The sequence below is a fragment of the Leucopleurus acutus genome (genome assembly GCF_964270905.1).
Source record: "Leucopleurus acutus genome assembly, chromosome: 8".
Classification (NCBI taxonomy): domain Eukaryota; kingdom Metazoa; phylum Chordata; class Mammalia; order Artiodactyla; family Delphinidae; genus Leucopleurus; species Leucopleurus acutus.
The window spans coordinates 22,745,724-22,885,196 of NC_139151.1; the positions used below are offsets into that span (position 1 = coordinate 22,745,724).

Here is a 139,473-nt window from a genome sequence, read left to right on the forward strand (position 1 = left end):
GTTGTTGGTGGCAAGCTTCTCTGTATCCAGTCTGTTTTCACAGGCTGAAAGTGTCCTTTCCTCATCTTTCCAAACCTAGTTTCTATACTCTTTCCCCTGCCTTCCCCAACCAGAGTCTCATGTAAGCCCTAGAAAATAAAGCTTCCATAGCTTCCTTCTTTGACCTTTTGTTTCGCCTCACTAAGTGGGTAACTCATAGCTATCATAGTGCTCTGGGGAAGAAAAATAAAGAGTCCTCCAATACCAATGAGAGTATGGAAAGGAAGGGAGGAAAACCAGAAAGCAACAGATTAATTCCTGGAGTTATAATCTTGCCATGTTCAAATATGATCCTCAGGACTATATTTTTTTGACATGTGCTATGATGTATTTATATAACCTCTTGCCTGAATTTTCATTTTCTCTCCCTGTTGTCTCCTCTACCTGCCTCTTTAATGTATTTAAGAATGCTGGTTAAAAAAACAAACAAATAAAATAAACTCTCTTGACTTTGCATCCCTCTCGAGTTACTATTTTAGTTTTTCCCTTTAGAGCCAGTGTCTTGAAATAATCTCTACATCAGGGACTTCAAACTGGGGGACAGGTACCACTGGAAGTGTGCCAAGACTTAGAAGGGACTGTAGTTTAATGGTAGGTGTGCTCGTCACACATAATAAATCCACTCCAACCTTCCTATCTCTTTAAACCTTTGGGTTCCTTTCTGCACATCATGCAGGGAAGCTCTGGCATCTCAATCTCATTGTCACCAATCAGTCCAGGTTTCAGTAAATCCATCAGGTAAGTTACTAGAGGCAACTACGGCTGCATGAATTAACATATTAAATCTGAAATCTCCAGTAAGTGCATCCACATTAATTTAATTAGCCTATTTTTATATCTTCCCTCTTTAGTCTAACACCTTTAGAATCCATTTCCACACATATTCCCCAGTTTCTGCTGAAACATATTCATAAAATCTTGCAGTTGGTTTGGTGTGCAATCTGTTATCTCCCATAAATGTTTTGGCCCTTAGAAATATGATGAAATTTGACCATAGTTACAGGTATAATGAAAACAGAAAGTGATTGTGGTGGGTATTGAGAAGAAAGAATATCCCCTTGTAAAGCATATGTCTGAAGTAAGACTATCACAGGAAGACTAGTAATCTCAGACATAAGATAGAAAGCTATGACTGGGGTTAAGGGAGGCTTAGATTCTCAGTTTCATATGAGTTTAACTAGATGTTCTCATATCAAGTTTCAGGGTGCCATAATGTCCCAATCAATGCCCTAATTTTCACATGAGTTACTTAGTGAGGCTGTAAATTTAACCAATGTTATAATTCTGCAACCCACACTATTAAGTTTTATGTTTGATTTTCAATATCAGCTCTGTAGCGACAAGAACTGAGCTTCTTTTAAGGATGTCATAGTTCTGTTGTTCTAAGATCATGATTTTAACTAAGTGTTATAGAACCTGAGATTTTCATTTTCATTCTGTAAGCACTACAATGCACTCAGAAGAGTCTATAATAGTCAAATACAGCTGCGTGGACTCCCATGACACTTATTTCACTGGCACTTAATTAACCATAGGTGATAAGTTAATTGTAATGTTGCTGCATTCCATGGGTTACTAGCATCTTGTTTTCCATTGGCAAGAAGCCCAACACATTACCCAATCCCCAAATTCATCTTTTCAGGTCTGTCTCCTGGGACCACCCCAGATATGAATTCTATAGCAGTCAGAGTTCAGGTAGGAGACAGAAACCATGCCAGTAATTAGAGCAAGGGAAATTTAAAATAAAGAATTGTTAACTAATAAAAGGTAGTTAACTATTGAAAAGGGTAAAGATGACTCAAATATCCATAAGTAGCAAGTACAAAAAGGAAGCTGTAGTCTAAGAAAGAGTGAACAATGTAGAAACAAGAGATTGAGCAGAGACATGAGACCTCTTCAAAGAGAGCATGGCTACCACAGAAAGACACAGCCTGTCCATGGTGTGTAAGCTTGCCAGAGGGTCTGGACCAGAGCTCGTCTGCAGAAGTGGTTCACCATTTCCAGAATAGATAGGTGAATAGCTGGTCTATAGACAGAGGACTAATTATTATTAAGACTTTAATTTGACACCTCCAAAACCTGCCCTTTTCAATATGTTGGTGGCTCACCCCCACTTTCATCTATGCCTCATTTTCCAGAGTTCAAAGCCTCTCTGGTTCAGTTTCTCCAGAGAATAAATTTTGCTCCAGTTTTCTGCACAAGCGAGGGAGGGGTCATACAATAGAGGAGGAGAACTGGGTGTACTAACTGCTCCTTTCAACCAATCCTTCTGTTTTCAGGCCAACCCTGTACCCTTGTCTTCAAAGGTTGCTGAAGACTAGATGCTTGAATCTTTCTGGAACTCAAAGGCTCAAAGGCTGAGACTATTTCACTTACCTTCTTACCTAAGTAGGCACTTAGGTGATTTTAGTGAGTTTTGAAGAGAAAAGTCAGAAGTCCTTTCTTTTGTTCAGTCTATCATATTTAACCAAAATCCCTCTTATCTTTTTTTATATTTCACTTAAAAAATGTCTATCAGATATTTATTTTGGTGTATGAAAGGAGATGAGGATATAAGTTGAATCTTACTCTGTACAAGAGCAAGCCAAAACCCCATCATTTATTGAACATTCTTTCCTTCCCTCTTATTTGTAACACACAGGGAAGGGTATACTTGGCTTTCAGAAATCAGAAATGGTATCAAAAATTTATAATATTTTCTCTGGGTCTTAAATGATGAGACAAACAGAGACATATGAAGTAATTGAGGCATATGAAATGATGTGTGGGACTGCATGCAGAAGTGAAAATGATGGGACATGAAAAATGAGGCTGATAAGAAGACATTGGGCCAGATCTTGAAGGACATTTTATACCACATAAAAAATTAAACTCTATGTATAGGACCCACTAGGTCATAATATGCTAAGCTAAGCCTAACACTTTAAGAGATACACACAAACCATCTCCTTACCAGTTGATTAAGTGACTTCATGGTGGTCCCTTTTTGGTTATATTAACTAGTAATTTTTTCATCTTTTACTATCCCAAGCATGCTTCTTTATGAGTCCATCAATGCCTTATGCCTTTATGATTTTTACTTCTTTCTGCATCTGCATGTGACACCACTGAAGAATTACTCATCTCATATCTGCTAAATAAATTCTTCACACATCTCTGGATGACTGGGAAACTCTACATACACACAAAGGAGACACAAGAGAGCTCAGTAGAAAGCAAAAGCCAAGGGACACTTGACAATTGGCTAAGCTTTGAATGCCCTACCCAATCACCACACAAATGGATCAGCAGAGTGTGGAAGCCTTATAGGCTTGGGGTATCTGGAAACAACTTTGTCCAAATCACTGGCTGACTACTAAGTCATGAAAATACAAAAGTAAACCTTAGGAGGTTAGGCTGAAAGAAATAAAAATTGCAATGAAAATGTCAGCAGACATATCAACAGCTGCATACTGCGGGGAAGAAGAAATCTGCAGTTCAAGTCCAGGTGAGATACCCACCCCCCGACAAATCTCAAAATCCATAGTTGCTACAACATATTAGCTAAAATTTCTAGTTTTACAAAAAAAAAAAAAAAAGGGAAACGAGATATGCAAAGAAGCAGGAAAGTAAAAAAGTAATGAGCAGGGCTTCCCTGGTGGTGCAGTGGTTGAGAGTCCGCCTGCCGATGCAGGGGACACGGGTTCGTGACCCGGTCTGGGAAGATCTCACATGCCACGGAGCGGCTAGGCCTGTGAGCCATGGCCGCTGAGCCTGCGCATCCAGAGCCTGTGCTCAGCAACAGGAGAGGCCACAACAGTGAGAGGCCCACGTACCGAAAAAAAAAACAAAACAAAAAACCCAGTAATCAGCAGAAACTGACTTTTAGTGAGCTCAGATGTTGGATTTATCATAAAAAGACTTCAAAGATATTATTATAAATAAGTTCAAATAATTTTTTAAAATATTGTGACAATATTATATGTATATATATAAAATATATATCCTCAACAAATTGAGGATACCAATGGAGAAATATAGACTATTTTTAAAAATGAGATTCTAGAGTTGAAAAATGCCACACTAAAATTTTTTTAATTGCTGAATTGGCTCAACAGCAGATCTGAGATGTCAGAAGGAGGCATCAGTGAACTCAAAATAGAGCAATAGAAATTGTTCAGTCTGGGGACTTCCCTGGTGGCACAGTGGTTAAGAATCTGCCTGCCAATGCAGGGGACACAGGTTCGAGCCCTGGTCCAGGAAGACCCCACATACTGCAGAGCAACTAAGCCCGTGTGTCACAACTACTGAGCCTGCGCTCTGGAACCCTCAAGCCACAACTACTGAAGCCTATGTTCCTAGAGCCCATGCTCCACAACAAGAGAAGCCACTGTAATGAGAAGCCCGCGCACCACAATGAAGAGTAGTCCTTGCTCGCTGCAACAAGAGAAAGCCTACACACACAGCAACGAAGACCCAATGCAGCCAAAAATTAATTAATTAATTTACAAAAAAGAAATTGTTCAATCTAAACAACAGAGTAAAAAAAAAAAAAAAAGATGGGAAGAATGAACACAGTCTCAAAGACTTGTGGGATAACATCAAACATATAATAGGAATCCCCCCCAAAAAAGAAACATCAAATGGTACAGAAAAACATATTTGAAAAAATAATGACCAAAAACTCTAATTTGATGAAAAACGAATATTTATAGATCCAAGAAACACAAATAATCCTAAGTAAGATAAACACAAAGATATCTATATCCGAACAAAGAGAAAAAATGGATAAGATTTTCTCTTTCTTTGTCTAGGTGTGACACACTTTAGATTCAAAGACTCAATGGTAAAATAAAATGTAAATTATGGAAAAGGGTGATAATGCAAACAGAAACTATATGGTAGCTGGACTGGATATGTCAGTCAAAATATACTTTAGAAAAGTATTTCTCGAGACCAAGAGGGACATTTCATAATGGTAAAGTTTCGATACACCAGGAGTAGTTAACAATTGTAAATAGATAACACCTACAAACAGCCACAAAATACATAAAGCAAAAACTGACAGAATGGAAAGGAGAAATAGACAATTCAACAATTGTAGTTTGAGATTTCAATATTCCTCTCAAAGTAATTGATAGAGCAAATAGACAGAAAATTGGTAAAGATATAGAAGATATGAACAGAACCACCAACCAACTTGGTCTTACTGATATATAGAGGACTCTCTACTCAAACAGCAGAATACATGTTTTTTTCAAAGACATGGAACATTCTCTAGTAGAGATCATATGCTAGGATATAAGACAAATTTCAATCGATTAAAAATTATTGAAATCATACAAACTATGTTCTCTGACCTCAATGGAATCAAATTATAAATCAACAACAGAAAGAAATTTGGAGACTCTCCAATATTTGGAAATTAAGCAACACACTTTTAAGTAATCATGAGTCAAAGAAGAAATCACAAAGGAAATTAGAAAACATATCGAACTGAATAAACGTGAAAACACAACATGTCAAAATTTATGGAGTACAACTAAGGCAATACTTAGAGGGAAATTTGTAGCTTTATATGCTGCTATTAGAAAGGAAGAAAGATCTAAAATGTATAATGTAAGTTTTCACCTTAAGAAGCTGGAAAAAGAGCAAATCAAATCTATAGTAAATAGATGGAATTAAAAAAATAAAGAGTCGAAGAAATAAATGAAATAGGGACTTCCCTGGTGGCTCAATGGCTAAGAATCCGCCTGCCAGTGCAGGGGACACAGGTTCTATCCCTGGTCCGGGAAGATCTCACATGCCACGGAGCAACTAAGCCCATGCACTACAACTACTGAGCCTGTGCTCTAGAGCCTGCAAGCCACAACTACTGAGCCCACACGCCACAACTACAGAAGCCTGCGCACCTAGAGCCCACACTCCATAACAAGAGAAGCCACCGTGGTGAGAATCCCACACACCGCACTGAAGAGTATGCCCCACTCACCACAACTAGAGAAAGCCTGCATGCAGTAACGAAGACCCAACACAGTAAAAAAAAAAAAAAAGGAAGAAATGAAATAGAAAATAAGGATACAATAGAAAAATAATCAGTAAAACCAAAAGTAGACTTTTTAACACAATCAACGAAATTGATAAACTTTCAGTTAGATTGACAAAGTAAAAAAAGAGAAGACACAAATTACCTAAATCAAAAATGAGAAAGACCCAACAGAAATTAAAAGGAATACTACAAACTACTTCATGCCAGCTGAACTGTCTCAAGAAGAAATAGAAAATTTGAAGATCTATATCATGTAAATAAATGGAATTTTAATTAAGAACCTTTCCACAAAGAATATCACAGACCCAGAAGGCTTCCCTGTTGGATTCTATCAAACATTACAGTAGAAATAATATCAGTCTTATAGGAACTCTCTCATAAAGTAGAGGAAGAGGGAACATTTCCCCAAACCATATTATGAAGCAGCATTTTCCTGATACTAAAGATACATCACAAGAAAAGAAAACTACAGACTAATATCTCTCATGAACATAGACATAAAAATTCTTAATAGAATATTAGTAAACAGAACTCAGCAAAGTATAGAAAAGATTATGCATCACAACCAAGTAGAGTTTACCTCAAGCAAGTAAAATTGCTTTAACATTCAAAAGTCAATTAATGAAATACATTATATTAGTAGAATAAAGGACAAAATCTATGTAATCATTTCACTAGACACTGAAAAAGCAATTGACAAAATCCAACACCCTTTCATGATAGAAATGCCAACAAACTATGGGTAAAAGGGAACTTCCTTAATTTGATGAACAACATTTATAAAATACCTATGGCTAACATGATACTTAATGGTGAAGGTCTGAATGTTTTCACCTAAAATCCATAGGTTTATTAAAAGGAAGGAAAAAAGAAAAACAGAAAGGTAAAAAAAGAAGTCCTTTTAGACTAATCTAATGACCTTCCTTGAAATAGTGGTGGATAAGGGGGTTTGGGAGGGAAAAAAATCTATAATCTTTGTAACCAAAAGTTCTGTGCTGATGCTCCGGGAAAGAGCATCATAGATCTGAAGGGGAAAAGTGAGGAAGGAAGTGATGGGTAAATGATTCAAAGAAATTCTCATATGCATATTCATTCTTTCCCATGTGGAAGCGCGACTCCATATTTGGTTGCATATGTACAGTCGCTGTTTTTTTGTTTTATGTATTTTTATATATACATATATTTATTTTTGGTTACATTGGGTCTTCGTTGCTGCACATGGGCTTTCTCTAGTTGCAGGGAGAGGGGCTACCTTTCATTGCGGCGCGCAGGCTCCTCATTGAGGTGGCTTCTCTTGTTGCGGAGCACGGGCTCTAGGCATGTAGGCCTCAGTAGTTGTGGCAGGTGGGCTCTAGAGTTCAGATTCGGTAGTTGTGGTGTACGTGCTATGCGGCATGTGGGATCTTCCCAGACCAGGGCTCGAACCCGTGTCCCCTGCATTGGCAGGTGGATTCTTAATCACTGCACCACCAGGGAAGTCGCCAGTCGCTGTTCTAATGAGAAATTATACCGATCCTGTGCTGATAAGTGTCTGTTTTTCACATTTTGGTTGGTATATTTGTATTGGAACATGCTCAGCCCTGTTATTGATGCTATTACATTAGAATCTATTCATACTAAGGAAGTGAACCTTCTCATCTGAGTTTTGGCTTTGATGAAAGATGTATTTGGATTTGTTTTGGAAGAGGGTAAGACCACTTGATCTATCCCATAAGAAGGATTGTTAGATCTTTTGTAACAGGTTTTCTTGGAATCCCTTGGATATGCATGCCTGTTGACACTAAGCATGGGACTAGGCCAACCCCATGTTAGATGGAATCTGAGTTTGTAGTGAGCTAGTTGAACTGCAGAACCAGTCATAAACAGAAATAACTTTGGTGGGTACTTTCCTGGACAGGAGAATACTAGCACAAATACAAAATGTGGCAGAAATGTTGGGTGGTTCCTGTACCTACAACTGAAACACAGTTATTCAACATTTCAAGTAAGGATCCTCTCTCACAGTCCATTTTCGTTCATTGGAGTTACCCTTAACTAATCTCTAAATTTTAGTTACAGTCCTACTGCTAAAACCACTATACCAACCATTACTTTAAAAAAATTTTATCTATTCAAGAGACCTGTACAGTGGTAATAATGGGGGTTAACATTTACCAAGTACTTACGATGTACCAGGCCCTGTTCTATATGCTTTACAGGTATTAAGTACTGGTCGCAATAACCATAGTAGTAGTTGCTATTGTTTCTTTCCATATTCCAGATGGAAAACTAAGGCACAAAGTGGATAAGTAATTTGCCAATAGTTAACTAGCTAGTAAGTAACAAAGCTAATATTCAAATCCAATGGCCTGCTTCCAGAGCCTATGTGCTTGACCCCCATGTAAGCCTCTAGAAGCTCAGTTGTTTGGTGTAAAAACTATAGCCAGGGCTCCCAAACTGTTTGTTCAGGGATTTTAAACCTTTGCAGAAAAAAATCTTGGAGGTGGGAAAACTCCTCTTTCCTCACTGGTGATCAGGACTGTGTGTGTGTGTGTGTGTGTGTGTGTGTGTGTGTGTGTGTGTGTGTGTGTGCTCCCACAAAGTGGTGAGGTCCATGAGTGATGTGTATATTTTCAAACAGAAATAGAGAAGATATCTGCTTCTCATCATTTGAGGAAGACAAAGCTCTAGGGGACTGTGGCCACCTAAGCTACATGAGAGAAGCTCAGATATTGACTTAGTGTAAAATGAAGAAATTGTACTATATCACACCCAAAGGTAAACCCAGCCCTAACTACTCACTTAAGACAAGCCAAGCAGAAAGGAAGGGATTAGAGCAAAAGTAGAATTTCCAAGGGCCAGAGCCGTAAACATGAACAGGAATGCTGGAGCTGATTCCAAATGCCTGAAGATTAGGGGCAGAATCCTTGCAAATCAGGGAGGAAGATGTTTTTTCTACTTAGAAAGACAGAGAAACAAAGCTGAGCCAAATATTCTGGGATTTGTGTGAAGGAAAATCAGTTGAGCCCCAAGCTGGAACTGAGAGCCAGAGAGCTGATCCTAGAGAATAGACACAGAGGCAAGCTCCGGAGGAACCAAAAATCCTTCCTGAGATTCCACCAGAGATCGTTTTTTCCAAAGTGACGTTGGGCCAGAAATCCAAGGAGCTCAATCTAGCCTCCACCCTATCTGGCCAGACAGCATGGAGGCCAGGAAAAAGAATTGAAGCTGGGTAAGCTCCTCAAACAGTGCCAATCTAACCAGGCTATAGCTGAACCTTGGTGAGATTAGGATAAAAAATCTGGGATTTGTAAACCTATCCATTTCTCTGCTCTCATATTTGCTTTCTTTTCCTTCAGTTCTTCCCGCCACCTCCCCCCCCCCAACCAATTCCAACTAAGTCCCAGCTGAACCCAGAGAAAAACTGATCTCCCATATCTAAATCAGGATAAATAATGGAAATGCTCCAGAGGCAGATACAGTGGCGGCAGAGCCAGGGAATCTGAGGCAGAGCAAAAAGTAAGGAAGAAGGATGTGGAAAAGTTCTGAACAGTAGGTTATACTACTACCTCCTTCCTAGGGATTTTTACCTTATCTTTATCCTTTTCCTTGAAGTTTGTACTTGCATGACGACCTTGGGTAAGAGGTGAATGAGGCTTTGTGACTTCCCATTGTCAGGGCAGGAGGAACAAATAAAGCATTGCCTCTATGGAATTGTGGAATGTTTATTATCCTAAAGAAAAGCATTTATCTTCTCTCACAGGGAAATCCTGTCATCTTATCTCAGAACTTCCTCTGAAATAAGTAGTCTTCAGTGCCCTTGCTTATCTTTTTCCAGCTTTATTGAGATATAATTGACATTGTGTCAGCTTAAGGTGTACCACAGGACGATTTGATATAAGTGTGTGTTGTGACCACAATAAAGTTAGTGCCTTTAATATAAGAGAAAACCAAAACAGGAAGGTTTGGTGACCTGTCTGACCTATCTGTGGGCACCCATCTATGGACAGTGGCTAAGTTCAAAAGCAACCCCCCACATCTGCTCAGGTCAAAAATTATCATGAAACTAAACCCTCTCACCTGATCCCAGCACGTTTCTGCCCTGTCCTTTCTTCCTTCTCCCTTCCCAGGGAACAGAATCTGGGAGGCTATGGTCTTGAGCAGAGCATCAGGGCTCAACCCTAGAAATGAGAAATGTAACTCATTGACAAAAATTGCTGTGAAATCTTAGTATGTTTAAGAACTTGAAGGAAGCCAGGAAAAGTGCAGGCAACCCCAGCTTGCCTTCCAGCTCACCCTGTCTTGCTGACAGAGAGTGCCTGATACCCTGTAAGGGACACACAGCTGCTTTCACGATTCCAAAATTGCCCAGAGAGTGAGAGACTTTTAAAAAATCTATTCCTAGTTTAAAAACAAAAACCTTTTCCTCCTTTGTGTTAGAATTTTATACATTTTTTTTTCTTAATCTCTTCTGCAGGATCTAAGCAAATAAAATGTGACATTAACAAAAACCCATTAACATTTTCTGTAACTAATACATAAATATCTTACAATCCTACTTCCTTTTTTACTTTTTTTTTTTGGCCATGCCATGCAACATGCAGGACCTTAGTTCCCTGACTAGGGATCAAACCCATGCCCCCTGCAGTGGAAGTGCAGAGTCCTAACCACTGGACTGCCAGGGAATTCCCTACTTCTTCTTTTTCACTTTCTATTTCTGATGTTCACTTTTCAAAAATAGCTTTCCAAAGTGAATTTAGGAACTGAATGCAAGACTTACGTCTTTGTCTTCCTATTTTCATTGTCCTCCTTTGCAGTCTAGTCTACAATATACTCATACAACCAAACCAAAAGAAAACACACTTATAAGTTTACATAGGATAATTACTGAGCTGATGTTATCACTGATTTATAAACGCACATTTAGAGATTTGTAAAAATGCAGTTTAGCTCAGAGTCTAATTGACTAAACAGTTCTTATTTCTAAAAAGGGCAGAACTGGAGGATTTTGTGCTTAAAATAGAAAAAAAAATTCAGCAAAATAACTTTATGATCCTGGTAGTATAGAAGTTAAATGGCAGAAAGAAGACCAAAGGACACAGTGAAATCTTCATCTCTAGAAGAACAAAGCTAACATGGAAATTTATTCCTAAATGAAATTAGGTCCCTTTTTGCTTTAAGGTTATATAATTTTGTAACACTGTCACTAACTGTGTGTGCTGGAGTTCGTTACCTTATGTTTTACCAAATAAGACTGCCTTTAAACAATAGAAAGTTCTTACTTTAGTGAAATCTAAAATGATTCATTGTCAAATCAAAGAAAGGAGAAAATGTCTCTACCAAAGATAAATGTAGCCAATTCTATAAGTTTTCCTAAAGCAATATGGTTTTACACATTTTCTCTGTTTACAGTTTACCAGTCACATGTGAACCTTGCAAATTTCATCAAATGTATGTTTGTTAAACAAATGAATTGTTGTTTCAGACAAGTAGAGAAAGACTTCTAAGCCTCAGACTTTTGATAAATGGCAGAAGCCCATGTAACTGCTGAGGACCAGTCTGACAGGAACTGGCAGGATAACACAGAGAACAATGAAGGTGCATTATCTCAATGTTCACAGAAGAATGGCTTGGCACCTAGCCAGGTGTATAATAAGTCTATTTTAATGTTTATCATACAAACCAATGGATTTTTCCAAAGAATAGTAAATTAGGTGTGGCTCTTTTCTTTCTTTTTTTAAAAAGAGGATTTCCTGACAATCTGTCTAGAACTTATGATAATATCTTTGCATATTTTCATAAAATGGTACATCATGCACCTATGATAAACAATGGGACTTTGGTATCAGCTTTTTGAGTCTGGGTGTTTGGGGAATTTTATTTTCAATGGTTCTCTTTTGACTGTCGTAGTCTACATCAAGGCTGACTTTACCTGAGTCTAAATCCCTTAAAATATGTGACTTGTGATGCCCCATTGCAATAAGGGAGAGAGTCGCTTTGCCTATACTGCAGCCTGGTCTCCACACAATCAAGAGGAGAGCGAAGCAAAGACAGCACTGCTACCCAGGCATCACCTGTAACGTATAATTCTAGGGTCACACATGTGTTTTTGAAACCAAATATCTGTATTTATTAGCACATTGGAGTAACTGCTGAGTAATTAACTTTCCTCATTGTCACAACATATGGAACTAAAATTTAAATTGTTGACTGTGAAAAGAAAACCTCAACCTCAAATCACTTAATGTTCTATTTATTACTAAAGCTGCCATAAAGAAGTCAAAAATTTGATTTTTAATATTAATGAGAAAATTCTTCAGTTTTTAAAATTAGAGATACTATAAATCCATTGCAAATTTTATAAATAATATTAAACATGACTCTTGTGTGTATTTGGTGCAAATTTTAAAATTAATATTAAAGTAATTGTTCAAACTTCAAATAATGCTCAAAATGTTTAAAAATTCAATATCATTAACAAAACTCTCAGCAAAATATGAATAGGAAGGAACTTCCTCAGTCTTATAAAGGGCAACTATGAAAAACCTACAGCTAACATCATATTTAATAGTAAATATTGAATGCTTTTCCCCTAATATTGGAAGTGAGGCAAGGATATCTGTTCTTACTACTTCTAGTCAAGATTGTACTGAAGGTCTTTGGCTGTGCAATAAAGCCAAAACAAGAAATAAAAGGCACATTGATTGGAAAGGAAGAAGTAAAACTGTTTTTATTTGCAGGAAACACGATCACCTATAGGAAATCTACAGAATTACAAAAAAGCCACTAGAACTAATTATTGGATGTAGTAATATTGTAGGATACAAGACCAATATAAAAATCAATTATATTTCTACATTCTAGTGAAGAACAATCTCATCTTGAAATTTATAAAAGTAGGCTTCCCTGGTGGTGCAGTGGTTAAGAATCTGCCTGCCAATGCAGGGGACACAGGTTCGAGCCCTGGTCCGGGAAGAACCCACATGCCTCGGAGCAACTAAGCTTATGCACCACAACTACTGAGCCTGTGCTCTAGAGCCTGTGAGCCACAACTACTGAGTCAGCGTGCCACAACTACTGAAGCCTGTGCACCTAGAGCCCATGCTCTGCAACAAGAGAAGCCACCGCAATGAGAAGCCCATGCACTGCAACGAAGAGTAGCCCCAGCTCACCGCAACTAGAGGAAGCCTGCATGCAGCAACAAAGACCCACTGCAGCAAAAAATAAATAAATTTATTTTGAAAAAGAAAGAAATGTATAAAATCAATACCGTTTATAATAGCACCAAAAAATATTTAGGAATAAATTTGACCAAACATGTTAAGACCTATACATTGAAAACTATAAAACATTTCTGAGACTCAAATTAATGGAGACATGCAGTGTGTTCCTAAATTGGAAGACTCAGTATTGTTAAAATATCAATTCTTCCCAAATTGATCTGTAGATTCAGTGAAATTCCAGTCAAAATATTAGCATTATTTTTTCTATAGTAATTCATAAACTGATTCTAAAATCTGTATGAAAATGCAACATACCTGGAATAGTCAAAACAATTTTAAAAACAAAGAATAAAGTTAATAGATATACACTACCTGGTTTCAATATTACTATAAATCTACAGCAATCAAAATTGTGAGGAATTGTCATAAAACAGACATTTAGATCAATGTAATGAAAGAGAGAGTCCAGAAATAGATTCAATTTGTTTTCCACAAAGGTACCAAGGCAATTTAATGAGGAAGGGAAAATCTTTTCAATAAATAGTACTAAAAAAATAACCCCTACTTCACATCATGTGCAAAAATTAACTTGAAATGTGTTACAGACCTAAATATAAATGTTAAAACTATAATAGTTCTAGAAGAAAACATAGGAGAAAAATTTGAATGACATTTAGTTTGTTAAAGAGCTCTTAAATATGACACAAAAAGCATGAACCAGAAAAGAAAAAAATTAGTAAATGGACTTCTTTAAAATAAAAAGCTTTTGCTCTTTAGACACTGGTATGAAAATGAAACAGCAGGTCACAGACTGGGAGAAAATCGTTGCAAAACTTTTACCATGCATGGGACTTCAGAATTTTAAAATACCTCATAAACCAATCAAATGGAAACTTTTGTTAAAAATGGGCAAAATAATTGAACACTTTAGCATAGAAAATATATGAGTGAAAAGAACATGAAAATCTCATCATGAGTCATTAGAGAAATACAAATTAAAATCACAATGCAGTATCACTACACATCCACTAAAATGGCTAAAATTAAAAAGACTGACAATATCAAATGTTGGTGAAAATATAAAGCAACTGGAATTCTCATACACTGCTGGTGGAAATGTGAAGTGGTGCCACCACTTTGAAACCAGTTTGGCAGTTTCTTAAAAAGTTATACATATACCTACAATTTGACCCAATCATCCCACTCCTGGGTATTTACTCAAGAGAAATGAAAATATATTCCATATAAAATTTATATACAAATGTTTATGGCAGCTTTATCTGTAACAGCTCCAAACTGGAAACAACTCAAACGTTCATCAACAATTGAATGGAAAAACAAATTACAATACATCCACACAATGAAATACTATTCAATAATGAAAAGCAACAAACCATTGATACATGCAATGGCATCAATAAATCTCAAAATAATTATTCTAAGGTGAAAGAAACACAACCAAAAAATATACACACTGAATGATTCCATTTATATAAACTTCTAGGAAATGCAAACTATAGCAACAAAGATCTGATTCAGTGGTTGCCTGGGTCAGGGTTGGGAAAAGAGAGGAATGGATGGAAAAAAGGGCACATGAAACTTTTGGGGATGGTATGTATTCATTATCTGGACTGTGGTGATGGTGATGGATTGTGAGGCTCAATATGTCAAAACTCATCAAATTTTATACATTAAATGTGTGCAATTTATTGTACAGAAAGTATAGCTCAATAAAGCTGGGGGGGAAATGCTTTGTAAACATTGCTCTTTTTACCCCTTTGTTTGTGAATTTTGTAATGTTAGCAACCCAAGCGCATGTGCTTGACCCAACATTTCAAAATTCATACTTAAAGTCTTTATTTATGTAGTTAAGCTAAAGTTATATTTAAGTGTCTAAACATGGTTAAATAACATTTTATTACTAAAAGTTACTTTAGAAAATGTGGAAAATAGAAAAAAATATTAAATATATTTCTGATCACTCAGGAATAACAGCTGTTATTTTGTTTTCAGACTTCTTCATGCATATATGAAAATAATAATTTTTTTAAAATTGGGATTATGTTATACGTAATGTTTTGTATATTGAATTTAATTTAACATTACATTAAAAGCATTTTACATGTAATTATATAATTTCCAAAAATGCAATTTTTCTATTGTATAATAAATGTTGCTTTGTATGGATATACCATGATTTATTTAACTTTTCTTGCATAGGGACACTTAGGTTGTTCTCAAATTTGCACTAATTTATATAATGCTGTGTTGAACATCTTTGTATGTGTGTGTGTGTTAAACCGTGTCCTAATTTTTAAGTATAGATTCTTAGAAATGGATTAATGATCAAAGTGCATGAATATTTTTAGGACTCCTGACCCATGGTGCCAAACTGTTTTTCAGGAATATTGTACCAACTCACATCCCACTGGAAGTATATAAAAGTATATGAAAGAGCTGATCTTACAATATTCTCCAAAGTATTGAATCTTACAGAGCTTTTAAAATTTTTTTTTTTTTTTTTTTTCCCGTACGCGGGCCCCTCACTGCCGTGGCCTCTCCCGTCGCGGAGCACAGGCTCCGGATGCGCAGGCCCAGCGGCCATGGCTCACGGGCCCAGCCGCTCCGCGGCATGTGGGATCTTCCTGGACCGGGGCACGAACCGGCGTCCCCAGCATCGGCAGGCGGACTCTCAACAACTGCGCCACCAGGGAAGTCTAGAGCTTTTAAATTTTAACACTATTCGCCCCCTACCCATTGTCTAAGGAAACAAGGAAATCCCTTCAAGGAAATTATTATTTTGATATGACATCCTACTTAAAAGACATGAGTCAGTTTTGCAGAAAAGTAAAAACCAAAGCATTACATTTATGAGACAAGTAGTGTCAAATTCATCAACACTGCATTGCATTGTAACTCATATATCTACAGTTTCTGATTCTGATACAAAAATAAGTAAAAATTTAAGGCATAATTTGTGAAATGATAAATTTATTTTTCTTTTTCTTAATGTTTTATTATTTTCCAGCAGAGAATTGTCACTTGGCGAGAAGTAACAATTACTTAGCTATAGATATCAAGTATAAATTTTATGGACTATGAATATGAATATAGACTATGAATAGGTAAAGCCATGAAGAGTCATTCTAGGATCTGCAATCCAGAAATATTTCCTGTTTTTTTCTTAAACTGTGTTATATCAGGAAGAAAACTAAGACAAAGATCAAGTGCTAGGGCGTTTTCATTTTTGTGCATTCTATAGAATGCTCAGTCTTTGGGGTCTTTAACAGCTCTGACCTTCACCCAAATGATTGTCCTTGCTGGTCCAGCACTCAGCAAATGGTGTAGGCTCAGTCTGTGGTGCTGGTGGGTAAGCACTACAGAGAGAATCCAGGCTGGGCCAAGGTCCATGGGTCCAGTGTCAGTTTTTGGTGGGGTATTCGGAAAGAAAAATGGTAAAGAAGCAGACAAAAAGTTATACTATTTGAGGCCAAAGAATGAATAAATATACTATGAATGAGGTCTACAGAAACATGCTTAGAGAAATTATCTAAAATGTGATTTAAAAGTAAATAATGTGTATATTCATTAGAAATTGCAGTATGTTATAAAAGTGTGTTGAAATGATGAAGGGTAGTATTGAAATGATAGGTGCAAGTAACTTACCCCTGCTGCCTTTCATGGTGCTTGGTGCTTTGCAGGTTCTTTACAAAAGTTTGCTGGATGAACAAATGATTGTTATCTCAGAGTCAAGAAAAAAGGTGGAGAATAAAACAACAATAAAGGAGATTGACACCTTGGGTTTGGATGTTATGCTCAGAATAGCCCTAGATGATTTTCTGTGTGAAGAAAGAAGAGATGAATGTGAAGATGAGCAGTCTGAATTTTCTTTGAAGTTTGAATAAATCACACTTGAGCCTTTGTCAACCTCATCCCTTCCTCAGTATTTCTGTTCTTTTCCATACAGATTTATAGAGGAGATTTGGTTGAGTGGAAAGAATGATGTCTTCCTTAGCCAAGGAAGGAGGCCTCAGAGGCTCCAGTGCTGAGGGTAGATAAGAGATCAAGGAACTGGATTGTCTAGATCCGATTTTTACCAAAATGTTGGGCCAGAAAAGAGAAGAAACCTTAGACAGTCTGACCTAATTAGGTTTACATTCTAAGGAAAAATGAGTGCTTATAAGTTTGAAATTTCTCTGTGATGCTATTTTAACCACCTCCCCCCCAGATTCTTTTCTTCTTTTGAAAGCTGTAAAACTCCTTAGAAACACTTTTCTGAGTCATTTGCTGGCATATAGACAAGGAAGGGAGGAAGTAAACAATTATATTGTTTTCAGAGTCAAAGAGGGAAGAAAATTCAGGCTGGGGAATGAGGGGTGATGCCAGAAGAAAGCTATGGTCAGACTTGGATCATCTGGGAGAAAAGGATGAATAAAGGGCCAGGCCTGGAGAGGAGACATGTCCTCAGGTATTATCACTAGCAGGGAACTTTGCTACCAAAGGCACTGCTAGTTTCTGGGTAGGAATAGATGGATGTACTCGACAGCACAGAAGAAAAAATCATTAGTTTTTTTTTCTATCAGATACTGACATGTGTTTTAAGATCATAAAGTTTCCTTTCCTGAAAATATGTTCTTTTAATCCCTCACTGATTTTGCAACTTTCTCATTATTAATGCTCTGCCTCAGAGAAGCCCTGCCTCAGGAGATCACCCAAATAAGCCTTGGGTGATTACTAGCTATGTTAGTAGCTATGTTACTAGCTACTAGCTATGTAATTATTACTAGCTATGTTAATTACTAGCTATGTTAGTAATTACTAGCTATGTTACTAGCTATGTTAATATGCTATTACTAGCTATGTTAATATGTCCATTCATTTCCTCATATAGAAAATTAAGAGCAAAAAAAAATAGTAAAAGAAAAAGAATAATACTTTCCATCTGGGTTTGTTGTGAGGATTCAATGAAAGAGTACATACGAACCTCTTAGCAGACTACCTGGTCTAGAGCAGGTGGTTGCTAAATGTTATTGTTGTTACAAATTCAGTTGTATAAGTATCTCATTTTGGGGCATGTGTACCAGGGACTTACTGGCTTTGTCAGTGAGAGGTTAACCCCAATTTAAAGTAGTGGGGCAGAGAGACTGTTGGATGTTTGTTGCATCAGATGCCCCTTGAGATCTGTCAGTCTCATTTGTCTCCAGGGTTTCGACTTCTTGTTTGGCCCCAGCTCTTGCTGCAGTACCAGCTCTGCATGCACTCTGACTTTATGCAGATGCCGTGTGATGATGATTCCCCTCATGCCCATGCACACGCCTACTGACTCTCTTGCTGAAGCTCCACTATTGATGCTGAAGCATGAGATGTCTTGGGACCCATACAGCATGCAGGCAAACAGCTGGAATTGCAAGGAGGTTAATACCTGATGGGATGAATCTCAGATGACAGGAGATAGGAACCGGAGGTTGAATTTCTCCTTCTTTCTCACCTCGACACACTGTTCTGAGATGTGGTCATTCACACTCCTCTCTGAGGGCTACCATATAAGATCAAGTGGTTAGTTATGCTTGATACAAAGTGATGGCCAATTCAATAAGGACTCTGACATTGGCTTTCCCTCCTTCCCTGCCTCACTCACCCTCTTTTCACTCCTTATCTCCTGGCTTTGTCCTCCGCGGTAAATGGGAGCCCATTCACTTTGTCTCAGCCTCTGCTTTCTGGGGAACCCATGTTAAGACACTTATCATATCCATTGTTACTTCCTTTATATAAGATAGTATTTTTAATTTGTAGCTAAATCATGGTTGCCCAGAGTAAACCCTGTAGTATGCAACTTCTCTTGCAGCTATACTTGGTCATATGACTAAGTTCTGACCAATGAATATTATTATTTATATATAAATATAATAATAATAACATATATTACATTATAATAATATGTAATGTATATAATAAAATCTAATAAGATGCACACACACATACACTTTGGAAAATCCCTTTAAAAGAATGGGAATGGCTTTCTCCTTTCCTCCTGGCTTTAATGTAAATATGATGGCTGGAGCTGGGGCAGCCATCTTTTGCCATGAGTTGGAAGCCACATGTTGAAGATGGTGGAGCATGAAGATAACAAGGCTGCGGTTGGAGCTCCTGGTGATTGGGAAGATACCACATCAGCTTTAGAATGCCTACCTGGATATCATTTTAAGAGAGAAGTTTCTATCTTTTCAAAACCACTGTTATTTGGGGCTTTTAGTCAGTTTCTGCTGAGCTTAATCCTAACTGGTCCAGTAGAAAATTGACTTTCTTTGGAATAAAAAAAAGAAAAAGGAAGAAAAAATAACATCAAGTGTCATTTTATATTCCTTACATGGCAGCACTGGATTCAAAGGCCAAAATTTTTACCGTTACATTATACTACCTCTCGCAAATTTAGATTATATAAGCCAGATATCCAGTGACCCGATCACCTTTGAGTTACCAGAATGTTGACATTCCAGACTAACATAAAACAAATAGAATGCTACCCATTCAGAAACCTGGCCTGTCAATGCTTCTCATCTGCATGAATACATGACATTAATTACAATAGAACTTACTGTGGGTCAGGCCCTGTGCTAAGCTCTCTAGTTAGAAAACGTAAGAAATAGCACTCTATGAAGGATATGTTTGAGAAAGAACCCTAGTCTGGGATTTTAGTTAGGAGGCTTGCCAGTATCCTGGATTCAGACAGTGGTAGGTAGCAGAGTTAGAGAGGAAGAGTGGGCTAGAAGACTCTTTAAGAGATAATGTTAGTAAGACTTGATGACTGATGGAATGTGGGGGTTGAATGAATTCAGGATTATTCTCAGGCTTCTATGATGGATGTCTCATCGGAAGATGGTTTCACAAATTGAGATGAACATATACAGAAGGAGGAAGAGGAAAAGAGGGAGGAGGAGGGGGAAGGGAAAGAGGAAAAGGAAGTTTAATGAAGAAGATGATGAGTTCAGCTCTGGGCATGTTGAGTTTGAGAGATTCCTGAGTACCAAGTAGCGATGTTAAGCAGGAAATGAATATATAAGCCTGGGAAGAGGGCTTAGCTAGAGTAATTTTCAAATTATTTTGTAATTTTCTGCTTTGACATTACCCCTTCCAGTAGACTGACTTTCTCGGGGGCAAAGTAGTCTTGTTAATCTTGGGTTCCCAGCACCTAGAACAGAGCCTGCATCATAGCCAATGCTAAATAAATGTTCAGTGATTGAGTGACAGATTAAATAAATGAATGAATGAATTTCAATCTGTCAAAAAAGGGATATGTTTTTTTCAACTCAAGTTGAAACTCCAATATACATTCCAATGGAAACATGATTACAAACCTCAGTTGGTTGCACATTACTGTGGGTCCAGTTACATTACATTTTAATAAGCTTCTGCAGACTAGCTTCAGAACTGAACCACCCTTCAAAATCATTTCCACGGGGGTGGGGTGGGAGACATTTTTCAAATTCCAAATTAGTTACACCATAATTTTGAACCAAAGGTCCTTCACTAGTTGGGAATGTCATTCTGTTATGTTTCCCATGAAGAACTTACATAATGCCCTGTACCTGCACCCTGGAAGCCATCATGTTTACCCTACAACTGAGAGTCGGTCAGAGTGTCGAGTGGTCACTACCTCAATGCTTCAGTGCCACACTAGGTACCCTTTTTTGGAATCAGGTCACTACAATGCCTATAGAAGGAGTCTTGAGGAAGGGAACAGAGGCACAACCCAGTGACTTGAAAAGCACTCCAGAGACTAATAATTGGACTAGATCAAGGACTTAAGTGGGTTTGCAGAGGGCCTAGAGTTTGTCCCTTTTCTTCACACATAGTTATCATAACAGCTAGATATTTATCAGCAATAGCCAACTCTGATTCAGACAGTCTCTCCAACTTTTCTGTAATCATTAAACTTATATTGTATGTTAGCTTCTTGTGTAAAAAAAGTATTCATACATTCAATTACTAACTTAATAAATTTCATATTGTGTAAAGCAATTTATAGTACAAGTTGTGTTTTAGTTATTTTAAGTAATGGTTGTTGTATTGCTCACTCAACGTTCTCAGAGAAACAGAACCAATAGGATATATAGAGATATGTATAAGAGGAGTTTTTTTTTTTTTTTTAATAGGAATTGGCTCACATGTGATTATGGAGATGAAGAATTCCCACGATCTGCCACCTGGAGAGCCAGGAAACCCAGTGTTGTAATATGGTCTGAGTCTGAAAGCCTGGGGACCAGGGGACTGCTGGCAAAAGTCCCAGAATCTAAAAGCCTGAGAACCAGGAGCTCCGACATCCAAGAGCAGAAGATGCACCTCCAGCTAAAAAAAAAAAAGAGAGAGGTTTCACCCTTCGCTCACCTTTTTGTTCTATTTGGACCCCCAATGGATTGGATGATTCACCCACATTGGTGAGGGCAGATCTCTTCACTCAGTCTATCCAATCAAATGTTAACCTCTTCCAGAAACATGCTCAGAGACACACCTAGAAACAATTATTTTACCAGCTATCTAGACTTCAAGTTAACACATAAAATTAACCATCACAGTTGTATTTCAGGAAATAAGTGGCAAAGTCACAAAGTAAATAAGTCTACATGACAGCTTTGTCATTATAATACAGTAACTATGCCTAGATATTGTATATCACTAGTGTTGCCAAAAACAATATTTGAAGAATGTCAATGATTTTCTTTGCACTTAATAAATGTATTGTATTGGTACTTAGAGTTGAATACATCAAATTGAGAGCAGCAGGTGTTGTAAATAACATTAAACCTTGGAGTCAGGAAACCTGGATTTTAGTCCCACACTAACTTCTTGGGTGATTTCATTCATTCATTCAACAAATATTTCTTGGCCACCTTATAATGTTCTGCACATCATGCTAAGTGCTAGGATACAAGAGTAAAAAGAAATTGACATTGTATCTACATTTTTAGACTGGTAGTTTAAGAGGACAGACGTCAAGTTTGAGAAAAATCTATGTGTTAACAATGTACCTGCTATTAAACACTGTGAAGAAAAGTTACGTGGAGATTGGACCAGGGTAGTAGGGTGGTCAGTACAGGCTTGATTGTGATGGACATCTAAAAGATGGTTAGGTGTCAACTAGGTGAATGGGGCAGAAGGAACTGTGTATGCAAAGTCTCAGTACCCTGGGTGGGACATCAGGCATATTCTAGGAATTATAGGCCAGAGTGGCTTGAGCTCAGAGAACAAGTGCAAACCAATGACCGGCAATAGGAATCAACAAATGAGTGTGGGGTAGGGAGGGGCAGGGAGATGGGAAGAAGTGAGATAATCATAATTTTTTCAACAAATTAACTCTGGATTCAGTACCTAGAACTAATTGTAGGAGGCACAAGTAGATGTGAGAAGACCAGTTAGGGGGCTACTGCTGGAGTCCAGAAGAGATAACTGTTGTGTGACCCGATTGGGAGTGGGATAGATATAAAAAGGTGGACAGACACAAGAGGAGGTAAAAGCGACAGGATTAAATAGTAACAGGCTGGGTATGAAGGAGGTGAAGGAAAGTGTTAGGATGGCTCCTGCATTTCTAGCTGAGATAGGGAATAATGGAAGCACACCAGACTTGAGCGAGACAAACTCTGCAGATCTTAATTTCTGTTTCTGCAAAATAAGAGGCAAACTTTAAAGTCCTGTCCAGTTCTACTGTAAAATTGTGTGATTGTGTTATGTAATTCAATCATTTTTTGAAAACAAGGAGTGGCCTAATTAGAGTAGAAATTCCTTATAGGTAAATACATTAGTTATCTGTTGTTGATCAAAAAAATTATCCCAAACTTCAGTGACTTAAAACAACAGACATTATCTCACCATTTCTGTGGGTCAGAGATTCAGGAGCAGCTTAGCTGGTGGTTCTTGCTCAGGGTCTCTCAGGTGGTGGCATTCAGAATGTCAGTAGTAGCTACAGTCATCTGAAGGCCTGACTGGGGCTCGAAGATTCATCTGCTCCCACAGTGGCTCACTCACAGGGCTGTAAGCAGAAGCCCTTACTTCCTCATGGGATCCTGGCAAGAGGCTCCATTTCTCACCACATGGGCCTCTCCACAAGGCTGCTTGAGTGTCCTCATCACATGGTGTCTGGTTTGCCCCAAAGCAAGTGATCCCACACAGAACCAGCCAGAATGAAGCTGCAGTGCCTTTTATAATGTAGTCTTGGAAGTCACATGCCATCAATTCCACTTTATTCTTTTGTTAGAAGCAAGTCACTAAGTTCAGCCCACATTCCTGGGAAGGGAAATTAGGCCCCATCTCTTGATGGGTATCAAATAATTTGTGGTTATATTTGAAAACTACCACAGAAAAGTTTAAATCTTGACACTTTGCAAAGTGCTGGATACCTTTCCTTGACAGTAAATAACACTGTTGTATAGGTTTAAATTAAAATAAAACTACTATGTTATAAACTAGAAAACAGCTACCTAGAATACTCAATGCTAAGTTCAGGGCGAATATTTATCATTTATTTATTTATAGCTCTGTAATGAGGCAAGGAAAGTCTAACAATGTACAAAGCTTAATGGGTCATAAACTAATGGATATTTGAGTCAAAAATTGTGAAATATCATGGTAAGTGATCCTCCATGTAAATGCTTTATGTTGTAAAATACATAATGAATTCTAGAAATTTCTCATTGTTATGTATGAGAATCAAATATTTTATATGTGAATCACAGTCAGAAATGAAGGATTTTAGAGCTTGAAGAAAGCTTACAGATTGTCTGTCTAATCCAGCTCCCTTATTTAGTAGATGAGAAAACTGAGTCCATTAAAAACAAGAAAAAGAAAAAAAGAAAAAGATGTTCCTAGAGTTTCACATAGTCAGTGGCAGGAAACCACTGCTGATGGGATGGATTGGCCATTTCACAGTAATACTGGGGAGGGGATTTAGTGCTTTTTGAGCTCCTTGTCTAGTTCTGAAAATCTACAATGCCTTAAAACAATCTCTGGGACAGGCCCAAAAGGTGTATATAACATTCTCCCTCTTTTAACATTGTTTGCAAGTAAAGTACAGACTAGTCCATTGGCTCTTTCAAGGTCACTTAGCAACTTGTTGGTAGGAATTGGGAATAAAGCCAAGGTTATAGATTTCCTCACTTGGACACTTTCCACTCCATTTATTACTTACCTCTGAAATGTTATTGCTGTTTATCATGAACTAAATTGGCTTTATTACCTAAGCAGAGAGGATTAAGCAATAACTTTTACCTTGTCTTTGTTGAAGACTACATGCTCATATCTGTGATCACATTATGAATTATGTACCTATGTAATTTAATCTTAGATAGGGAGAGAGTAAAGGTAGGAATCCACCTGTGGTTTCTTGACTCTTAGTTTGGGTACATTGGACATGAAACCTCTATTGACTGTACTGAAATTTTATAGCTTATATCAGCAGTTAAATTTGTATGGCTTACTAGGCATACAAAGCAGATGATAAGATAGTTTTATTTACTTTGCCTGTTTTTACTGAGGTCTGTTATATTGGTGAACACATTGTGAATATGTACTTAAATATGCAAGATAGTGTGAATAGTATGAAATACCACAGTTTACAACAGAAGATTCACATTTGTATTTTTTCTATGTATAGGTTTTAAAAATAGTGATTTTACATTGCTGTAGCTTTTAAAAAATAGTGAATACATTTTAAAATTAATTAATTAATTAATTTGGCTGTGTTGGGTCTTTGTTGCTGCACGTGGGCTTTCTCCAGTTGTGGTGAGCGGGGGCTACTCTTCCTTGCGGTGTGCAGGCTTCTCATTGAGGTGGCTTCTCTTGTTGTGGAGCACGGGCACAGATGCTTCAGTAGTTGTGGCACGTGGGTTCAGTAGTTGTGGCTCGCAGGCTCTACAGAGCAGGCTCAGTAGTTGTGGCACACGGGCTTAGTTGCTCTGCGGCATGTGGGATCTTCCTGGACCAGGGAAACTCATGTCCCCTGCCTTGGCAAGAGGATTCTTAACCACTGTGCCACCAGGGAATTCCTGTGAATAAAACTTTTTGATGGAAAAATATTTTAGTATGTTATGGTGCTCCAGATTAATTTAATTCTAAACGGTAGTAAAATCCTTGGCTTGAACGAAACTATATTTTCCAAAGAAATAGTTGGAAATGAAAGGCCTATTTTAGCATGTTATCTATGTTCATTTCTTTAACAAGTATTTATTGGATATCTCATTTGCTGTACTTATAGTTCATATATTTCCAGTTACTGAGTCCTAGAGTGCCCGTAGACACTTAAAAGTCAGCATCTTCCTAACCTGCCTAATTATCTTCATCTCTCAGTTCTACTTTTTTTACAATCCGCATTTATCTTAATGGTACCCATCAGAAACCCTGAAAACATTTTCACTTCTCCTTTTCTCTTACTTCTCAAATCTTTTGAAAGATTCTATTTCCTCTTTTTCATCCTCACAAACCTCCCAAGTTCAGACCCTCATCCTCTTGTGCTAGAGGCAAAACTGTCTACATAAGGCATCCCTCAGAATCTCAACATCCACTTTCACTGTCATTGAACCTCTCTCCCAAGCAATCCACACGGCTGCCAGTTACTTTGCTAAGATAAATCAGATCACATTATTCCTCTTCTTAATACCTATTATGGAAATTCCCTGGTGGTCTAGTGGTTTGGACTGTGTTTTCACTGCCGAGGGCCCAGGTTCGATCCCTAGTCTGGGAACCAAGATCCCACAAGCTGCATGGCATGGCCAACAAACCAACAAACAAACTAAAAACAAACAAACAAAAAAAGAATACCTGTTATGGACTCCTATTTCTTCAAGGAGGAAGGACAAATTCTGAACTCGAACGGACCTCAACTTACCTTTCTGAAGTCTCTGTTTGTAAATATTCTTATGTCTAAACATCAATGCCATCTTTCCACTGTGTCTCCCAAGCTAATTGCCTTTCCCCTCACTTCTTTTAGGGAACTTCTACTCATTCCTTTACTCTCCCCTTCTCTGCTTATCTTTCTCTTCTCTAGGCAGAGTTAATTACCCTCTCTTCTGTCTCCTTGACAATAATGTGTTTATCTTTATTATGGTGCATATTACACAGCATTGTTTGTTTGCCTTTCCCATTACTGAATCTAGAGGGAGACGAACAAGTGTTATTCAAACTAGTAAAGGCCTGGAACTCAATGTTAGTTCTAGATAAAAAAAAAAAAACCAAAAACTTCCATTTATAAACCGTACTTGCAAAACTGAATTTTCTTCATTTTTAAGAAAGACTTATACGTGCTAGTGAGACAAATGCTTTATAACTAATCATCGGAATCCCAGAATTCAGAATTAGCCAATATATTGTGGTGGAGTAGAGCAGGATTCTAGCATGGAAGACTTAGTAATAGATTATTCATCAGATTTTTTCTAAAAAAAAGTAGTTTTAGCAAATGTGATTTTACCCCTTAAAATCTGAAGTGTTGGAATTAAACTGAGAAATAAAAATTTCAATTAAGCCTTATATATATATATTTTCCACTGCAAAAGTAATACAGAAAATACTGAAGAATAGAATAAGGGGCGGGGGGGGAGGGGTGCCCATAGAAACATCATCCTGAGACAACTCTGGGTTTCAATTTTTCCTTTTTTCTAACACTTCATAGTTTTGTTTTGTTGTTTTTAATCATAGATGTGATCATACTACATGGTTAGTTTCATAACTTGTGGGGTTTTTCTTCACTTAATACTATACTTTTTAAATTGTTACCTAAAATGCTACAAAGTACTTATGGTTACTTTTAAGACATTTAGTTTCCATAATCTTTATTTTTGCATCTTATAAATAATATTGTGACATACAGCTTATGAACAAAACTTTTGCTCTATTTCAGATTATTTCATTCAGATAAAATCTCAGATACAGAGTATGAATTTTTTTTAGGTTGAATCACAGCACCAAACTGTTTCTAAATAGGTTGTTTCAGTTTACACTCCCACTCACAATGTCTGGAAGCACCCTTTTAATCTCACCAGCACTGAATATTATCCTTTACTTAAATGTTTACTAATATGATAGCTGACTGAAGTATTACAATTTTTGTTCTGCTTGCTGTTGAAGAGTATAGGATAAAATCAAGGCTTTGGAGTCAAATAATACTGGGTTTGGTCACAGCTCTGCAACTTCCTAGCTGTGTTATAATACATCAAGCAGATTACTTAACTCCTTTTTTTAAAATAAATTTATTTATTTATTTATTTTGGCTGTGTTGGGTCTTTGTTGCTGCCCGTGGTCTTTCTCTAGTTGCGGCGAGCAGGGGCTACTCTTTGTTGCGGTTCCCGGGCTTCTCATTGCGGTGGCTTCACCTGTTGCGGAGCATGGGCTCTAGGCACGTGGGCTTCAGTAGTTGTGGCTCGCGGGCTCTAGAGCTCAGGCTCAGTAGCCGTGGCACACTTCCCAGACCAGGGCTCAAACCTGTGTCCCCTGCACTGGCAGGCAGATTCTTAACCAGTGTGCCAACAGGGATGTCCCTACTTAACTCCTTTGAGGCTCTCTTTATTCATCGGTTTTTTAAAAAGGTCAATAATAATATTTACCCCAAACTCAGGGTTGTTGTAATTATTAAAAGAAATAGTCACGTAAAGCATTTCATACCAGTGCCTGGCATGTGACAAACGATAATGAATGCTTCATTTTCTGTTGCAAAAGTATATTTGATTAGTGTACTATCTAGGAATTCACACAATACTTTGACTATCTTTATCCACGCAGCTTGTTGTGGAAGGCTGGACAATCACCTGGATAATTCTTGCACCCCAGGGAGAAGGTCAGGGAGTAATCTTATAGTTAAAAAAAAAGTACACACCTGGTTCCCATTCTTGAGGAATCTAAAGGCCTTTGAGTTAACTCTTGGGGCTTTTAATTGTTCAGAGAGGTCTCAAAGGGCAATGGTGGAAACTCACTAAAGACTAAATTTAGTGAAAGTAATCAGGGGAGAGAGTTCCTGGAAAAGCTATTGTCTCAGGGAAGGCAAATGCTAAGGCAGGAAGTATATGAATTATTTGTTCTATAGAAGTTAAATACACTCGTGAGGTTTTATTTGAATCTAAAGTTTATTAATAAAAAGTATATAAAGCACTGCAAACAGAGCAAGCTCGGCGAATCTGATTTTGTGCACTTTCTGTTTCTATACTCAGAGCAAGTTTTGCTCTTTGAATCCCAGCAGAAAATAACAGGGGCTTGGAAGTAGATGACAGAACCAGAAGTCTATCTAGTCCCGACCACTAAAGTCAGTGGGCTAGAGTCACACCATGATCAAATGCCTAAATTTCACAAAGTCTAGGATAATTTAGGTTTGGCTGCTCTTTGGGGTCCCACTTCCAACATTTTCCTTTTAACCGACTTCTTCCAACTGCAGAAGAATGCCAGAGATAATAAAAATTTATCAAATATCCTTGCCTGGATAAAAATGTGCACTCTTGATTGGGGCCATATCCATTGAGGTTTCGGTGGCGGTTTAAAAATTGCCCCTGAAAAAGCAAGTTTTTCTAGTTGGGTAAATTCTGCAAAAATAATGTAAAGTTCTTTATTGCATGCATAAATTCCTCTAAGGCAGGTCTTTTTCTCTCTCCAGGTCCAGGATTTTCAAGCTGAACAGCCAAGTAACACGCTCGACTCGGTTCTGGATTCCCTCGGGGAAGAACTCCTCCTTGGGGGCGATAGAAACGCCCTCGGTGAGTTTTCTGGCACCAGCGGGAGTTTCAAGTTTCCGCCCATCGAGGGGAGGCGGCGGGCCCACTCCCAGCTCCGGGTTGGGCGGCTCTTCTTCCCTGAGCATCGGGCTTAGCTCAAGCCCAGTCCTCCCCGGAAGGAGTCCCCCACCCCCGCGCTCTCCCTCTTTCCCTCGGGGCTCTGGAGCCGCAGCCCCGCCCTCGCGCGTCCCCGCCCGGGACGGGGACCCCAGGCGACGCTCCGCGCGGCTGGCGGCCTTGAGCCCGCGGGGCTGGGAGGGGCGGGGGCGGGGCGTGGGAGGTCTGGCGGCGGCGGCGGCGGCGGCGACTGCGGCGTTGCTGCTCGGGACGCAGCGCGAGGCCGGCCGGCCGGCAGGGGGAGGCGGGGGGCGTGGGGCAGCCCCGCCTTTCCCCCGAGGAGCCGCCAGGCAGCCATATTGCGGAGCTGTCTGCGGTGGCGGCGGCGCCTCTCGTCTCTCGCGGCCCATCGCTCCCTCCACCGCCTCTACCTTCTTGCCGCAGCCGCGACACCCGGCGCCGCCGCGCAGCGCCCCGGCCACACGCAGGGCGGGAAGGAGCCGCCCACTCTCGGGGTAAGCCGCCGGCGCCCTACCTTCCCCCACTCCCGTTCTCGGGCTTCGCCGGAGACGCTGAGGTGGCGGCGAGAAGTTTCGGGGCCCAGTGCTGTCCGGCGGCCGCGCCGCGAGGGCCGCGGTGTCGCTGCCCTAACAGCCCGGCTGGCCAGGCCGCATCCGGGGCCGCGGGAGCCGCGAGGCTCTGCCCGAGTCGTGGCTGCGGCCTGAACACGCCGGTGCGCGCTTCTCCTCCTTTCGGGCGTGGGTCCGCCTTCAGCGTCCGCCCCGGACCCCCTCCGCCTCGAGCTCGGTCGGGTTCCCGCCGATCTGGTGCGGCCCCGGGCTCGGCCTGGCTCGTCCCTTCTAGGCAGTTTGAGAATACAGATTTAAGCCTAGGAAAAATTACGTTTTGCCATGTAGGGAAGGAATTTTTTACAACTTCTTCTCCCCGGCCTCCAGTTTGAAAGTAAGGGTGTTGAATTACTAGAGAACGTGTGTTCCGCCCTGGTGGCAAAGGGATGTTGCATTACGGGGTTTGGGGCGCGAACCGCCCTCAGCCACCCGCACCCGCGCGGCGAGGGCCGCAGTTCTGGCCCCGGCTCTACCTGCTGCTTCTACTGCTGAAGGCGGCCTCCGAGCCCCATAACTTTCTTCGGCCTTTGAGGCAGCCCAGTTTAGTATCTTAGACCCCAGTAGACTAGTTGAAGACATTACAGTCCCCCCTTCCTTTAAAGGGTTGTAAACTTAATTCCTGGGCTAACTTTGAAAGCGGGGGTGAGGGGCACTGCATTATTGCAGTTTAAATAGAGCACTTCACTTTTTATACAGATGTGGCATGGTTCTTTAACCATTCACAACATGTATTTAGCGTTCTTTACCATTAAGGAGTGGTTATTAATGAGGCTGGAAATAGGTTAAAAGTCAACTTCATCAAAGATACATTTTAAAATACAGTTGAGATTTGTGTAGAAGACATTTTAATGAGTTCTGTGGCACTAAGACGGGCATGATGTAAATGTAAAAACCCAAGATAATAAGAATTTATTTGATAAAAGAGCACTTGGACTTAGACATTGCAGTCTATTGTTTATGGAGCATACATTTTTTAGAACACTAAATACTCTTTTATATTTCGGACGGAGCTCTGAATGAACAATTGCCCCGTTCATTTTGCTGGATAAATAATGGCTTAATCCATTTGCCATAACAGCATTATTATCGATGGATTTAAGAAGAGAGACTAATATTCAGGATTGCATTTAAAAAAAAAAATTTTCAGTATTACATTACTTTAACCAGTGGGCTTTATCTTCCAGAGACTAATTACCTCAAATGTGGTAAAATGTATTGAATAAAACATTTTGAAGTTAATGGTATCCTGTAAAGTTGATTGCACTGACTTTGTTTATTTTGCTAAACCACTTTTTTTAATATATGATGGGATTTAATAAACAGTACATTATTAGTGAGGAATGAATAGACATGCATTGGAATTCTTTACAGTTTTATTTAAATGAGACAAAATTTGTGGCATTTAGGAATGTTAAATTCTTGCCCTAGTGGATTATACATTGTTTTGTTCACTCCTGTATTCCCAAGCATGGCAGAGCATGTAGGAGAGGCTCAGAAGTTAAATGTAATTAATTTCAGCGTGGGGAAAGTATGTTTAGTCTGTCCTTTGTTTTGGACATTTGTATTAACTGGAAATTAAACTGATACCCTTTTTTCTGTGGCGGTGAGAAATGACAGATTCTGCTGTTCTTTCTCTCTTTTGTTAAAACTCAGTCTCAGGGAGAGAACAAGGCTTATTTCTTCTTTTTTTGCTTCACTATTCCCAAGAGCAGAATTGGATTTTATTATTCATTTTTATCTTTGGCAGGCAGTTGAAATGAAAGTCTTTATGTACTTTTATCTTAATTTCAGTTCTCAGTCTTCTAATGTAATCTGTGTACAGTCTAATACAATGGAGCCTAAAATCTTGAATGATGATGGGAGTCTTGTTTTTTCTTCCATTTTTAACTTGATTCAGTTCAACTTGTACAATTTAAAAATGGCAAATTTTAACCAATATTTCCCAAAGACCAAAGCCTAAAAAAATGTGTTCTATTAAGATTGTGAAGGTAGCCATGTTGGTGAACATACTTGATAGGGTAGAGTTAATATCATATCGTGCTATTGCTGTGAATCTGGGAAGTTGAGGAAGTCACCCTTTCTTGGATGGCTTGGACCTCCTGCAGACCAGGAGCTAGTGGGCACTTCTCACGACCCTGATATTATCCTTGGGGTACTGGATTTAGTGGAACTGGATTGGGTTGCTATAGACTCCAGCTTTACAAGGTTATTTTAAACCTCATGGTGTTAAAAGGCCTTCAGGGAACTTCCCTAACTTATGCAGCAAGTATATCCTCACCTGTTGCGTGATAGAAATGGTCAGTCTGACCCCAGAGAGTTCCAGAATTTCTAGCCTCTTTCAGAAGAATCCAGCCTTTACTGTTCATATTAGTTCCTGGTATATTTTTCAGTATTAATTTATAATGAACATATTTTAAACCATTTTTAAAGACTATAAAACTAATAAATTTTATGACAAAGTTAAAAAAAACCCAGAAAGATGTTAAGGAAAAAGTAAAAGTTCTCCCCAGCTTCCCAGAACCCTCCCCCCACCACCTCTCCCAGTCCGGGTCTCTGTTTTTCAGAGGTAATTGCTATTAGCTATTCCTTGTAGTATATAGAAAATGCCAATATTTATGCAAGGGTAAACATATACTTTATATATATCCCTTATTTGCAATTTTAAAGTCTTTAAAAATAAGATTATTTTGTAACAAACATTGAAAGGGTGTTTATTACTGTGTTGAGCATTAAGTAATTAGTATTTCTCGGATTTTCATCATTTGAATGAAATAAAAATGGAATTTCTGGTAATCTCAAGTGTTCATGTACATGTGCAAATTTTCTTGATTAATGATTGAAGATGAATTCACTTTTTTTTTTTCTTCTAGGGTATGGTATATAACTGACACTGAAAAGTGGTGTCCTTTAAAAAAGGGTTTATGATTTTGGGTAGTGAAATGTCCCTATTATATATGTAGCTTTTTACCTGGGAACTGTTTGGAAAGGAAATATGGTCCATATGATTCAGTTCTTTGTTTCTTTGTTCCATTTAATGGTGAATCCTAGCTTTAACTTCCTGGAAGAGAGGGGTTCTTTCAGGTTAGTAGTTGTATAGGTTTTTTTTTTTTTCTTTGAATAACCAGTATGTATAGAAACTCTTGCAAATTCACAAAGTTATTTTTTTCCTATTTCAGTATCAGTTACCTTTTAGAAGAATTCTAAAGTACATTTTATAGAGGTCAGTTATATATGTAAATACGGTATGCATATGAATAGGATGCTCTAGTAACACTGGTTCCTTTTCTGCTTTTCTACATAATTTACATACATTTGAAATAAGAAACTTTTGGGTTCTAGTAAAGTTGATTTATTTGAAAATGATATTCTCTTTACTGTTAACCATTTGGAGAAGAGTTCAGCAAACTGGTTTGAAGGCCACATTCAGCCTACTACCTTTTTTGTAAACAAAGTTTTATGTGAACACATGATGGCTCATTGGTTTACATATTATCTATGATTGCTGTTGTGCTACAGCAACAGAGTAGTTGAAACAGAGGCTGTATGGGCCACAAAACCTAAAACGTTTACTTAACCTGGCCCTTTACAGAAAATATTTGCTGACCCCTGCTTTAAGGTATTATTCATACATTCAGACATTTATAATCATATGCCAGATATTCTTTGCATTTGTTCAGTAAGATAATGAGAACGTCACACTCTAATGGGAATATACTTGTCCCATTTTGTATACCATAAACTGTTTTTGCTTAAGTGCTCTTTGTGTGTATAAACTGGAGTTCATATTCAGTGTAACAGTGTTGTAAGCATAGTCTTCTGTGATGTGAATTCTGGGTGTTTCTTGTTTTGTACTTCAAAAAAAACCCAAAACTTCTTGTTGTTTCTGTAAATTAACTAATAACCTTTTGATAAATTAAATTGTAACTGAAAATCCTGTTAGTACTCAGAATGATGTGGGTATGAGTATAATAGAGGGACCATTAATAAAAGGGAGAATGGGGACATAGGAAATCTCAGCCATGGTTAATTGAATCTAATCACCCTTTGACTTTTATTGAGTGTGTGGGATGGACTAAACTTTGTTTAGCGCTCTTGATATTTAAGCTGTCTCTAGAATCTAGACTTAAGGAAACTATAAAAACCTAGTTTGGTTATTAAGCAAAGTTGGTATATACAGTTGCCACGCCACATCTGTGGGTTCTGCCAACCTTGGATTGAAAATATTTGGAAAAAAAATTCCAGAAAGTTCTGAAAAGTAAAACTTGAATTTGCCACATGCTGGCAAGTATTTACATAGCATTTACATTGTATTTACGATTGTTTACATAGCATTTATATTGTATTAGGTATTGTAAGTAATCTAGAGATAATTTAAAATATATGAGAGGATGTGTGTAGGTTATATGCAAATATATTTTATATTTATATATATGTATGTATGTATATAAATGTACATATATTTTGTGTAAGGGATTTGAGCATCCCTAGATTTTGGTATCTGCAGAGGGGTCCTGGAACCAATCCCCTGTGGATACCAAGGGATGACTGTATACCTAAAGTGCTTACTATTTACATCTAATCATCAAGCAGCATGATAATTATAGATATTATTAAATGTGTCAAATTAGGTGGCCTTTAAATTTAATTTGATTGTCAAATTATTATTTTTAATTTTTTAATTTTTATTTTTTACGGTACGCGGGCCTCTCACTGCTGTGGCCTCTCCCGTTGCGGAGCACAGGCTCCGGACGCGCAGGCTCAGCGGCCATGACCCACGGGCCCAGCCGCTCCGCGGCATGTGAGATCCTCCAGGACGGACGGGGCCCCGAACCCATGTCCGCTGCATTGGCAGGCGGACTCTCAACCACCGCGCCACCAGGGGAGCCCTGCTTGTCAAATTAAATGAGATTATTGAAAGAGACTTAGGTAGAGGCGATAAAGGCCTGTATTTGGGAGACCTCATTGGGAGTTTTTTTTTTTTTTTTCCCTACCACGTTCACGGTTGCTGTCTCTTACAGCCTATTGCTTTCTAGTTTGCTCACTTTACAATGTAAAAGATGAGAGGAAAGTATTACCCTTGATAATAATCAAGTGAGTATTATATATGAACTTAATTTACCAAAAAAATCAACAAACATCTGAGGCCTTACTGTGAGCCAGACACCATTCCAATTTCTCAAAAGGGGGATTGAATATCTCGAAAGTTAGAAACTTAATGATAGAACTGCCATATAGCCTTATTGACTGCATGAGCGAATACTGTCTAATTTTAAAGATATCTAATTTTAAAGATATTTAAGAAATATCTTTAAATATCTAATTTTAAAGATATTTAAGAAACATCTAATTTTAAAGATATTTAAGAAATATCGTTAAATATCTAATTTTAAAGATATTTAAGAAACATATTAACTTTATTCTGTTTTGAAAATAAGCTACTGTAGTATCTAGTGTTTCAAAACATATATAGAATTGTGAGAATTCCTCAGGTCAGTTTGAGACTTTTCTTCTTTCCTTCTACCTAGGTGACTTACATGAACCTATCTTTGTTTTTCCATTTTTAATCATTTCTTATATGAATTTTTGATGTTTCCTTAACTGTAAGATGAAGAAATTGGACTGGATTTAGTTTTCTTACCTTTTAGCATTTAAACTTAATTTTTGCAAATGGTAATGTATTGTTTTTATACCCTCCTAGGAAGCAATACAGGTATGGTGTTTCTTTTAAATTTACAAAATTCATTTAGAAAAGAATTTAAATTCAGTGTAAAACTTTGCTTTGTGCCTTATATTTGTTTTAAGTGCTGGAAATTTGCTTTGCATTTCCAGTAACGTGTGTATTGCTTTTAAATGTTGAATATGGGCTTCCCTGGTGGCGCAGTGGTTGAGAGTCCGCCTGCGGATGCAGGGGACACAGGTTCGTGCCCCGGTCCGGGAAGATCCCACATGCTGCGGAGAGGCTGGGCCCGTGAGCCATGGCCGCTGAGCCTGTGCGTCCAGAGCCTGTGCTCCGCAACGGGAGAGGCCACAACAGTGAGAGGCCCGTGTACCGCAAAAAAAAAAAAAAAAAGTTGAATATTTTATTTCCTTGAACAAAAGTCAGTTCTTACAAAAGCAAGCACTTAATACCTTATTTAGAACTGCATGTCACCCTTACAGGATATTAATTTACAGAGGTGACTATACCAGTATTAATGTGCACTTACAACAAATCTTTAGAGGTAGTCTTTTTGACCTGAAAACAACAGAGGATAGAGCTTTAACTTCTTGAAAAGCTCTGGTAATTGGAATGAGCTTGTCTAAAATGATGTCAGAGGAAGGCAGAGTAGGATAGCCAAAAGAGCACAGGACTTGAATTTAGAAGGACCTCTGACTTTGTTGACTAGCCTTATTTGGGCAAGTGACTTATCTGAATCTTAATTTCCTTAATTAGAAGAACAAGGGATTGTGATACTTATCTTGGGCAGAGGGAGGAATGGCAGTTATTAGGAAGATTAGATAATGTAGGTAGAGTGGCTGAAGAGTGAGCATTCTACAAATAATTCCATTTACTACCCTTATCCTTGCTTTTGGCCTTATTTCTTTTTTGCAAAATGGAACTAAAAATTCTTGTCCTCTGCTTCACTTGTGGAGTCACATGGCATTATATAGGTAAAAGTACATTATTATTGCTATTAAATTCAGTACTTAACAGAGCTAAAAAATTTAATAAGCATAGTTCTTTGTATATTCGAGGTTTTAAAACTGTGGGTCTGTGAACTTGAATAGTGAAAAAATTGCATCTTTATTTACACGTTTTCTTCCATTACGAATGTGGGCAGCAGTAGCAGATACTGTTTCTAATAGAAATTGCAGGTATTTTCATGATGAATAACTGTTATTGCAGATCTCAAATTGACATTTAATACTCATTATTACTTAAAGTTTAATTATTAGATACACTGGTAGATATTGTGATTTAAAGGTTAACAAAGAAGCATATATATTACTGTATTATAAATTTGTGCTTTTTATATTTTTGATACTATAATTCAGTATGATTGATTTTTTTTTAATGTAATATTGTGTATTTTATTTTGTGCATTTAAAAATACTTTTCTAGGAGGGGGTTCATAGGCTTTACCAGAGGGGCCCATGTTGGGGAAAATAATGATTAAGAACTTTTTTTTGTAGATGCCATTATTTTGTTAATTTGACCGCCAGAATTACCTTATTAATTCAGTTTATACTTCTCTTTGCTACCCTGCTTCCCAAACCCACAGGAAGTTGGCAGAGGACTGCAGAGAGACCACAATTATGTTCAGAGAAGGTGTCTCAAAAGACAGAAAAATAAGTACAGTTAGGCTTGGGGAAAAGAAATTCTTAAGAGTAAAATTAGGTAGCCTGGTATAAATTATTGAAGCATCACTGTAGGCCCAGTATGGACAGACTTAACACCTGTTTTACCACCTGACAGGTGAGGAGAGTCTGTTGTTGTGTCACTGACTAATAGAGCTCAAGGTGTTAAGCGTGAGGCTGTTTTTTCCATTGTACTGCAGAAAAGAGGCTGTTTTAAGGGTCACCCTCAGAGTTAAAGGACAAAGAGAATGTTTTATGTGAATATTTCATCTGAGAAATGTGGCACTGTGTTTAAGTACGTATTCATACGTTTTCTGGAAATGGGATATATATATGCTGGTGGCATCTCTTAATACTGCTTGCCGTGACTGTGCTTCATTGGTTCTGTGGGAGTCAGTGTGGAAAAGAGGTAGGGTAAGACCACTTTAAGAAAATTAGGAAGAGTGGGGAGGAAGGAGTAAATTTTGTTTCAATAATTATTTATTATGAGGGTAGAGGGGAGAAGAGTTGATATTTATTATACATCTTTGATATACAGCGATTTAGGTGATTATATGGTGTCATTTCTTTAGAGAAGAAAAGAAGGCACCGAAACACAGTTTTCAAGATGAACCAGTTAGAGGTACAAACTCAGGACATATATCTAGGTACCTTGGCTTTTCATGTGACATTTTATTAAATTGTCCATTCTACTACTAACAGATGCCATTTTTAAGGAAAAAAATATGCTAATACAATCAAAGGAGGACTAGAAATGTACTATTGAGGTTAAATAATATTATCGTGATATAAATATTTTTTAATGATCACTAAATTCGCTAAAAACTTAGGTTTTAACTACATTTATACACAGCTTCATCCTAAAAAATTTAAGGTAGAATTCTTATGTATGTCATGAGATCTTATGCATGAACTGATATATAGACAATTTAGTGAAATATATTTTTAAAATTCTTACCTGATTTTTAAAATTAGTAACTTAACAAAAATAAGACCCTGATTAGTATTAAGTGCTCAGTTCTGTATATCCAAATATCCTTTGTAAGGGTACCTGTTTTTTTACTTTTCACTTATCCTTATGTAAATGTTGACACAGTTTGTCCCCCTTGTTATCACATAATTTCAGCATTAATTGTGATTTTGATTTTAATCATTGGCTGTTATAATATCTTTGTACTGCTGAGAACATCTTGGTACAGATTACTTTGTTTTATATTTATTTATTTGTGGTATATTTAGGAGAGAACACTGGTCTGAAAATACACATTTTTAGAAGCTTCTTTTAGAAGTCAACTGTATCCTTATTTGCAAAGGCTTTTTGTTAGGCCCCTCACTTCCCCACAGTTCATATAGATCATTTAGTCTTGTTGGAGATTTTAAAAGCTTAATGTGTATAAACTTGGTTTTGTATATGTTGGCCTGGGATATATTTGTACTTTTCACCAGAGCACTCATATTAAACCTAAAACTTTAATGTGGATTATTTTGCTTGAAAGGTCCTTTTCTATAGAGTATAACTTGAAGTAACTCTAATATAGAAAACTAGGATAAATTATTTCTTAAAGGAAAAGGAAAAAACTCTACCTTTATTTAGTTCCAGTATTTGAGTGATACAAAACTTAAGAAATTCTGCAAAACCTGACATACATGATGCTTATTTACCTGCCTAGCTGGTCCTATGTTTGATGAGTACTCTTTCTGTAATTTGAGTGCTGTAACTTAGTTTATAGTCTGGCATCCAGTTAGTGTTCACTTTTTCCCTTTGTTCTTCCTTACCAGTGAGAGATGGCACAGGAAGGGCAGAGCAGCCAAATGGTTTAGCAAACAAGAATGATCAGTACATGAGCAAGCTCTCTTGAGTATCTGCTAACTTCTCTAGGGTGTAGCCATGGGGCCTGATATGGTAATGGAATGCTAAATCAAGAAGGTAATGTAAAAATTGATCTAGGACAATTAAAATTCCTGGTACTGTACGCTTGTAGGAGCAAACCTGAAATACCTCTATAGGGAGACATAGACAGCTCAGGGCTTGCAGGAATCCCACACTGGGGAGTGAGTGGGTTAGAGACATGAGACTTCTGTCCAAAATTACCAACTCCATAAAGAAATAAGTCATAATGAACTGGAAATAGAAAATTTTATAGTGACATAAACATTATAGGGGTAAAAGGAGGATTCAATACAAATTATAAAATAGGAGTAAAAGTAGGATTCAGTACATATTATAAAATAGTAGAGCATTAAAGTTTTTTTTGAAAGACCAAAAGTGAATTTCTAGAAATTAAAATATATAATCACTGAAAATTTAAACTAGTGCACAGGTAAACCATTAAGAACACTTAGTGAGTGGAGGAATGTTGAAGAGAGGTAAATAGAGGGAAAATGTGAAAGAGTAGGCATGGATTGGAGAATAAGATATCCAGTATGTATCTAATAAGAATTGCTGAATGGGAGAGACAATGGCTAATAATTTTCCAGAATTTAAGAAAAGCATGAGTCTTCAGAATAAGGACGCTTACCAAATCTTGAACAAGATAAATAAAAGCAAATCTGAAGAACACACACACACATACACACACACAAAATCTCAAAGGAAAGCAGAGAGAAAAGGCATATTACCTCAGAGAAATTAGTTAAATTGCCAGCAGACTTCTCCTCATCAGTAACAGATGCCAGAAGAAAACTAATACCTTCCAAATGCTGAAGGAGTAACAGTTACTTTAGAATTCTATATGCAATTAAATTACTACTTAATGAAAAAAGGAAATATTCATTAGATATAATAATTCTAAACCTTTTCTCAATAACATAGCCTAAAAGCATATAAATTAAAAACTGGCAATTTATAAGAAGAAATTAACATCCACAATCTGAGTTGGGAAAATTCAATACATTTTTTCTCAATTTGATTAACTAGACTAAACTTTGAGAGTAGAGAGGCTATAAACAAAACATTAAATACTTACTCTGGCTTGATCTAACTTATCAGACGCAAAACATACATTATTTTCATTTATAGCTGGGAAAATCAAAAAGAAATGAGGGCTTCCCTGGTGGCTCAGTGGTTGAGAGTCCACCTGCCGATGCAGGGGACACGTGTTCGTGCCCTGGTCCGGGAAGATCTCACATGCCGCGGAGCAGCTGGGCCCGTGAGCCATGGCCGCTGAGTCTGCACGTCCGGAGCCTGTGCTCCACAATGGGAGAGGCCACAACAGTGAGAGGCCCGTGTACTACAAAAAAAAAAAAGAAATGAAACTGACCAAGCACAAAACATAAAGGAAATCTTAATGAATTCTTTGACTAGAGTATATAGTAAACTTAGAAATAAATAATAAATAATAAATAATAAAAAGCACTCTGCCCCCAGGCCTCTGACCATTCTATTTGAAAATTTAAAACTTATTAGCAGTGAGTAGAAATCATAATTGGAAACTGAAACACCTAGAGCTAAACAGTAATGAAAAAATATATAAAAACCTATGTGGGAAGCCACTAAAGTGATACTTAGAAAAATAGTGGAGTTTTTTTTTTTTGGAGTTTTAAATATAAGGTATTTTTTCCCAAAATTATTCCCTCCAAAAGGAGATTTATATTTGTTTCATAGGAACTGTCTCATTGCAAGATGTTCTCTTTCTCTTGAGCATGGAAGTACTATTTAAGAAAGGCACATTGACCTGAAATGCCTTTACTACATGTCAGTTTGGAAAGCTCATGGAGCTCATCTGATAAGTGATTTAAGTGAAAAAAAGAGGCTAAGAAGTCTAGAGGAGATCTGGTTTTAAGTCACTTAAAAATAACACATCTAGTTATACTGTGGATATTAAAATATATTCCAACAATACAAATAGGAAAAAATAACGTCCTACTAATGTTTTCTATAAATGGGTAATTGTGGCTTGGGATAAAAATGTTAATTTTAGTGATAGATTCAAAAAGTACTTTATGTAATCTGGAAAATTTACTGTGATTCAGAAGTTTGATATAGATGCTCATGTCTGGTGTGTGAGGAATTTAGATTATTTTACATAATCAGATGATAATTACTTGAAAATAGTCTCACTGGCAAAATAGGGAGATCATTTCATGTTTGGAATTACCTTATGGTGGGACATTTTTAGTTTGTGACCTTAATGCATGTTATTAGAAAAAAAGATTGGAAATTACTTAGGTAAACTTTCAATTTCAGGGATTAGAATATGAGCCTCAGAGTAAAAGCCAATTAATGAGAAGAAAAATGATGAGAAAAAGGACAGAAATTAACAAAACAAAAATAAAAGAAACAAGAAGATCAACAAAACTGAAAGCTGGTTTTTAGACCAATAAATGAAGCAAACTTCTGGCAAGATTAATCAAGCAAAAGCTAAGGCAAAAATTAACAGTATTAGGAATGGAAAGGGGATCATAACTGTAGATGTAGTAGAGATATAAAAAAAATCATGAGAGAATACTATGAATAACTTTATAGAAATATGTCACCAAAACTTGCGGAAAAAGCAGATTTGACTGTGGGGTGTAGGGATTTAAGCCATGTTTTAGCCATGTTGTATTTGAGGTATCATTTAGATATTGAGCAAGCCAAGTTAGCCAAGCAAGTCTGGAGATACAGATTTGGGAGTTACTAGTTTATAAATGATGTAAAAGGTTGGTTTTTGAGGCTGTTTTAAGACCTGAGATGAATTTGATAGTAGGGGTGAAAAGAGGATTTAGAAGTGGAAGATAGGACTGAAGTACAGTTAGGTTCATGAAGGTAGGTGATTGTAGGTAGGGAATATTTATCTATCATTTCCTAGCTAAGAGTTAGGAAATGAGGAATTTAATACTTCTAACTGAATTTCATAGCCCATTGTATTAGATGAGAAATTTCTCTTGATGCAGTTCCCTGTATGGGGAGAGGTTCATTGACATGTGATTGGCTAAAATTTAGAGAAACGACCTTACTTTGATCCTTTGTTTTTATTTCAATTTGGAGAATTTTCAGTTTTATTAATAATAGTATCTTAAAAAGCAATTGATAATATATTTTTAAAATACAAAAGTAATTCTATATTAATTTAGTTGATAGTGTAATGAATAAAATTTCTTGGCAAAGATATTACTTATATAAGCTGATTTTCAGGTAATTAATATATTTCTTACTATAGGTTTTCAAATTGGAATGATAATCATTTTTTTCTGGACAACTAAATGGTTAAAAATGTTACATCTTTTGGTAGGTTTGTAGGGGGAAAATCCAATTTTGTTAGATGTTTGTGAGAACATTTACCCTGAAATAGTCCATTGTTTTTCCTGGATTAAGATTTACTTCTTTTGCCTGAGCGTGAGAATATATAATTTAACATTGGTCTTCAGGACAATTCTGTATTTCCGTGAAGACCATTAGCTTGCTGATGAGTAGCATGCAGATTACTAGTGTGCAGACTATGGCTGTTTTATCTACCTTAGGTGAAAAAGTTACTCTTAATGTTATTTGTCTCTACTTGGACTTTTAAATTTTCAAGGAGGAAAAATAATTTTCTTTAAAAAGTTATCTTTTTATAGTTTACATTAATCAGTATTTACTTTTTTGTCTTTGGCAGTACAGAAGAAAGGTTGAGAAGTGTTCCTGAATTCATTTCTTTAGAATCTGAATCTATCTGTTCTCTTCTTTGCCGTCCCTCTTCTCTACCAGTCTGGGTATAGGGGCAAACTTGACTCAGAAAGAGAAAGCATTTGGCCCTTAGTAATCTTTCCTTTGCTATGTGTTGTCTGTAATTAAATTAAAACTTTTAGTTGATGATTGAGATGCTTTATACTATGTTATTTGAGATGTGTGCTGTTTTAAATCACAGATATAAGTATTTTAAAAGAATGTGAATAATAGAAGACATTGAAAATTAGAATAAAATGAGCTCCATGTTAATTGTAACATTTTAAAATGTTAGTTTAAAGTTTTCTTTATACAAATTATATTGTTAAGCAAAAATATTACTATATAAAAAGATAATAGATCAATTATGCTTTCTTTTCTTTAACAGAAGAACAGAATTCATAAAAGTGAAGAATTTTTAAAGAGGGTGACAAAAAGAGAAGGAAAATGCCGAAACCAGTAAGTGTATTTTATTACTTCTGACACTGCTTACTTAATAAAATATCAGTGGCATTAAGGTCCTTTCGAAACAAGGCAAAGTATTATGGTAGAGTTTTGGGGGGAAAAAAAGCACTGATATTACTGTTGTTTGCTTTAGATTAATGTGGCTAGAGTATGGTGTTATGTGGGCCAGTGATGAAGAGGTTTAGGTGACACTGTAATTAAGATTACTACAGGTTGTGGGGTCAAACTTAGTTCTTATCCTTGCCCTGCCACTTAACCTGACTGACCTTTGTTAGATTAGTTCAATCTCTCCAATTCTTAATTTCTTCACATATAAAATGGAGATATAATTAGTTACTTACTGGAGAGTCTGGTGAGGATTAGAAGATCCTGGTACATATACATTCAGTGCTTAGTAAAAAGTAACTTAGTGTTAAACAGGAGAAAATAATGAGAGGTCAGAAGGATCCATGCAGTATTAATTTTCTCATAATTCTAGCTTTGATGCTAGTGATACCAGTGCTGATATTATATATAGTCCTAGATTTTTGATTTAATGGTATATATGTGATCATTTTATTAAGTTTTATAATTCTATAATTTGTGACTAAGGTTTATTCTTTTATCTTATGATAAATGTACTTTTCTTCATCTAACAAAATCGGGGATTTTTTTTTCAAGAATTTTTCGGCCAGTTATCTTTTTAAGAAAATCATTGGTTGTGGTTATTTGAATTTTCTGGCATGAATGTCACTTTCGAATTACTTTTAAACATTTAGCAGGTAAAAAAGTGCATTGTTGGAGGGAGAGAAGAATAAAAGGAAGTGAAAGGCATAATCAATACAAAGCAAGAATTAAATTTTTCTATTTGCAGATGACATAATTATGTAAATAACCTGGAATTTACAAAACAACTATTAGAACTAATAACAGAATTTAGCAAGACTGTTGGACATAAGGTTATATTTTTAAAAAATCAGTTTTCTGTTTTATATACTAGCAGCAAAATTCAAAAAATGAAATAATTCCATTTGTAATAGCATTGAAAACATAAAGTATTTAGGAATAACTTTACAGAGGCTGTACAAGATCTCTATGCCGAAAACTTATAAGTACTTAAAAAGACCAAAATATATACAAAAATAAACGTTGGTCATAGATATGTCTAGAAAATTACTACAATGTCTGTTGTCCCCAAATATATTGATAGATTAAATGTAATTCTAATCAGTTGCATCCCTTTGGTTAAAATTGACTAGCTGATTATAAAATGTTTATGGAAGAGCCAAAACTTATGTGGAATAGCTAAAGCAATAGCTAGTGGGAAGCAGCCGCATAGCACAGGGAGATCAGCTCGGTGCTCTGTGACCACCTAGAGGCGTGGGATAGGGAGGGTGGGAGGGAGACGCAAGAGGGAGGGGATATGGGGATATATTTATACATGTACCTGATTCACTTTGTTGTACAGCAGAAACTAAGAAAGCATTGTAAAGCAATTATACTCCAATAAAGATGTTAAAAAAAAAAGAAAAGGGTGGGGCTTCCCTGATGGCACAGTGGTTAGAAGTCCGCCTGCCAGTGCGGGGACACAGGTTTGAGCCCTAGTCCGGGAAGATCCCCCATGCCGCGGAGGAACCAAGCCGATGCGTGACAACTACTGAGCCTGAGCTCTAGAGCCTGTGAGCCACAACTACTGAAGCCCGCGTGCCTAGAGCCCGTGCTCCACAACAAGAGAGACCACCACAGTGAGAGGCCCTCACATTGCAATGAAGAGTAGCCCCCACTCACTGCAGCCAGAGAAACGACCTCACGCAGCAACAAAGACCCAGCACAGCCAAAAATAAATAAATAAATTTATTTAAAAAATAAATTAAAAAAAAAACAAGGGTGGAGCACTTATACTCCTGGATTTCAACACTTATTTTCAGGCAACAAAAATAAGACAGTGTGGCATTAAAATATTAGATAATAGGATCAGTGGAACAAATATACATCTCCACACACAAGGTTGTCACACAATTCAATGGGGAAATTAAATTCTTTTCAAGAAATGATGTTGGAACAAAGAGTTATCCATACAGAAAAATACGAATCTTGACTCTTATATCACAGTTTACACAAACAACTAACTCTGAATGGATCACAGGCCTAAATTAACAGGCCCAAACTATAAAACTTCTAGAAAAAAATAGAAAACATTTTTGCAGTCATGGTGTAGGCAAAGATTTCTTTGATGGTACACAGAAAGTTTGAAGCATTAAAAAAAAAATTGAACATCAAAATTAAAAAGTTTGCTATTTGGAGAAAGGAGCCCACGTTTCCGTAGAGCAGAAACTCCTGGCTCGGGGTATCGTCCCTCTGCCGTCACGGAACTGCCCCGGAGCCTGAGGGGAGGCGGCCTCCCTGAGGCTGCCAGCTCTGGAGGGGCCCCAGTGGCCGAAGCCACGACAGTCGTGGGGACCGCGGGCAGGCCATGTGTATGAAAGTCTCTTGGTGCTGCAGCCAGGAGTCAGTGCTGTGCCTCTGAGGTGGGAGAGCCAACGTTAGGACACTGGTCCACAGGAGACCTCCCAGCTCCACGTAATTTCACACAGCGAAAATCTCCCAGAGATCTCCATCTCAACACCAACACCCAGCTTCACTCAATGACCAGCAAGCTACAGTTCTGGACACCCTATGCCAAACAACTAGCAAGACAGGAACACAAACCCACCCATTAGCAGAGAGGCTGCCTAAAATCATAATAAGTCCACAGACACCCCAAAACACACCACCAGACGTGGAGCTGCCCACCAGAAAGACAAGATCCAGCCTCATCCACGAGAACACAGGCACTAGTCACCTCCACCAGGAAGCCTACACAACCCACTGAACCAACTTTAGCCACTGGGGACAGACACCAAAAACAACGGTAACTACGAACCTACAGCCTGCAAAAAGGAGACCCCAAACACAGTAAGATAAGCAAAATGAGAAGACAGAAAAACACAGCAGATGAAGGAGCAAGATAAAAACCCACCAGACCTAACAAATGAAGAGGAAATAGGCAATCTACCTGAAAACGAATTCAGAATAATTATAGTAAAGATGATCCAAAATCTTGGAAATAGAATAGAGAAAATGCAAGAAACATTTAACAAGGACCTAGAAGAAGTAACGATGAAACAAGCAACGATGAACAACACAATAAATAAAATTAAAAATACTCTAGAAGGGATCAATAGCAGAATAACTGAGGCAGAAGAGCGAATAAGTGACCTGGAAGATAAAATAGTGGAAATAACGATTGCAGAGCAGAATAAAGAAAAAAGAATGAAAAGAACTGAGGACAGTCTCAGAGACCTCTGGGACAACATTAAACGTACCAACATTCGAATTATAAGGGTTCCAGAAGAAGAAGAGAAAAAGAAAGGGACTGAGAAAATATTTGAAGAGATTATAGTTGAAAACTTTGCTAATATGGGAAAGGAAATAGTTAAGTCCAGGAAGCACAGAGAGTCCCATACAGGATAACTCCAAGGAGAAACACGGTAAGACACATATTAATCAAACTGTCAAAAATTAAATACAAAGAAAACGTATTAAAAGCAGCAAGGGAAAACCAACAAATAACACACAAGGGAATCTCCATAAGGTTAACAGCTGATCTTTCAGCAGAAACTCTGCAAGCCAGAAGGGACTGGCAAGACATATTTAAAGTGATGAAGGAGAAAAACCTACGACCAAGATTACTCTACCCAGCAAGGATCTCATTCAGATTTGATGGAGAAATTAAAACCTTTACAGACAAGCAAAAGCTGAGAGAGTTCAGCACCACCAAACCAGCATTACAACAAATGCTAAAGGATCTTCTCTAGGCAAGAAACACAAGAGAAGGAAAAGACCTACAATAACAAACCCAAAACAATTAAGAAAATGGGAATAGGAACATACATATCGATAATTACCTTAAATGTAAATGGATTAAAGGCTCCCATCAAAAGACACAGACTGGCTGAATGGATACAAAAATAAGACGCATATATATGTTGTCTACAAGAGACCCACTTCAGACCTAGAGACACATACAGATTGAAATTAAGGGGATGGAAAAAGATATTCCGTGCAAATGGAAACCAAAAGAAAGCTGGAGTAGCAATTCTCATATCAGACAAAATAGACTTTAAAATAAAGACTATTAGAAGAGACAAAGAAGGACACTACATAATGATCAAGGGGTCGACCCAAGAAGAAGATATAAAAATTGTAAATATTTATGCACCCAACATAGGAACACCTCAATACATAAGACAAATACTAACATTCATAAAAGGGGAAATCGACAGTAACACATTCATAGTAGGGGACTTTAACACCCCACTTTCACCAATGGACAGATCATCCAAAATGAAAATAAATAAGGAAACACAAACTTTAAATGATACATTAAACAAGATGGACTTAATTGATATTTATAGGATATTCCATCAAAAAAACAACAGAATACACATTTTTCTCAAGTGCTCATAGAACATTCTCCAGGATAGATCATATCTTGGGTCACAAATCAAGCCTTGTTAAATTTAAGAAAATTGAAATCGTATCAAGTATCTTTTCTGACCACAACGCTTTGAGACTAGATATCAATTACAGGAAAAGATCTGTAAAAAATACAAACACATGGAGGCTAAACAACACACTAGTTAATAATGAAGTGATCACTGAAGAAATCAAAGAGGAAATCAAAAAATAACTAGAAACAAATGACAATGGAGACACGACGACCCAAAACCTATGGGATGCAGCAAAAGCAGTTCTAAGAGGGAAGTTTATAACAATACAATCCTACCTTAAGAAACAGGAAACATCTCAAATAAACAACCTAACCTTGCACCTAAAGCCGTTAGAGAAAGAAGAACCAAGGAACCCCAAAGGTAGCAGAAGGAAGGAAATCATAAAGATTACATCAGAAATAAATGAAGGAAACGGTAGCAAAGATCAGTAAAACTAAAAGCTGGTTCTTTGAGAAGATAAACAAATTGATAAACCATTAGCCAGACTCATCAAGAAAAAAAGGGAGAAGACTCAAATCAATAGAATTAGAAATGAAAAAGGAGAAGTAACAACTGACACTGCAGAAATACAAAAGATTGTGAGAGATTACTACAACCAACTCTATGCCAATAAAATGGACAACCTGGAAGAAATGGACAAATTCTTAGAAATGCACAACCTGCCAAGACTGAATCAGGAAGAAATAGAAAATATGAACAGACCAATCACAAGCAGTGAGATTGAAACTGTGATTAAAAATCTTCCAAGAAACAGAAGCCCAGGACCAGATGGCTTCACAGGCGAATTCTATCAAACATTTAGAGAAGAGTTAACACCTATCCTTCTCAAACTCTTCCAAAATATAGCAGAGGGAGGAACACTCCCAAACTCATTCTACGAGGCCACCATCAATCACCCTGATACCAAAACCAGGCAAGGATGTCACAAAGAAAGAAAACTACAGGCCAATATCACTGATGAACATAGATGCAAAAATCCTTAACAAAATACTAGCAAATAGAATCCAACAGCACATTTAGAGAATCATACATCATGATCAAGTGGTGTTTATTTAAGGAAGGCGAGGATTCTTCAATATACGCAAATCAATCAATGTGATACACCATATTAACAAACTGAAGGAGAAAGACCATATGGTCATCTCAGTAGATGCAGAGAAAGCTTTCGACAAAATTCAGCACCCATTTATGATAAAAACTCTCCAGAAATTAGGCATAGAGGGAACTTCCCTCAACATAATAAAGGCCATATATGACAAACCGACAGCCAACATCATCCTCAATGGTGAAAAACTGAAAGCATTTCCACTAAGATGAGGAATAAGACAAGGTTGCCCACTCTTATTCAACATAGTTTTGGAAGTTTTAGCCACAGCAATCAGAGAAGAAAAGGAAATAAAAGGAATCCAAATTGGAAAAGAAGAAGTAAAGCTGTCACTGTTTGCAGATGACATGATACTATACATAGAGAATCCTAAAGATGCTACCAGAAAACTACTAGAGCTAATCAGTGAATTTGGTAAAGTAGCAGGATACAAAATTAATGCACAGAAATCTCTGGCATTCCTATACACTAATGATGCAAAACCTGAAAGTGAAATCAAGAAAACACTCCCATTTACCATTGCAACAAAAAGCATAAAATACCTAGGAATAAACCTACCTAAGTAGACAAAAGACCTGTATGCAGAAAATTATGACACTGATGAAAGGAATTAAAGATGATACAAATAGATGGAGAGATATACCATGTTCTTGGATTGGAAGAAGCAACATTGTGAAAATGACTCTACTACTGAAAGCAATCTACAAATTCAATGCAGTCCCTATCAAACTACCACTGGCGTTTTTCGCAGAACTAGAACAGAAAATTTCACAATTCGTATGGAAACCCAAAGACCCCGAATAGCCAAAGCAATCTTGAGAACGAAAAACGGAGCTGGAGAAATCAGGCTCCCTGACTTCAGACTATAGTACAAAGCTATTGTAATCAAGACAGTATGGTACTGGCACAGAAACAGAAATATAGATCAGTGGAACAGGATAGAAAGCCCAGAGATAAACCCACGCACATATGGTCACCTTATCTTTGATAAAGGAGGCAGGAATGTACAGTGTACAAAGGACAGCCTCTTCAATAAGTGGTGCTGGGAAAACTGGATAGCTACATGTAAAAGAATGAGATTAGAACACTCCCTAACACCATACACAAAAATCAGCTCAAAATGGATTAAAGACCTAAATGTAAGGCCAGAAACTATCAAACTCTTAGAGGAAAACATAGGCAGAACACTCTGTGACATAGATCACAGCAAGATCCTTTTTGACCCACCTCCTCCTAGAGAAATGGAAATAAAAACAAAAATAAACAAATGGGACCTAATGAAACTTCAAAGCTTTTGCACAGCAAAGGAAACCATAAACAAGACCAAAAGACAACCCTCAGAATGGGAGAAAGTATTTGCAAATGAAGCAACTGACAAAAGATTAATCTCCGAAATTTACAAGCAGCTCATTCAGCTCAATAACAAAAAAACAAACAACCCAATCCAAAAATGGACAGAAGACCTAAGTAGACATTTCTTCAAAGAAGATATACAGACTGCCAACAAACACATGAAAGAATGCTCAACATCATTAATCATTAGAGAAATGCAAATCAAAACTACAATGAGATATCATCTCCCACCGGTCAGAATGGCCATCATCAAAAAATCTACAAACAATAAATGCTGGAGAGGGTGTGGAGAAAAGGGAACACTCTTGCACTGCTGGTGGGAATATGAATTGGTACAGCCACTATGGGGAACAGTATGGAGGTTCCTTAAAAAACTACAAATAGAACTACCATATGACCCAGCAATCCCACTACTGGGCATATACCCTGAGGAAACCATAATTCAGAAAGAGTCATGTACCAAAATGTTCATTGCAGCTCTATTTACAATAGCCAGGAGATGGAAACAACCTAAGTGTCCATCATCGGATGAATGGATAAAGTAGATGTGTCACATATATACAATGGAATATTACTCAGCCATAAAAAGAAATGAAATTGAGTTTTTTGTAGTGAGGTGGATGTACCTAGAGTCTGTCATACAGAGTGAAGTAAGTCAGAAGGAGAAAGACAAATACTGTATGCCAACACATATATATATATATATGGAATCTAAGAAAAAGAAAATGTCATGAAGAACCTAGGGGTAAGACAGGAATAAAGACAGACCTACTAGAGAATGGACTTGAGGATATGGGGAGGGCGATGGATAAGCTATGACAAAGTGAGAGAGTGGCATGGACATTCATATACTACGAAACGTAAAATGGATAGCTAGTGGGAAGCAGCCGCATAGCACAGGGAGATCAGCTCGGTGCTTTGTTACCACCTAGAGGGGTGGGATAGGGAGGGTGGGAGGGAGGGAGACGCAAGAGGGAAGAGATATGGGAACATATGTATATGTATAACTGATTCACTTTGTTATAAAGCAGAAACTAACACACCATTGTAAAGCAATTATACTCCAATAAAGATGTTAAAAAAAATTATACCTCATTTAAGCCATTGAACCTAAAAAAAATAAAAAAATAAAATGGGTTAATCAAAAAAAATTTGCCATTTGAAAGACAACAATAAGAAAGTAAAAAGGCAAGGCGGATTGGGGGAAAATAATTGCAGTATGGCATTCTTTTAGAACTCAATAAGACAACCCAATTTTTAAAAAGTGGGCAAAAACTTTGAACATCTACTTCACAAAAGAAAATATATTAATAGCGAATAAGTAGTTGAAAATATCCTCAATATCTTTGGTTATCAGGGAAACATAAATTAAAAATACAGTGAGATTCCACTTTATATTTACCAGAGGAGCTATAATTAGACTGATAATACCTTGGCTGTAAGGATGTGGATCAACTAGAACTCTTATTTCTGATAGGAATGTGAAAGTTAAAAGTAGTTTGGAAAACTGTCTGAATAATTGAGTGGAGAACACTTATTTTTCCTAAGAGTAAGGATTAAAAATTATATATAAGGCTTCCCTGGTGGCGCAGTGGTTAGGAATCCGCCTGCCAACGCAGGGGACACAGGTTCGAGCCCTGGTCCAGGAAGATCCCACGTGCCGCGGAGTAGCTAAGCCCTTAGCCACAACTGCTGAGCCTTTGCTCTAGAGCCCGTAACTACTGAAGCATGCTCACTATTTATGACTAGGCTGAAAAGTGGCCTTATATCTGTCTCTTCTGTTCATGTTCTGTTGGTGAGACCTTAGTCACATAGCCATACCTAATTGCAAGAGACATTGAGAAATGTTCTTGTAGCTCAGTAGCCATGTCAAACGGTAATTCTGTTAGATTTTGGTGGTCAAACAGCAAGTAGTCTCTGCTACAATCATGGTTAGTTTTAAGGAGAAAAATCATATAATAAATTCAGAGCAGTTGCTAAAATTGAACAACTATTCATGATTTTAAAGTAAAAACCAATACTTCTTAAGCTAAGTATCGAAGAAAACCTATAACAAAAGTAATTCTTAATTTGCTTAACAGTGGAAGCTTTTCTTTTAAGATCGGGGACAAGACAAAATGTACACACTATCACTGCTGCTGTTCAACATTGAACAGAAAGCCTGTGCAGAAAAATTAAAAACTCTAGTACTGGAAAGGAAGAAACACTTTGAAGATGTTAAGGTATTTATTTATATCGGGTTGGCAAATTATAGCCCATAGGCCAAAGCCAGCCCACCACTTGTTTTTGTACAACCTTCAAGCTAAGAATGATGCTTACATTTTCAATGGTTGAAAAAAAAATCAAAAGAATAGTAATATTTCATGACTTGAAAATTATATGAAATTCAAATTTCAATGTCTATAAAGTTTTGTTGGAACACAGTATGCTCATTGTTAATTATCTATAACTGCTTTTCTGCTATAGCAGGAGAATTGAGTAGATGCAGCAGACAGTATGGTCTGCAAAGCCTGAAATATTCACTATTTGTACCTTTACAGAAAAAGTTTTCTGACACCTGGTTTATATAAATACAAGAATTTACATTTTAACAGTTGGCAAGGGAGCTGATAAAAGGATCAATATAAAAATCAATTGCATTTCTACAGAAGTAAAACCAGAAAAAATTTTGGAAAGATACTTCATCATATTTATGACCCTGTGTTTGAAACGCTTTAAGCTAGATGAGTTTCAGTAGTTGGAATTCTTTGGATTTTAGAAAGGTGAATATACAATGTATTATGTGCATAAGTAGTGTTATGAAATTTCCATCAAGGTCTGTTGCATCACATCCGTATTTCTATAGATCGGTGTGTGAATATCCATTTGAAGTGGGATAAATTAATTCACCAGGTGGACTTATTTCAATTGTTTTTGCTAGAAATTAGCTAATAAACTAGAGTTTTCAATGCATTTAGGATATCTTGGGATTATGAACCTATAATTATAATGGCTATAAAACCATAGGAGAAAGATATCTTAAATGATTAATATGATTTTTCTGGAGGAAATTATAAACATTTTTTAAAAAGATCTTAAAGAAGACCTAAATCAATGCATAGAAAGAACCATACACTTGGATAGTAAGAGTCAATATTGAAAAGATGTCATTTTTTACCCCAAGAGGCTGATGAATTTAGTGTAGTTCCAATTTAAATCATAATGTGGTGTTTTGAAAAATTTATAATTATATGTGGAGTCAAGAGCAAGAACAAAGAGACAAGAATAGCCAAAACAGTTCTGAAAATAATAAGGGATGACTTGCCATACCAGATATCAAGACTTATTTAAAGATACAGTAATTCAGACAATATGGTATTGGCAGAATAGTTCAATTGAACAGTACAACAGAATAGCACAAAATAAGACCCATACCTATGGACATTAGATTTGTGACAGTGCAGTCTTTGGAGAGTGAATGAAGTAATCAATATACATCATGTTTGGATGTTTAAAATCACTGTATTATTATCCCTCTGGGGATTAGGAAATGAAATTGGATTTCTACCTTAAATCATAAACAAAAATCATTGAAGACAAACTATGAAAAACAAAACTTTGATAGGAAATATAAGAATATCTTTATGACTCCAGACTAGGGAAGGATTTCTTTGCTTTTTTTAAAAAAAATTTTATTTTATATTGGGGTATAGTTGATTTACAGTGTTGTGTTAAAAATTTTCTTAAATATGGCAAAAAATTGATATCTGCATGTAAAACATTGATAAATTCAACATTAAAATTTTAAAAATGTTTATCATAGAGAGGGACTCTTCATAAAATAGAAGGGCAAGCTACAAACTAGTAGATTTCTTTGTAATGCAAGTAACTGACAAAGGATTAATATCTAGAATATATAAAGATCTCCCACATATGAGTAAGAAAAAGACAACCCAATAGAAAATAAGCAATACATGTGAACAGACATTGTGAAAGATGGGGAGACAGAGTGGTCAATAAGCATATTACTTTTCTATTGCTCTATAACAAATTATCACAAATTTGGTAGCTTGAAACAACACACATCTATTATCTCACAGTTTTATACGCTAGAAATATGGGATGGTATGAATGGGTTCTCTGCTCAGGGTCTCACTACCCTGAAGTCAAGGTGTAGCTCAACTGCATTCTCATCTGAAGTTTGGGGTTCTCTTTCAAGCTCATTCCTATCATTGGCACAATCCATTGCCTTGCAGAATGATCTATCCTTCTTTACTGGTGAATGAAGTCCCCATTTTCTTGCTAGCTGTTGGCCAGGGGTCTCTCTTAGTCCTAGAGTGTGGTGTGTGTGACAAGTCCTTTGCTCATGCCCCCTCCAATTCAGCAGTGGAGAACCTCTTTAATGTCAAAGTCCTCTCACACTTTAAATCTCTCTGACTTCTGCACCCAGTCAGAGAAAACTCTTTGCTTTTAAAGGAATCATGTGATTATCTCAGGCCCACCCACAATGATTTTCCTATCTTAAGGTCAACTGATTAGTAACCTTAAGTACATCTGCAAAATCCATTTTGTCTTGTAATGTTAACATAATCATGGGAGTAAGGTGGGGGTGGGGGCGAGGAGATCATGGGGGCTGTCTTAAAATTCTGCATATCACACATAAGAAAAAGTTCCCAACTTCATTAGGGATCAAGAACCTGCATATTAACACCATATTGAGATACCATTTTGTACCCACTAGATTGTTAAACATTAAAAAATCCGATTATATCCACTATTAGTGAAAATATAGAGCAGCAGGAATTATTATTTATGGGAGTGTAAATTGATACAATCATGTTGGAAGACAATTCAGCATTACATTGTAAAGTTGAAGCTATGCATACTTTATCACCCAGGAATTCTGAGTTATACTTCTAGAGAAACTCAGACACATGCACTAGGAGACATGTAGAGGAATGTTCATAGCAGTATTGTTCTTAATAACCAAAAAATTGGAAACAATTTAATGTCAATCGATAGGAAAATGGTAAATGAATTACTGTCTAGTCACATAAAGATGAATGAATTGCAACTACTCACAAAAACATCAGTGAATCTTAGAAATATAATTGTGAAAAGGCAAACTATAGTGTAGAAAAATTTTTGTTTAAACCTTTTATTGAAATAGAATATACATATGCAAAAGAATATATGTGTGTAGTTGATGAATTTTCATAAAATATACATATGTAATCATTGCCCACATCAAGAAGGACTTTATTAGCAAGTATTATACAATTTTAATACAGCTATGCAGCTAAAAATCAAAAACTAAACAATATTTTACATATAGATACCTACATTTGTGACAGAACTATTGTTTTTTAAAAAGCTAAGGGGATGACAAACACAAAATTTAGGTTAGTACTTACCTGTGGGCATTGGGGTCAGGGAATTCACAAAGAAGAAATACACTGGTGACATTTTTTGTCATTTCTAGTTTTTAAGTTGAATGGTAGATTTATGGGTAAAGGAGAACCTTTTCTTTGTTCAAAATGTTCTGACACCAAAAATGAAAACATTTTCTTTATTCAGAATGTTCTGATACCAAATGTGTGGGTTTTCCATACCAAGCAGTTCTCCAATTCTATGTGGATACCAGTTGTGTGTCCTGCAATTTAATTTGTTCTGACACAACTACCCAGAATTAGCGCAGACCCACCGGACTGCTCTGGACTTCTGAAGCAAATCACAGGTAGTGCAAGTGATTCACACTTCTGTCTAACTTGGCTAACTTTTGGGGATTCCCACGATCCCCTCTTCAGATTCTATAATTTGCTATATATAACAGCTCACAGAACTCAGGGAAACACTTTACTTACTATTACTAGTTAATATGAAGGGTACTATAAAGGATACAAATGAAACAGATGAAGAAGGTGAGGTCCAGAAGGGTCCCGAGTGAAGGAGTTTCTGTCTTTGTGGAGTTTGCAGTGCACCACCCTCTCAGCAGGAAGAAGCAGGGAAGCTCTCTGAACCCTTTCGTTTAGGGTTTTATGGAGGTTCCATTTCATAGGTGTGATTGATTAAATCATTGGACATTGATGATCAGCTCATTCCCCAGCCTTTCCCCTCCTGGGCAGTCGGGGTGGGTGTGTAAAAGGTTCAATCCTCTAATCATGTGATTGGTTTCTCTGGCTACCAGCCTCCATTCTGAAGCTATTAGGGCCTGTCTGGAGTCACCTCATTAACATAAACTCTATTATGGTTGAAAGGAGCTTATTATGAATAACAAAAGATCCTCCTCTCACATCTATCACTCAGGAAATTCCAGCGATTTTAGGAGCTCTGCCAGGAACCAGGATGAAGACCAAATATATATTTATTGTTATGTTACAGTGGGTTTTATTTTGTTATGCTTCATTGTCTATATATGTTACAAGTATTTTATGTGTATTAATATTTCCTAAAGGATTATTTTAAAGAAGGAGCTCTATAAGATTTTTTTGATTAGAGAAGGTATTTCAGATAAAAGTACATGTGTGGAGGTACATGTGGTTGTTAGCATGAGTAAGATGTAAGGGGAAATAAGTCTGATTTAGAGTTCTAATAGTGTGAGTTAAAAAGATAGGTTTTTACCATATCATGGTGAATTCTAGGTGAAGATGCTATTCTGGAGTAAAAATTATTTTGGTTAAGGCATGTTACGTTTTTGGTGAGATATCCAACTAGAAAGGTATTTACACCCAAAAATTGGAATTTAAAAAAGTTTAGCAAATAAAAGGCAATAGATGTATGGTTTTTATAAAGTGAAGAATAATACATTTGCAGTATAAATAAAACTAAATATTTGATTTTTATATTGAAAGAAATAGGGAATAGTGAATGACATTCAAAGAATTTGGAGTTATATCTCTGCCCTGCCATTTGATATCCATGTGTCCTTGGGCAAATGATGGAAACTTTTCTGTAGAAACGAACTTTTCTATAGAAATGCACATATCTCCTAGTATTGTTGCAGAGGCTAAATAAGAAAATGAAAAGCGCAGGTCCTCGTGCCTACTGTATGTTTTCAATAAATCAAAAACAAATATAAATAAATCAAACTATCACTTTAATAAAGAAAATATTAGGTACATTATAGAGTTGCTTTTTACTGCCTACATATGATACCACTTTATTTTATAAATCAGATAAAAGTATTTTCTCTTTTCTACTGATTTTCCCTTTGTTTTTTATTGCAGATCAATGTAAGAGTAACAACAATGGATGCTGAGCTGGAATTTGCCATTCAGCCCAACACAACTGGCAAACAGCTTTTTGACCAGGTATCATTTACCAAATAAAGTATGTAATTTTGACACCATAGTGTGGATGCTACTGCATACTTCTTTCTGTGTTTTTTTACCTTAACTTATAATGCAACAATGTAGCACTTGGAATATTTCACAGTACCTGTTCAAATGTCTTGAACAACTGTAGGGGATAGTTTTTCTCATTCCTAGATTTTGAGAGATAGGACTTTTTAAAAATAATTATTAGCAGGTATTTATTTAACATCTGTTATGCAAATCATTGTAACGAGGACTAAAAAGAATTCAGAGATATTCTCCAGGGCTTCCCTGGTGGCACAGTGGTTGAGAGTCTGCCTGCCGATGCAGGGGACACGGGTTCGTGCCCCGGTCCGGGAAGATCCCACATGCTGCGGAGCGGCTGGGCCCGTGAGCCATGGCCGCTGAGCCTGCGCGTCCGAAGCCTGTGCTCCGCAACGGGAGAGGCCACAACAGTGAGAGACCCGCGTACCGCAAATAAAAGAAGGAAAAAAAAAAAAGATATTCTCCATAGTCCATGAATGGAATAGGTGGAGATCCTAGACAGCGGGTGTAACCAAGCAATGGGCTTGTGTTCCCGCAGCACAGAAAGCCAAACTCTTGAAAGTGAGAGTTTGCAGCAAAGTAAGGGTTTATTTCAGGGCACCAAGCAAGGGAGTGGGAGACAAGTCTCAGATCCACTCCAACCTGGTCTTTGAGTTAGAGGGTGTTTTTAAAAGGGAAAGAACAAAGAAGCTGGGGTTAATCATCATCTTGTGACATTTTCTGTGACATTTCTTAATCGTAGAAGAAAGGATGTCTCTGGTTTATGATTTGCTAGCCAGGTGGTCCATGACTTGGTGGTCTGTTAGCTTATCTTGCCCTGGAGAAGTAAGCTGTACATTAATGATGATATCTGATGATACAACAGCAATTTTAGTACATTAATGATATCAACAACAGCAGTTTTGGTCATCTGACTCTGATTATTAGTGTTCATTTAGCACAGGATTAAGGTCAGAAGGGACAAGAAAGGGAATAAAGTTGGATAGAGAGGTTAATCCTAAACTCGGTTTTAGGGGAACTTGGTTTCAAGGGGATGGCAGGAGTAAAGGCACAGGCTATAAACAGGCACCTGACAGCAGTTTGATGTTGTCGGCTCATAATACGCTAGCCTGGAGTTAGAACGTGTTAAAGAACTTGGACTACTGATATTGTCTTTTTTTTTCTCACTCTTGAGAGCACATTTGAGCCACCTTGGGGAGCTTTCAAGAGGAAAAAAGAAAAGCAATGCTTGGAAACCACCTCTAGAGATTCTGTTAGTCTGGGACCTGCTCTAAACTATTAGTAGTTTTATTTAGGCTCCCTAGGTAATGCTGTATATAATGTTGTAAGTAATCAAGTTTCATTGAGAAAAAGAGGAATGAGATTGGTGACCAGAGGTCAAGTGGTTAAGAAGTGAATTGATTGCAAAAAGGAGGAAGGTAACTTTTACATAAACTTTTATTGATACATATGAGCAGGAAAGCAATAGTCTGTGATCAGGCTTACTATTGACCTTAGAATATGGGAGAGAGAGTTTCTGGCATTACAGCAATAAATAACATATTAGATAGCTACTGATCCAAAATATGATGAAATAGAATTTAAAAACTCCTGGGAAGTTGTTTCTTCTCTTGACAAAGTAGTAAACTTAATCTCTTGATTAGATAATTAATGAACTTGAACGCCCTGATAAAGTCTGTTTGGAAGATGAAAGGCTTTTTTTTGGTGTGAGTGAGCAAATTTTTAAGACAACAACATAGGAAGCTGCATGCACCATACGATATAGATATTTTACTTTTGTGAACTAATATTCACTTCTGTTGATTCTTCTAGGTCTCCTGTTTTGTAAATACATAGTCTGTCTTATTTGAATAAAAATGTAGATGCAGTTAGCATTTACTACTTCATAGCATATTGAAATGTTATTTATAGTGAGCAAAATGTTTTGTGTTAGTCAAAAATGAATCAGCAAGTGGGCCTTTTTGGTATTGGATAGTGAGAAATAAAATATTTGTTATTTTACTAAGCAGAATTGCTTTAGTTTGGACACGAGGGAAAATTAAATTACATTTATTATAATGCAGTAATATGTAGTAGTTGAAAAGTGTGGGCTCTGGAACCACACTGCCTGTAGTAGAATCCCAGCTGTAGCTCTTTGACTTCACACAAACAAATACTTTCTTTGCCTCATTTTTCTCATTTGTACAATTAGGATGATAATAACATTACTCCTTCAGAAGGTTTTTGTGAGAACTAATTGAGACTCTGTTTAAAGTACTAGAACAGTATTTGCTATACACATTTCATATTGTAATTGAAGAGGTCTAAATTAAAGAGTATTGTTATCTCGTATGGGCTCTCTCAGCAATTAATTCTTGTAGTCCCTGTTCTATTTCCTGATAATGAGAGCCAGAATGCTAGGATCTAAAAGCAGGCGTTTACCTTGGGTGTAGTGAGTATATGGGTGGGCTGTCAGGTCAGTAGGTTCAGGGTCAGGCCAGGAGCAGACCTAGGGGTAGGAGTTCTCTCAAATGAATCCACCTGTAACAAAACCTCACTTCTGATTAGGATGTCAGCTTGAGGCCATCTGCCCTGTGGAGGACTCTAGTTGAGTGCTTGAGGTCCTTTGGTTTGCTCCCTGCTGACTCTTTCTTCACTGGCCTCCTCTTCCAGCTTCTGCTTGTGGGATTAGAATAGTAATATCCCCAAGGAGTACTCAACATGATCTGTTAGGATGCAAGAAAAAATATTAAAATGTTTGTCTATATTTTTGTCTTTCCTCTTCCAAATTATTTTTAAAAAATATGCTAATATATTAGTGTGAGAGCATTGTATAACTTCTAAATAAATATACATATAATGTAGTTATGTGCCCAAGTATGTTTTTACTTGTAAGTTCATGATCTAAAGTTTCCTAGAACACTTTTAGAGGTAGGGAAAGATGGGGCCTCTTAAGGAATTTCACAACTGTGCTCTCATTTTTCCTGGTTTGTGTGTGATAGTCTGAAGTTCGCTAAGAGACTGTCCCTTGTGCCCCACTGTGGCAAATCCCCCTTTTACTTAGCATTGTGAATCACAAAAAGCCTAGAAACAGAAGCTGAAGCCTGCGCTTTGGTACACTTCTCTCTGCTGCTCTTGACATTTCCTACTCCTGCCACTCTGAGCTGGAATGTTTTCTGTGGAGCTGTTGGGACAACCTATCTTTTGCCAAAGTTGAATTATCTGGGGTTTCTTTTGTCCACATTAAAGTTTTGGTTGTGACTTCCCTGGTGGTGCTGTGGTTAAGAATCCACCTGCCAATGCAGGGGACACAGGTTTGATCCCTGGTCTGGGAAGATCCCACATGCCACGGAGCAACTAAGCCTGTGCACAGCTGCTGAGCCTGAGCGCCACAACTACTGGAGCCCACACTCTCTAGGATCCACGTGCTGCAACTACTGAGCTTGCGTGCTGCAAATACTGAAGCCCACGCGCCTAGAGCCTGTGCTCCGCAACAAGAGAAGCCACGGCAATGAGAAGCCTGCGTACTGCAACGAAAAGTAGCCCCGGCTCGCAGCACCTAGAGAAAGCCCACATGAAGCAATGAAAACCAGATGCGGCCAAAAAAATAAATAAAAATTAAAAAAAAAAAGTTTTGGTTGTTTGGCATTGATTGGCATTTGCCATCAGTGTGGGTCTTTGTATCCTATATCATTCAGAAATTTCTCAGTTTTTTTTTTTTTTTTTTAACGTGGTAACCTTTCCTAGCACAGCTAAATTTTTTTTTCTTGTTTTTAATTTTTTGCATGTGTCATGCCAGTGAAACTTTTAAACAGGGAAAGTAAACTGAAGGGTTCAGTTTGCTCTCTTGAAACCAAAAGCCTGATATGTTTTTAGATTTTTGACATATATACACTAATATGTATAAATTAGATAACTAATAAGAACCTGCTACATAAAAAATGAAATTAAAAAAATATATATATTTTGAGCCTAGACCCCGCCCCATGCTCAAACGTCACCCCCCACCCCAACTAGGCCCCTGCTCCACCCTAAACCCCACCCCTGCCTAAGTTCCACCCCCCGACTAAACTCTGCTCCCCATAACCAAGGCTTTTTTTCCTTCTTTTTTTTTTTTTCTTTTAGACTGGAGTTCTGTTTTACCTTGGTGCTGACTCATTTATATTTATTCTAATAAATCTTTTATTTTTCTAATTTTATCTTATTCTTTATACCTTGTTATTGTTCTGCTCCTTTTGGCTTGTTCCCCCCCACCTCTTTTTTTTTTTTTTTTTTGCTATTGTGGTTTAGTTTTACCTTGTTGCAGTTTGTTTCAATTATATTATTATTTTTCCTAATATATTTTTATCTTTATTCTTTGTTATTGTACTGCTCCTTTTTCTCTCTCTCTTTTTTTTTTTTTTTGGCCATGCCACCCAGCTTGTGGGATCTTGGTTCCCAGGCCAGAGATTGGGCCCGAGTTCTTGCGGTGGGAGCGCCGAGTTCAAACCACTGGACTAACAGAGAACCTCAGACCCCAGGGAATATTAATTGGAGTGAGGCCTCCTGGAGGTCCTCATCTTGGCACCAAGACCCAGCTCTACGCAACTGCCTGCAAACGCCAGTGCTGGACGCCTCAGGCCAAACAATCAGTAAGACAGGAATACAGCCCTACCCATCAAAAAAAAAAAGAAATGACAAAAAATATGTTACAGATGAAGGAGCAGGGTAAAAACCTACAAGACCAAATAAATGAAGACAAAATAGGCAACCTACCTGAAAAAGAATTCAGAGTAATGATAGTAAAGATGATCCAAAATCTTGGAAACAGAATGGAGAAAATACAAGAAGTGTTTAACAAGGATCTAGAAGAACTAAAGAGCAAACAGACAGTGATGAACAACACAATAACTGAAATTAAAAATACTGTAGAAGGAATCAATAGAATAACTGAGGCAGAAGAACGGATAAGTGAGCTGGAAGATAAAATGGTGGAAATAACTGCCGGGGAGCAGAATAAAGAAAAAAGAATGAAAAGAATAGAGGACAGTCTCAGAGACCTCTGGGACAACATGAAATGCACCCACCAACATTGGAATTATAGGGGTCCCAAAAGAAGAAGAGAAAAAGAAAGGGTCTGAGAAAATATTTGAAGAGATTATAGTCAAAAACTTCCCTAACATGGGAGAGGAAATAGTCAAGTCCCATGCAGAGTCCCATACAGGATAAACCCAAAAGAAAAATGCTGAGACACATACTACTCAAACTATCAAAAATTAAATAAAAAGAAAAAAATGTTAAAAGCAGCAAAAGCAACAAATAACATACAATGGAATCCCCATAAGGTTAACAGCTGATCTTTCAGCAGAAACTCTGCAAGCCAGAAGGGAGTGGCAGGACATATTTAAAGTGATGAAAGGGAAAAACCTACACCCCAGATTACTCTACCTGGCAAGGATCTCATTCAGATTTGATGGAGAAATCAAAAGCTTTACAGACAAGCAAAAGCTATGAGAATTCAGCACCAGCAAAGCAACTTTACAACAAATGCTAAAGGAATTTCTCTAAGTGGAAAACACAAGAGAAGAAAAAGACCCACAAAAACAACCCCAAATCAATTAAAAAAATGGTAATAGGAACATACATATCGATAATTGCCTTGAATGTAAATGGATCAAATACTCCAAACAAAAGACACAGACTGGCTGAATGGATACAAAAACAAGATCCTTATATATGTTGTCTACAAGAAACCCACTTCAGACCTAGGGACACATACAGACTGAAAGTAAGGGGATGGAAAATGATATTCCATGCAAATGGATATCACAAGAAAGCTGGATTAGCAATGCTCATATCAGATAAAATAGACTTTAAGGTGAAGACTATTACAAGAGATAAGAAAGGACACTACATAATCAAGGGATCAATCCAAGAGGAAAACTTAACAATTATAAATATTTATGCACCCAACATAGGAGCACGTCAATCCATAAGGCAAATGCTAACAGCCATAAAAGGAGAGATCGACAGTAACACAACAATAGTGGGGGACTTTAACACCCTACTTACACCAGTAGATCATCTAGACAGAAAATAAATAAGGAAACACAAGCTTTAAATGACACAATAGACCAGATAGATTTAATTGATATTTTTAGGAAATTCCACCGGAAAACGGAAGAATATACTTTATTCTCAAGTGCACATGGAATGTGCTCCAGAATAGATCACATCTTGGGTCACAAATCAAGCCTTGGAAAATTTAAGAAAGTTGAAATTGTATTAAGCATCTTTTCCAACCACAATGCTATGAGATTAGAAATCAATTACAGGAAAAAAAAACAGTAAAAAACACAAATACATGGAGGCTAAACAGTGTGCTGCTAAAGAATGAGATCACTGAAGAAATCAAAGAAGAAATTAAAAAAATACCTAGAAACAAATGACAAGGAAAACACGATGAGCCAAAACCTATGGGACGCAGCAAAAGCAGTTCTAAGAGAGAAGTTCATAGCAATTCAAACTCACCTCAAGTAACAAGAAAAATCTCAAATAAACAATCTAACCTTACACCTAAAGCAGCTAGAAAAAGAAGAAAAAGTAAAACCCAAAGTTACTAGAAGGAAAGAAATCATAAAGATCAGAGCAGAGATAAATAGAAATGAAGAAAACAATAGCAAAGATTAATAAAACTAAAAGTTGTTTCTTTGAGAAGATAACCAAAATTGATAAACCATTAGCCAGACTCATCAAGAAATAAAGGGAGAGGACTCAAATCAATAAAATTAGAAATGACAAAGGAGAGATTACACCTGACACCGCAGAAATACAAAAGATCATAAGAGAGTACTGCAAGCAACTATATGCCAATAAAATGGACAACCTGGAAGAAAGGAACAAATTCTTGGAAAAAGTACAAGCTTCCAAGATTGAACCAGGAAGAATTAGAAAATATAAACAGACCAGTCACAGGTAATGAAGTTGAAGCTGTAATTAAAAATCTTCCAACAAACAAAAGTCCAGGACCAGATGGCTTCACAGGTGAATTCTATCAGACATTTAGAGAAGAGTTAACACCTATCCTTTTCAAACTCTTCCAAAAAATTGCAGAGGGAGGAACACTCCCAAACTCGCTCTATGAGGCCACCATCGCCCTGATACCAAAACCAGACAAATATATCACAGAAGAGAAAATTATAGACCAATATCACTGATGAACATAGACACAAGAATCCTCAACAAAATACTAGCAAACAGAATCCAACAACACATTAAAAGGATCATACATCATGATCAAGTGGGATTTATCCCAGGGATGCAAGGATTCTTCAGTATAGGCAAAAAAATCAATGTGATACACTATATTAACAAATTAAAGAATAAAAACCATATGATCGTATCACTAGAGGCAGAAAAAGCTTTTGACAAAATTCAACACTCATTTAATGATAAAAACTCTCCAGAAAGTGGGCATAGAGGGAACCTACCTCAGCATAATAAAAGCCATATATGACAAACCCACAGCAAACATCATTCTCAGTGGTGAAAAACAAAGCATTTCCTCTAAGGTCAGGAACAAGACAAGGATGTCCACTCTCAACACTGTTATTCAACATAGTATTGGAATTCCTAGCCATGGCAGTCAGAGAAGAAAAAGAAATAAGAGGAATCCAAGTTGGAAAAGAAGAAGTAAAACTGTCGCTGTTTGCCAATGACATGATACTATACATAGAAAACCCTAAAGGTGCCACCAGAAAACTGCTAGAACTAATCAGTGAATTTGGTAAAGTTGCAGGGTACAAAATTAATGCACAGAAATCTCTTGCATTCCTATGCACCAACAACGAAAGATCAGAAAGAGAAATTAAGGAAACAATCCCATTTACCATCGCAACAAAAAGAATAAAATACCTAGGAATAAACCTACCTAAGGAGGCAAAAGACCTGTACTCAGAAAACTGTTAAAACACTGATGAAAGAAAACAAAGATAACGTAAACAGATGGAGAGATATACCATGCTTCTGGATTGAAAATGACTATAGTACCCAAAGCAGTCTACAGATTCAGTGCAATCCCTACCAAATTACCAATGGCATTTTTCACAGAATTAGAACAAAAATTTTACATTTCATGTGGAAACACAAACGACCCCAAATAGCCAAAGCGATGTCGATAAAGAAAAAAGGAGCTGGAGGAATCAGGCTCCCTGACTTCAGGCTATACTACAAAGCTACAGTAATCAAGACAGTATGGTACCAGCACAAAAACAGAAATATAGATTAATGGAACAGGATAGATAGCCCAGAGATAAACCCACACACATATGGTCACCTTATCTTTGATAAAGGAGGCAAGAATATACAATGGAGAAAAGACAGCCTCTTCAATAAGTGGTGCTGGGAAAAATGGACAGCTGCATGTAAAAGAATGAAGTTAGAACACACTAAATTAACTCAAAATGGATTAAAGACCTAAATGTAAGGCCAAACACTGTAAAACTCTTAGAGGAAAATATAGGCAGAACACTGTATGACGTAAATCACAGCAAGATTCTTTTTTACCCACCTCCTAGAGTAAGCGAAATAAAAACAAAAATAAAAATGGGACCTAATGAAACTTAAAAGCTTCTGCACAGCAAAGTAAACCATAAACAAGACTCAAAGACAACCCTCAGAATGGGAAAAAATATTCGCAAATGAAGCAACTGACAAAGGATTAATCTCTAAAATATAGAAGCTGCTCATGCAGCTCAATGTCATGAAAACAAACAACACAATCAAAAAATGGGCAAAAGACCTTAATAGACATTTCTCCATAGAAGACATGCAAATGGCCAACAAATACATGAAAAGATGCTCAACATCACTTATCACTAGAGAAATGCAAATCAAAACCACAATGATGTATCACCTCACACCAGTCAGAATGGCCATCATCAAAAAATGTAGAAACAGTAAATGCTGGAGAGGGTGTGGAGAAAAGGGAACCCTCCTGCCCTGTTGGTGGGAAAGTAAATTGATACAGCCACTATGGAGAACAGTATGGACATTCCTTAAAATACTAAAAATAGAGCTACTCTATGACTCAGCAATCCCACTACTGGTCATATACCCTGAGAAAACCAAAATTCAAAAAGAGTCGTGTACCACAGTGTTCATTGCAGCACTGTTTACAATAGCCAGGACATGAAGCAACCTAAATGTCCATCAACAGATGGATGGATAAAGAAGATGTGGCACATAAAAAAAATGGAATATTACTCAGCCATAAAAAGAACGAAATTGAGTTCTTGTCGTGAGGTGGATGGACCTCGAGTCTGTCTTACAAAATGAAGTAAGTCAGAAAGAGAAAAACAAATACCGTATGCTAACACATATATATGGAATTTTAAAAAGCGGTACTGATGAACCTCGTAGCAGGTCAGGAATAAAGACGCAGATGTAGAAAATGGACTTCAGGGCACGGCGGGGGTTGGTGGGGGGAAGCTGGGATGAGATGAGAGAGTAGCACTGACATATATATGCTACATGATGTAAAATGGATGGCTAGTGGGAAGCTGCCGCATAGCACAAGATCAACTCGATGCCTTGTGACGACCTAGAGGGGTGGGATAGGGAGTGTGTGAGGGAGGCTCAAGAGGGAGAGGATATGGGCATATATGTATACATATAGCTGATTCACTTTGTTGTACAACAGAAACTAAGACAACATTGTAAAGCATTTATACTCCAATAAAGATGTGAAAAAATAAATACAGAAATAAGATAGAAAGGGAAAAAACTAAAGAGAAAACTGTAAGAAAGAGTTAACATTAAGAGAGATATACCGTGGCTTCCCTGGTGGCGCAGTGGTTGAGAGTCCGCCTGCCGATGCAGGGGACACGGGTTCGTGCCACGGTCTGAGAAGATCCCACATGCCACGGAGTGGCTGGGCCTGTGAGCCATGGCCGCTGAGCCTGTGCGTCCGGAGCCTGTGCTCCGCAACGGGAGAGGCCACAACAGTGAGAGGCCTGCCTACCGAAAAAAAAAAAAAGATACACCAATCAAATAAAAAGTGTGGAGTTTGGATTGTGGCTCAAGAAGCCAACTATTAAGAAAAATTCACAAGAAAAACTTGTCTAGATATTTGATAGCAAGAAATAACTGCTAATTTTTTTAGGTGTGAATAATGGTATTTTAACTATGGTTTAAAAAATGAAAGATACTACAACTCTCTGAGGGTATGAATGAACAAAACATGGTTTTAAATTGTTATAATACAAATTTACTACAACATAAAACAATTTTAAAAAATGACTTAAAATGATAAACAAATGCAATTTGTAAATCTCATTCAGATCCTAAGTGGAATAAATTAACTGTAAAAATATATATATATTTTAAAAATAGCCACAGAAATTTCAGCATATTAGGGAACTGTTAAGTCTTTCTGGTGTGATAATGGTATTGTAATGTTTTATTTTTGTTTTTATAAGACTCCTTATGTTTAAGAATTTTAAAGTAAAGTATTTACAAATAAAATGGTGTATCTGGGATATGCTTCAAAACAATCTGAGAGGGGAGAGGTGCTGTAGATGAAGCAAAACTGGCCATGAGTTTCTATCTATTAAAGCTGACTGATGAGTACATTTACACTATTGTACTATTCTAACTGTTTATTTGTATATGTTTGAAGTTTTCAATAATAAAAAGGTTTTTAAAGCCAAAAAAAGTAAAAAGAAATATTTATTGTTTATTTTAAACCAAGAATGTTTATTACTTAAGAACTAATGTTGAATCTTTTTGTAAAGCTTTTAAAATCTTAAACTCTCACCTCCCTCATTTTATTTTAAATATAGAATTAAAAATATATTTTTGTTGGCCTCATCCTAGGTGTAGATTAATAATCCTAGTTTACCACTTTATTTACCCTAATACTGCTGAGTACCTACTACAGGCTAATCATTCTTGGAGATGACATGGATATTAAGATGAATAAGGCAGTAATCTCTGCTCTTAGTTTTAAACAGTCAAGGAGGGTAAATAGACACTCTACTAAGAATAGTTAATTATGATAAAATAAATGTTCAAATAGCAGTATAGGTAAAGTACTATGGGATTATCAATGATCAAGTGATTAATTTTATCTAGATGATAGGAAAGCTTCATTCACGGAAGCATGTTAGTTGAGCTGGGCCTTGAGGAATACATTATTTAACAGGTGGTAAAAGTACAGAAGAAACATTCTAGACAGGGGAAGAAACACGACCAAAGGTGTAGAAATGTAAAATTTATGGCATGTTCCAAGGATGGTTTTTTGCTCAGTGAGGGTAGAACATAGAATATATGATGGTGAATGAAGGGAAGTAGGAATGGGGGTGAAATCAGCAGCTGGATACCCTGAGGTGTGGCATTTACATGTCCTCAGAGACTCTTATCACCAAAATGATACTATTGTCTGGGCTACCTAATAGTATAGTTTTGGGGGTGGGGTGCTAAACTGAAATAGGAAAAGTGGGATTATGACAGCTCTGTGTCTGTTCCCCAGATTCTTCTTTTTATGTTTGGGTCATGATGGGAGATGAGAAGGAAAAGGACATACAAAAAAGTGGATCAAATAAGATTGAAATGACACTACAAAATTTAATAAACAAAACCTGAATTTAAATTTTCAGAAACGTTCCTTTAATCACTATGTTAAGTTTAGGAAAGATCTTTTCTGTAGCAAAAGAATAAACCTATAATTTCTGTGTAGTTTTGTTCTTCTTTTGAAGTATAGTGCCATCCAGTTATAATGTGAGTGTTGAACTGAAATTGGCTTTTTTTTCTTTTTTTAAGGTGGTGAAAACGGTTGGTTTGCGTGAAGTCTGGTTTTTTGGGCTGCAGTATGTGGACAGCAAGGGCTATTCTACATGGCTTAAACTAAATAAAAAGGTAAAGCATGTATGATAACATCCAGCTAATAATTAAGGTTCTTTGAAGTTATCATGGTCATGAATTTGTGCCAGAAAAGCTCAGAGTCTGACGGAGTTCAAGCTTCATTTTACAGTTATCTCTGTGTCATTAGAGGTATCATGTCTTTTAATTTAGTAAGGTACCATCAACTTACCATCTTCGAAAACAGAAATATTCATTTTTGCTATTTGAAAACTCAGAAGTAAAAAATACTATGAGGTGTTACTTAGTACTTTGACCTTAATTTAAACATCTTAAGGATAAGCTTCTCAAGAGAAATTTCAATTTAGTTATTAGCTAGGATCTGTGAACTACCGTTCGCATTCATGAGCATAGAATCTTTTTCACACATACATTTTTTACGGGTTTAGAATCTTAATAGATTTAGAATCATACTTATGTTTTACATCCTACTTTGTTCCAAAGAGAAGTTTATCTGACTGTGGTCAGTAATTGTGAACTTAATATTTTTGACAGTACTTGAAATTACTGTTTCAGGTGACACAGCAAGATGTTAAAAAAGAGAATCCTTTGCAGTTCAAATTTAGAGCTAAATTCTTTCCTGAAGATGTTTCTGAAGAATTAATTCAAGAAATAACCCAGAGACTTTTCTTCTTGCAAGTTAAAGAAGCTATCTTAAATGATGAGATATATTGTCCACCAGAAACTGCAGTTCTTTTGGCTTCCTATGCTGTCCAAGCCAAGTATGGAGATTTTAATAAAGAGATTCATAAGCCAGGCTACCTGGCTAATGATAGACTCCTACCCCAGCGGTAAGTGAAACGTGCTTTTATGTTATAGTCTCTGAAAAATCATATTTTAGAAGTTTGTAAATGGTTGTGTTTTTTGTTGTTGTTGTTTGTTTTAGATTTTTAAGTTGCCAGCTGGATCAGAGTGTATAGTTTTAAAAGTTATGACCCAGAAGCTACATAGATTTATATACTCTGTAATTACTTAAGGTTTCTTCCTCTTCTCATTCCCACAGGATAAGCAATAAATGGAGGCAGTGATAATTTGGGCTTGAGGAAGACATGACTATTGTTGCTCATTAGTAAAAATTCTCACACAGGTAGATAGTTGCTTAATAAATGCTTTTGAAAATAATAAGTGCCAGGCTATATTTCCTCCGCAGAATTAAAGTTAAGTTTCTAACTTTTCAAAAGACTTTTAAAACTCGGTTTTCAGACTCCTAGTCTAGGGCTCTGTTCTCATCTGCAGCATACTGCTGTCTCTGCTGAACTCGGGTCTGCTCACCAGACCAGGCAGGAAAGCCAGTCTACTGACACCTGGTTGTGGTGAAGGAAAGTGTAACATTTATTGCAGGGTACCAAGCAAGGGAGTGGGAGACAAGCCTCAGATCCACTGCCACTTGGTCTTTGAGTTAGGGGCTTTTTAAAGGGGAAGAACAAAGAGGCTAGACTTAATCATTGTCTTGTGACAGTTTGGGAGTCAGAAGTCTGTGGTTTAAGATTCTCTGACCAGTGGTCTGTGGCTTGAGGGTCTGTTAGCTCATCTTGCCCTGGAGAAACAACCTGAGTTTGTACACTAATGATGATATCTATAATAGCAACTTTAGTACATTAACAATGTTAGCGACAGTAGGACATTAGCAACTTTAGTCATCTGACTTGGTTGATTAGTGTTTACTTAGCACAGGATTGAGGTCAGAGGGGACAAGGAAAGGGAATAAAGTTTTGGATAGAGAGATTAATGAAAAACGCAGTAAGAGAACTTGGTTTAGGGGGACTCGGTTTCAATATAACAGTTATTTTAAAGTAGCATGGCATGGAAAACTTGGAAAACATCATTAGCAGAAGACCTAGATTTTGAATGCTAATTCTACCCTTTGCTAATTTTGTGGCCTTAGTACATAACTTAAACTCTCTAAGCCTCAGTGTCTGAATCTGCAAACTGGGGATAACAGTTGTGCTCTGTCAACCTTACTGTTTTTGATTACAGTTCATGAACTGTATGCTTTACAATTTTAATTGTGAATACAAGTGTTAGTTGGTAGTATTATTTATAAAATCTAGAAAGTACATCAAATGTTACTTTTAAATATCTCAGTTCTGAATTATAGTAGTGTACATGACCCTGATATTAGAATGTACTTGGGGATTTTTCTTTAGAATCCAGAGAAGTTATTACAATTCTTAGCTCAGATTCCTGAATTTCAAAATTTCTATTTAAAGGCAAAACTGTATATTAACCTAAAATTTCAGTTCTCTATCACTTCCTCATAGTATTTAAGCCCTTAGGTATAATTTCTTTTTCATAGGTACTAAATATGAAGGAAGACAAAACTACTTTGTCTACTTTTAATTAATTTCCTTTGGTTGTAAGCATTAACGATTATCTTTGGCTAATAAATTATATTCTGTTGTTATATGCTTTATAGGTACCCTTAAGTACAATAGCTTTAATAATTGATTATTAAATGTTATACTGTTCTGCTCTTTAATATTACAACAATAATAGTTATCTTAGAAGGTAAAATAATGCATGTTGTTCACTGAAAGAATCAGGAATATGAGATACTTACTAGTCTCTGTTTGTTTTTGATGATTATTCCAGCCCAAAATTCCTTTTCTCAGATTTTTTAAGCACTAAATTGAGTAACTGATTACTGGTACAGTAGAATTTCATTTCAGTTAAAAGTTTTTATTTTAATTGAGGTATAATTTATATATAGTAAAATGCCAGCAGATTAGCTTTTAAATCAGAACATAAGGTAACTGTTATATAATCAAAATTACCCTTAAAATTGTTAATTGTTCATAAAATAGTCATGTTTTATCTGAACAAGTATAACATAGTTGTTCTTTCAGTGTTAGATCAGATTGCTGTTTGGGTGAGTACCAGATGAAGTAATTGGCTTACATTTAATAGTCATGTGATTAAAAAAATATTTTTTGATACTGGAATCACGTAAACACAATTAATTTAACTTCTTTTACATGCATATGTGCTGTAACCCATTCTATTTAGAAGAAGGAAGATAGCACATGCTGTTCAAGATTTGGTCTTTAGGGCTTCCCTGGTGGCGCAGTGGTTGAGAGTCTGCCTGCCGATTCAGGGTACATGGGTTCGTGCCCCGGTCCAGGAAGATCCCACATGCTGCGGAGCAGCTGGGCCTGTGAGCCATGGCCGCTGGGCCTGCTCGTCCGGAGCCTGTGCTCCACAACAGGAGAGGCCACAACAGTGAGAGGCCCGCGTACAGCAAAAAAAAAAAAAAAAGATTTGGTCTTTAGCTTTGAGGGTCCAGTCAGGTGTCCTTCAAGTTGTTCGTCTAAGGAGGACTAATTCAAGCTATCTAAGTTTAAAAGAGACTTATAAAGTTAGAATACTAAGTTTTTGGTTTAGAATGGAGAAGATACCTTCAGTCGTTGATTTATTCCATGCATAGTATATAACAAACTTTTATCACTAAGTATTTGGGGGAAAATTAGTAATCAGCTTATTTGGTGAACCTAAATCAAACACAATAATTTGATGATTTTGTTGGATGTTTATAATTCTTGTATTGAAAAACCCAGATAAGCAATCTGTTCTCCCACAGTAGAGTTTAGTAGTCTGCTGATAGGAATAATCAGCTCCACCAGATAGTATCCCTCTCGTTTAGAAAGAGCTAGATATACATAAGTTTTTGTGTACCAGGTTTCTGACTTGGGCATTTGGGTGGTTTGTAATACCTTTTCAAGGTAAGAGGAGAAGGAACACATTTCAGAGGAGGAAGATTTCAGTTTTGAACCTATTGAGTTTGAAATATCCCTAGTATAAGAGCAGTTTCAGCAGATTGTTGGGAGTTGAAGCCAGATTGTGGTGGACTGGGGGTGGTGATGTGAGGTATGGAAATGAAGGATGGTGAATATGAACAGTTTATGAAAGAAATTTGGCTGTGACAAAGAAAAATACTAAGAGGAGGGAAGCATGAGTTTATAGACATGTTCTTTAAAAGATGGAAAAGAATTAATTCCTTTATTCACTCTACAGATTTTTGCGTCTTTTGTTCTGGCACTGGGCATAAGTGGTGAGCAACATGGATGTGATCTTTGCCCGCTTAACACAAATAAGTATATAGGCATACCTCCTTTTTTCGTACTTTGCTTTATTGTGCGCTTTAGGTATTGTGTTTTTTACAAATTGAAGGTTCATGGCAACCCTGCATCAAGCAAGTCTTTTAGCACTATTTTTTCCAGCAGCTTTAGCTCACTTCATGTCTCTGTGTCACATTTGGTAGCTCTCGCAATATTTCAAACCCTCCACTAGCAAAACGATTATGACTCCCTGAAGCCTCAGATGGTGGTTAGCATTTTTTAGCAATAAAGTATTTTTAAATTAAGGTATGTACATTGTCTCTATGGATGTAATGCTATTGCACACTTAATAGACTACAGTATAGTATAACCATAATCTCTATATGCACTGGGAAACCAAAAAATTTGTGTGACTTGCTTTCTTGTGGTGGTCTGGAAATGAACCGAAAATATCTCTGTGGTATGCCTGTATCTGGTAATATATGTAGGCAGGGGACAATAAATGATGGAGTGAAGATCCTGAGAATATAGAGGAATAAGTCTTTTAAAGTCCCAAATAGATTTAAAGCCAGGTGGGACAGATTAGCCTTACCGTGAAGATCTCCTCCTTTTTCCTGGACAGAAGGAAAAAAAAATGGGATTTTTTTCCTTTTTTTTTTAGTTTTTATCTCTTTTTTTAAAGTTAATTTTTATTTTGTATTGGGGTATAGTTGATTTATAATGTTGTGTTAGTTTCAGGTGTACTGCATAGTGGTTCAGTTATACATATATATATATCCATTCTTTTTCAGATCCTTTTCCAAAGTGGGAATTTTTGGATACCTGCAAACCAGTCATGCAGATTAATAATACAAGCACATTACACAAAATGCAAACGAATGAGATTTGAAATGCAGAATATAAAAAGCTAGAACATAAATCTTAGTGACATTTAATTTAATTAATCCATACCTTCAAATTTAGTTAACATTGTAATATCTGCAATTGGCTGCACTGATTATGCCCTCAAGGCTTGCCTCTTGGTGAGCACAGAGGCCAGATGGCAGGAGAGAGTATAAAGACAAGAAAAATGTGGAAACTTAAATGCTGTAAAGAGGAAGACAAAAATCTCCTCAAAAGCAAGAGCTTAAAAATGGTGTGTAGTAAAAACATCATGGTCTGTCTGAGGCCCCATTAAGGAATTCACTCTAAATAGTGAGCAACTTGTCCAAGGGAAGATTATATCCCAAGATTCCTTTATGCTGCTAAGAAATCTGTGGGTTTACCTTAAAATTTTTACATAGTAAAAAAAAAATTTAATACCACAGCTTTTGCTATCAGTATAATAGGATCTGAGTATTCATCAATAAAGGTGGATAATTATCATCATAATTCCCAAGGAGAATAGAAATACATAGTGGGATAGTGAACACAGCAGGTAAATTATATGCATGCTGAATTTGCTCATTTGGTGTTAAAATATTAGCCGTTGAAAATGAGAATGTTTGTGTTTGCTTACATTTGCAGAAGAAACACTGGAAGGATACAAAAGAAACTAATAAATTATTTGAAGTGTTGAGGGGGTGGTGAAAAAATGCCTTTTCACTTGTATACTTCTTATATAAAAGTATTACTGATAGAAAATAACAAAATTAAATTTAGCAGCAAAGAAAGTAAATACATAGAGTCATAGAAGAATTAAGACCCAAGAATTCTGATTTTCAGTCTGTTCTTGTCTAATTTTTTTTTTATTAATCATGAGGAAGTCATTTTCCCTTTTTTTGGCCCAATATTTTACTCATTTCAAACATTTGAATTCCCATAAACTAGCCACATAACTATCTTAAAAGCATATATTATGTAAAATAGTTTCAGGATCATAGAATCTTTTTATTTTGAGATAGTTGTAGATTCACACACAGCGGTAAAAAACGGTAGTGAGGTCTGGGTCTTGAGTATCCTTCTCCCAGCCTTCCGTAATGGTAACATCTTGCATGACTTTAGTACAGTATCACAACTAGGATGTTGACATTGATGCAATCCACTGACCCCATTCAGGTTTCATCAGTGTTACTGCAGTCATTTGTGTGTATGTATATATTTGTTAATTCTGTGCAGTTTTATCACGTGTATAGCTTTGTGTGACCACCACAGTTAAGGTACTGAATGATTCTAGACTTTTAAAAAGAATATTTGAATCTTAGAGGCATTTTCATAGATTTTTTTTTTTTCCTTGCAGTGTTTTGGAACAACACAAACTGACAAAAGAACAGTGGGAAGAAAGAATACAGAACTGGCATGAAGAACATAGAGGAATGCTAAGGTATTTGGGTGGTTATTTTCTTAGTATTTTTTCTCAAATTAAAGTTTTTTTTCCATAACATTTATTATCACATCAGATTATCCCCAACAGATTATTTGGCTTATATAAATAAATATAAAGCACTAAATTTTAATCCAGAGTGTTTTTGTAATTTGTTTGGTATTACTTTTACTTATATATATATTAAAATTAGCTTTATTTCAATAGGGAAGATTCTATGATGGAATACCTGAAGATTGCACAGGATCTAGAAATGTATGGAGTCAACTATTTTGAAATAAAAAATAAAAAGGGAACTGAATTGTGGCTAGGTGTTGATGCTTTGGGTCTGAATATTTATGAACATGATGACAAGTAAGTAAATTAGTTGCATAGTGAACTAGTCATTATTCATTGCTCTATATGGCTTTGCTCTTACGTTTGTAAAGTTCTTTTTAGGCTAAATTACTCTTAACTGCTTTTTTCCCTCCCAAATTAAAAGATTCATTAGTGCCACATAGGCTCTCAGATAACATATATCTGTTTTCTCAACATCTTGCAGTTTCAGAGTTCTCAAGTGTATTTTTTTTAAATAGAATGATTGACTTTTATTTGAAGTGTACTTCTTGATGTCTTGTGAGTTATGTCTAGTAACTTAATTAAAATTTGTTCTTGCATAGATAAAGAGTGATTCCTTAAATGTTATGCCTGGCATGTAGGTTGAAATTGATATTAACATGTATACATCAGGAGCAGTGAGACAATGAATAGGTGTATAATTTATTGTATTTTGTAACACTTTTCTTTGAACATTTATCTTATAGGAATTGTTTTGAATATTTTTAGACATCAGTGAAGTAGAATATTCTTCCTGTATCATGCATAATGAACAGTGTAATTTTACCTTGAAATTGACCAGGAATATATATGTCAGGCTCTTAGAGCACTTTTCAGTAATGATAGCTACAATTGCTTTATTCCTTTCTTTAATTTACCATATCACATAAGCTTCCAAGTCTGTGGCAGTAATGCCTTCTCCTAAGACGTTTCTTTTTATTCTGAGTTGGCGCCAGAATTTTATTTTCATTATTTACAAGTATCTAATAAAATACACATTCCTAAGCAAATAGAGTAACTCCGAAAGAGAGGATTTTACTAATTTTACTCTGGTATATTTTTTCATATATTACAAAGCAAGTTAAAATGCTATATCATTCAGAAGAGAAAATTTTGAAATTTTTGATTGAAAAGCAAAAATGACTTCAAGAGTAATTTTTGTGGATGAAATCTTTTCTTCTTTTTCTTCCTTTGGAAAATTTTTGAATGAGTTTCTGTAAGAGTACCTATTATAGTTATGACTACAGATAAGATGGGGAATGTGAAAGAGGGGTTAGCTCTGGATGGGAGGGATTGGGATTGGGGATTATGGACAAAGGGGGCTTTGGACTTAACTGGAATGGTTCAGTTTCTTTTTATAATGAGAATACATTCATCTTAAGGGATGCTTTCATTTTTTAAGGTTAACACCTAAAATTGGTTTTCCCTGGAGTGAAATCAGAAATATTTCATTTAATGACAAAAAATTTGTTATAAAGCCGATTGACAAAAAGGCACCTGTAAGTAAAATTCTTTTATGTATTAACTCTAAATTTCTGCCACTTTGCTATGATACCACTTGAAGAATGGCATTGTTCATTTATTGAATTGCTTCTGAGGAATATTCTCTTTTCATAGTTTAACTTTCCCAATGATGAACTAACATTAAGAATACAAGGTTTTAATCTTTACAACATGTTAATTACTAGAGTTTTATTTTAACCGAGATTTAACTATAAGGTAGGTAATATTTATTAGGAGTTTGTTGAAAACAATCAGCATTCCTATTTTACAAAAACATGTTGGTGGCTAGAATTAGTAGAGGTTGCCCTACTCTAAATTAACTTGTTTATAGAGCTTTGCATTATGAACTTTGTATTTTCATAACTTGAAACCTTGAACTTAAGAAATATTTATATTTAAATAGATTTTTTGATTCTTCTAGTGTCAAGTATACTCCAGTATTTTAACTCAGTTATTGGAAAGACAAAGATATGGAGAACATTTCTAGGTTAAAAAGCTTAACAGCCTTGAACAGAGGTCCAGTTTTGAGATTAATGGCAAAAGGCAAAACAAACAAAAAATCCTCCTCTGTGAAGGAACTGATGCTCATAGTTTCTTTGGAGAAGAAAAAAGAATAAATGACATTTAATGCACTGAGATGGTAAGAACATTAGCTTCTCCACAAAACTGGTAGGGAATGAAAAGGTGAGAAACCAGTTATGTGAAAGTATGGCATATACATGAGGAGTGAAGAAATTTTATGATTTCTAAACTATATGGAATATGACATTAGAAGTCATAGCACAGGTTGAAATTTAGTACAGATTATTGTGAGAGTGACTGTCCTTCATGAAGATTTTAAATTTGGGCTCCTTTATGTTTAGGATTTTGTTTTTTATGCACCTCGTCTGAGAATCAATAAGCGGATTTTGGCCTTATGCATGGGAAACCATGAACTATACATGCGAAGAAGGAAGCCTGATACTATTGAGGTACAACAGATGAAGGCTCAGGCTAGGGAGGAGAAACATCAGAAGCAGTTGGAAAGGTATGGAATTTATAGCCTTTCATTTTTAATTGATAGGAATAGGTTATCTAAAATTTAAGAATCCTCATCAGTTTCTTTGACATACTCTAAATTGACATTTTTACATTAGATTCATTGTTATTAAAATTGAATGACAGGGACTTCCCTGGTGGTCCAGTGGTTGGGACTCCCTGCTCCCAATGCAGGGGGCCAGGGTTTGATCCTTTGTTGGGGAACTAGATCCCGCATACTTCAAGGAAATACCCTGTGTGCTGCAACTACCACCCAGCACAGCCAAATAAATAAAATTTAAAAAAAAAATTGAATGGCAAGATGTATTATCACTATCCTCTTTTAAAATGAGTATGTATAATTTTCAAGTTAGAAATCTTTGACAAATATTTCTGAGAAAATGGCTTTTCATGACTCCATAGATGTGCTTTTCTTTTATCGTGCTTGCTTTTTACTGACAGACTTTGGTATGGATGTAGTCGTTTGAAATTTTCAAGTTTGTTTTGCTTGTGATTTGTGTGTCTTAATTTTTCAGGGTAAGAATGTGCTGAGTATTTGCTTTGAAACAGTGTCAGTGACATTGTAGAACTGAAGTGAACAGTTACTATATAGAGCTGAATAACAATAGCACTCCCTACCAATGACACTGATATTTTTAACCATGGTTCACTTAGACTTTTGAAAAAGGTGTTAAATATATTAAATTGAGATTTTTGAAATGTAAAAATACTGAATAAACTCCTTGTCGACCCTGGAACCACATTACTGGGTCCAGCAACATAATTCCTAAATCTGATTCTATATTAATTTAGACTTTATGCTTTATTTGAAAAAATTTAGAGACCAAATTAAAGTTAACCTCTATTGAGGAACTCTTTGGAGAATAACACAATAATCTAAGAATAGAGTAGGTCCTAAAGAAAAAAAACTGATGACCCCTAACCATATATATATTAAAACATATGTCATGTTGACAATAACATGATTTGAATCCAGCAATTAAATTGGCCCTCTGCCAGATATAATTTTGCTACCTATATTTTTAGTGTTTGTATTAGATATATTTTTTTTTTAAATGTTCTGTGTATTTCAGATATTTTAGTAATTCACATTGCTCCCCTCAATTTGTCTGCCTTAGAGAAGTTTACTGCTTCACAAAACATTTTTTATACAGGCATGAAACTTTCCAGTAATTCCTGACCCCACCATTAAAGATGCTAAGTTGGAATGTTACTTTGGGCTCTATCATTTTTCACTGCTCTCATGTAGCTTAGAATCACATTGTAGTTCTAGTCTTACCTACTTTTTAAAATAGTTCTGTATTGGGCTTTACGTTCTCTCTTTTCTTATGCAGCATAGCCTTTCCCTCTCTCTCAAAGGCAAAACTTTTTCTTTCTCTCGTTCTCTCTCTCCCTCTCCCCCTCCCCCTCCCCCTCTCTTTCTTCCTTGCTTCCCTTCCCGTCCCTCTAAGGTCTCCTATCTGAGTTAAATGAGAAATTATATCTCATACTCATCAAGCCATAATATGTCCTGACCAATCTGCTTGTCTATGATGTTGATGTATTATTTACATTCTTAACGTAAATATATTTGTCTATTTGTCTTTTGTTTCTCACACATAGAGAGGAGTGTAGTGTAATTAATAAACACCATTTGGTGATGGTGCTATATTTTAGTTACTCTAAGGTCTAGATGAAAGTGGAAGATTTTAAGTTTCTTTCTTTTTTTTAAACAGTAACAACCCCATGGTTCCTTTCTTGGATTCCATGAAAGGTTCCAGCATTTCATTAGCAAGCATTTATTGACTGCTTTGTACACAGTAGGAATTCAGTAATTGTTTAATTCATTTGAATGCCTAGAGGATGTTTTTTATTAGTCTAGCCACATAGGGATTGGCAGTGTTTCAGAAATGGCGTTCCAAGTCTTCATTTATTCCCTGCTTTACAGGTCAGAGAGAAATGACAGCTGTGTTTGTGGAAACAATTTTGGTCAAGCCCAATGACAAAGTAGCCAGCAGACATACTTGGGGGAATGCTCAGAGGTATGCTGCCTGTGCTGCTGGAATCTCTTGGGCAAGAACAGTAGCTGGGAAGGGGCAGCAAGAGGCCTCTTTCCCTACAGTACGTTGGCATATGTGGCCATATTCTCTCCCCATAACTCTGATAACTTTTTTTCTTATAGTGAAAATGATCTTATTTTCCATGGGTTATTGGTCCCTGTAGTCTGTGTTCTTAAGTTATTTACATCCAAATTGAATTGAGTTTACAGTTTAGAGCCAGATACCTACATGTCAGTTGTAGGTTAGCTATGGGATATTCTGTGCCATGGCTGGCTGCCTGTATCACTAGGACTCAGCTGGTGTCATGCAAAGAATACAGGCTTTGGAATTAAATAAATCTGGGTGTGAATTCTCTTCTGACACTTGTTGAAAAAGTAACTTCTGACCCACTGTTCTCTTGCCCTTACTATGAAAATAATAGTCCTACTTTCAGGAGTTTTTGTGAGAAATACTAGTGTCAGTATAGAAACATTTAGCAAAGTACCTGATGTTTTTAATAAATAGTAGCAGTAAATAATTCTTAATATTATTAATACATAGTCTGAATAGAAGTTAGTTTGAGAAGTTAGTCTGAATATGTTTTAATCTTCACTTTAAGAAAAATTAATTGAGGCCATCTGATAGTCTTTAAAAAGTAATATATTTTAAAATACTTTTGGCATATTAGTACAGAGAATTGATAGTTTATTAGTGTGTTATTTATTTCTTAAAATAGAACAGCTTGGTCAAATGAGTGTTTCCAAATCCAAACTCTAAGTAAAAATATTTACATCTGTGGTTTAGAGTAATCACAAGAGGCTTGCTTCATGGGGAAAGTGGGACTTCATTTTGAGAGTTAGAGACAGGGGTAAGATATTTTCAGAAGATGAAGCTAACCTAAGCAAATGTGTAAAGATAAGGATATGCATGGCATGCCTAGTGGCCTGTGAATGGACCAGTTTGTTCCTCCAACAAGGTTTATGGGAGAAGCAAGCTTTTTCAATTTCATAAAGGAGACAAGACAGGCCTGCAAAAACTAGGTATCACTAAGAAATGTGGAGAGCCAAAGGCATTTGTATTAATTGAATGGGATGTTAGTTGGTGATGGCTGTAGTCAGCTGAGAATTCTTATTAAGATATGAGACACGGGCTTCCCTGGTGGCGCAGTGGTTGAGAGTCCGCCTGCCGATGCAGGGGACGTGGGTTCATGCCCTGGTCCAGGAAGATCCCGCATGCCGCGGAGCGGCTGGGCCCGTGAGCCATGGCCACTGAGCCTGCACGTCCAGAGCCTGTGCTCCACAACAGGAGAGGCCACAACAGTGAGAGGCCTGTGTACCGCAAAAAAAAAAAAAAAGATACGAGACACAAGCCTCATAAGAGCGCAGCAGAGTAAACTTTGCAAAATGCTTTAAATATTATAGTCAAGTTAAATATCGGCTATACATTTATTCCCTTTTTCAGTACAAAGACTAAATTTTCCCCCCAACTTGCTTGTTACCTTCTGTCTTATTTCCTGCTTCCATATCTCCTTTACCTCTGTCCTTGAGGATGAACAAATGAAACATCAATAGGGAAAAGCTAAATAACACCAGTGCTATCTCCAGAAGGGGCCATCTGTGTGCCAGAGCTGTACCTGAAAGGTTCTGAGTTCATGGAATATTATTACAGCCTTTGGTCTTGAGATCTGTTTTGTGGTGTAAGTCCTCATAAAGTGTCTCAGGGCCTCAGGGAGGGAGGGAGGAAGGTAACTAACTGTCTTGGAGAACAGTGGCAACACTGGATTTGATTGAGCAGAGGCTGGGGAATGTTGGGGGTAGGCTATTCAACATCTTAGAGTAGCAGCCTGGCACGGAAAAAAGTAGCTCTTGGCTATACTTAGCAATTCCTTGAAAAGTACTGTGCTCTTGCTTTCACAGACAAGCCTGCCTTTTCAGCTTTCTAAAGAATACAGAAAGGTCAGCAGCCTCTGCGGAGGCCACCAGGCCTTTGCTTTGCTCAAGGAAGTTGGGAAACTCAAACATTTCCTTAAACCTCAAGCTCCCCTGTCTTCTAGAGGGGTGGGGGCTCCCAACTCTTTACCTGTGTATACTCTTACAGGTTGAATAGGATAGGAAGAAAGAGGTGAATGTGCTGCAGAGTGAGTCCAAGTCTTGGCGGCAGAGGGGTGCTTAGTTACTGACTCCTGGCTGTTGAGAAAGTACCTTGTAGGGAATTCTAGAACAGAGGTGGAGCTCCTCTCACATGAATGAACTCCAAGCCCTAGATTATTAAATGCTGTGAGGATTTATTAAAACCAGCTGGAGAGGTATGGTCACCCATACACTTAAGGGTCTATCTCTTGCCAGCTTGCCACAACTGTACCTGTTTATCCCAAAACTGGGTTGATTCTCTTTTCATGTTGGAGGCGTATAGGTACTAGGAGCTGTAGGAACTTTTAAGTTTAGGTTTATTGAGTAAGGAATTGATAATAAAACTTTGCTGGTAAGCTTATCAGAGACTGCAGGTTGAGAAACTACATGGTTTGGGCCTGAAATTCAGAATTGACATCAAATGGCAGCAATGTCTTTTAGAAATATTTAGGTATATTCACATAAGTGTCAGATGAAGTCATAATCAATTTTTTTTTTAACGAGAGAAAATTATTCCCATTAAAGTAGACAGTATTATCTGATAATTAACATAGCGTCTCTTATTCATCATTATACTTCTGGCCCTCAACATAGAGTCCGACCCACAGTAGGCCCTTGGTAGATGTTTGATGAGTGAATTTGGCTATATTTAGGTATGTACTGTCATTCTAAGGAATTTGTCAAAGGAGATTAAACTGGTTTGTCATCTTGTATCTAAGCATAAGTTGGTACTACCTTAGAAATTAAACTTCTATTAATTAATTGTTAATGGTTGAAAATTGTTGCCCTCCCAGGTTATTTTGCTGTTTAAAGTGAAACAGCCTTGTTTACTCCCTTCAAGCCTTTGTTACTTCCCCCAGTGGAGGGCTCCTGCTAATCTAAAGAAGGCATGTCCTTGGGTATAGCAGCTGTGCAGTTAACTCCTTTTGTGCTGACATGTAATTTACTGTCAAGAGTTCATTTTAAACAGTCATTGACTAAACTTTTTGCAACCTCACAATTGTGTATGTAACAGTGTAGTCCTATATTCTTAACTATATGAGTTTTGAACAAATCTGAGTATAATGAGGACTGTTAAAATATTTATGCTGTAGTTTCTTAGTTGATTCACAGCTAGTACTTAGGCTTCATATGAATATTTGCATATATTAATTTGTAAAAGCACAATTGTAATTCTTTTTAAGGGCGCAATTAGAGAATGAAAAGAAGAAAAGAGAAATAGCAGAAAAGGAAAAGGAAAGAATAGAACGTGAAAAGGAAGAGCTAATGGAACGTCTGAGGCAAATTGAAGAACAGACATTGAAAGCCCAGAAAGGTAAAAGTTTCTTTTTGACACTGGATTCAAAATTGTTGCTCTGTCATCAGCTAATAGTATTTCTTACTACTGTTAAATCTTATTTGTCTTATCTAGAATAATTACATTTAATTGCCAGTTTAATACTTGGTGGAATTACATCATAAACACGTTTAAGGCACATTCAACTATACAAGGCTCATATATTCTTTGTCTTTCATTTACTTAAGCACTCAAATATTTTTATGTGTACCCTTATATATTATGAATGCCTGTATGTAGTAATTTATTCCTATCACTATTCAGGGTTCCATAAACAAAAACACGTTTTCAATACTCTCTGGTACTTAAACAAAAGCATTTTATGGATATGTAAGAACTTCAAGGCATCTAGGTAATTAAAGGCAGTTTAAGCTATTCTGACTATTTAAACTCTTCTGGAACTGTCTCTAAATTTAATTTCAGTATATTAAAAATAATGCACAACACATAGTAGAAGTGTTTTGTTTGTTTGTTTTCGGTAACATGTTTGGAAGAACCTATGACCTAGGCAGTAGGTAACCAAAATGCTACAGTGTATATATAGAAAGGATACATTGGATTTAGAGAGTGTGGTTTATATAAAGTAACTCTAGAATATACTAATTTCAAACAAGAAATAGTGGGGAGAACAAAAGAAAAAAGATATTGAGTAAAATAGGATGTTATGTTCCTTCCTAAGCAGTAAGATCTAGGGGATAACATGAAAATCTACATTATTTATAAAATTAAATTAATACCTGCTTTTCTGACAACTAGTAGGACCAGCCATTCACTTCTGTTGGAAATAGCTAATGATCTTAGTTAAGGTTTATTTTCATTCCTTACATTAGCCTACCGTGGTGGGGAGATGCTGTTGAGCAGTGGGTAGAATAACTTGCAGATGGGTGGCTAGCGGAGGAAGTCACAAAGACTGTTATAAGTCCACAAACTGATCATTCCAATTGCAAGATGATTGGAAATAATATTTCTAAGAGAAGAAATAGAAAAAAAAAAACCCTGGATTTTATTCTGACTCATTAGAAGCCTCATTTCTCAGAGCTAGAAAAGACCTAGAAAGTATTTAGCTTAAAGCCCAGAGGTAGTAGAGACTTATTTGCAGACCATAACACAAGGGTAGAACTTGTTTCCTGAATTCCAACTTGATGCTGTTTCTCCCACTCTAAGTGCTTTTTCATCAGTTAAAAAAGCAGACATTTGTGATGCGCCTACTTTGTGCTGTGTTTTCGAAAGACAGATACATAGCATGCGTGGGAGTGAAGCCTGTGTGGTTGACAGAAATGAGATGTATACATTAAAAATATTAATAAAGTGAGGTAACATGTGCTAAGCACCATGTGAAGAGTACGAGCAATACTCTTAGAGGAAGAATAGTGCAAAAAAAAAAAAATCTGGAGTATACTAAAGTGTGTTTTTTAAAAAAGGAAAGTTTAGGGCTTCCCTGGTGGCGCAGTGGTTAAGAATCCGCCTGCCAATGCAGGGGACACGGGTTCGAGCCCTGGTCCAGGAAGATCCCGCATGCCACGGAGCAACTAAGCCCGTGCACCACAACTACTGAGCCCGTGCTCTAGAGCCCGTGAGCCACAACTACTGAGCCTGCGTGCCGCAGCTACTGAAGCCCACGTACCTAGAGCCCGTCCTCTGCAACAAGAGAAGCCACCGCAGTGAGAAGCCCGCACACTGCAACAAAGAGTAGCCCCCCGCTCAACGCAGCTAGAGAAAGCCCGTGAGTAGCAACGAAGACCCAATGCGGCCAAAAATAAATAAATAAAATAATTTTTTTTAAAAAAAGGAAAGTTTAAAGAAATGTATGATAGTGCTCTGATTTTAAAGAGAAGATTGAAGGATAGTACTTTTTCATTTACATAATACATTTTCTTAGAGAATAGCTATTTACTAAATCTTTCAATCTTATTTATTTAGGATGTATAATAAAAATATTAATGATTTACATACAGAAAAGTACTCAAGTAAAGAAGCACCAAAAAATATAAGGAAGATAAAACATAAGAAAGAATATAGAGCATGCCTGTCAAGACAGTTTCAAATCAGTCATCCTAAGGCAAAGGACATCCAGTTTGTTTTGTTTTGTTTTTCTAATAATACAGCTTTTCCAGGCTGTCCTAAACTCTGCATGGTTGTCTTGTAATTTATGCTAAATTCTCATTCAAATGCAGTAACTCTGGTCATATCTAAATCATGATATTTAGTAGATAAACCCATAAGTTTTTGTGAAAAGAAACTTCCATACTTCATTATTGTCATTTTCTTGAAAAAAATTTTATTGAAGTCATTATTTGAAATGTCATAAATCATTAAATACAACCATTCTGACATTTTGCATTGCCATAATTCATCATTGTTAAATTATTTAGCTTCCTTTATCATTCTTTTAACCATCTTTAAGATATATTGGTGACTATATTTGAGATACAATACAGCCAAACTTGCATTTAGTCACTATTGCAACAAATATCAAAGTGAATTTCCACCTTCACAAAGACAAACCACAGGAAAGAGTTGGGGGTATAGTGATTTCATTCATTCTGGATACTTGTTAAACACCTAGTACTTAATAAGTACACCCAGTACTGCTCTAGGCATTGTTCTAGGTATTGGGGATATAGTATTGAACAGATAAGTTTCCTACTCTCATGTAGCTTACAGTTTATTGAGGAAAGACAGAGTAATAAAATTAACAGATAATAAAAATCATCTTATGTAGTTCGAAGTGCTGGGAAGGAGATAAACAGGATAATGTGATAAAAGTAGTAATAGTAAGTAGGAGGGGTTTAGGTATGCATTGTTTACAAATAGGAGCCAAGCTTTAATTCTGTCATTAACTTATGACCATAAGCAAGTCATTTTAGCCTCTAGATTTCCTTATGTTCCTAATTTCTAAAATGGAGGTAAATAATCCCTAATTTAGCTTTTTGAGATTTTTTGATATTTAAAGTTATATTAAAGTTTTTTGTTGTTGAAATTTTTTCATAGGTATAATAATGTGCATACCTCTTAGGTGTAAGGCTCAATGAATTTTTACAAAGTGAATTTATTTTTGTAACTACCCAGAACAGGATAGAGAACATTACCTGCCCTCAGGGAACCCCACCTTGTGTCCCTTTGCAGTCATTTTTTCACCCCAGATGTATATCATTCTGATTTATATCATCATGAGGTTTAGTCTTACCTTTTTTTCTAATAGCTCTGTTGAGATATAACTTACATACCACACAGCCATTTGAAGTGTACAATTTAATAGCTTTTAGTATGTTTGCATAGTTGTGCAGCCTCCATCACAGTTTTAGAACAATTTCATCACCCCAGAAAGAAGTCCCATACCTGTTAGCAGTCGCTCCCAGTTATTCCCAATTCTCCCTCCCTCAGCCTTAGGCAGCTACTAATTTACTTTTTATCTCTATAGACTTGCCTTCTGGACATTTCATGTGAATGCAGTCATGCAAAATGTGATCTGTTGTGACTTGCGCTGAGCATAATGTTTTCAGCGTCCATCACGTTTTAGCATGTATCAAGGACTTTATGCGTATAATGCTACATTTTACTTTTTCATCAGTTGTTTCCACTGTTTGGCCATTGTGAATATGCTGCTATGAACATTTGTGTACAAGTTATTGTGTATCTGTACGTTTTCATTTCTTTTGGGTATAAGCCTGGGAGTGGAATTGCTGGGTCATATGTTTAACTTTTTGAGGACATATGCATCTGATTTCTAAAACAATTATATGTCATTTAACATTCATACCAGCAAGGCATGTTTTCTCCACATCCTCACCAACACTTGTTAATCTTTATCTTTTGGATTATAGTCATGATAATGGGTGGGAAGTGGTATCTCATTGTGGTTTTGATTTGCATTTTCCTAATGGCTAATGATGTTGAGTATCTTTCCATATCCTTATTGGCCATTTACATATCTTCTTTGGAAAAATGTATTTTCAAATTTTCTGCCTATTTTTCAATCATGTTTTTTTTGTTGTTGTTGACGTATAAGAGTTTTTTTTAATATTTGTGTGTAAATCCCTTATCATATATCAGATATATGATATGCAAGTATTTTCCCCTGTTCCATGGGTAATCTTTTCACTTTGTTGATGGTGTTAAATTTGGTTTTAAATTTGGATAAAGTCCAATTTATTTATTTATTTATTTATTTTGGCTTTTATTGCTTGTGCTTTCAGTGTAATGCCTTAGAATCATCTTGCCTATGTTTGAACTACATAGAAATGAATTCATGTGTACTTTTGGCTTCTTTTTGCTCAAACTTATGCAGGTAGCTGTAGTTTGTTTTTTCACATTGTTGTGTAATATTCTATTGCATGTATTTACCTCAGTTTATGCATTCTACTGGTGATGGACATTTGTAATATTTCAAGTTTGGGGCTGTTATAAAATAAGGCTGCTATGAGCATTCTTGAACATAGCACTTGGTGTACATACCTACTAGTTTGTGGGATGTACACATCTAGGAGTGGAATTTAGGGATCACAGCTGTATAGAGCTATAGTAGATACAGCCACCAGTTTCCCAAAGTGGTTGTATCAAATTTCATTCCTACCACTGCTCTACATCTTCATCATTATATTCACCACTCATTATCAGGGTTTCTTTTTTGTTTTGTTTGTTTAGCCATTCTGGTGAATACAATGAGTACAGTGCATTTTCTTGATGACTGATGATTTTGAGCACCTTAGCAAATGCTTATAGCTATCTGTGAAGTGCCTTTTCACTTATTTTGCCCATTCAAAAAAAAATTGGATTTTCTTCTTTTTCTTATTGATCTGTAGTAGTTCTTTACATGTATTGTAAAAACATCTCTCCGTGGTTTACCTTTTTACTCTCTTAATGGTGTCATTTAATGAAAAGACAGTCTTAACTTTAATCTCCATTTATCACTCTTTTTCCTTATGGTTGTGAATGTATTATTGTTTACTACCTCCTAGAAACTTTGTTTTACCTTTCACATTTAGGTCCACAGTCCATATGTAAGTGATTTTTATAAGAGTCAAGGTTTGTTTTTTCCCGTACGTATTTCTAACTGACCCAGACCCATTTATTGCAAAGACTTTGTACCATACATAGCATCACCTTTGTCACAAATCCAGAAGTCTATATGTATGCATCTGTTTCTAGACTCTTTTCTGTTCCACTTATCTATTTGTCTATCCTATTGCCAATGCCACAGTGTTCAGTTACTAGTTGTACCTAAAAAGATTTTTAACTGATGTGTCATAAATAAGTCATAGGTATATAATAAAATGGTAGGAAGCATGTTTCAAAGACAAGGCAACTCTTGGGCTCCCATGTTACTTAACTTTATCTTTTATGGTATTAGTTGTTAATTGTTACACATTATATATTTTCATAAATTATAATCCTGAAATTGAGAAAAGGAAAATAATTACTTGAAAAAGTTAATACAGAGAGCCATTTAGTTTATAACAGGACAAACTAAGTCTCCAGAAGAGTTTAATATCTGCCAAGACTGGACTTCTCCATTTAAGTCAACGGACTGAATATTCTGCATATTTCACAGAATAAACCCTCTCCTCCCATGGTATTGCTAGGTGATACACCTCCTGGATCATCCCTGGGTTGGTAGTTTTCTCTTTGTTTGCTGTATTAACTATACTTTTCCTTTCTTCCCATCTCTGGTAGCTTCCTTTTCTACTTATTCACAATCCTTTTCTTAATAGAGAGCTCCTGGAGAGGAAGTTCTGGGGATGGAAAATCCAGGAGAGGAAGATCAGCTGTTGAAATGTCTTTGCTGCAAACCTCTATGGATTGAGGATGTGATAACAGTTTCTCAATGTGATGACAAGCTCTGTAACTCTGATTTATCTTCTAAGTTGGCATTTATAATACAGCTTTTCTGTTGGGTTTCCCACCACTGCCCAAGTCTGGTCTTTTCAGATTTTCTTCCTTTAAGCTTTCATTCTCAGCCACAGGAGGAGCTTCACATGCTCTTCACATTTGCAGTATTGCTGTTTATTTGGTGGTTAGAAATGTTTTATCTTTTTTGAGGTGGGGAGGGGGCTTTTTTTTTTTTTTCCTTCAATGCATGATTCTAGTGCACTGGCTTACTGTTTTGCTAAAATAAAATTAGTAGTGTATTTGGATCCCTGTCAAAGAGCTCCTGAATTTTTAGCTGGTTTTTCTTTATAGAGGGCCTGTGGATTGTGAACCTAAATGTTAAAGGTAGAATGAAGTTTCTAGAAGGTAGTAAAGGAGAGAATGTGTTCATAACCATAAGGAAAAGATTGATAAATTGAACTTTTATAATTATAAAGGGGACTCTGGCCCTTGGCATCTCTGCAGAGGGTTTGAAGGACCCCTGAACATCTGTTTCTACGTTATTGTAAGTGTTCCTCTGGCCGTTGATTCTTTCCCTATGCTTTGCTTTTTTTCCACCTCTCCTAGATGAGCAGTGTCAATCATAGTTATTTTAATGACCTTGCTTGCAAACTCCAATGTCTGGATAATCTATGGGCCTATTCTATAGTCTGTTTTCCCTTTTTGGGGTGGGGGGAGGGGGTCAGGGGCTCATTTGGTCCTGTCTGGTATACCTGGTAATTTTGATTGAATGCCCAACATTGTATATGAAAAGTTATAGAGACTTTGGATGGTGTTATTTTCCTTTAGAGAGGATTTAATTTGCTTTTGACGGTCAGACTATGTGCAGATCACCTGGATAGAGTTGAGCTGGGTTTCAGGCTTTGTTAACGATGGTCTCTTTCTGGTTTTCCCATTGCTAGTCTAGCCCTTTGGGGGTGTCATCTGGAAGACTGCATATTTACTGGGGCCCTTCTGTCTTAGAGGGCCTTGAACTCCAACCTTTGACTCCCAAGCTGCAAGAGAGTGTTAATCTCTCTGGTCACCTCTTTACCCTCTTACAGCTGCTTTTTGCTTGTTTCTGTATGTGTGCATTTTAGGAGTTGGCAAATGTCTTGAGGGGAAATACACATAGATTTTGAGACTTTTCTGTTTACTCCTTTTCAGGATCTTGTCCTTTCAAGCCTTGGATGCTTTGGCAGCCCCAAAGTCTAAATCTCTGTCTTCTTAGCCTGATAGAATACTACAGGCTCTGCCTCTATTCCACTCTTCTGGGAATATTATATACCTGTTTTTTTTGCATATAAAATAAGCAAATACATGATATACACACAAAGATATGTTTTTCTTTCCACTTCTTTCTCTTTTTTTTGTTGGCAATAATCTCAGATTTTATTCAAAAGCAAGACCACCCACCCCAATTACTCTGGTTATCCCTTCATAATGAACGTATCCTACATTTACAAAATTTTTCCTTGTGTCTACTTCAGTGAATTTAAAAATTAATTTATTGTCTCAATTATTTTCTAATTGTTTGGCTGTGGAAAATTGGCATATTAGATTGTACTGCCTGGAACAGCAACCAGAAGATCTCCTATAAACTTGTTAGAAAAGTAAATTCTCTGGCTCCATCCCACATCTATTGAATCAGAACCTGTAGGGGTGGTACCCAACAATCTAGTTTAACAAGTCATCCAGGAGATTCTGATAGAAACCATTTGAGAAACACTGGCATATGAGAAACATGTGCTATTTACTTAATGGACAGGCAGACATGGAAGTGAGGGAATATATCAAATAAGAAAATAAACAGTGGCCCAAGTGCTTTGGCTCTAAATGGGTACAGAATAAGAATAGCCATGAATGAGACTCATAAACTGGTTCTATTCAGATACGTATGAACTGCCCCTCTCTTCTGCTTGATTTCCATGGGCTTACGTTAGTGTAAAACCCCAAGAACATTTGTCTTGGGCAGATCTGTAAATTCTTCAGCATATGGACACTGTAGAGAAAGAAGTAGGATTGACCATTTCCTAATCATCTCCCAGGCTGCATTACCCAATACGCAGTCTGTCTACGCACATGTTTCTGTCATCTGCCAAGCAGGGGCAGAAAAAAAAAGTAATATATAAATATATTTATATAAATAAGTACATTTATATAAATATAGATTTTTATATAAATAAATATGTATAATACATATTTTTAAAATCTTCATTTTGAGTAATGTTTTTTAAAAGTACCAAAATGGTCATTAGAAAAAGCAAAACATTTTTGGCCTTCCTTATATCTTTTTATGACTTTGTATTGTTTTTAGTTTGATTGCTGGGACTAAGGCACTAGATATAATTTTTCAATGCCTGAGGCCTTACAGGGTTTTAATCTGGCTCAGAATTCTCCACTTCCATTTCTTTCTTAAACAAAAGGTACATATATCCTTTTGCACCTTGCTGTTTTCAGTTACCATTGCTTAGATGTAGTACAGGTATTCTAAAATTGCTTTTTCAGTAAGTAATTTGTAATCATATTCTTAATTCTATGATTTCTAAGAATTTTGATAATAGAACTTTTATTTGCTTTTTTTTTTTTTTTGTAATAGTATTAGTTCTTTTCCCAGGGTAAAAATAAACTATTGCCCTAGACTGGAAAGAGGAAGAAAAAAATCTATAATCTTCTGAGATATTTTTTTATTATTATTATTTTTTACTAATACTGTTACAATTTTTATAGCTTCCAATCTTTGCCCTTGGGGGTGACGTAAGAGTTGATTTGGCTTGCCAAGTCTTAGACCTGTCAAAATCAAGTGATGCTTGTGTTCAAACCTGATTGAGAAAGGGAAGCTTTCACAAATTTTATTAGCTTGAACTTAGAATAACTTCCCTGGTCTACACTTAATTAACTTCCATAACCATCTACATCAATATACTGTGTACTGTTAATGAGAGAAACAATTTATTCTTGTAACCTTTCACCTTTGTCCTGAAAGAGCTGAGATTCTAAAAGAAGCCAGATTTCCTTCGTACTCTCTTCTCACATGCCAGACCTCAAAAATTGTAGGTTCTTGCTTTTTTTGACCCAGATAGGCAAAACATTGATACTATTCACATTTCTCATCTAATCCTTCTCCTCAAGGGCTTCTAACTGGATCCAAGGTCTGGAGGGATGTTTGTTTCATAGAAATATATATATATTTTTTGGCCATGCCACGGACCTTGAGGGGTCTTAGTTCCGTCTCAGTTCCCCTGACCAGGGATTCAACCCAAGGCCACAGCAGTGAAAGTCCTGAGTTCTAACCACGGGACCTCCAGGGAACTCCTGAAATATTCTAATTTGTGGGTTCACAAACTTTTTCTTAAAAGGCTGGATAGTAAATATTTCAGGCTTTGCAGGCTACATGGTCTGTTACAGCTATCAACTCTCCCATTGCAGCATGAAAGCAGTCATGTGCAATACCTAAACAAATGAGATTGTGTTCCAGTAAAACTTTATTTACAAAAATGCGGCATTGGGTTGGGTTTGGTCACTGAGCCATAGTTTGCCAATCATAGTTAACTGGAGAGGAAAGAAAGAGATCATTGTGGGATATATGACACTTCAAAACCTTCCTTTCTAGACTAGAGACTAGAGTAGATTTGAAGCTTTCAGTACATTTTCAACATTAAAAAAAATTAGAGTTTTGTGTAATTCTTAATATACCACAAAACAACCATTGCTCCGTCTACTATTCCTCAAATTAATACTTAGTACAAAAATCTGTTAGAAAATAAAGAGTATTTTGAAATTTAACTTTGTAACCCAGGCTTATTTTTCTTTATTGACTCATAGTACAGAAAGAATTTTTATTATGAGAGAAAATAAGGCGTTTTCATTTGTAAACTTTTCTTATTATTTGCTTGCTTGTTTAGAAGGAGGATACAGCTGTGAACTCTGTGAGCTTTATTTTATGTATTAGTCAGCCAGATGGAAAGAATGATCATTAAAAAAGTTAGATGGGCTAGCTCTGATGTCCAAGTTTTAGAAGACATATACTAAAATGAATAATCCTAGAATTTAGCTTCAGTAACATCCTTCATTATACACTTTTCATCTTTATAGCCAAATAGTCGCGTAGAAGTTTTACATTTTATCTAGAGTTTAAAGTCATTTTTCTTCCCAGTCTTCTCAAAACCTCCCAAGTCTTAACTGCAGTTACTTAAATTAGTTCTGACCAAGAAGAACAAAATGAAGAACAGTAAGGTGACTTGTACGTTACAGTTAGCTTTCAAATCTTTTGACATACAGATTTTCAGTTTTTCCTTTTTTCTAAAGTATACAGAAAGGGAGAGTCATTCTTTGTAGGACATTGCACCCATCTTAATAGATGACATTCTCTTGTCTTCTGTCACAAATGTCCTTGCTATTGAACAAAGATTGTCAGAATAATACTTAAAATTAGTACTTTCAAATTGATTTCAAATCTTTTGGCTTTGTGCTAGTAATATTTTCCTTTCTCAACTCATTAGAATAAGAAAAGAGAATTAACTTTATGATCTGTACATTTATGGATTAAAATTCACCTCATTTATCTCCAAATATTACTTACTTGTCTTCATGCTTGAGGAATGGATATGTACTAATAACTCAAAATTTTCAGTAATTCATATAATTCACATCAAAATTCCTATTTGAGTCAGTAAGTATTAAGTCTTAATGTCTTGGGTTTACTTATCTAATACTTAGTTTAGGTAAGTAAAAACTTATTTAAGTTTTAAAGTGTGTTATTTTATAGACTTTTGAAACAGATGGCAGTTTGTTTATGTCAAAACTTCAGAGAGGTTTTTTAAAAAATTTTCATTGGTGTATAGTTGATATACAATGTTGTATTAGTTTCAGGTGTTCAGCAAAGCAAATCAGTTATACATATACATATATCCCCTTTTTTTTAAGATTCTTTTCCCATATAGGCCATTACAGAGTATTGAGTAGAGGTCCCTGTGCTATACAGCAGGTTCTTATTAGTTATCGATTTAATATATAGTATTGTGTATGTGTCAGCCCCAATCTCCCAGTTTATCCCTTCTCCTCGCCCCCCCCCAAATACCCTGGTAAACATAAGTTTGTTTTCTACATCTGTGACTCTGCTTCTGTTTTGTAAATAAGTTCATTTGTACCTTTTTTTAGATTCCACATATAAGCAATATCATATGATATTTGTCTTTCTCTGTCTGACTTACTTCTCTCAGTTGCTGCAAATGGCGTTATTTTGTTCTCTTTTATGGCTGAGTATATAGGTACCATTGCATATTCCATTGTATATAGGTATCACATCTTTACCATTCATCTGTCAATGGACACTTAGGTTGCTTCCATGTCCTGGCTGTTGTAAATAGTGCTGCAGTGAACATTAGGGTAATGTATCTTTTTGAATTATGGTTTTCTTTGGGTATATCCCCAGGAGTGGGATTGCTGGGTCATATAGTAGTTCTATTTTTAGTTTTTTAAGGAACCTCCATACTGTTCCCCTTAGTGGCTGTACCAACTTACAGTCCCACCAGCAGTGTAGGAGGGTTCCCTTTTGGAGAGTTTTGGGGGTTTTTTGGCGATACGCGGGCTTCTCACTGTTGTAGCCTCTCCTGTTGCGGAGCGCAGGCTCAGCGGCCATGGCTCATGGGCCCAGCCGCTCCGCGGCATGTGGGATCTTCCTGGATCGGGGCACAAACCTGTGTCCCCTGAATCGGCAGGCGGACTCTCAACCACTGCACCACCAGGGAAGCCCATGGAGAGTATTTTTTTAAAAATAAAATAAAGGATGTGCTTCTAGCTTTATGACATAACTTGAATTACAGAGAATTTTCATTTCTTTGCATTTTTGAATTGTGTAATAGAGTTTTAAAAGTTATTAGGTTTTTGCCAAGTTAAAAACGAGGTAATGTTCATTTGCATATGTGCTAATTTTAAGAAACTGTACAGATTAGATTCCTTGCTACTATTTTGACTTCTTTTGATAATGAGAAAATTAGAATTAATCATTGTTTTGGGGGGATACATATATTTGACAGAACTAGAAGAACAGACTCGAAAAGCTCTAGAACTGGACCAGGAACGAAAACGAGCAAAAGAAGAAGCAGAAAGGCTTGAAAAGGAGCGTCAAGCTGCTGAAGAGGCCAAATCTGCTATAGCAAAACAGGCTGCCGACCAGATGAAGAATCAGGAGCAGCTGGTAGGGAACCTGGGTTCTGTTAGGGGAAAAGAAAAATTCAGACAAAAGCATGGACGAAATCGGTTCCGCAATTTCAGAGTGTTTATTCTCTGAGCACAAAGGTGTTGGTTAATTACGTTTTCAAATCCCCTCACTGTGGTATGTGTGCACTCACTGCAAGGAACTTGTATCTTTTTATTCGAATGTAATTTAAAGCAGTAAGTAGAATAACAAAGAATTATGAAAACCATAGACCACATGGACCATTTTCTGTATTCAGAGGAATACCCATCATGACAAATGAAATACCAGTGTAAAAATAGACAATTTGGAGGTTGCAGTATTTAGTACAGTAGATAAATGATCAGTATTGTGCAGCCACTACCAAAAGTGTGTTGTAATAGATCCAAAATCAACAGTAAAATTTTGTTTGCTAATGAGTGCCAATAAAATAAGTTCAAATAATGGAAGCTTAAAAAAACACCTTTGTAAAATTAAGTATATTATACTTTCTGGAAAGCAAACCAAAGAGACAAGTGTGGAAATAACGAAGTGTGGAAATAAGCCTAAAATGATTATTTCTTCTTTTAAAAGGAAACCTAAAAATAAAACCATAAAAGATACATGGAGCCTGTTGCTAACAAAAGATTCTGATTTGCTTAGATTTTGTTTAAGCCACTGGCATGTTTTGCTTTAGATAAGTTGACAATTACGTATATTCTAAACCCTATAAGATAACCGTAGGCTAACTATAAGATAGATCATAATTGATTGGGGTTTTTTGTGTATTTAGTGGACTTGCAAATAATGAGGAGTAGGCATGACACCTAGAAGATTTGGGATTTAAATATTGGTTTAGGCATTTACTTGCTATGTGTCTTTGGGTCTTTCTGAGCCTCAGATCGCTCCCTTTGAAAAAAGGAATAATACCACCTAATAGTATTGTTGGGGAATTAAGAAAGTGCTGTTTAAATTATAAAGTGTTATGTAAATAGAATTCTTTTTCCTTCTGTAGGCTTTAACAGATAGTTTATTTTATTTTATTTTATTTTTTGCGTGGTACGCGGGCCTCTCACTGTTGTGGCCTCTCCCGTTGCGGAGCACAGACTCCGGACGCGCAGGCTCAGCGGCCATGGCTCACAGGCCCAGCCGCTCTGCGGCATGTGGGATCTTCCCGGACTGGGGCACGAACTTGTGTCCCCTGCATCGGCAGGCGGACTCTCAACCACTGCGCCACCAGGGAAGCCCCTAAGAGATAGTTTATTGATGAAAGTTTAAAAATAGCTCCTAGGTTCCTGCTATGAAAACAGGAATAACTACGTGTATATAGAATAATAAAATTTTTTTCACTTTGTCTCATTAGCTCATTATACCTAGTACAAGTAAGATATTTATGCTCTTAAAGAAATAGTTCCTTTTTTTAAACAGAAGACTGTCTATGAAAAACATATAACACAGTCCGTGTGGGAATTCCCTGGCGGTCCAGTGGTTAGGACTCTGAGCTTCCACTGCAGGGGGCACACGTTTGATCCCTGGTCGGGGAAGTAAGATCTCAGAAGCTGCACGGCATGACCAAAAAAACCAGTCCATGTACATTAAAGCTTTTTTGACTTAATATAAATGACTGAAAATATATTACTTTTTAGTATTTGTAATTGTTTTGTTTATTTTAGGCAGCAGAACTTGCCGAATTCACTGCCAAGATTGCGCTTCTAGAAGAAGCCAAGAAAAAAAAGGAGGAGGAAGCTACTGAGTGGCAACACAAAGTAATCATTTGTTCATCACTATAAATTATTGAACATCTATTTTGTACCCAGCCATATGTGGAAATTATAGAGATAAATATAAGTTGCTGTCATGATTTAGAGGGGGAGAGGTACCTCTGTATGAATGTGTATGTACTGTAGTAAATACTAATCTAGTGATAATAAGCTAAGTACTTTGGGAACACAGAAGAAATATTTAATTTCTGAGGGAATGAGGCAGGTGTTGGGGAAACCCTTATAAATTTAAGCCGGCTCTTGAATAATACATTCAATTTGGGGGTAGAAAAGATGGAGACTGAAGAGGAAGTCATTCCAGATCGAGGGAATTGAATGAGCATAAGAAGTATAAAAGCACATGACAGATTTGAGGTCAACTAGTAAGTGAGCAAAACTTAGGGTCTGTTTTCAGAAATTTTGAGAGTTGTGGCTAGAAAGTTAGAGAGGGAATTAAGTTGTGAAAGGCTTTAAATAAATGCCCTGCTAAGGCAAGATGCTGAGAAATATCTGTAGACGTTGGGCTCTGAAGATTTCAAAACAGGATTGTAACATGATCAAGCATGGTTTTATAAAAACAGCTTAGTAATCAGCATGAAGGATGGATTGGGATAGTGGGCAGGATTACTTAAGAGCTAATGACTCACGCTAAGGATGTGGCATTGAGAAAAAAGAGGAACAGGAATTATTGAAGGACATTTTGTGGTAGACTCAAAGGGGCATGGCAACCAAATGATTGGATGTAAAGTTGAATTAGAAGAATGCAATGAAGATGATACTGAGATTTCTGAGTTCCTAAGTAGATGAAACCACTGTTGTCTGAAATGGCATAAAAGTGAAAAATTAGGCTTTATTTGGAGGGGTAGGGAATATAAGATAATGAGAATTTAATTCAAACTTTAATGTTAACTCTTAAATGGAACTATAATAATAACAATTTTTTACACTCAAAGGTATATAGTTCTCTGATTTTTCTCCGACAAAATGTACTTATTACAGAAAGCAGTTTTGTTTCCCTCTTAAATTTTCTTTGTAGCACTTCGGATTTCATAGGGAAGTTTTTGGTATTGAGAGTTATGTATATATGTATATGTCAATGGAACTCTACAAAAAGAAAAACACTTAACTTTTTTGTTAACACTACTTTCTTTATTAGAATTGTATAGCTCCCTTTTAGGGATGATTTATGAACGTCAGGGACACATAAACTTATAAAAATAACATATCACAGAGGCACATCCTGTGAATTGTAGAAATTAGAAAATGCATGCAAAAGAAAAATCACATTCTTGCTAACTGGGATCACTATTTTAACACTGTAGTGCATATCCTTCCAGGATCTTTTCCTATTTGCATATGTGTATACATACACATTTATATGTCCAGAGTGAGATCATACTGTACATATTGTTCTGTTTTAGTCAGTTTTCATCTCATCTAATATTAGACTATATTCAAAATTTTTTCATTTAGATATAATTGACATAATGTATTTTTAGGTGTACAGCATGATGATTCAATATTTGTATCTATTGTGAAGCGATCATCACAGTAAGTGTAGTTAACATCCATCTCCATATATAGCTACAGAAATTTTTTTCTTGTTATGTAAACTTTTCAGATTTACTTTCTTAGCAACTTTGAAATATAGAATATAGTATTATTAACTGTAGTCCGTATGCTGTACATTATGTCCCCATGACTCATTTATTTTATAGCTGGGAGTTTGTACTTTTTAACTCCCTTCTCCAATTCCTCTTCCATTTATGCCTCTGGTAACCATCAGTCTGTTCTCTGTATCCATAAGCTCGTTTTTTTTGTTTGGTTGGTTGGTTGGTTGGTTGATTTTTAGATTCTATATATAAGCGAGATCATATGGTAATTTGTCTTTCTCTGTCTGACTTATTTCACTTGGCATGATACCCTCAAGGTCCATCCATGTTGTTGCAAATGGCAAGATTTCCTGGGACTTCTCTGGTGGTCCAGTGGTTAAGACTTCGCCTTCCAATGCAGGAGGTGCAGATTCAATCCCTGGTTGGGGAGCTAAGGTCCCGCATGCCTTGGGGCCAGAAAACTAAAACATAAAAAAGCAGAAGCAATATTGTAGTAACATATTCAATAAAGACTTTAAAAAAAATCTTTAAAAAAATTCCTTTTTTATAGTGGAATAGTATTTTACTATGTATTAATATTTATACCACTTTTTTTTTATCTGTTCATCTATTGATGGACACTTAGGGTGCTTCCATATATATCTTGGCTATTTCATTCTTTTGCATGTGGCTCTCTAGTTTTCCTAGCACCACTTATTGCAGAGACTGTCCTTTCCCCAACCTATATTCTTGGCTGCTTTGTTGTAAGTTAATTAACCATATATGTGTGGGTTTATTTCTGGGCAGACTATATTCAGAATTGAACCAAAAAGTCTTTTATAGCTAATTTGCCAGGCCAGTGTCCAGAGTAGGACTTTGCATTGCATCTGTTTGCTCTAAGTCTCTTTTAAAGTAGGACAGTTCTTTTTTTTATGATATTGGTTTATTAAAAGGACCCACAGATTGTCCCTCCTCCTGTATTTGTCTAATTCCTTTCTTATGGTGTCATTCAGCTTGTCTTTTTATCATCAATATTTCTTGTAAGCTGGAAGATAAACCTAAAAGTTTGAAGGATTCAAGTTAAAAATTTCTGGCTATGATGCCTCATAGGTGAGACTTTCAGATAATTTATCATCCAAACTAGAACACTTTTGAGAGTGAAAGGGGGTGTTGTTAATAATTACACCAGGACAACAGTGTAAAGCAGTACTTTTCCAGACAAACCAGCACAATAGAATTACTCAGATAATTGGTGACGTTGGATACTTCCTGTTATATTATATCAGAAGACATTTAATATCTGATTAACCCACCATTAGTTGTTTTAATTGATCGTTGGACTAGAGTAATAACAGTCTGTTTCCTCCATTGTCTGGTTATATTTTATCGTTGCTAAAACGTAATCTATTCGATGTGGAATTCTTTGGCGTTATACTTATATCCGTTTTCTCATCAACCATTTGTATAACAATTTTAGCAACAGTTGATAATCCTTGCCAGAATTAATAATTTTATTAGGGTTTTGCACAGTGGTGTCTTTAATTCTGTCATGTAATAAGCTTTTATCAATAGGGCCTGTTTTCATTACCCTGAAATATAGTTTATATTAGAAAGAAAGGATAATAACTTGATTTTTTTTTTTTTTGATGTGGACCATTTTTAAAGTCTTTATAGAATTTGTTACAATATTGCTTCTGTTTTGGCTTTTTGGCCGTGAGGCATGTGGGATCTTAGCTCCCTGACCAGGGATCGAACCCGCACCCCCTGTATTGGAAAGCGAAGTCTTAACCACTGGACCGCCAGGGAAGTCCCAGGATAACTTGATTCTTTTAATTACCAATTTTCAAAGTAACTTGCTGATAAACTTATTTTTTATGTTCAGGCTTTTGCAGCCCAGGAAGACTTGGAAAAGACCAAAGAAGAGTTAAAGACTGTGATGTCTGCCCCTCCTCCACCTCCACCACCACCAGTCATTCCTCCAACAGAAAATGAACATGATGAACATGATGAGAATAATGCTGAGGCTAGTGCTGAATTATCAAATGATGGGGTAATGAACCATAGAAGTGAGGAGGAACGTATAACAGAAATGCAAAAAAATGAGCGTGTTAAAAAACAACTCCAGGTATTTAAAATTTGCAGTTGTATGCACATTTAAATATAATTTGCATTTTCCCCATTTGTTAAGACAAACTTATTAAAAAAGAAACATTTGATTTTTGGAAGCCTTTACCTCTAGCTGGCCTTGTGATTGGTTTGTAAGTACTTGGCCTACAGTCACGTTATTTCATATTTTCTGTTGTATGTCCCTGTCACCAGATGTTTGTTAGCTTGTGTAATGAAGCCTTAATTAGTAAGCTATTATTTAATTATAACTTGAGCCATGTTAAAAGTAGAACATAAAATACTGTTTAAAAAACAAATTTCTTTTTTAAACAGTATACATTAAAAAGAAATGATAATTTAATAGACTACCTGTATGACATTACATAATCTGATTTTTTTGGTTGAGATTTTGTAATGGCAAAAGGTCAGTATATTAAATGTACATAATTAGATTAAAATAGTAAATTTTAATGTTACACCTATTAGAGAACTTAATAGAATCAGTTCTCTAATTTTTAAATTCATGAAATCTTTAAATATTAATAAAATGGGGTGATAGTTGTAATAAATGTATTAAGACTTTTGGAGAAAACTTCTCTCATGGTATAGAATTTATAACTTACAGTAACATTCAATAACAGCTATATTGAACCTTTTGTAAGTCATTTCAAGTATTAGATGAGAAAGTTCAAGGAAATTTAGAATAATACACAAACTCATCATGGTTGCGGAGTGTAGAAATGAAAGGCCATGGGTATTCCTCTCTAACCACTACCCCCCACCACTACTAAAAGTACAACAAACGTAAACACTTTAAAGAAAAAGATTTCGCAGTGGAAATTTTAATATACTAAAAAGTCAGAGATCTGTTATATTTGTATTTTGTGTCTTTAAACCTCTTTCATAGGTTTTTAAAATCTAAAAAAAAAGTTAATAATGGTCATACTTTTTATTTTTTAAACATAGGCATTAAGTTCAGAATTAGCCCAAGCCAGAGATGAAACCAAGAAAACACAAAATGATGTTCTTCATGCTGAGAATGTTAAAGCAGGCCGTGATAAGTACAAGACTCTGCGACAGATTCGGCAAGGCAATACAAAGCAACGTATTGATGAGTTTGAAGCAATGTGAGAGCTGTTATTTTGCATACATGTTCTTCATAAGCTGAACCACCAACAGAGAAAAGCAGGCCTTTGCAGATGTGATGGAATGCATCTCACCTTGCCAAAGCACTTAAACCAGTTTGACTGTGGTAGCTAAAAGACATTTAAGGGGAGCTTTTCAACATTAAGGCAGTGTGATATCATGCTTGGTTTTCTTTTTCTTTTGGGCCAAGGAATGGAGAACAGTGTTCCATCACCTCCTTTTTCACATTTTTCATTTTCCATTTTTTTTTTCTGTTGAAGATTAACACTAATTATCATGTCTGACAAATGTGTATGTATGATTTAAGCACTTTGTACATTTTAAAGGATGGTGGTGACTTAATGAGTGTTTAGGTAGGGCACTCTGTTTTTTCTTCTTCCATATTTTACCTGCATGTATTTCCACATTCTCTCTCATTCATGTTTCCTCAGTGTGTACTTCTCATACCTTGATGTGCCCTGTAACCATAGCGCTGCCACTATACAGATCATTGGCAGTGATTAAAATGAGCATAAGTGGCAGGGTGGACAGTCTTTCATCATTGTGTAGAAGATGGCTATGAATCATGAAAAGGATTAGAATGTTTAACAGTATAGTGTACAGCTAGTGGTTAATTTTTTAAATCCCAATTTAATAACATTATTGGATATTTGTTATTTGCTTACTTAATTACGGTCATCTTTGACAGCTGAATTGATTGGTGTTTCATCTCCTGTCATCATTTGGTTTTCTTTGCCCACTGATCTTACAAAGGTATAGACAGCAGGTAGTAAGTAGTTCCCTAGGAAAGTTTACTGATGAAACACTACTGCAAATAACAGTTGTCTCTGAAAGATTCTTTCATAGATTGATTTAGAAAAACAGATGTTTAATAAAAGAAAAAGCACATTTGTTGGTAATTGATTATCATCATTAATAAAACCCTGGACCTTGCTAGAAGGGCAGCATATGAAAACAGCAGTCCCGAGGAGGGGACAGTAATACTACCTCACTACTATACCTGTGATGACTGGTCGTTCAAACACAGTGAAGTGTGTAAGCTATATGTTTTATAATACATAGTGATACTGTCAATCATGAAGGAATATTTTTGAGATCTCCTTTTCCTTCAGAATATCTTAGAGTGCTAAATTTTAACTGCCTTTTTGTTGAACTGAACTGTGGGACTCTGATTTGTATTAAAATTGTTAGCGCTCACTGGTATACTATCTTCCTGGAGGGGTGTTGTATATCTAAGGAAGTGTGTGTGTGTGTGTGTGTGTGTGTGTGTGTGTGTGTGTGTGTGTGTATGTGTGTGTGTGTGTGTGTTTGAGAGAGAGATTGCCCTTGTAGCATATGACGACGAATGTTTGTACCTTCATTTCTTGATGTAATTATTACATAATCATTTTAGCATATTTGGTTTCTAAATCATTGTGCTTATTTTTTTCAATCTAACTAAAAATACTTAAATTTGGTTAGTTAATTCTATTTTAGAAATTATAATTTTATAGGTTATATTAATTTCAGTTATGTTTTACAAAGAAATCTTTCTAGTTTGAAAGATGTTCAATATTCACAGGTTCTAACATTTTCTTTATTATAAAACATTTAGATTTGGAGATAAGGAAAGCCTTGTTTTCTCTGTGTGGTTCAGCTACTTTCCATTTGGTATTATGCATTCAAATTTACATTTATCTATTAAAATTGCCATTTTGTTAGACATTTTTCATGCACAATAGATTCAAGTTGTGTCTGAAAATATCTCTGTGCTTTTTTGATTTTGCTGACTTTAAGAGGATTAATCTGGGCAGACGTTATGAAAAGGAAAGGTTGCATTTAATATATTTTTTGGATTTAGTAGGACAAAAGATAACTGGTTAACCTTGAAGTGACTGTTGTACGGTGGTTGTGCACATGCTTCAAAACACTGTGGAAGAGGACATTTCTCCTTGCAGCACATTAGAGGAACAGATGATAAGCCTTACTATTCATGGTTTAAAGCATGTGTTCACTCTTCCAGAGCATTAAAGTAATTGCCATAATAGGTGAAAACTTGGATTTTTATTGGATTTTTGTTAATTTGCTTCATTTTGAATTGTGTGCACTACCATTCCTACATCAGTTTGATATCAGTGTTGAAAAATTACCAGTTATATTTGCTGTTTATAATCTATTTGTAGATTAGAATTAAAATGGATTTAATCCATTTTTAAAGCTGTGTGAATTTTTCTAAACAGGAACAACTATTTGCAATATGGGTTTTCATTAAACCAATTATAACTTTTATTATTAGCATTTGAGAAGCACATGTTCATATAGCAATGTAAAAATAATGAGTATTTGGTAAATTCCAGCAGGCTTATACTATTAGCATAATTTTGTGTTGTACAATTAAGTTACATCTATAATTTTGGATAACATTCATTGGTTAACAATAAAGTGACAAAAGCTCATGTTTCATGCTTCACTGTTGTTATTTAACATGGATTTCTTGTATATTTCCTGAATATTATAATCTCTATTAGATCCATAAATCATTACATCTTAAAAACAAGTGGATAGGAAAAAATTCAGAATCCTCATACATTTACTCGTTCCCCCAAATTATATATCTCTTTTGGTATGGAAGTAATAGTGATAATTCTCCAGAAAAGTTAAATCATTAAATTAAATTGACTCTTTTCATAATAGAAAATCATTTAAGATTTCTAGTCATTGCTTTTCTTGTATAGTGTTTAGTTTTCCTAAGGAAGAAGCAGTTTCATTGTCCTTGATTAATCTCACTATTAAAATGCTAATGTTCTTTAAAGAACTGTATACTAAGTGCTTCTTACTAAATTTTATTATAAAGATTATTCTTCTTAAATAACAAGTGATAAATCTGTTTTAAGCATAGTAAAAGCCAGTTGTCTTCTCAGTTTACAGTAATATTGAACTGTCACTTTATTATTTCTATTCTCAAAGACAGGTGGTGATCTCTTTATTCTGGTCCTGTTAGAAAAGAAAAGGGAATTCCGTAGTATAATATTTTGCTTTATGTCTAATTAGAGTTCTTTTTTTAAGAACTAGAATTAGCACTTAGAAAGTTATATCTTACACTGTATTGGAACTCACTGCTGGTTATCATTGGAAAGAGTTCCAATGTTAGTGCTGTGATTAAAAAAAAATGCACATCACTTTCTGTCTCAGTTCTTATTACCTGTTGATTGGTGATATTTTTAGAATTGAAGATAAAAGATTTTTTAGATCCCACAGTATCCCATTTTATGTATGCATAATGAAAATAGTCTTTTAAAATCTAAAACTTAAAACTGAAGTATAGGAATTACTGCCTTTAGAATTAATTTAGTGAACTGATTAGTAAACCCAAGCTTAGATGTATTTAATAAGAATAAGGGGAAACGTTTAAATATGGAACTACACTGGTAGACAGTCCTCTTTTCTTTAAGTTTGTTCTAAATGAACAGAACTTTAGCTTTTCTTATTCTGTACTTCATTCTTTTTTTAACTAGGAGATAATCTATTAAATATTCTAATGTGGTTTATCATGTAGAATGACAATATTCTAGTACATTTCAAAAGCACAGTGATTCAGCAGATATGATAACTTCATAAAATGTCAAGGCAGTATGACTCCTCACATTCTACACTGTTCGCAAGGAAAACTTGGCTCACGATCGTGTTTCATATATTAAATCTTATCACCCTCCCTTCCGTGGCTTTTCCAATTAAATAATCTTAATTCCCACTTTTTCCTACTGGACCTATCTTTTTTTAAATTTAATTTTATTTTTTTATACAGCAGGTTCTTATTAGTCATCAATTTTATACACATCTGTGTATACATGTCAATCCCAATAGCCCAATTCATCACACCACCATCCCTACCCCCCTGCGGCTTTCCCCCGTTGGTGTCCATAGAATTGTTCTCTATATCTGTGTCTCAGCTTCTGCCCCGAAAACTGGTTCATCTGTACCATTTTTCTAGGTTCCACATACATGCGGTAATATACAGTATTTGTTTTTCTCTTTCTAACTTACTTCACTCTCTTTATTACAGTCTCTAGATCCATCCACGTCTCAACAAATGACCCAATTTCGTTCCTTTTTATGGCTGAGTAATATTCCATTGTATATATGTGCCACATCTTCTTTATCCATTTATCTGTCGCTGGGCATTTAGGTTGCTTCCATGACCTGGCTATTGTAAATAGTGCTGCAGTGAACATTGGGGTGCATGTGTCTTTTTGAATTATGGTTTTCTCTGGGTATATGCCCAGTAGTGGGATTTCTGGATCATATAGTAATCCTATTTTTAGTTTTTTAAGGAACCTCCATACTGTTCTCCGTAGTGGCTATATCAATTTACATTCCCACCAACAGTGCAAGAGGGTTGCCATTTCTCCACACCCTCTCCAGCATTTGTTGTTTGTAGATTTTCTGATGATGCCCATTCTAACAGGTGTGAGGTGATACCTCATTGTAGTTTTGACTTGCATTTCTCTAATAAGTAGTGATGTTGAGCAGCTTTTCATGTGCTTCTTGGCCATCTCTTTCTTTTCTTTGGAGAAATGTCTATTTAGGTCTTCTGCCCATTTTTTGATTGGGTTGCTTGTTTTTTTAATATTGAGCTGCATGAGCTGTTTATATATCTTGGAGGATAATCTTTTGTCTGTTGATTCATTTGCAAATATTTTCTCCCATGCTGAGGGTTGTCTTTTCGTCTTGTTAATGGTTTCCTTTGCTGTGCAAGAGCTTTGAAGTTTTATTAGGTCCCATTTGTTTTTTTTTTAATTTCCATTACTCTAGGAGGTGGATCAAAAAAGATCTTGCTGTGATTTATGTCAAAGAGTGTTCTTCCTATGTTTTCCTCTAAGAGTTGTATAGTGTCCGGTCTTAATTTAGGTCTCTAATCCATTTTGAGTTTATTTTTGTGTATGGTGTTAGGGCGTGTTCTAATTTCATTCTTTTACATGTAGCTGTCCAGTTTTCCCAGCACCACTTATTGAAGGGACTGTCTGTTCTCCACTGTATATCCTTGCCTCCGTTGTCATAGACTAGTTGACAATAGGTGTGTGGGTTTATCTCTGGGCTTTCCATCTTGTTCCATTGATCTGTGTTTCTGTTTTTGTGCCAGTACCATATTGTCTTGATTACTGTAGCTTTGTAGTATAGTCTGTAGTCAGAGAGTCTGATTCTTCCAGCTCCGTTTTTTTCCCTCAAGACTGCTTTGGCTATTCGGGGTCTTTTGTGTCTCTGTACAAATTTTAAGATTTTTGGTTCTAGTTCCGTAAAAAATGCCATTGGTAATATTATAGGGATTGCATTGAATCTGGGGATTGCTTTGGGTGGTATAGTCATTTTCACAATATTGATTCTTCCAGTCCAAGAAGATGGTATATCTTTCCATCTGTTGGTATTGTCTTTAATTTCTTTCATCAGTGTTTTCTGCATACAGGTCTTTTGTCTCCCTAGGTAGGTTTATTCCTAGGTATTTTATTCTTTTTGTTGCAGTGGTAAATGGGAGTATCTCCTTAATTTCTCTTTCAGATTTTTCATCATTAGTGTATAGGAGTGCAAGAGATTTCTGAGCATTAATTTTGTATCCTGCAACTTTACCAAATTCATTGATTAGCTCTAGTAGTTTTCTGGTGGCATCTTTAGGATTCTCTAAGTATAGTATCATGTCATCTGCAAACAGAGACAGCTTTACTTCTTTTTTTCCAATTTGTATTCCTTTTATTTCTTTTTCTTCTCTGATTTCTGTGGCTAGGACTTCCAAAACTATGTTGAATAATAGTGGTGAGAGTGGACATCCTTGTCGTGTTCCTGATCTTAGAGGAAATGCTTTCTGTTTTTCACCATTGAGAATGTTTGCTGTGGGTTTGTCGTATTGGCCTTTATTATGTTGAGGTAGGTTCCCTCTATGCCCACTTTCTGGAGAGTTTTTATCATAAATGGGTGTTGAATTTTGTCAAAAGCTTTCTCTGCATCTATTGAGATGATCATATGTTTTTTCTTCTTCAGTTTGTTAATATGGTGTATCACATCGATTGATTTGCATATATTGAAGACTCCTTGTATACCTGGGATAAATCCCACTTGATCATGTGTATGATCCTTTTAGTGTGTTGTTGGATTCTGCTTGCTAGTATTTTGTTGAGGATTTTTGCAACTATATTCATCAGTGATATTGGTCTGTAGTTTTCTTTTTTTGTAGTATCTTTGTCTGGTTTTGGGATCAGGGTGATGGTGGCCTCATAGAACGAGTTTGGGAGTGTTCCCTCCTCTGCAATTTTTTGGAAGAGTTTGAGAAGGATGGGTGTTAGCTCTTCTCTAAATGTTTGATAGAATTCACCTGTGAAGCCATCTGGTCCTGGACTTTTGTTTGTTGGAAGATTTTTAATCACAGTTTCAGTTTCATTACTTGTGATTGGTCTGTTCATATTTTCTGTTTCTTCCTGGTTCAGTCTTGTAAGGTTATACGTTTCTACGAATTTGTCCATTTCTTCCAGGTTGTCCATTTTATTGGCATAGAGTTGCTTGTGGTAGTCTCTTAGGATGCTTTGTATTTCTGCAGTGTCTGTTGTAACTTCTTTTTCATTTCTAATTTTATTGATTTGAGTCCTCTCCCTCTTTCTTGATGAGTCTGGCTAAGGGTTTATCAATTTTGTTTATTTTCTCAAAGAACCAGCTTTTAGTTTTATTGATCTTTGCTGTTGTTTTCTTTGTTTCTATTTGATTTATTTCTGCTCTGATCTTTATGACTTCTTTCTTTCTGCTAACTTTGGGTTTTGTTTGTTCTTTCTCTAGTTCCTTTAGGTGTAATGTTAGATTGTTCATTTGAGATTTTCCTTATTTCTTGAGGTAGGCTTGTAGCTATAAACTTCCCTCTTTTGCTGCGTTCTATAGGTTTTGGATCGTCGTGTTTTCATTGTCATTTGTCTCTAGGTATTTTTTGATTTCCTCTTTGATTTCTTCTGTGATCTCTTGGTTATTTAGTAACATATTGTTTAGCCTCCATGTGTTTGAGTTTTTTACGTTTTTTAGGTTTTTTTCCGTGTAATTGATTTCTGATCTCATAGAGTTGTAGTTAGTAACATGCTTGATAAGATTTCAAAATTCTTAAATTTACTGAGGCTTGATTTGTGACGCAAGATGTGATCGATCTTGGAGAATGTTCCTTGCGCACTTGAGAAAAAGTGTAATCTGTTTTGGGATGGAATGTCCTATAAATATCAGTTAAATCTGTGTTGTCTATTGTGTCATTTAAAGCTTCTGTTTCCTTATTTATTTTCATTTTGGATGATCTGTCCATTGTTGTAAGTGAGGTGTTAAAGTCCCCCACTATTACTATGTTACTGTCGATTTCCTCTTTTAGAGCTGTTAGCAGTTGCCTTTGTATTGAGGTGCTCCTGTGTTGGGTGCATATATATTTGTAATTGTTATGTCTTCTTGGATTGATCCCTTGATCATTGTGTAGTGTCCTTCCTTGTCTCTTGTAACATTCTTTATTTTAAAGTCTATTTTATCTGATATGAGTATCGCTACTCCAGCTTTCTTTTGCTTTCCATTTGCATGGAATATCTTTTTCCATCCCCTCACTTTCAGTCTGTTTTGGGTCTCTTGTAGACAGTATATATATGGGTCTTGTTTTTGTATCCATTCAGTAAGGCTGTGTCTTTTGGTTGGAGCATTTAATCCATTCACGTTTAAGGTAATTATCGATATGTATGTTCCTATGACCATTTTCTTAATTGTTTTGGGTTTTTTTGTTTTTTTTTTTTTTTGCAGTATGCGGGCCTCTCACTGCTGTGGCCTCTCCCGTCGCGGGGCACAGGCTCCGGATGCACAGGCCCAGCGGCCATGGCCCACGGGCCCAGCCGCTCCGCGGCATGTGGGATCTTCCCGGACCAGGGCACGAACCCGTGTCCCCTGCATCGGCAGGCGGACTCTCAACCACTGCGCCACCAGGGAAGCCCTTGGGTTTGTTTTTGTAAGTCCTTTTCTTCTCTTGTGTTTCCCACTTAGAGAAGTTCCTTTAGCATTTGTTGTAGAGCTGGTTTGGTGGTGCTGAATTCTCTTAGCTTTTGCTTGTCTGTAAAGCTTTAGATTTCTCCATCAAATCTGAATGAGATCCTTCCTGGGTAGAGTAATCTTGGTTGTAGGTTCTTCCCTTTCATCACTTTAAGTATATCATGCCACTCCCTTCTGGCTTGTAGAGTTTCTGGTGAGACATCAGCTGTTAACCTTATGGGAGTTCCTTTGTATGTTATTTGTCGTTTTTCCCTTGCTGCTTTCAATAATTTTTCTTTGTCTTTAATTTTTGACAGTTTGATTACTATGTGTCTCAGCGTGTTTCTCCTTGGGTTTATCCTGTATGGGACTCACTGCTTCCTGAACTTGGGTGGTTATTTCATTTCTCATGTTAGGGAAGTTTTCAACTGTAATCTCTTCAAATATTTTCTCAGGTCATTTCTCTCTCTCTTCTTCTGGGACCCCTATAATGCGAATGTTGTTGTGTTTAATGTTGTCCCAGAGGTCTCTTAGACTGTCTTCATTCTTTTTTTTTTCATTCTTTTTTCTTTATTCTGTTCCACAGCAGTGAATTCCACCATTCTGTCTTCCAGGTCACTTATCTGTTCTTCTGCCTCAGTTATTCTGCTATTGATTCCTTCTAGTGTAGTTTTCATTTCACTTTTTGTGTTGTTCACCTCTGTTTGTTCTTTAATTCTTCTAGGTCTTTGTTAAATATTTCTTGCATCTTCTCAATCGTTGCCTCCATTCTTCTTCCTGGATCATCTTCACTATTATTATTTTGAATTATTTTTCTGGAAGGTTGCCTATCTCCGCTTCATTTAGTTGTTTTTCTGGGGTTTTATCTTGTTCCTTCATCTGGTACATAGCCCTCTGCCTTTTCATCTTGTCTATCTTTCTGTGAATATGGTTTTTGTTCCACAGGCTGCAGGATTGTAGTTCTTCTTGCTTCTGCTGTCTGCCCTCCTGGACCTATTTCTTAATATCTCTATCTTTAGTGATTTTAAGAGCTGCCGTTTTCCCTCTGGAAAGATGATGACTTTTTGCTTTGTTGCCTCAATACTTCAACCTCTCTTAAACTGTGATAACAAGAGTTTTCTGATTTGAGGTTACATATGCTGCTTTAGGAGTTGAAGTATCTATCCATCATTATTCCTCACAGAATTTTAAGGTTAATGATTGTGACTAAGATAATTAATTACCCCATGGCACATCTTTTAAATTCAGGTTTATATTTGGCTTGAGTTCCCTAGCTACTAATGGTTCCAGGTTCTTATTTAATGACCGTCATTTAGCCAATACACTTTTATTAAGTATGTTCTATATTCTAGGATATAGAAGCAAGATTAGAATGACAGTGACCCTTTGTTTTGGACTATCTTAAAAAGTGAAACTTCAAATATTTATCTTATTTCTTGGATCATTTGCAATAATCTGTTACAATACTAGATTTCTTTTAAGATGGCAACACATTTTGTTGACTCATGTTATTTGTATGCCCAGATTCCTCTGTGCTTATATCTAGTCAGTTGCTTCCATCCTTGTAATTTATTACTCTGTTTTAATTATTCACTTATATTTAATGAACATTTTTAAAATTTAGGTTCACTTTGGTAATTATGCATGTCAGTTAGTTTGCTCCTAAAAGTAGTTTACTGGTTTTAGTTTATCTTTAAGAAGTCTATATAGCTAAATGTACATCTTGGTAACATGGGATCAGAATTTCTGAGATTTATGTAATAATCCTTGGAAAAATTCCTTTTGATAAAATGTGGATTTGTTATATCAAATTCTTCTTGTGCTGTGTTACAATGTATGCGTGATAGTTCTTAACTTTTTGCAAGTTAAATTAAAATGTTTTCCCTTTGTTTTAGACCTAGAAATGCAAGTATGTCTTAGACTCTTAAAGCAGTACTACCTTCTCCCTCCCTTTCCTTTTGTTTATACTGAAAAGTCTTTGTTATTCAGATCTAGCATTTGAGTCTTATATGCCATCATTCCATTTATGTAATTATTTGCTTTTAAATTTTAGCTGATTTGGATAAAATGATACACTGTGTCATGAAGGAGACTACTACAACATAAAGAGCAATAGAGGAAAATAAGCAACTGGTAGAGAATAAGAATACACAGCAGTTTCTCAAGTATGCTTGTTCTCTGATAAATTGCTTAATTTTCATTTTATAGGTCAAATTTTAAACACTGATCAGTATTTAAAGATATCCCAAAAAATAAAGTGCCTAATTTAGAAGTTTTTCTAACTTTATAGAAAGACTCATTTTATACCCAATTGACAAACCAGTCAGTATATAGTAATTAGTAATCTGTATCAAGTACTGTGAAGTTCAGTGGAGTTGGGAGATTTCAGTTGAATCTTCATTACTGTATTGTGTTAAAATATATGTAAGATTTACCATTTTAGCCATTTTCAAGTGTTCAGTGACATTAAGTATATTCACATTGTTGTGCAACCATCACCACTATCCATCTCCAGAACATTTCATCATCCCAAACAGATTCTCTGTACCCATTAAATACTAATTCACCATTCCTCCCTCTTCCCAGTCTCTCGTGACCACTATCCTAATTTCTGTGCCTTTGAATTTGACAATTCTAGGTACCTCACATAAGTGGACTGACTCCTATATTTGTCCTTTTGTGTCAAACTTATTTCACGTAACATAATGTTTTTCAGGTTCAGCCACATTATAGGACGTATCAGAGTTGTTTTTTTTTTTTTAAGGCTAAATAATATTCAGTTGTATGTATATACCGTATTTTCTTTATCCATTCATTGGTTAATGGCCATTTGGATTATTTCCACATTTTGACTATTGTGAACAATGCTGCTATTATGTACATTGGTGTACAAGTATCTGTTCGAGTTACTGCTTTCAGTTCTTCAGTATATACCCAGAAATGGAATTGCTGAATCATATGGTAATTCTGTGTTTAATTTTCTGAGGAACTGTCAATACTGTCTTTCTCAGCAACTGCATTATTCCCACCAGCAATGCATAAGGGTGCCAATTTCTCCACATCCTCACCAACAATTTTTATTTTTTGTTTGCTTGTTTGTTTGTTTGTTTTTTGGCTGTGCCACTTGTGGGATCTTAGTTCCCCGACCAGGGATTGAACCCAGGCCACAGCAGTGGCTGAGTCGTAACCACTGGACCACCAGGGAAGTCCTTTTATTGTTTGTTTTTGATAATAGCCATCCAAGTGGGTGAACTGGTATCTCATTTTGGTTTTGATTTGCATTTCCCTATGATGCATTTCTCTCTGATGTTGAACATCTTTTCATATGCTTATTCACCATTTGTATCTTATTTGCTGAAGTGTATATTCATGTTTTGACCATTTTTAAATTGTTTTTTGTTGAATTGTAGGAGTTCTTTGTATGTTATGGATGTTAGTCCCTTATCAGATACGTGAGTTGCAAACATTCTTCCATTCTGTGAGTTGCCTTTTTATTCTATTGATAGTATCTTTTGATGCACAAGTTTTTAATTTTGATGAAGTTTAATTTTTCTGTTTTTCTTTTGATGCCTGTGCTTTTAGTCTTGTGTTTTTTAAAGAGACAGAAGAGAGATTATGTACAATGGTCGAAGTCTAGAGAGATGAAAAGTACACTGTCTTGACTACAATAGAAAATGTAATTTCCTGTGTATTGACTGCAGGATGATAAAGCTAGAGTAGATTGGGTCAGGAATTTATGGAGTCTTTAATCCTCTGCTGAGGTGGTTTAGTTTGATTTGAAGACATCTGGTGCCTTTGGGAATGCAGTTACAAAAGGGAATAATAACTAAACTTTGCTCCAAAGGAAAATTCATGCTGCTATGTAAAGTATACTAGAAAGTGCTATAATGTAATTAGCCTGAAGAAAATCTGTGGTCATGGGAATGATATTACTACCTTCTGAGTAAAGGAAATATGTAGATGTATTTTGCTCTCATGTTCACTATATGTAGTAATGTTTTTCCTTCTGCTTATTTTCCAAATGACCTCTTTTGAGGACAGTTAAGACCTCTGTTTTATCCGTGACCTTTTAAGGATGCGTTCTTTAGTGGCACAAAAAGAGAACTAGAAATTAAAGACACCCAAGAACAAATGGATTTGATTCTGAGTTCTAATTGCAGGTCGTTGTACTCTATTGTGCTCTAGTTTTATAAGCAGTTTCATAGTTCTGAATTAGATTGTCTGTTTCAGAGCATTTCTCTGGAATCAGATACAGACATTTAGATTCCAGATTCATTGTGTCACTAAAATGTAATGACCAAATGTTAATATCCATGTACTTTTGAATTATTAATACTTGTTTATAGTTGAAAAACTATTACTGCAGAGTGTGCTTACAACAGTTCTATCAACATCCTTTTGCTCTCAGATGATTCTAATAATGTAGTGACTGGAAGAAACTTGAAGGGTTTTTTGAAATAGGTTTTAAGGGGTTAGGGAAAAAAAGTTCTTTCAGATCATTATGAAGGGGTGTTATATTCATCAGAACACAACTCAATGAAGATTATCTCAGAATATATACACACAATTAACTATTCACTGGCTGTGACAGCTTTGAACAAATTACTTTGGAAATTTCTGTAGGTTTTTTAAAGTTGAGAATCATTTGACTATGCTCATCAACTTAACTTTCTTGCTAGATTTGATTCATGTGCTTATGCCCAAATGATATGTTAGGTTTTTTTTTCCCCTTATTTTTGCTTATTTTGCCTGTTTTCCTCAAGCAATTTGGTCATCTAAGTTACAGGTGAATGGTTTTCCTCCCCACTAACTTTAAAATATGGTGGTTTATCATTGGTATGTAGATTAAATGTAGAAGTTTGCAACTTCTTAATTTGTGTGTTTTAAAAGTACTTTCTATCAAAAGACAAAATCAGTGTATGCAAAAGGAAATCATAATCAAACATCTGTTTACTTTCTTTTAACTTCTTTAATTAATGTTTGCAAATGTACTGCATGATAGCACATTTTAGTTTCTTAGAACTTTTACATTGATTAAACTATCATTTTTTTCAAGAAATATTAAAATCTTTAAAAGGTAGTTGATTATAACTATGAAAAATGTTTTTGTTGGTAGGGTCAAAATCAAATTACATCACTACTATTTAGCAGTTTATATGTATTCTTAAAATACCTTAAGAGAATACCTCCATTTTGTAAAAATTAGAGTATCAAACAGTATAAAACATGAAATTAGAACCCAGAACCTAACCATCTGAATAATTTATAATCTAGTTTAATGTGCTGGGCCACATTACATTTCAGTATAAGCTGATGTTTTAAGAATGTTTATAATGAATTGGGGGGACATAGGCTATATCAAAGGCTTTGAATCAAAATGTATAGAAAATATATCAATTGGAGAAATAGTTTTATCTTTAGAGGAGATTATTGGCATTAATGTTTTAGGAATATTCTCAAGCATTAGGAAGACTGGAAACCAATATGTCTTCTAGATTACTGATGTGATGTATACAGGTAGGAAAGTGTTCTCCACTACCTTATTTTTGAGCAATTATGCCTTAGTTCTTAGGCATTACAAGAATTTATGGATTTTTTCCCATAAAGTAATAAGATTAATACCTACATACATATGCATTCATAGATGCAGTCCTTCTTCCAGTGATTTACAGAGCAGTTGCTATTTATGCAAAGCACTGGTAGAGTTATGGGAGATAGATGTGACCCTGTGACTGTGTCAAGGAAATTGTAGTTAGGGACTTGGGACGTGGACTCAAATTAAGGTACAGAAAGTAAAAGTAGTAAAAACCAAAAGAAAAATTGAGATAAAATGTTCAGGAGTTAAAATGAGAGGTTATTAGTAGGTGCTAATTAGCATACAAAGAAGCATGATATTGACTTGATTAATGAGGCTGGGAAATATATTCTTCATTTATAAAATTACAGCTGCTGGGGAGCATCAAAGTTATAAATTAATCACTAGGTAGGCTAGCTAATATTAACTTGGTTCTCTGCCACTAAAGAATTGCATTTTCTTTAATATCAACGTGTCTGGTTTTCTTATAATAGAATTTATTGAATGTAAGCAACCTTAACAATAATGGTTTATATTAGAATAGCCAGTATTGAAATGTAATTTAATATTAAAGTTTTCTTATAACCCTTTTGTTAATTACTTATTTAACTTGCCACTAAGTTTACCATGTTTTTACTATAAATTATTTTTTTACTTTAAGTAAATATCAGGATACCCATTACCTCAAACAGTACAGGTAGAATTTCCTTCTCAGACGCTGGTTAATTGTCTGTGTTGATTTTTGTAAATGTATATAGCAATAGTTTGTATCATAGCAGAGCTTCAGAAAACTGGGATATTTAAGGATTGTTCTTTTCCCCTTTGGTTATTTTCTTTCTTTCTTTTTTAAATATTTATTTATTTATTTATTTGGTTGCACCGGGTCTTGGTTGTGGCAGACGGACTCCTTAGTTGTGGCTCCATGGCTCCTTAGTTGCAGCTTACCAGCTCCTTAGTTGTGGCATGCAAACTCTTAGCTGCAGCATGCATGCGGTGTCTAGTTCCCTGACCAGGGATCAAACCCGGGCCCCCTGCATGGGGAGCGTGGAGTCTTATCCAACTGCGCCACCAGGGAAGTACCTGGTTATTTTCTTTGGAGATTATTTTAAGCATTAAAATAACTATTATTGCCAGAGTCCCTCCTTTTTTATTAAAAAAACAACTTTCAGCTATGCATAAAGAAAATTGTTTTTAAAAAACTAGAAATTAGGTATTATAGCTATTTTAAGAAAAGCATATTTTTCATTGGCTTCCAGTATTATCATGTTATGTGTTGAAGTTGCCAAATACTAAAGGTGCTTTAGGTCATACTTAGCTACTTTATGACTGAAGTGTAATTTTTTTAAAAACTTGGTTAAATCATTAAAATTAACAAATATATAAGTGAACATGAAACAAAATTCAATAGATAAAAATAGGGTAACACAAAAAAGTAAGCCTCCTTGCTTTGTCCTCTAGCCCTGCAGCTCTCCCCAATGGTAACTATTTTTTTCACCTTGTGCCTCCTGGAAATTACCTGTACATGTAGAAGCATGCATATGTTGTATACTTATTGTTGTTTACATAAGGTATAGCATTCTGTATACACAGTGTTGTGCTTCTTGCACTGAATGGTGTATTTTGGAAATCATTATATATAAGTACAAAAATACCACAGTATTTAATTATGTGGATGCCCCTTAACTTCTGATGAACATTTATATTTTTACTTTGCTTTATATACAATACTGCCATGTATTGTTGAACAAACACTGCTTTTGTTTTATCCTGTTTAAGATATTGTGTTAGGAAGTTTTTACTTAAATGATGTAGGTGCACTTTTTACATTTTAAAAATTTAAATAGTAGTATGTGCTTATTGAAACACTTTTATAAGAAAAGTGGGCACTTTTCCTTTTCATAAATTGGATTTCTGTATTTCAGGTTTAAAAGGTGACATAGCTATAATGCCTTTAATGTTTCAGTTTTGAGGGCTCAAGTGTAAAAGATCTGCCAGTATATAAAAATTCTCTGACTTCTTCAAATTTTATAATCAGAAAATGCTATTTTTAAAAAAGAAGAAAGTCAGTACCTTTCTAAAGGTACTTTGGTAGCTTTTTGGTTTTTAATTTCCTTTGAGTACCACCATTTCCTCAGTGTGGAGTTTTCATTTGCTTACCTTTATTAAAATGGAAAATGACAAGCTCAGATCATTGCAAAACACTCGACCATGACACCAAGCAACAGGAAAATTATTTAAAAGAATATCAAAGTTTTCTTTGATTTTTAAGGAGGTAGATCAACTTAATTCATCCTATTATGTGATCTTTCTTTCTGACTTTAAGAAAATGTCCTTTGATTTCACACCTCACTTTTCAGATCAGATATTGCTCTTGTACCTATAAACTTTTGGTTCTTAAGTGATTTTCTTGGGCACCAAATATTTTGGGGGGTATAGCCTAATTAGTTTCAAAGTGCTAATGATATTTCATGTTAATCAGATAGAAGAAACACTGATATTAGTGGTTTGCAGTCTCCCTCTCTTCCCCTGTTCCCTGAGATTCACAGTAAATTCTAAGCTGATGTACCAGAGAGGCTCATAAAGTCTAGGTCCTCAGTCTGTAGTGTTCACCATCCCTCTGTTGCTCTTTCAGCTGCTTGGTGCTACTGAGTTCTGATCCCTGCTGTTTCTGCATAGGTTTTCAGGCACACTCAGAAATTGTCAAGTGAAATTACAGACTTCATAGCCCATTATCCGCATTCTAAGGGTTCAGGGATCCTTTCCCAGATTCTCTTGCTTTTTCAGCCATTGTTTTTGTTTTTTACAGTAGATACTTAGATCCAGGTTTTATTGGTCCAGAGCACATTAGATACACAGGCAGTCTGACTGGCATTTAGAGTGTTTGGAATAGATGTGAAGCAGCACGATGTAGAGTTAATTGCATCTGGGTTTGAATTGTGGCCTGGCCACTTTCTTAGATGTGTGACATTAGGAAGCCACTCAGCCATTTTGAACATCAGTTTCCTCATCTGATAAATGGGAGTAACACTATAGATTTTATGAGCATTGACTAATAATATACATGGAGTACTTTGTTTACAGCTTGGCATATTAAAGGTGTTTATTTACTTCTGTCATTTTGTTTTTCATAATATTTTTGTTCATCTGTCAGTAGTGTGGGTATTAGTATTTATACTCCAGTCCTTTGGATTCCAGTTTTTATGTCTTCTTGCCTTTTAAGAATTTTATTTGTGATTCTCTTTAGATGGTATTGCTCAGCATATGTTTATTGAGTGTGTGCCAGGCCCTCTGCTAAGTATGTAGAGATAAAATAGACATGGTTTGTTCTGAGCAGTAAAGAGTTCATGGTCTACTCCCAGTAGACGAAGTAAATAATGTGTGTGTATGAGTAAGTAATGTTCTCTCCTCAACCTGTTAATGTTGGAGTGTGCCAAGGCCCAGGTCTGCCCCGTCTACACTTGGTTCCCTTAGTGTCCTCCTCCAGTGTTGTTGCTTGAGATACCATCTGTATGCTAAAAACTCAAATCTCCAGCCAAAACCCTCTACCTTGAACTCCAGATGTGTATATCCAACTATCTACCTAACATGTCCACTTTGATATCTAATAAGCATCTCAAACTTGCTATGTCAGACCAAACTTGAGGTCTTCTCCCACCCCCTGCCCACTTGCTCCTGTCTCAGTCTTCCTCTTCGTCTTCCCTCCTTTCAGTGGATCTGGCCCAAACCTTGACTGTAATGTGATTCTTCTTTTTCTCTCATAACCCACACCCGCTCCAACCACAAACCTGTTGGCCCAACATTCAAAATATATAATATATTCAAAAAATGACCATTTCATACATCCTCCACAGCTGTCACCCTGTTCCACACACCAGGATTGCTTGTATTATTGCTAGAGCCTTCTGATGGATTTTCTGGATTCCTCTCTTGATATTCTACAGTCTATGAAGACAGTAGCCTTAAAAAGGTAAGTCAGATCCTGTCATGCTCAAAAATTCTCCAGACCTTTTCCATCTCAGTAAAAGCTATATCCTTCTCAGTGGTCATTCAGAGCCCAAGATCATCTGATTCCTTGTCACTCTCAGACCTCATCTGCTGATTTCCACTTTTCTCACTGAATTGAGGTCAACTGGCTTCCTTGTTATTCTCTAAACTAGCCAGCGTTCCTGTTACGTCATCCTGGAATGCCTTTTCTCCCCAGGTATTTTTATGATGCACTTCCTTGCCACTTCCAGGATTTTGCTTAAATGTCACCTCAATGTGGCCTTCCCTTACTACCCTACTTAAATTTACACTTTCCCCAGTATTCCCTACCCATGTCTCTTAATTATTTTTCTTTATAGCACTTACTATCCAACACACTATATATATATTTAATATTTTAATATATATATATTTTAATATTTTTTTACCTATTTGTATTGTTTATTATCTGTCTTTTCCCACTGGAATGTAAGCTTCATGAGGGCAGGAATTTTGCTGTTTTGTGCAATGAAATGTGCTCAGTGCCTCGAGCAATGCCTGGTGCATGATAGAGCTCAAAATTTTTTGTTAAATGAATAAGTGGGTGAATTCTGGGAGCTCAGAGGAAGGCATCTTGTCTTGGTGGAAGGCTTCCTGGAGGAGATGACTCCTAAGCCAAGCCTTTAAGAATGAGTTATTCTTAATGGTGGGAGGGCGTGAGGGGCAAAGATAGGAGGGCTATCCAGATAGTGGGAGCTATGTATGTAAATACCTTCAGGCACAAAAAGACTTGGAGCGTGCTGGAACTACCTGTTTGTACTGAGAAAGTATAAACTTTGAGATTCAGAAGGTGGTGCTATGAAACACTGGGGAATCATGAGGGGAAGCAGGTGTGGATGTGCCTGTGATGCTTTTTTGGACAAGTTTGGAATGCTGATGGAACGTCATAAGAGTTCCCAAGGAGAAAGTGTAAGGAAAGAACAGCTAGTACAGAGCCCTGGTGAGCACCAACATTTAAGGGCTGGCCAAAGCAAGAAGAGTACGTTCAGGAGAGAGCTGCAGAAACACAACAGGGCAGAGTTAAACATCCTGGGTGACCACCAAAGCCATAGGAAACAGGTCTGTTACAATGTTTCAATGTACACTGGCTTTGGCAGTAAGAAAATCATTGAAGAGAGCAATTGCTTTGGAGTTAAGACTAGTTTTTTGCTTAGCTTAACTGTATAGTATCTTCTGGGAAGTGTTTTCCACAAACACAGAACAGGAAAGTGCTCTTTCTAGTAGTGTCCTCCCTCAGCTCCAGATGTCTGAAGCTGACACTGGCATGAACCCCACCCCACAGCCCTGCTCCAGTCCATGAAATTGTACCTAGTAAGTGAAAATCTGTATGCATGTTTACCTTTTAGGGGTGCACCATGTAGCATTTGAATGATTTAATCCATTCAAATAATTTCATTCACTAAGCACTTGTTAAGTACTTGAAGTTAGGTCCTGAGGATTCATAAATAATTTTTAAAAACTTTCATAGTCTAGAGGAAGAAACGAAGAGTTAAGATATAGTGTGACAGACAAGTAGACAAGAGATACATACAAAGATCTGGGGAACAACAGACCCCTTGCTAACATCTCCAAGGATGTAGAGGTTATTGCAATTGTCAGCATTTATCTCAGGAACACGTACAATTTTCCCCCAGCTTCCCTTTAGGGCTGAGGGAACATCTCAGTGGATGTCCAATGGTGGTCTCAATGCTGGTTTGCACAGGGGTTCCAGGAAAAAATCATACCTTAGGAGTCATTTCCAGTGCTAGAACCAGGGGTGTCAGCTATGTAAGCAGAGGCTGATGGAAGTCTGGGCCTAAAGCCAGCTCTAGAGTTGAGCAGGGGATAGTAGGACTGCCTTGGGCTGTGGGTTAGGAAAGTCCACTTATAACTTGGGCTACTTCTAGGTACCTCAGGATAGGTAAAAATGGGTTTTGTGTATGTTCTGGAGCTACTAAGGAAATTTTGGTAGGAGGAGTCCTTGCATTTATTCATCCAAATATTTTAGTGCCTAGTACCTTCCAGGTACTGTGTACCTACTAATCATTGAGAATATAATAGTGAAGAAGACTAGATCCTTATTAATGGACTTACTTTTTATGGTAAGTCATGAAACACATGCAGAATAATTTAAAAGTTGTGAATCGTATTAGATTGAATCATGTAAAATTGCTAATATTCAACCATCTTTGACCTATAAAAGCAGCAAATTTGTATCAATGCTGTGAAAGAAACAAGGGACTGAGTTGGGGAAAATAGGATGATAATCGGGGATAGGAAGGTCGGAAAAAGTCTCTGTGAGGAACTGGCATATAAGTTGCCACCTGAAAAAAGAGAAGCCTAGCTTTTTAAATTTAAATCAAGATGGCAAATGCAAATGCCCAGAGGATCAAATGAGCACACTGGGCCTGGTGGGGGAATCTTCCCGCCGGGTCTAAAGAGGGCAGCAGCTCCTCAAAGCAGTGCTATTTTGATTTTCCAAGATAAGCCAGCAAACAGCTTTTTAAAAAAAGCATCCAAAGAATAATGCTTTAAATATTTAAGTAGAAATGTAATTTTATGTGAAGTCTCTCAAATTTTACACGTCAGCTATTTAAAAAATTATAGATAATGTTTTGCAAGCCAAACAATATATCTGCTCTCTTGGAAGTGGCCCACTAGACAACAGTTTACAAGATTTGCTTTAAAGCATTCCAGGTAGAGAGAACAGCATATGCAAAGACCTTGAGGCAAGAAAGGGCTTACTGGTTCAAGGAACTGGAAGGAGGGCAGTATGTCCAGAGCTAAGTGAGCCCAGGGGAGAGTTGTTTGTGAGATGAAGTTGGAAAGGAGCCAAATCTCAAGGCGCTCACACAAGCATAGTGGCAGAAGTGGAGGGACAGACATACAAATTTCGTGTGTACCAGATAAGCGTGCACCTTGGGACCACACCTGTGCCTGAAGGAAGGGACACACTTTCCTAATCTGTACAAAGATGTCATAAATGCTGCAGGTGTCCTTGGAGGTAGGTGCACTATCCCATTTTAGAGTTCAGTAACCTGCCCAAAGGCCACCAGAGTGGCAGAGTCTGCATTTGGGTTTGGGTTTCTTTGAATTGAAATCTTCCCCCCACCCTTTTTTAAAAACTACAAAACGCCAACTTTGCAATTGAGACATGTTTACATGACGGTGCCCTTCAGAGGATTTTCTTGTCTGCATAACTTAAAGTGAATGTACTCATTAGTTTAGAGGCCAAAGAAGAATGCTCTAAATATTATATTGAATACAGAGTAACAGTGACCTGGAGATCAAACCCCATCAAATTGGGGACCAGACTTATTCCACTGTTTGGTGTGGGCTAGTAACGCCAACCTGTGAAGAATTTAGTACTCTCATTTTCAAGAAAAGGTGAGTATAGCTTAAAGATTTGAAGTTGAAATATACGATTTATACCCGTGGGGGTGAGAAAGCATCCTTTTCTTTTTATTGATTGTTAAAGCCCTCAAAATCAAATGAAGGGTCTGTGCTCAAGGGATCTTAGAAATCTAGAAAAAAATGCAATTTGAGAAGTGAAGATGGATATGTATAGAAATAGGCTGTTTGAGCTAGTTAATAGATGTTAAATAAAATATTTCAGAAATTTGGTGAGCAGGACTTCAGTGATAAGAACTGAACTTGGTCTAGAAAAAATTCAAGAGGTTGAGGATCAGATTGCCTGGAGAGTTTCAGCCTGGGACAGAGCCAGGGAGGAAGGTGGCCACAGCTTGAGGCCTGAGAAATAAGTCACAGTGCAGCCTTGAGACAGGCTCACAGTTTAAGTGAAACACCTGAGGAAATGCCTGTGGAGGAGATTGCTAAACTAGTTTACAGAACTAAACGTGATAGAGTATTTCATTAAAATTCACCAGTCATTTTTTTGGTCACATTACAATATTGAAGACAAAGAGAAAGTAGCATAATTAACAACTTTCTCCAGATGCTCTGTGTGGGTTATTTGATTTACCTTGTAGATAAAAATGGTTCTGCTTTGACTTTCCTAAGAATTCTTTTAAACTATTAGATTTTTGCCTGTGGAATTAAAAGGAAAATTGTACATTTAAGAGGAAATCACTATGATTATATTTTGCTTCAAGGTTAGTAGATTGTAATTACTGAATAAAGTAGGAGTTGGCAAACTTTTTCTCTAAAGGTAGGTCCAGATATTAAATATTTTCAACTTTGCGTGCCAAATAGTTTCTGTCACAAGTACACAGCCCTGCTGTTTTGGCACAAGAGCAGCCATGGGCGTATGTAAGTGAAGGAGCCTGGCCGCCTGCCTTCCAGTAAAACTTCATTCATGGACACTGAAATCCGACTTTCATACAATTTTATTTTATTTTTTATTTTTTCATACAGTTTTATATGTCATAAAATTATCTTCTTTTAATTTTTAAATCATGGTCTTTACAAAAACAGATGGGGAGCTGGATTTGGTCCATGAGCCATAGTTTGCTGACCTCTGAATTAAAGGATTTTAAAAACAGTTACGTTCTTCCAAGGGCCAGCAGTGTGGCTTTCTCAGCTGTCTAGATTGTTTATTTCATGGTACAGGGGTCTTATTTTGTAGTAATGAAGAGATTTCCCTACACATTTGAGAAACTTCTAGCAGTGGTTCTCAAACTAGCATACATCATTATCACGTGCAGACTTTGTTAAAATGCAGATTGCAGGGCTCCTCCTGAAGTTTCTGATTCAGTAAGTCTACATGGTGCCTAGGAACTTGGATTTTTAACAGGTGAGGCTAATGCTGCTGTTCTGGGACCACACTTTGAGAATCACTTATTTAGAGATGAGAGTGTCAGACACGGTGGGAATAATACAGTTGCTTCTTTTACTCAGTGTCCTTGGAGTAGCTATTGACTTCTCTACCTAGACGATTTGAGACCTTCAAAATTCTAATGGTTCAAAGACCAAAGATAATTGGAACAAAATTTATAGCTTCCCTGTCTATTGTAGTATTTTTCCTCCATCAATTTCTGAAAGTTTTAAACATTTACAAACTAGAGATTGTTTTACAACAGTGTCTAGGAGAAATATAAAGAAATCTGTTATTATATATAGTATATATTCTTATGTAGTATTATACATGTAAATATATATATAAGTACTCATGCATCCGTTTTAAAATAGTACATTGCTGGTAACTTAGGCATTCTGTATTCCTCCTCTATCATGTCTCCCTCTTCTTTGATTTTAACTGTTTGTATCCACAATATAATGTCTCCTTTTGCATGCCTGTGAACTTTACCTACTTTACATACATGCGCACACACACATCCATTTTGATGAATATAGCTGTGGTTCATTCATTTTCGCTGCTGTGAGGGTGTCTGTTTTATGAATGCACTATAATTTATCCACTCCCCTGATAATGGACACTTGGATTGTTTCTAGTATCTTTTATTTTACAAACAATATAGCCTGAAATCTTCTTGAACATATTTCCTAGTAGTGTGAGCAACAGTATCTCTACCTAGAGAGGGGAATTGTTCAATTACAGGGGCATTTCAACTTTTCTGTGTAACCAGCAACTTATTTTCCAAAAGAAGGTTATACCCACACTGACTTCAACACACTTGAATATCACTAACTTTTTTAACTTTCTGCCAATTTGATAGGTTTAAAATGTGCTTTTAGTTTGCATTGTCTTGATTACTAATATAGTTCAGAATTTTTCTTAAATTTATGGGCCTTTCATGTCTCCTCTTTGAAGTGACTTCTTTTTTCCTGTTTTCTTTAAAAGTGTCTCCACTTTGTTTTGATAGAAATGTATTAATAGATTAATTTGGAAAAAAATTATATCTGTACAATATTTAAGTATTCCTAGTCATGAATATGTAATATCTCTCCATTTAGTTATGTCTTCCTTAATACTTCTCAGTAAAGTTTAAATTTTTCCATTTAGATCATCTATTTCTTTTGTTAGATTTATTATTAAGCATCTTATTTTTACTATCTTTTTAGTAGTTAATTTTAAAACTATTGGTGGCTGGTATATAAAAATGAAGTTGATTTTTGTTTGCTGACCTTATATTCAAGAACCTTGCTCAATTCTTATTTTTTCTCATAATTTGTGAAGCCTTTTTGGGCTTTCTACATAAATAGTCATCTACAATTAATACAGTTCTTTGTCTTCTCAATCCATATAACTTCTTTTCCTTATCTTACTGAGTTGATTTGACTAAAGCTTTCAGTACAATGTTGAACATAAGTGCACCTCATTTCTGATTTAACAAGAATGCTTCTAACGTGTGCCATGACATAAGTTTGCTGTTTTGGCAGATGACCTTTATCGGGTTAATGAAACTTCCTTTTATATATATACACCTGTTTTTCTAAGAGTTTTTTTAAAAATCAAAAGGGTGTTTAAAATGTATCAAATGCAAATTCTGTGTATATTGTGATAATATGTGTATGCTTTTTTGTCTGTTAACATATTGAATTAATAGATATTTCTAATATTAAACCAAGTTTCGTTCCTGGGATAACTTGATATGATGTATGTCCTAACCTGTGGTTTGGCACTCCACGAACACTGAGTCACCTGTATTGTGAATATCCTGCCCCTCTGATTTGTATGTGTCTTCCACTCACCGCCCCTCCAACAAGGGTTGCTGTTTTCTAGAGGTATTTTAATTTCATGGCGCCACCTGGTGGCAAACTTTCAACATTTCTGATGATGTCTCTTTGCTACCTTTCTTTTAGGCAACTGCATGTAGTTTCCTCTGTTATCACTGTAACCCCTCATTTAACTTTATTTTCTCTCTTATACCTTAATATTTATTCACTTTACTCCCCCATCCTCCTTTCTCTTGCTCGTCCAAATATTTTTCAGTATACTCATGCCAATCATTCTCTTTTCCGTCCTTTTTCTTCTCTCTCCCCTTTTGTTCCTTTATGGGTACTGCAAATCTACCTCAATTATGGTTAAGAATGATGAGAATAGTGCTGGTTACTAGGGTAAAAGATACAGCAATACATTTTAAAATGACAATTGGTACAATAAAGTGCCAGCTCTGCTAACCTTCAAAGGCCTTGAAAATACTTAAAATTCTCTTTAAAGTGTTCTTAAATTCAAGTACTACTTAATCACCTTCTAATTAATTCTGCCCATTTAACATCAAAGTTCACTATTAAGGAAAAATTATAAAACTGCTTTGTTTCAGTGTTCCTTTATCAAAATGTGAGGGTTCTGCTGTATTTTGCTGCAAGACTCAGTTTTTCATTATGCATTAAACTGCTTGGAAACCAAACTAATCATCTATAACATGGTTTCCATAGGAAACAGCCCACCACAGATGCCCCTTTGATGTGTAACCCATTTATAAGATAGACATTACCATTTCCAATTGCTTAACTCTCAAGCATAGAAAATACTGTAAACAATATTCTCCCCAGTCAGAAAACTAACACATGTATAAGCTTCATTGGTTTAGCAATTTCTTTTTGGAGTTAATTGTGACTTTGTCTTTGGTGTCTCTAAGGGCTATGTCTGAGAATGGCAGGTGAGTCAGCTGAAGAAGACAGAACAGAGAAAGTAGGGCTGAAATTGATCTCTTTAGCCGCTGCAATGCTAACATGGCTGCAGGGGAGGTGGTTTTGATTGTGTGTTTGTCTTACTCACCCTAGTCTTAGTAGGCAGGTACAGTATATTGAGCCATTGCTTATTCATAGATAGCAAGTGTTGATTTTAAAGTAGGCACCAGGAAGTATTTTGGTACCTAAGTCTGGTTGGTGCCTGAAAGATATTTTAATCAAGAGAGAACCTCAAAATATAAAATCTGATCTTCAGCATTACTCTAATACTTAAAAAGATTTTGATGGCTTTGAGATCTGGTAGTCTTATGAAAATGACTAGTTTGTGCAGAGCTGCTGCAACTATTAGAATTCTAGCATCTTTTCAAAAGGGAGATTTAAAGTTATTCTTATTTCCACATTGTAATAGTGGAGATTCAAAAGTGATTGAAAAAGAAAAGTTAGAGGTTAAAGATTAGGAAGGAGATTACTTTGGCAATTTGGTTACGTAGAAGGCTCTACATAATGCAAGGTGACAAGGGTGCTTCTGGCTTCTGTACTACAGTATTTGGCTTGCTTCTGTGTTCTAAACGCTTTCTAACCTTTTGATGTCTTTTTTAAAAGGTGGGGACCCAAACTGTATGCATTGTTCCAGATGCGTTCTTGCCAAAGCAGTATAAAGCAAATGTAACAGTTAGGAAGAAGGCTCCCTCCCTCACTGGGTAAGTACAGCTGGCAGCCTTGACCAGGGCTAGCCCACCTTCCCATTAGACCTGCCATACCCTCTCCACTGCAAAAATGCTGGCGGGACCCCGTAAAACCTGAATCTGTTAATCCACAGCCCAGAGCCTTTCATCTAGTGAAATGCCAGTCAAAAGAGCTGACCCAGAGCCAGCCCTACCATTACAGCACCTAATCCCACCCCCTCCAGATTTTTTTTCAGTTGTTTGCATCTCTTTGGCTCTTTGCCAATCAAGAACACTGAGGTCAGATAGAGTTTATTAAAATGAAATTTTACCTATAATCTTGGTGAGCTGATTAGACACGCTACTTTAGACTGTTTGCTTACCTTTGTGAAAGAACCCCCTTGATGTAGAGTATTATAGTGCAAGCTCACACATATGACACTTGTGTGCTGCTAGAAGGTTTTTTTTTCTTATTTAAAAAAATGTTCAGATCTACTTAAAAATGAAGTGCCATACCTATATATTAAGTAGAAAAAATCCAGAATTGGTTCGTAAGCCAGGTTAGTATTATGCATTGATCTCAATTTGGAAATATTTAAAAATCGTTGATCAACGTGATTACCATGATAAGAGGTTGTTTCAAAGTTCTTTAATTGATTTTTTGACCCATCCCATTTCTAAATAAAACTACAGCCATGTGGTTTATCTTGTAGATCTTGAATGGTACATTTGAGTTCCCCCAACTTGCTGATTAAACCTCCCACAATTCTATAAACCAATCTCTAGCTATATGGGAATATATTTTAGATAACACTTTAAAATGTGGAATAACTCTGTTATAACAATATTATTTTTTAGGTTCTTTTCATGTGACGTAGAAAAATGGTGATATATGTTCACTTAGGCTGGGGAACTTTTAGAAATGATTTGCTTCTTTGGCCTTGACTTTATTTCTGTATTTATTTTCTAATCCCAAACTTCCAATACTTCCCTGCCCACCCCCCCTCGCCCTTGGCAACCACAAGTCTGTTCTCTATGTCTGTGAGTCTGTTTCTGTTTTGTAGATAGGTTCATTCGTATCATATTTTAGATTCCACATATAAATGATGTCATATGGTATTTGTCTTTCTCTGTCCTGACTTCACTTAGTATGATAATCTCTAGGTCCATCCATGTTGCTGCAAATGACATTATTGCATTCTTTTTAATGACCTTGACTTTTGGATTGCTGTGAAACTAGTTTAAGGTCATGCAAGAATCTCTGACATTCCATGACATCACCAAAATATTTTCATTGTTTCAAAATCCACTTGAAGTCCTTGTGACACATCCATCATTGTTTGCTTTCACTCGTTTTGAAAGGGGTGTTTGTGACTCCATAGAATCCAGTTAATCTTTATTCTTGACATTTGAGCTAAAATCCTTGGTTAAAACATGTTCTTAATGATCCATAGATTGCCACAAACAATACTGTTCTTAGTTATTCATCTTTAAATCATTTCTTCCAGTGCAGGCATTTATGTAACTCTTTCTATTTTGTTTGCTGATTGGTAAGATCCTTCCAACTGAAATTTGCCTAATGTTTTGCAATTTTTCCTCATTGATTTTCACCCTTTAGTGTTTTTGCTTTTTAGAGCAAATCCTTTGAGTGAGTTTGACTCTGTTGTTGCCATCAGAAGTAGGAAAAGAAAGTTTCTGCATGACTTACCAGAAAAGTCAAGATCAAATGACAGAGGTTTTGAATTGTCCAAAGATGAATTTATTAAAGGATCAAGGGAGTTGGCAATCGCTACATCCTTCAGCTTGAAAAGTCACATAGTTGACAGCCTCAGAAGAACAGCTGGGCCCCCCCTCCTTAGTTGATTGTAGTGTTATTGACCCAAGAAAAAAGACAGGAACTTTTGACAGTTTTCCAGTCCTACTCCCACTGTCCTGAGGGTTTCTCCATCAGAATCCTCACCCTCTTGCTTGTGATTGGGCAGGCCCGTGGGATTATGGTGGCGAGGAATTACAAGGATAGCCATGGACGAACTGCAGCTGGCTGGTTTCTTCAGAGATAGAATACCCTACAGCCTCGGGTGTCAGGCTGTATCCAAATCATGAATCAACCCCAAAGGCCTCTGGTTGTCTGGTGCATCCAGACCCACAGGCTTCTTGCTCTCAACCTTCAGGCCTTGTCATTTCTCTGAGGTGCTAGGCTGATTTTAGCTTAGGAGGCTGAGTTAGACCTGATCTGATGACCTTCTTTCCTACACCCTGGGGTCGGGGGGTTGAGGGGGAAGTAGCCTGAGGTGGGTAAGACAGAGCTGGTGTAAATAAGGTGACCAATCCCTTGGGGACACCTGCCTCACAGGCTGCTTACTTCTCTTGTGATTCACGTCACAAAGGCTTATAAGACTGTGACATGAAGGGGAGTATGTTTATACCATGATCTCATACCCACATCATGATTCTGGATCTGAACATTGCAATATCTACCATGTTAGATTCCTTTTGAGACCAAAAATAGTTTTAGCAAGGCTGAGGTCAGAGTGTAGAGCCTGTGGAACCACCTTTGTTTTGGTGCAATTTGTACGTCATCGTGTTTCCTTGGTGACATTCCATCCCCCTTCATAATTCAGTAGTAAACTCTTGTCTTGGCTACATGTTACTGGAAAGGTGATCAGGGTTGTGCCCTTTTCAACCCTATCATGGTAATATTTAAAAGTTCAGTTTTCTTCTTTCTTGCCTAACTTTCCTGTTCACTTTCTGTGTCTTCACGCAGGTCCCTGGCATCTGACGCACATGGCGAGCTTTAGGATAAGGTCGTACTAAGACATGCCTGATGTTCTGAATGTCTGTATCCCCCAAAGTCCATAATCTCAGCTGAAACCCGATGGATGAATGTTCCCTCAATCAGGGCTCTTGTTGGTGGTTCTTTCCACACCTCAGTCGACTGTTGGTTTTCCCTTTCTTGCTATTCTGTCTCTCTCCTCACCTCTCTCGATTGCCTTTCCTAGGGACAGACCTTAGAGAGACGGGCCAGGACGTGGGAACTCGGCACTGCACCTGGCAGTCCTCAGCCAGCATCCTCTGCATCCTGTCTTCAAGGCACCATCCCCGCAACAGATGCCTGAAGGCCCAGGCTTCTGAGAACCCACTTGTTTTCTGCATGACTAGCTTGTAAAGAGGGATATGCGGAGAGAATTTCCAAGAACTTTCCACTTAAAAAAAATGTATGTGACTTATTTTGGGCTTCGAACTGAGAGCAAAATCAGTGGTATGCAGCTCTGTTTCCTGGAACACATCTGTGGCATCTGGAGAAATTGTTGCAATACTCCCTTTCCTGTCTGGGCTGTTTGTATAACTGTATATAAATGTAGCAATAAATATATTCTAACATCAGCCTGGGGCATTTAGTTTCCGCTTGATTCTGCACACCGATGGTAAGCAGTGAATATCACATTCTGGAGGAATTGCCCTACTGACCAGCGGGCTTGCCTGCCCCTTCTCAGTTTCTTATCTTCTCTGATTTCACAGAGTGTTAGCTTGGAATTGGCCAGTGTTTGGAGAAAGAAGGTTGAGGGGTGCGGTGGCAGAGCTGGGACATGAAGCCACATTATTAATTCACTAGGTTGCACTATTCCTGACGCTCCGAGGTGGCTTGAATGTCTGAGGACTGAAGCTTAGAGGATTGGGTGACAATTTGCAACAGGAGTCAGCTATTTTATAGTCACTCTTAAATCCTTCAGGAATGTATTGTGCTTGGATTATATGACAGGTACTCACCTGCCAGTCACAAAGTTACCCCTTAAAGATTTTCAGAAAAACCACACAAAATATGCCAACATGATATTGAATTTTCCATCTGTCCCTGATGTCTTTCGAGGGCACTAAGTAAGTCTGGTTGTTTTAGAAACAGTGCCCTTCTAAAGTGGACACATAAGCAAATAAACTTTTTAAATGCTGTTTGTCTACTATCAAGAAATATTTGTTCCCAAACTGCTCTCATAATTTATTTGAAAACTTTGCTTATCAGGCATTTTTATAACTTAAAAGATAACCACACAACTTCGTGTGATTCTTATCAAATTGCTGTTTGCCAGGCCTCTCCTCGATTATAAGCGGCAGGTGGTGTAGAACCATTCAGCCCTAAGGCCTGGGGATGCAGTGGAGCCAGAAGCTGGTGTCCTGTGGCCAAGGTTCACAGGCAGCACCCAAAAGACTGCGTGTTATGTACTAATACAGACTGGAAGTGCTTGAGGAAATCATCTGGTTGGGGTCCTTGAACCACTGGTCAGGTAACTGTCTGAACAATCGTGCCAGGTGTGTTCTTTCACCTTTTAGCAGATCCATCAGAGAACCTGAGGCTCAAGGTCAACAGGTAAAGAAGGCACAGTGTGGGCTGCTGCCGCCACAGCAAATTCCCATGTGCTACCACCGTACAGACCTCTTCCACACACAGACTGGTCTGGCCCGGACTGGTAATACAGGGGGAAACTATTAAAAAAGAGACAGGACATGGGCTTCCCTGGTGGCGCAGTGGTTGAGAGTCCGCCTGCCGATGCAGGGGACGCGGGTTCGTGCCCCAGTCCGGGAAGATCCCACATGCCATGGAGCGGCTGGGCCCGTGAGCCATGGCCGCTGAGCCTGCGCGTCCGGAGCCTGTGCTCCGCAACGGGAGAGGCCACAGCAGTGAGAAGACCGCGTCCCACACACACACACACACACACACAAAAAGGACAGATTATCAGTTGCTTCTGGTTATAGTGTGATGATATAAACATAATTATAGATAATGCCGTATAACCAGCAGTTCATAAGCTTGTTCGTGGAGCTGTGGAGGGTTGAGGGTTTTCAGCCAGTGGGTGTCAAGCCTGGGCATGGGTCGTGACTAAGACCCTGGATAGGTCACTTCAATGCCCTGGGCCTTTGACGCGTCTGCCGGAAAATGAGGTGTTTGGACTAAATGATTTCTAAGATCCTTTCTGTTCTTTGAGTCTCCTCCTTTGGAAAGGGAAGGGAGTTAGCCTACTTTCAATGCTAAAGAGGAAGGTCATGGGATGGCATAGGTGGGCAGCTGAGAGGCAGAGGGGAGTTATGAAGATCGCTTATTTTCAGGTAACAAGAAATGCATGAAGATAACGACAAGTTAAAGCACCATTTTCGTCGCACCCCTTCTGAGGAAACATGTTTAGCTATCACTTCCCATGGGAGAGGAAACTGGCTGGATTTCTTCCTGGGCTCTCTTTTGCGCTGGGCAGAAAGGCTGCTGTCTACACTGCGTGCTGGGACGGACAGGTGGGGACTTGAAGCCTCAGAACCAGAAGCCACTTTTCTTCAGGAGCTGCTCACACCCACCAGGCCCTTGTGAACTGCTGGACTTCAGTCCTGGTCAAGCGAAGCTGACAGGGGTGTAGCCACCCAAAGGGAGAAAAGCTGATCTCTTCCAGTCATGAATAATCCACATCCACTCTTAGGAGCTCATTGGTGGGCAGACACTACTCTTTAGCACAACACTCCCGTCCTCTTGGCCCCCTCGGCCCCCTCCTTCCTTTCCAGGCAGGTGGGACGGATTGCTTGAGCAGTGAGTTTGGAGAGGAGCCGTGTACCCAGTCCTGTTCTCTGTCCACAGGAAGCACACATGACTGTCAGCTCCTCCATGCCCTAGTTCTGCTGAGGCAGGCCCGGGCTCCCACAGGAGAGGGGTGGCTGTCTCATTTGGGATGCGATATTAGGGAGTCCAGTTGCCTTAGGCATAAGCCTAGATTCCCAGCATTAGCTTCATCAATGATAAAGGTGATCTTGTGGGCTTCACCTGCTCATTCTTTTGCTTTAATTCTGAATTGATTTCACCCAGTGCTTTTTACTTTAAACTTTATGAGCGTGATTATCGTCCGGAGGGTTTGTGAAACCACAGATGCTGGCCCCACCCCCAGAGTGTCTGATTCTCAGGTCAGGGGTGGCGCCCAAAGACGTGCACCTCTCCCAAGTACACAGGTGAGGCTGCTGGACCGGGGACCACACTTACAGACCTAGGGGGCGCCAGAATGGGAGAAGGAGTTCTGTTTACTGGTCCTGTTAAACCCTAGAACTGAATGTTCTCAAGGCTGTCTGGGTCAGCCGGGCGCCCTTCACTCAACTGGGGCCAGCAAACACTCTTCGGTCTGTACGAGTAATTCTCGCAAATCAGTGTCGTCTTCTAGCCCACAGCCTTGGGCAGGAACAAATGGTTATGGATTATACTCATTTCTGTTCTAAGTAAAACACAAGATGATTCAATGCCAGCCATAAATCAGCCCTGAAATGCGGATTTAAAAACAGAATCCAAGATGTGTGTGTGGTTCTCCTTTGATAAAACCTTGCAGAGTGCCGTGCACAAATCAGCATTTAACTGGGACTTTTTGTTAATGCTGAAGCTACTGCATTGAAAAAACTTTTCATTGAAATATAAAGTAAAAACATTTGCAGTTTAGTGGACAGTGTGAAGAATCTTCACAAAGTGAATGCATTAGTGGAATCAGCACAAGACCAGAAAGAGAACATTTCTTCCCTCCAGAGACCCTTGTGCTTCTCTGTTACTAGATTCTCCTCCAAGGGTAAGTGCTGTCTTGAATTCTAACAGGAGAGCTAGGTTTTACTACTATGTTCTTTATATAAACGCAGTCATTCTGCTCATACTCTTCAGTGAATGGTTTCTTTTACTCAACAGACTCATGGATTCTTAAAAATCACATGTGTCCAGTGTGCCTTGTTGCTTACCTCTCGGCACTTCACTCTGGCCCCTCCGGCCACTGTTATGGGGCTGTGCCCTGCTCACCACCGTGCATTCCCCTCCTGGCCCGCCCTCACCTGTCACAGCTGGGCTTCTCACCCCCAGGTCTTCCCGCAGGCTCTTGTCCCCGTTTCCATTAGTCAGAATGGGTGGGGCTCAAGCCTGGTCCCCTACAACGCCCAGGCCTCAGGCTCGTCCCTTGCTCTGTGTGCATCTGGGGCCACGTTGCTCCCCGCGGCTCTGCAGGCACCTGGTTTTCCCTGCACCTTGCAGAACACATGGTTTCTTAGGCACTGTCGCAGGCGGGTAGAGACTGGGGACCCCCATGTGGGCTTCCCACCACCTGCCCCGGTGTGACACGTGTCTCTTCTGTTCGTATTTCACTGGTCAGAAATAGTCACATGGCCCCTCTTAGCTCCAGGGGCCCTGGGAGAAGTAGGGGAGCCCAGGGAATATTTGGTGAGCGTCACTATCTCTGCTGCGCTGTTCGGTTGGACTCTTCCAGGCCAGAGTCTGTCCTCCTTTGCCCTCGGGCACTCACCACGCTCCCTCTCCTCTGCATTATCCTACAATATTTATATTCTCTACACCACTGGTCCTCAACCAGGGCGATTTGCCTCTCAGGGGACATTTGATAATGCTTGGAGACTTTTTTGTTAGGATCTGCGGATGTGTATGAGATACTGGCATCTAGCAGGGAGGGACCAGGGATGCTGGTAAACATCCTACAGTGTGGTCCCTCAAAGAATCACCCAGCCCCAGGAGTGCCAGACCCCCCCTGCTGAGAGCCCCACTGTCCCTGGTGCTGCTTCCCTTGTGCACGGATCTTGCGTTACTCCCAGCAGATCACGACGGCGTGGGAAGACAGCCAGGCTGGACTGTGGCCTGTGGCCTGTCCCTTCGAGGGGGCCACTAAAAGAAATGAAGTAGGTGACCAGGGTATGGAGTGGTGGTGGAGAAAGAAGGGGACAGGAACAGTTTACCCAACCTCCTCCTCAAGGACAGCAGGTCTGGGTGGAGCCCCTCACCTGCAGACCCTCACTGCACACAGGGCAACACTGACCTCAGGGGCCCCTGAGAGGAGCCGGGGCCCTGGAACGTGAACACACAGACCTCTTGCACCCTGAACCTCTCGCATCTCTTTGGCACCACCTTTTTCCGGTGTGGTGGCTGAACCAAGGAGCCCATGTTAGCAAGTGTGAGTCATTACTCTTCCTGTCCTCACAGTGGACTGGCCTCTGTGGCCTGAAGTGAGACTCATTCTAATTCCAACTCTGCCATCTTCTGCTGTGTGAGTTTGGGTAACTCGTTTAACCTCTCTGGGCTTTACTTTCTATAAACAATAGAAAGTACTTTTTTTTTGGCTGTGTTGGGTCTTTGTTGCTGCATGTGGGCTTTCTCTAGTTGTGGTGAGTGGGGGCTACTCTTCGTTGCAGTGCACGGGCTTCTCATTGTTGTGGCTTCTCATTGTCGTGGCTTCTCTCTTGTTGCAGAGCATGGGCTCTAGGCGTTCAGGCTTCAGTAGTTGCAGCACGTGGGCTCTGTAGTTGTGGCTCATGGGCCCTAGAGCATGTGGACTTCAGTAGTTGTGGCATGCAGGGTCAGTAGCTGTGGCTTGTGGGCTCTAGAGCGCAGGCTTAGTAGTTGTGGCACATGGGCTTAGTTGCTCCATGGCATATGGGATCTTCGCGGACCAGGGCTCGAACCCATGTCCCCTGCATTGGCAGGCAGATTCGTAACCACTGCACCACCAGGGAAGTCCCAGAAAGTACTTTTTATAAAAGAATAAATTGATTTTTACAACACATTTTTTTCTCCACAAATAAAGTCTGTTGGTCTTCAGAACCCATTTTTGGTTCCTTTTGGCTTAATTTAATGTAGCAGTGCTAGTCCTATCACCCTGGGGAGCCTGTTCACTTGGCCCAAAAGGTGACCTGAAGGTAGAAATGAAGAATTTGGGATGAGTGTCGAGGAGCATTTGTGCGCAACAATGGGGAACAAGGTCACCTGAGAGAAGGCGGCTCTTTCACTCATTCATCTGACAACTGTTTAGGATCATCTGCTGGGTCCCCCAGGCAGTGGTCTCAGAATGAGTGGTTGAAAGGGGTCCCTGGCCTCCCACTTCCCCTGGCACCAGGGCCAGGCCCAGTGGTGCCTCACTCGCCGATAATTCATGGTAGAATTGGAAGCTGCAACTTCGTCCTCCAGGAAAGCTGCTCAAGCAGCAAGCCCAGCTGCTGTGCCTTATCCCTACCTTTCCCATGTTCTGTCCTTGTCCTGAAGCCACCAGGAGTGGGGGGGCGGGTGGGAGAGTGGGCTTTGGGAGGGCAGGAGGGGGCCTAGAGCCTACAGATGGCCACGTGGGGAGTGTTTGTACTCAGTCATCAAGTTCACTCTCACGTGTGCCCGTGGGTCCAAGGTGTGAGGTGACTAACAATGCCTGGGAGTAAAAGCTGCCCTTTTCTTCAGGCTCCTGCAGGGAGCTGATGGAAAATGACTCTGCTGGGGCTTCCCTGGTGGTGCAGTGGTGAAGAATCTGCCTGCCAATGCAGGGGACACAGGTCCGAGCCCTGGTCTCAGAAGATCCCACATGCCACGGAGCAACTAAGCCCGTGCGCCACAACTACTGAGCCTCTGCTCTAGAGCCCATGTGCCACAACTACTGAGCCCACATGCCACAACTACTGAAGCCCACGCGCCCAGAGCCCATGCTCCGCAATAAGAGAAACCACCGCAATGAGAAGCCCGCGCACCACAATGAAGAGTAGCCCCCGCCTGCCGCAACTAGAGGAGACCCGCGCACAGCAACGAAGACCCAACACAGCCCAAAGTAAATAATTAATTAATTAAAAAAAAAAAAAGAAAATGACTCTGCTCTGGTAAATGTCACCCTCGTCTGTGTGGTGACCAGGCCTTGGACACCTCCCTTTCCTTGCTCTGTTGGGAGATGATAGCTCAGCTCTGGACTGCACAGCTGTGTCCTGACTTTGTCCATTGAAGGGTGAGAAACCCTTCAAATACACATATCGTAACCCCAGGGCACAGAGCCCTTGACCCCACTGCCGGCCAAGCCCTGAGGCTCCAGCTCCCCAACCTCCTGTCCCCCCAGGACCAGGGCAGTGGAAGGGGCCAACCTCAAGTAGCTCATGGCTTGAGTTTGGACCTGCAGCCCCGCACCCCTGAGTGTGTGCAGCCTGGGTCCCAGCCACCACCTGAGCAGTGCTCACTCAGGTAGAGCCAGGCTCCCTCCCAGGTGATGCCTGCAATGTGATCTGTTCCTTCATCACACACATATTGAGCAACCAAACATATCAAGCCCTTGCCTTCCTGGAATTGTTTCCAGCTGAGGAAGATGAGTAGTAAACATGCTACGTAGTGAGAAGTGCTGCGCAGAAATGGAGATGGGCCATGTCCCTGAGGGAGCGCCGGGGTTGCAGTTCTACTGGTGGTCAGGAAGGCCTCCCTGGGGAGGCGACACTGGAGTAGAAATTGAGAGAAGGATCCATGCAGGTAGCTGGAGGATAAACCAGGCAGAGGGAAGCACAAGTCAAAAGGCCCTGAGATAGGAGGGTGCCTAGTTTTGTAGCTATAGAAGTAGCTAGAAGGCCAGTGCAGGGGCTGCAGTCCCACAGAGCAGAGCCAGGGTGATCATGGTGCTATTTGTTGTCCAAGAAGTGGCCTGGGGAGCGGGTGACAAGGGAGGATGGGACCTGCCATCCCGGAGGTGATGGGAGAGCGTGCCAGCCGGGAGCAGCCTCAGTTCTGGCCCACAGATTCTGGAAGGTGCAGTGCGAGAGGAGCAAGTCCAGGCCCAAAGCTGGAGGTGTTCAGGAAGTCCTTGGCCATATTGAGGGGACCGGGTGTAGTCTGACCTGGCTGCCACACAGAATGATGGGACCCGAAGGACAAGGCAGATCTACACATTTGACCTCAAATTTTGCAACTGGGTAGCTTTCGTCAAGAGCGGTGTGCAGAAGCCTAAGGATAAAGGGTGCCCTAGGGAGGGTTTTCAGTAGGGAAGTGACTGTCTCTATTTATAATATATATACAGAATGTTCTGGCTGATCTGTGGAGAGCAGGTTTGTGGGCAAAAGTGGAATTGGGACGATGAGGCCTTAATGTTCTAGAGAGAATTTATAGGCCAGGGAACTGACATTTGCTGGGCAGCCGCTCTGGGCCAGCGCAGGACTTTAGGGTGTGGCATTAGTTGCTACTCTGCCTCAGGCGCAGGATTTTACTGTCATGAAGGCCCACGCGGCAAAGCCCTTGTCAGCATCACCCGCATAAAGGGCCCAGTTTGATTGGGCTTCAGAGGCGTGTCCAGCCGTCCTCCGCTCCCGCCCACTGAACGGGCCTTGTTTCCACCCTCAGGCGGGCGGGCAGGCAATTGCAGCCAGCAGTCTCCCCATTGCCGACCTTCCCATCGTTTCATCCTTCTCCCCAAGATCGTGATCCTGTGTAAAAATCTTCAGTACTTCTACTGGCCCAGGT

General features: G+C 37.3%; 1 protein-coding gene across 1 annotated transcript; it reads left to right on the forward strand.

Moving 5' to 3' along the window:
- The first annotated feature begins 29,398 nt into the window (after positions 1-29,398).
- RDX (radixin) lies at positions 29,399-104,862 on the forward strand. Its single transcript, XM_082845166.1, has 14 exons — positions 29,399-29,581; positions 43,048-43,118; positions 57,320-57,403; positions 69,230-69,325; positions 69,845-70,119; positions 75,602-75,685; positions 75,893-76,039; positions 77,184-77,280; positions 78,148-78,311; positions 83,654-83,784; positions 95,691-95,851; positions 97,504-97,596; positions 101,065-101,307; positions 102,255-104,862. Exons 2-14 carry the CDS (start codon positions 43,107-43,109, stop codon positions 102,417-102,419), a joined length of 1,752 nt encoding a protein of 583 aa, XP_082701292.1. The 5' UTR covers positions 29,399-29,581; positions 43,048-43,106; the 3' UTR covers positions 102,420-104,862.
- Positions 104,863-139,473: the final 34,611 nt, after the last annotated feature.

Bases quoted from the DNA above. Each gene is read 5' to 3' on its own strand.
- RDX (XM_082845166.1), top strand. The intron at 70,120-75,601 runs GTAAGTGAAACG...TTTTCCTTGCAG, and splicing joins GATAGACTCCTACCCCAGCG to TGTTTTGGAACAACACAAAC. The intron at 76,040-77,183 runs GTAAGTAAATTA...TCATTTTTTAAG, and splicing joins ATTTATGAACATGATGACAA to GTTAACACCTAAAATTGGTT.